The sequence below is a fragment of the Chroicocephalus ridibundus genome, chromosome 2, assembly GCF_963924245.1.
Source record: "Chroicocephalus ridibundus chromosome 2, bChrRid1.1, whole genome shotgun sequence".
Classification (NCBI taxonomy): domain Eukaryota; kingdom Metazoa; phylum Chordata; class Aves; order Charadriiformes; family Laridae; genus Chroicocephalus; species Chroicocephalus ridibundus.
In genome coordinates this window covers 167,647,908-167,784,949 of record NC_086285.1, presented here as the reverse complement: position 1 = coordinate 167,784,949, position 137,042 = coordinate 167,647,908, and the positions used below count along the sequence as shown (strand labels likewise).

General features: G+C 45.0%; 6 protein-coding genes and 1 long non-coding RNA gene across 7 annotated transcripts in view; 4 read left to right on the top strand and 3 right to left on the bottom strand.

The window, feature by feature from the left end:
- LOC134510833 (lymphocyte antigen 6E-like) overlaps window positions 1-2,563 on the top strand; it is a 5,571-nt gene extending 3,008 nt beyond the window's left edge. Inside the window, exons 2-3 of the mRNA XM_063324059.1 lie at window positions 768-887; window positions 1,532-2,563. Coding sequence (XP_063180129.1) covers window positions 768-887; window positions 1,532-1,740 — 329 coding nt within the window. The 3' untranslated portion in view covers window positions 1,741-2,563. The remainder of the gene's footprint in view (window positions 1-767; window positions 888-1,531) is intronic.
- A 4,910-nt stretch (window positions 2,564-7,473) lies between these two features.
- On the top strand, window positions 7,474-12,479 carry LOC134510891 (lymphocyte antigen 6E-like). The gene is made up of 3 exons (XM_063324102.1): window positions 7,474-7,525; window positions 11,341-11,460; window positions 12,268-12,479. Exons 1-3 carry the CDS (start codon window positions 7,474-7,476, stop codon window positions 12,477-12,479), a joined length of 384 nt encoding a protein of 127 aa, XP_063180172.1.
- A 10,299-nt stretch (window positions 12,480-22,778) lies between these two features.
- LOC134512288 (lymphocyte antigen 6E) lies at window positions 22,779-29,617 on the top strand. The gene is made up of 3 exons (XM_063327645.1): window positions 22,779-22,936; window positions 27,552-27,671; window positions 28,787-29,617. Exons 1-3 carry the CDS (start codon window positions 22,885-22,887, stop codon window positions 28,993-28,995), a joined length of 381 nt encoding a protein of 126 aa, XP_063183715.1. The 5' UTR covers window positions 22,779-22,884; the 3' UTR covers window positions 28,996-29,617.
- Window positions 29,618-36,259: 6,642 nt separating this feature from the next.
- On the bottom strand, window positions 36,260-39,976 carry LOC134510840 (uncharacterized). Its single transcript, XR_010069746.1, has 3 exons — window positions 39,872-39,976; window positions 39,701-39,780; window positions 36,260-36,471 (listed from the first exon to the last, which is right to left on the bottom strand). It is a non-coding gene; the product is annotated as an uncharacterized LOC134510840 (long non-coding RNA).
- A 4,488-nt stretch (window positions 39,977-44,464) lies between these two features.
- LOC134510832 (ly6/PLAUR domain-containing protein 2-like) lies at window positions 44,465-53,690 on the top strand. Its single transcript, XM_063324058.1, has 3 exons — window positions 44,465-44,553; window positions 52,476-52,595; window positions 53,479-53,690. Exons 1-3 carry the CDS (start codon window positions 44,502-44,504, stop codon window positions 53,688-53,690), a joined length of 384 nt encoding a protein of 127 aa, XP_063180128.1. The 5' UTR covers window positions 44,465-44,501.
- A 22,358-nt stretch (window positions 53,691-76,048) lies between these two features.
- Window positions 76,049-80,789, bottom strand: LOC134510831 (secreted Ly-6/uPAR-related protein 1-like). Its single transcript, XM_063324056.1, has 3 exons — window positions 80,726-80,789; window positions 77,534-77,653; window positions 76,049-76,260 (listed from the first exon to the last, which is right to left on the bottom strand). The coding sequence occupies exons 1-3, from the start codon at window positions 80,775-80,777 to the stop codon at window positions 76,049-76,051; spliced, it is 384 nt and encodes a 127-aa protein (XP_063180126.1). The 5' UTR covers window positions 80,778-80,789.
- A 19,672-nt stretch (window positions 80,790-100,461) lies between these two features.
- Window positions 100,462-105,213, bottom strand: PSCA (prostate stem cell antigen). Its single transcript, XM_063324055.1, has 3 exons — window positions 105,054-105,213; window positions 102,828-102,932; window positions 100,462-100,881 (listed from the first exon to the last, which is right to left on the bottom strand). The coding sequence occupies exons 1-3, from the start codon at window positions 105,103-105,105 to the stop codon at window positions 100,670-100,672; spliced, it is 369 nt and encodes a 122-aa protein (XP_063180125.1). The 5' UTR covers window positions 105,106-105,213; the 3' UTR covers window positions 100,462-100,669.
- Between the last annotated feature and the right edge of the window lie 31,829 nt (window positions 105,214-137,042).

The window sequence follows — 137,042 nt, the reverse complement described above, 5'->3', positions numbered from 1 at the left end:
TGGATGGCTGTAAAAAGGAATCTGCCGCAGCCAAGGGGTGGTTTGCCGAGCTGTGTCTTCTACAGGTCCAGGATTGCCCAGCACAGAAGTCTGAGAATGAACCAGCCAAATGCAAGCATCCGTCTTCCCCGCAAGCACTGAGATGCAGATCTAGGTCACTTGTCCCTAATTTGCATTATGTGGTGGGGCCATGCAGCAAAAAAAGTCATGCTCACTATGGTCAGGGAAGTTACTCTCAGGTGTGTCTCTCCCTTTTTACCTTTGAAAAGATTTTTAAAATAACTCACTGTGTGGTCTGAGAAAGGATGTGTAGGCCAGGACTCTTCAGATGACTTGAAGAGGATGCATGTGGATAGGAATCAGCTGATCTCTTTCCATATGAGAACTAATGGGCAGCAACCGGGGTTTGGAGTAGCCCAGTTGGAAAGAAACCACAAGAGCTTCATGCTGCAAGTGGTAGTAGACTGGGGAACTCTTTCCAAAAGCACACTTTGGATGCCAGATATTTATATGGATTTAAATAAGTATCCAAAAGGAAGATCCTTTGAGGGTTACTCAATAAGCAAACCACATCAGTGTCAGGAATCTGAGCTTAAAGTAATTTGGGTCCAGGAGAGTTTCTGGGGCCAAGTTTCATGCACCCAGGAGGGTGTCTGCCTGTGGCCGTTGGGCTTGACAGATCCTCCATCTGGACCAGCACCACCAGTTATGTGCTCCTACGGATATTTCTAGCGGTGGTTGATGGGTGTTGTGTGCTTCTTTTGCAGCTTTCTCCTTGACGTGTTTCACGTGCAAAGATGCACCTTCCAACATACACTGCCTGAGTACAACCACATGCTCCGACCATGAGAAGTACTGTCTCACAACCTATTCTACCACAGGACTAGGTAAGTGTGAAGCTTTTCTAAGGCTCTGATGACAAGAGGGGGTTCAGGTTAGGCAGACTGCAGAGCCTTGTCCCACTATGGGGTGTGGTGGAAGAATTAATGAGGATCACAGCACATGGAGAGTAAATCTTGCCGCAGGTAGGAACTCAGCATAGCCCATCTTGTTGCAATATATCATAACAATAACACACTGCTGATTAAGCACACCCAGGAGAGGGAGACTTTGGAAGAGAGAAGCTTTTTCTGCAGAAACCCCTTGTCTCATCTCCAAGACTATATATATGCTCATGAGGTGGTGGAATTGGAAAGGTCTGGTACTCTGGAAGGGGCAATGTCAGGACATGGTGACAATGATGTCTTGCAATCTTGTACTGTACAAATGTATTAGATCTCCAAATTCCTGCCCTAGGATACGCTCACCTGGCCCTGAAAACAGAGGAGTCTTAAGAGGTGGTCTCTATAGGTCACATATATACCAATAATGACGCATTGTGCCAAAGCCCAAGGAAAAACCAACACCATTCAGTACAAAACAATGTATTTCTCACTCGATATTGCACAGCCAGTCTATTATTGAAGTTCGTACAAAATACACAAGATAAAAACCTGACTTTTCTTCCTGTTTTCCCTCTCTCCCACTTCAGGCAATGACCGTAACCAGCGCATTACCAAGAAATGTTCTGCATTCTGCCCAACAATTGACCTGAATATCGGCATAGCCGGTGTTGCTACCAGCTGCTGCGAGACTTCCTTGTGCAACATCAGCGGTGCCAGCAGTGTGAAAACCAGCTACACTATCATAGCTCTGGGTGTCTTGGCCAGTCTCACTTGCATCCTCCGTCTGGGTTTTTGAAGGGGTTGGAGGCTAAAGGAGCTGCTTGGCCTTGCATTGCAAGGGATTAAACTCTCATCTATAGAGTATGAATGGTGCCCTGTTTCATAGAATCATAGAATCATAGAATGGTTTAGATGGGAAGGGACCTTAAAAATCATCTAGTTCCAACCCCGCTGCCATGGGCAGGGACACCTCCCACTAGACCAGGTTGCTCAAAGCCCCATCCAGCCTGGCTTTGAACACCTCCAGAGATGGGGACTCAACTTCTTTGGGCAACCCGGGCCAGTATCTTACTGCCCTCATAATGAAAAATTGCTTCCTGATATCTAATCTAAATCTCCCCTCTTCCAGTTTGAAGCTATTACCCCTTGTCCTATCACTACATATCCTTATAAAAAGCCCCTCCCCAGATTTCCTGTAGGCCCCCTTCAGATACTGGAAGGCCACTATAAGGTCTCCCTGGAGTCTTCTCTTCTCCAGGCTGAACAACGCCAGCTCTCTCAGCCTGTCTTCGTAGGATAGGTTTCTCCTACCTGGAAGGTCACAGCCCATTAGCAAATATTTTTACTCTTTTCATGCTACGATGACAATGCATAAGAGCACAACCCTATCTCAAAATGGTGTGTGGAAGAGAAAGGCATGACATGGAGCCCTGCATACGCGGAAGAGCACCATATAGCCACCATCTCTCCTACTATTGGCCTTTATAACTCCATGCATTTTTTTTCCCTTTCATTTTGTCCCTGCCATTCTCTTGTGCCATTTTTCCCTTCATACCATTTTCCGCCCTGTATCATTTGGCTCTGAGGAAGCTTTTAATATCACAGTTGTTAAACAGAAGGTGGGCACAATAAAGTGTCATTTTATTCTATCGTGTGACTGTGTGGTGTGGTACATTGGGCATAGCGGCTGGATGCATCCCTGTTAGCAGCAACAAAAGCGGAGGCGTTGGTCTGCAAGTTGAATTGAAACAATGCTGAAATATATTGCAATTGCTTTGCATTCACTTCAGGAAGCCTCTCCCCAGATTTTCTCTCTTTTTTTTTTTTTCTTGTTTTATCTGCATTGACAGAAGTGTCGTTTTGTGACTTCATTTCAGAGTAAACTGTATTCTATTTAACTTGCTTTCAATTTCTCTTCTGGGTCAGCTGCCTGAAAGGAAATGGCTGTTGAGCTCTCTAGCAGGCAAACAGTGGACAAGGCGGGACTATACATGAAGGAATCTTGAGCATTAAGTTTTCTTTAAACTGATTTAAGATCTTCCAGTGGAAATTGCTTTATAAGCATTATGGATTATTTTGAAAGGGTAGAAAAGTATCTTGCATGGTGCTTAAAGGAAAATCATCAGAAAAGACGGACAGTTTCTACTGTGTGTCTGCTGGAGTCGGGAAATTTCATCTTCATCTATAACAAAATATTAACTTTGAAAATAAATCTTTTATGTTTACTAGTCAAGTTTCCTGTCGGAGTTAAAATTAAAGGAACTCATTCCCCTGCACTGACCTTCCCTGTGGATAATCTTAGCTAGGAATGAGAGGTTTGCTCACTCAAACCCTTCCAAAGTGAGTCACAGGAGGCTGAAACGCTTTCTCCTGAGCTGAAGAAGCTCTCTGCATGGATTACCCCAACAAGATCTCCCAGGGCAATTAGTTGGGTGCAACTCACCCAGCCGGTTTTCTCTCTGTAGACTCATTGCACAGGGAGAGCAGCTAAACACTTTGCTCACTCTGCTGGGTATTTGCTGAAAGCAGAGGAACAACAACACTCAGAAACAGCTGGATCTCTGTAACAGGTTTGCAAAGCAAATGTGGTCTCCTGGCTCCATCTCACCCTAACCTGCTCCTACCCCTTCTTGTCTACCCTTCCTCTCATCCACACCTGACCCCCAGCTACACACTCGCTGTCTCTTTTCTCTCCCAGTCTTCCTCTTTGGCTTCTGCATCCAGTCTCAGTTTGAGCTTTACCTCCAACCTCTATTTTCTTGCTAAAGCCTCACCTCTTTTTTCTCCTTGGTACAAATGCAAGGTTGGTAACTATAGTCCATCTTTAGCCATGAGACTCTCGCTTGTCCCCATGGTTTCTATTGTGCTGTCAACACCCAGCTGAGCTGGCTTCAGCTGTCTTCTGTCCAATCTAATCTCTTCACTTTTTTTCCCCTCGTGACAGTTTTAGAGATATTCAAGTGGCACACACATCAGAACATCTTGAACAAGCCAAGAACTGATCTGTGTCCTTGGATGGCTATACTCCTCCCCACACCCAGATGATAAGGTGGTAACAACCGAACTGTTTGAAGCAGTCTCCAGCCTTTGCTATCCACAGGTTTAGAATTTCTTAAGGACAATGCTGGTTTGCACAGGACAAGGCCAGCCTGGGGCTGGTCTGCCCCAGGTCTTGACCTGCTGAGCTTGTGAATACAGAACCTGCTCTTGGCATGCAGGATTAAAATAAAGTCATGTTTTGTGCTACCTGAACTTGGCAGGTGCCTTCACTTTGGGCTGGGAGGGAGCCTAGGTGTGAAGGCACATGGTAGAGCCTGCTTCTGCAATGGAGAGTTTCATGATCTGCTTACGGCTATTGCATGGGGAAGTCATGAAAAGCGCTGAGAAGCCAGGAGTCCTGTCTCTAAGGGAGCAGCTCCATCCATGGATCCCAGCCTCCTTCCTTCTCACCTGGTTTCTACCTGACCCCTTAGGTTTTGCATTCCCTTCCGCCCAGCAACACAACCCATGCATTCGGGCCAATGGTTGACCCACCTCTCAAGTTACATAAAAGAGTCCTTATCTGGAGGTGGGACCAGCAATTGTCCTGAGGCATGGGAGGTCCTAAAACAATGAAAGCTCCCTTAATGAGCCCTCCCTTGGAAGTGGGTGTTGTGTAAGAAGAGACTCCTCTCTGCCAGCCTTCCTGAGAGATCCTGGTGTGACATGTCCTGCACAGATGTTGCTGCCTAACTCCACATCTTTCCATCTAGGGTTTCTTATTTATTGGCTCCCATGGTTGCATACTCCTTAGATGCATGTGGCGAGCTGCCCTGCAGAGACATCAGGGATGCCTTGAGGGCTCTCAGGAAGAAGACTGGTGTCTTACTCAAATAGTTGGGATTGCTCCTGGGAGGTAGCTGTCTCTGTTTGTGGATTATCCAAGAGCACAGTTTTCCATGCTCTGAGTCACCACACCAGGACCTGAATCAGCCAAGGGGGCCTTGCCCTGCCTAAATTAGCCACCTGGAGGAGGTGGTTTAACTTTGACCCTTCTTCTCCTTCATTTAGGGCTCTATCACCACTGATTCTTAAGGACTTATCCTGCCTTCTGCTCTCCTGAAATAATTTCACTGTCTTTTCCCTCACAACATTCTTCCCTTTTTCTCTGCTTATTTGCCCCTATCTGATTAACACCCAGTGAATCAATGACAAAGCAAGAGACAAGATGGATGCAAAAGATAAAAGCAAGGGCTTCGCTGCGTCTAAAAATCTTCTGGAAGCCATGGAAAGTGATGAAAGCTTCCCTTTTCTAAAATTAACTGCTGCTGTCTTATATAGCCAACTCATGGCTCCATTTTGAAGGTCCATTTTAGTTTTTCTGGATGGGTAGTGATGAGATTACTCTACAGAGGTGACTCAGCTTCCTTACATTTTTTGCAGGCTTCCTCAATCTTACTTCTCTGTTGGTGTCACTACCTGACCTGTTCCAGGCCCTCCTTCAGGCTCTGATGCCAGGCAGCAGGAGACACCCTCCCCACATTGGCTGCTTAAATCTTACCTCTGAGTGCATTAAGTTTCATAATCTGTCCTCTTGAGAAAGAAGGAATCACTGTGACCCTGTCACTGTGATGCAAAATTACTGCTCTCCAGATGCTGAGAAGAGGGCATGCTCCAGTGTTGCAGGACGTCTAGCTACTAACAAAGACGTTAATGTACTGGGGACAGCTCCCAGATAACTGCTTGACATAGAAGAGCTTGTTTCCTACTCAAGGTTCTTTCCTCAGTACATGTTTGTTGTCAGTGCTGGACACGTCTTAGCTTCACCACTGTCTTTCAAAGCTGACTTGTACTGAGCCAACATCCTATTGCGTGAAGATTCATGTAGGAACAAATGGATGTTGGCAAAGTCAACGTGATGGGGCATATGGCAGTAATTAGAGCACTCTTTTGTTCACAGAGGAAGGGAAAAGGAATCTATGTAACAGAAGTCTATGGGATAATTAACAGGACCAAAAAAAGGACAAAAAATGGTTGCTTCCTTTTACCCTCATTGCAAAATACCAGCAAGAAGACACACCCACTAATTATGACGAACAACCTGTTTATAACACACTTGGGCAGTAAACCGAATTGCCCTCTGCAAAGCAAAAGGTTTGATTTGATCATCACCAGCATATCCCCTGCTGACCTCACAAACCTCCAGAAAGAAGAGTGGGAATTTCTATTTTGACATCAGGCTTGAACAACTCTGGAATTCACCACCTGATGATGTCATCCTAGGAGCAGTTTAAGAGGGCTTGAAAAAGTATCAGAAACTCACATGGATAAGGAAATCATCCAGTGTTGGAATGATTAATACTAGAAACAGACAAAAATACTCTACTGGTGGGTACTTCCAGGGAACTGGATGTTAAGTTATTTCATAATTTCCAGAAAAAGAGGGTGTTTGGCAATTTTTTCTTTTGCATATTGCATATTTTTATTTGCATATTTTGCATACCCTCTCAATGAGGGTAAAAGGAAGCACCGTATTGCCTGGACCTGCTGTCCACGACTAAGCTCACTTTGGAAGAAGCTCCACTGAGATGGCAGCTCAAGCTCTTACAAGATGCATCTTATATTAGGGTCTATTTCCCAGAATGTCAGAAACAGATTTTAACAAATTCAGAGGAGAGCAACACAGAGGAACAGAAGCAAAGGGATTGATTTAAGAGGAGAGATTGAAAAAGAGACAGTTTGAGAGATGGCTTTTTTCAAAGTATAACAGCAATTCCAGGATGAAAATTTGTGGTATCATAAATGGAGGTTTGATTTCCAGAAACTGTTGGGCATGGAGAAAAGAAGATCCTCTAAAGGATCCCTGAAATAATAGAAGCAAAAATTCATTAAATAAAGTGTATAAGGTATTTGAGAATTACAACCAACAGAAGAGCAAGCAGAGGGATTAAATACAGGTAATGGAAAATGAATAAAGAAATTAAGGCTGACATGAAAATTTGAGGAAAATCTTCTGTTTATCTAACCATTAGGTAATTTAATTTAGTGTAAAATACACTGGTTTTATTGGAGGTAAATCAGCATAGGCCCGTTGAGAGTTTGAGCTTCTGGTACTGTGGAATAATCAAAGAAAGTGAACGGTATGAACCCTGGTAGATCACACGGTGACTATCCAAAGGGATTAGAAAAATGCACTGCCAGGACTATCTCCCCGTGCCTCCGAGCTCCGTTATTTCATCAGTGCAGCTGAAGCTCCTGCTGGGAGGAAGGAAAAGAAGAAACTTGGAGGAGGAGAGAACAGATCCTCATTTCTCATCACTCATACGACTGGGAGAGCAAGAAATATGTTGCTAAAAGGACTTTTCCCCAAGGTGCGAGCCTGTTCCATGGGCTCTAGCATGGAAAACTCCCACATGCACATTACACACCCTTGGGTTGATTTCATGTCCACCCGCGAGCCATCTGGAACCTGTAAAACTGCTGTCGTTCAAAAGGTATATAACCTGCCCTCCAAACATCTTCCCAGTCCAGCTGAGAGGATCTGATGGAGATGAAGACTACTCTTGTCACCTTTCTGGCTGCTGTCCTGTGTGTGGAGCAAGGTGAGCCTCTAACACTGCTACTACTACTAAGATAAGGCTTACAGAGAAAATGGTGAAAACTTTTTGAGGCAAAAATTTAGAGGGCTGTCACCAACTTTGCAGTACTGCAATGTTGCAGCCATGCTGCCACCAACTTCCTCTTGTGCCTTGATTAAGGATTTGCTGCAGATATAAGATCCTGATAAACTAATAATTCTTTCCAGCAGGCAATAACTGAGTGATAGAGCTCTAATTGTATGGGACTGGATGCCAGGCTATATCCATGCAGTGGTCTATGGGATCTTCTCAAATAATGCAAGTTGGAAGTGACAGAAAGCACAAGAAAACATATTTTTTATCCATATAGTTTTTTGGGTATTTTACAGGCTTCTCTGTACTGATGATACGTCCATTGTATCGAGCCACACAGTTTGCCATGTGTCTTGCTCCCTAGTAAACGCACCAGTGAGAATTTTTATAGATTAAATCAGAGGCAGAGGTGAAAGAGCTTTTCTGTGCATGTGTCACGTTAAAGGCATCCTTCTCCCAAAGGGAAGTCTGAGGTACTCCGAATGTGTGTCCTCCTTCTGGGACTGATACCCATGTGTTGCTACATTGCTACTTGCACATAGGAATAATGACCAGATTGCCAGTATTTCCCCCACGCCTGATGGTTTCCCAGAAACCATGATACATATCTATCAGGGGTTGAGAAAGAAGCATCTAATTAATTCTTGCTCTCTGATATATCAACCCCGTACTCCTACATTTTTTTGGACAGATGGTTTTGCAGCATGCCTGGAAGATCAGAAGCTTTGGACAGTTTTGGGGTGGGTAAAGGAGTATTCAGTTTTTGAAAAAAGAAAGGATTTTGTCTCTGTATTTTCTGAATGCAGTGACACAACACGGACAGAGGAGAGTAATTATCAAAGGCAACATCCTCAGTGTTACCCAGGATGAAGTTCAAAGCTAACAGAGATCCGAGTCCGGTAGCACACGTTCATGGTGGGATACTTTATTGCTGTGGTAGGTTGATGAAATTTTATATTGGCATCAGCTTCCCAATGGACCTAAGGACAGTCTTTTATACAGTACCTTTCTGTAGCCCAGCCTAGATTGGAGAAAGCTAGTAATCCTAATATCAAGGCTTTCACATTCAAGAGTAAGAGATCACAGCTTTCTGGACTAATACAGGGACAAAGGAAAACTTGGAGATAACCGTTATTTGGTCCTTCGCATGTGTCTGTGGTCCCATTCAAGACCCTAATAAGCAACTTTTGGTCAAAATGTTGATCTCTCAGCCCACCAAGGATGGTCTGTTTCCATTAGCATCCATGAACTAACCATTATAGATATATTACATCCAGAAGAAATCTTAAAAGGTCATGATCCTTTTCCCTGCTCCAAGGCAGATGTTTGTCTAATGTGTCTTTGAAAGTTTTCAACAAAGAAGATTCCACAGCCTGGAATTGCTCAGATTCTCTTCTTTTAGAAAGTTAGTGTTACTATTTCTTAACATCTCTTTTTGTACAATTCTCCTGTCTTTTCACCATAGGATGTGTAGAACAGTTCATTACTTTCTTCTTTGCAGCTTCTTTTTGCTTGCATGAAGAAGGTTACTTTGTCTTTCTTCAGCATTTTCTCATTTTTAATAAACAAACTAAATGCTTCCAACCTTTCCGATGAGGTCATATTTTCAAGATCTCTGACCATTTCTCCTCCCTCTCCTCTGGTTTCTCTCCAAATGCTTCGCATATTTTTTGAAGTGTCACATACAGATTTGGGCATCGGTGTTCCAGCTGAGGCCGTGCCAGAGTGGAAAGGCCACTTTGCATATCTTGCACATGACATTGCTGCCTGTGTTCCCTTGGGTGACGTTTGTTTTCATCGCTGTAGTGTGACACGGTTGACTCCTGCTGTTTATACTGCAGTCCTTAATGGTTACTCAACCATTTTTTCCTCATCCTACATTTAAGAGGCTAATTTTTACCTTAGTGTAATATATTTCTCTTTATTGAACTGCATCCATTCTTTTTTTCATTCTTTTATTACATCCATCTGTCAAAATCACTGAGAACTCTACTTATAGTATGTTTACAGCAGTTTTGACCTTGGCATCATCTAAAAATGTGATGTGCATCCTCTATCCCATCCCTACTGTCACCAGCGATGATACTGTATAGACCTGATCCCACAGCAGAACTCTGGAGGTCCTTATGAGTTGCATTGCTCCAATTGGTTTGACCAATAACCATGGCGAACTAACCCATGAGTGTGTTTTCGTGTTGGGCTTTGCACCCATTCTTTGCATATTCACTAACTTGTGTTCCCTGGGCTTGCTCATAACAATGTCATTCAAGACTGTGCCAAAAATTTTGATAAAACCTTATTGCATCTCCTCTCCTCTATTCCTCAGTACATGAAGATTCAAATTTTTTGGTGATGAACCAAGCAAAAAAGCTACAGTGTTATGGCCCTCTTAGGATCAACAGTTGATAACTTTTTCCCTTCCCTTCCCTTCCCTTCCCTTCCCTTCCCTTCCCTTCCCTTCCCTTCCCTTCCCTTCCCTTCCCTTCCCTTCCCTTCCCTTCCCTTCCCTTCCCTTCCCTTCCCTTCCCTTTCCTTCCCTTCCCCTCCCTTCCCTTCCCTTCATTAGGAACTTCTCATTTAATGGACACTCTGACCTACACTGCCCTTCCACTTTCTTGCTGACAACTTCTTATCAGGCAAAGCTGCACTCCTCAAGTTGCTTTCTGCCCCTTCCATACCGACAGACTGTCCCCAGGCTTACCAGGAACTTAACAAATGTTCTGTGCTGTGTTTGCTTCCCTTTGCAAAAATGTCTGTGTTTTTGAAGTAACTCATTCCCTCTCCTGCACACAAATCCACATTGCTCTGTGTGATTTCACAAGCTCAGAATCCAACCACCACCACAAAACCTACAAATCAATTAATCTGCCTAGCTGGGGAGTGTTCTGCAGGCACTTTGGTGTGGTTTCACATCCAGGGTGTGTTTTTGCTCTTCTTCCTTTTTATCATTACTTTCCAGAGGCTTTCCAGAAGTCTGTCCTACTACCTTCTGGATTTGAGGGCAAGTGGTACATTCTTGACACACAAGACAGCTCCTCACTGCCTGCCATTTCTGCAGTCATCTTCTCTATCTGTATTGCAGATTTTTGAATTATGGCACCAAATCTGCGTTTACCAGTTAAACCATATTTTTGGTTAAAACTTCCCATTTATCCTCTATCTTACAGTAGTATGCAGAAGTTCAGCAGAGCATCTGACTGCTCTCGCAAGACTTCCTAGGACTGAGGTTAGGCCAGTTCAGCTGGTGGTGTTCGACCACAAGAAAGGATACGTGACAGTAGTCTCCAAGCCAGTTGAAAGAGAAGTAGGACACTGGGCATTGTCCACCTCCTCGAAATGCTCCAGGCATCCTCAAGTTCTCCCTGGCAAGCCCTGCCCAGGCTTGTCCAGAAAAAGAGACTGAACAGTAATTGGCAATTCACGTGGCAGAGCTCTCAGGACAGAGAAGCTATCGCTCAGCAATAATCTCCATCATAAAAGACCCCAAATCCTTGAATTCCACTCACATCTACTGTTGCCAGAGATTGCAAACAGATCGATAACACTTCACAGTCTGAGACATATGAGACAGAGAGGGATTTAACTTTGCTGCCACGGGTCAAGGGATAAAGAAAGTCACTGGTCATTCACACACAAGCATTCATCAGTCTATAACTAGGAAAATGGAGATATCTGGATTGTAGGTATTGTGGTTCCTAAACCATGTAATGTGCTTTTTTCTTTCTTTTTTTTTTTTTTTACCCCAGCTTACCCATTTATGTGCTACGTGTGTCAAGAACAGGAGTCCAACAAAAACTGTTTGACCATTTCCATGTGCGCAGAGGAAGACAAATACTGTGTGACTGTCCGTAACAATGTTGGAACAAGTACGTTTCTGAACAACACTTTGTTTGTGCTGTAGAAGGGCAGCCCCAGGAATGGGCTTTCATCCCAGTCAGGGCCATGTATGGAAACAATAACCCCCGACCACCAGCTGTTAGGAAACACCAACCTTGTTTCTCTCTATTGTAGTCACTGCAGTGTCCATATATACTTGATATTGTTACCTGGAGTTGACAAAATGCTGAAGATACATATAGCAGCACCAGAGAGTGAATTCAAGCCTGGGGCTGTGTGTACTACTTCATGGTTAGCTCCCCCCAGCTTTCTGCTGACCTTTCTGATGACAAGCTAGCTCTTGCTACAGCAATATTTGCTCCTGGGGTTGTTTTCAAAAATATTTGGGCAAAACTGCATCACAGCTGACTCCCTCTGCCATGCACAATCCTTCAGGTCTGTTCTTGGGGCTCTGCGCCCTCAAACACCTCCATGTCTTCTCAGACCAAATCTCAGGCCGTACAATAGATTCCTCCTGGTTTTATGCTGTAGAAAAAACATCCAGGTGGGCAGCGACCCAGCCTCAGCATTGCTTCAGGCAGCTTGAACTGAAAGCCACCCACACATATCCCACTTTAGGGACAGATAAAACATGGAGCCCAGAGAAGACCAGCATCATGGTGCAGCAGTGTGGACATGACCAGATTATTGCTAGACCTGAGCAGAGGACATATTTGCCTTTGGCACTAGTCCCTGACCTTCTTTTATTCACCAATGCAGATGTAGTCAGGGAAATATTTTATCAATGATTCTTACATTCTACTCTTTTTTTTTTTCACCCTTCTCTTTTGCATTAGAGCCCAACAAGCCTAAATATGTCATCTCTAAGATGTGTTCTCCAACATGTCCAGCAACAAGTCAGCAACAAAACCAAACCTATTGGAGGGTTTCTTGCTGTGAGAAACCATTATGTAATGTGAATGGAGTCAGCAGCAAGCAAAGCAGCTATGGAGTGATGTCTCTGGGTGTCCTAACCACTCTTGCTTACATCTTTGCCTGTGGACTGTGATGGGTTAGGAAGCACTCCCCGTGATGGCACTGTTGGCTGAAATAAAAGTGTGTTGCTTTGGGATAATTACTGCTCTCAAAGAGTTGTGCTTTGCAGCTGAGATTCCCCTGGGATTTTTGAGAAAGTTTAAATAAGTTAGGCGCTGAACTCTCATTGATTTCCTAAGCCTACTTGAATCCTAAGTGTCCCCAGACATTCAAGTCACCTAAGAAAACACATAAAAGACAGCCCTTTTGACATGTTTGGGCTTCAAATCGTTAAAGCTCTGAAGAGATCCTTGAAGACATATTTTTGTCTCTTTGAGTTTCAAAGTGCTGCAAGGAGTAACAACCCACCCTGCCTGAAACACAGGTAATAACTCGACAGTTCTGTCAGCACAGAGGGGATGTTCAGTGTTTTCTGTTCACACTAAGTTGGCTATCACACATCAGTCAAGCAGTTAATAAAAAAGTAAGAAGAGGTAAAACTTATTTCTGGCAGTATTTTGGGCATTTCTCCAGTCTCAGTGAGGAACAATTTCTGGCTCCTCTAGGTCTTTGCTCTCGTAGGGCTATCACATTTTGAAATGAGCATCCTTTATCGCCCAGCTCCGATGTGTTGGCTGAGCTTGTGGAAAAGGCAGAGAGGAGCAAATGTGGCTGAGAGAGGAGAGGCAGTGGTAGGGTACCAGCAAGGAGATGGGAGGGAGGAGGGATGGGGGGGTCAACATGGTGAGCACTGCGCTGGGAATTGCCTGCACACTGCCTCCTCATGGACCTGGTCCAGCTGAGAAGAATGTCCCCATATCTATTTCCCTCTTTTTTTGTGCAGGGCCAAACCAATCTGGCAGCTGTTGCCAACCCCAGTCATTTAGAGATCGTGAGATGGTTTCTACAAAACCATGTTCCTGGCATAGAAACGATTGATTGTGCTGGGCTTTGTTTGGTTTTGCACTCCAGGCTCTCTGCTCCCTCCTCTCCCTGCGAGAGCTGCAGCTGAGGGGAGACAGAAAAGCTCTGTAGGAGGCCTGGGGGGGTCTACAGAGAAGAAGAAGGGCAGACAGCCAGAGACCAACACAAACAGTCCCGAGGTTCTCGGTCATAGGCTCTGCTGTAAACTCATTTTTCTGAAAAAGAGAAAAAAAAAAAAAAAAAAAAAAGGAAGAGTTGGCAGCATCACTAGCTCAGCTGTGTTCTGGGGGAAACCAAAGCTTATCCAAACAATTCAAGGGCTGTATTTGTTGTATTTGATGACTAAATGAAATCTTTGGTTTCTCTGAAGCGTTGTCTTGGAAGTTAGCTCTGTTTTGGTTGCACATGTGGAAGGAGGCACAGTTTTGAGATGTTTCACGCTGCCTGGATTACAAAACAGCTGGTTTCCCAAGAGGATGATTAGCCAAAGATGCCTCATCAACCCCCCATTTTGTACTGTGAACTCTGAAGTCCGGTGCCTGGTTTTAAATATTTTGTTTAATGGACAGGAGGAAAACAAAGCAAATGAAGGAGGTGACAGCACAGTGTTGGGCAGAGACAAGAAGACTGATGCCTGTTGATCTGAGCATCCTGATGAGCTCTACTTGGGGATGACAGATGTCAAGAGGACCAAATGTGAACTTGCCATGATGTTTATTTTTTCTCACCAAAGACAACTATAAAAGGGAAGGAAAGCTATGATGGAAAAGGGGAAGGAAAATACTTCTTAAACCAAAAGGAAGAGATGCCCATCTGCTAAGGGCAGGGGCTGGCAGCACTGGTAGGGGATGTCATGGTCATGCTGCATCCCGATGCCATGAGCACTTGCTCCACGAGTACCCTGCAAAGAGAGAAGACAATTCTTCCCTGCAATACACTGAGTGCTTTCAAATATCTCCAGGAAAGTTGGGCCTCGGGCCAAAGCCATTACTGTCTTTACCACCAGGCAAGCTGGCACAGGAAAGAGGAAGCAGAAGGAGCAATTTATGTCTCAACCAGTTTCACTGCACGTGAGAAGGCAAACACCTGGTGGGTGAGGCCAGCTGGTGGTGAGGAAAAGAGTCAAAGGTTGAGACAAGTCCACTGAGGCTGGTGGCATGTGGGGGACCAGGATGGGCAGAGCAAAGGAGGGACAGCAAACCTCAGCCAGATCTTCTTTTAGAGCAGCAGAGCAGGAGATGTTGCAAGGTTTGGAGGGAGATGTGGTCTGTCCAGAGCCCAGTAGAGCTCAGCAACCACTACTGAGAACTCCCTGAGGCCTTCCACTTCTGTGCTGGCTTCCCCAGAAATTGGACACCCTTTAAAAAAGCTGCTTGGTTCTGCTTACAGGGACTTTCTCCTGCTGTCAGACTTCTGCAAGAATCACTACATGCCCCCCTGCAGGCCCTTATTGCCTTCCTAGTTCTTCCTGTCCTCTTAACCACGCTATTTTAAGTGCTGCTTGCTGATACCACCTGAACAGATGTTGCCTCCGACAAGATAAAATGGACAGAGGGGTTCCTAGGTCTACAAATTTAGAGAAACCCTTTCCTTTCTTGAAATTTATGGATGCCAGAACACCTGATGACAGCAGGATTACACTGACTGAAGTGCCTTAAGGTCTTCACTGTCATTAAAAGGATTTTCTGGTGGCATTGACAGTCATACCAGCACCCACATGGTTCCTGGACTGAAAGCCCCCAGTCATGAATGAGGAGCTGAAGATCTCTGAAAAGTGAGTATGCGGGGTAGGATTTATGAATGAACTTTGTCAGAGCTGATGCTCTGAGTGGGAAATCACTGAAACTCTTTCAAAGAAATAAAGAAGGAAGGGGAACACTTAAAAGCTATCCTTGGTTGTGGGTGAGAACTTGATGTTGGTCTGCCTAATGAAAAGGTCACAGTTCCCTTTCCCCACTGGTACCTGCTTTCCCTGGGCTGGAGGAGGGTGTAGGTAGAAGACTAGGGCTCCTGTGGCCAGAGGTTTGGGCACAGACAGCCAAGTCTCCTCTTCCTCCAGGGGAAGATTTAGTCACATTTGCCTTTTCAAATGAAGCTGCAGTTTGGTTGGTGATGCTCTTCAGGCTTAGATGTGCTTGCTGGGAGAAGTCATCCAGGTGATGCTTGGAGGTGCCACTTCAACGTAGGATTTGTTTTGCAATCTTACACCAACTTTGAGTTGCACACCCAGAGTCAGGAGATGTGTTTTTGCTTCCAACCTGCAGAACGTGCAGAGTGAAAGGGAAGATGTGTGGAGACACTAACCACATCTAACACAAGAGTAACAGAGCCATTTTGCTGCTACAGCTGTTCATGAGGTTAACATGGATTAGCCAACATCAAAAGCAAGAACATTAAAATTAATCCCAGCACAGGTCTAAGCAAATAAAAGGTGGTGTTTTCCATATGAATATGCACATCAGTGAGGGATATCAGACAAACTAAGTGGTATCCAGGCACAGAGGCATCAAGAAAAGAAATCTTTGGCATCCATCACAGCTACCAAACCCATCCTGTTTCACCTGCTCCTTTCTTCACAGTAGGGAAATCTGGGTATTTCAGAAGATTGGATACTACCAAATGCAGAACTCATCAATATAAAGGGGATGGGAGAGGCTCTGGGGACATCCAGAGCAGTCAACCCAGACACCAGTCTTGGAAAAAAACCTGAAATAAATCATCAAACAATTTGCAATGGTGTAGAGGCTATCAAGGAGATGGGGATGAATAGCAGGAGCTTTGTGACGGATGGGTGTTATTCCCACCTGTGACAGGATGGCAAAATCTGTAGTTAGGGTAAAAGTGGTACCTGTCACATAGCTCAGTGTTAATAAAGCTTTTGGCGCTGTATCACATGATAGTCTCATAAGCAAACTATGAAAACACAGCCTAGCTAAAATCATTAGCAAATAACTGTCAACAGTTTGCTGTCAAACTGGAATGATCTATTAAACAGGGTCCTCTGTGGCTTGCCTTTGCTCTGGTATGATGCAATGTTTTAATTACTGGTTTGAATGATGGATTAGAGAATAAATTCATTGAGCTTACAGGTGAGAAACTGAGACAATCCGCAAATAGGAGAATTCTGAGTCACTCTGATAAATCTAAGCAATAGTCTGAGAAAGGGGATGTAATTTAGGAAGGACAAGCACAAAGCTCTATAGTTAGCGTGGACTCGTCATCTGCACAGATACAGGATGAGGAAATCTCCCTTGCAGCAATCTGGCAGAAAAAGAAGTTGTGGTGGGTGTTATAAGAAATCACAAGTTTAACATGTGTCAAACTTAGGGGAAAAATTATGAAAAAGAAGGTGGCTTTGTTGGAACTCTGTAATCCAGTGAAAAGTCTTACACATTGCACTGGGAAGTGAAAACTGGTGTGTGATGGGATGAGATCCTTCCAGTCTCTTCTCCAAAGCGAAGGTCTGGGCTGCTCTATTCTCCACACTTTTTCTTCAGGGTTCATACAGAAGCAAAGGAGCTTTTAGATAGGATCAGAAAGGTTACCTAGCACCTAATGTATACTGAAGAGCTGGAGAACTGCCTCCAGCATCAGCAGCATCATTATCAAGCTGCATCAAAGCACGATAGAAAAATGCTATCCTCAGCATCTCATTGGTGTCTTCACTGGGGCTGGAAAATGAACTCAATTGCCTCTCCTGATTCTCTCCGTCTTCTTTCTGTCATTGCCACATACACCTTGTGGGTGCTGGTTCCCTTCACTAGAGCAGAACTGTGGTGTTCAGGCTCAACTTTGCTTTATCATAGAATCACAGAATGGTTTGGGTTGGAAGGGACCTTAAAGATCATCTAGTTCCAACCCCCCTGCCCTGGGCAGGGACACCTCCCACTAGATCAGGTTGCTCAAAGCCAAATATATAGCAATGTCCTGCAGCAAAGGTGACTCAAAGATGCTCTTCCACTGATATCATGTAGGAACTTTGCTCCAAAGGATGTTCAACCCTCAGAACACCGCCAGGGTTCCCAGGGTCTCAGTCAGCAGTAAAAATAATAGTAGTGCTGAGGCAGTGAGTGGAGAGACAGCTCTGCATAATATGAATGACATATGGTTTTCTCCTCTTTCAGATGATTTCTCACATAGGCACGTCTAAGCACCACACAAAGCATTGTCACCGTGCATGGGGGTGACAGGGATTCAATCTTCCTTGGTCCACGAGGGCCAGGAAACAGGCACTGGCTCTGTGCCCAATGCTCACAATAGCTCATCTGGGACCTGCCTCCAGCTCCAGGGCCTGCTCCAGCATTAGATGTTAATCAGCAATTAGATAATGTGCAGGCACTGCTTCTGGAAACAAGAAACTCCCTTCTGCAGCCTACAGGAAATTAGTGTAATAAAACTTACTGCAAGATCTTCCGGGAGAAGAAAGCAATTTTATCACACAAAATCTCAAGCAAAGTTGATTTAGCCCTCTCACACTCGTCCTTATGGATTTAATTTGATCCCTGTCTCACAAGCACCAACATGTGTGTGCCCAGATGATCTGGCCTGTGTCAATTCTATGCCACGGGTAGCCAAGAGATGACAGCTATGCAGTTCTCATCGGGTCTCTGAGGTGCTTAGCAGAGCACAACAAACTGATTTGGGACTTGCCTTTTACAGGCATTAGAGATGTTAGATGTTGTTTTGGCTCCCTTTTCCTTTTATTTTGCCCCTCTTAGGTGACATTCCTGAATCTCCCAGTTCTTTTGTTTTCTTTGTTTTAGTTTTGTTTCTTTTGTTTTAAGCTGTGTGTTTTATGGCTCCCACCCTGTTCTTCATTCTCTGGAGACTCTTATTTAAGGTCAATTTGTTCCTCCTCTTCATTTGAATGAAGTCAGACACAGGGTGCTCAAAAGCAGTCAACACATGACTTTCCTTTTAACCCTTGCTCTGCTCTTTCTTCTAGGTGCTTTCACACACTTGCACATTCCCACTCCTATGTCTTTTATACCAAAATTAACATTTCTATTACAAAACTCTACAAGCCCAGCACCTTGCCTACAGCTTCAGCATGGTTCATGCATCCTCCCTGGAGTTTGGTGAATTCCTTGTTTACAGAAAGGGACATTTTTGGTGGAGGGGATGGGGAAGGGCCTGAAAAGCCTCTTTCCTCCCCAAAACAACCAGGTGATGAGGTCTCTGCTGTGGAAGAGGAGATGTCTCCAGGCACAGGAACCTTTGCAGGTCACTGCAGAACCTAATTGATGGTCCAAAAAGGCCAGGACTGGAAACAAGGCTACAACATGGGTAGAAAGTTCACCCAGGAGATGGAGATAGGACTGGAGACAGGTATGCATAAGTCAAGGACCATCTAGCAGACAGGGTTGGAGACAAGGTCACAATCTGAGTCCAGTGGCCATCGTGAGGATAGAAAAAGCTGGAGACAAACTACCTACAGCATGGGTCCAAGGTCCATACAGAAGATGGCTGGAGATAGGCACACTTACAGCATGGTCCTGGTAAGGACAAAAGGCCCAGGCTTGATCTTAAATGTGGCTCCTGGACCCATGGGCACCGTCTGAAGAGAGGTCCCTGGTGATATTGGTCAGGACAATTAAGGCCTATGCATGCACTCAAGGCATGACAATGTGAGCCCACTTGCAGAGGAGTCAGTTTATAATTCTGGAGCACCCCAGAGCAACCTTTCTTCAGCGGTACCCTGGTCACTCCGAACATGAACACATCTTCCAGAACACTTCCAGCAGCCTGGAGAGATCACAGCAGATCACACAATCAGAGTTAAACTTTTTGCCTGAGTAATGACTCCTGCTTAAAGCTTCACAATTATTTTCCTGTCAAAAGCCTAGAATAAACAAGCAAGACAGAGGGTGAGTCATGCAGACTCTGGAAGGAGGAGGTGTGAGAATACCGATTTCTCTGATACTGACTGAGCATGCACCAGCCAGCAAACCACCTTCACCTTAATGTCTCTGGGAGACAAGGAAAATGGAAACGTTGACGTCAACAAGAAATCAAAGTTCATAAACCTGACAGCCTGCCTGCGACTGCGGGTTGTGGTTAAGTGGGCAGATGAAGGTCCTATTCCAGTAGACACTGCAGCCCAAAGATGTACCTGGTTATCCACCTACGTTTTCAGGAACCTCAGCAGCTAACTGAAAGCTATCTCAGGTCTGTCCTCATGGTCTGCAGCAGAGAATGGCCTGTCAAGGTGAAGGAGGACATTGAGCTGTTTGGCACTGCAGAAGGCAAGTAGGCTCAAAGAGGTAACTGTGGCTGGGTTTGCCCATGCAAAAACCTGTGTCTGAAGCATCCTTGGATAATCCAAGAATGTTCCTGAATGTCTTCTGGGTAACTCTGATCCAGAGCAACCAAAAGGGGCTTCAGGAGGAGAAACATCCAGGGGTGGGATGATGGGGAAGGGCTGGCATGTAAAGTCTCATTCAGCCAGGTGGAACAGGATGGTGTTAGTAGGAGTCTTGGGGATGGTGCATTGTGGCTCCAGCACTCTTTACAATGTGGGAGGCTGTGGCAGCACCTGGGGCAGTGAGGACCTTTATGCCATGACTACATAGCAGCAGACTGCTCTGGGCAAAGAAACTTGTCTGTCTGAGGGGAAATATACCTTGCAGCAGGGATGGAGATCCTGGGCTCCTGCTCTTTCAGGCTAGAGAGCAGATCATGTCCTCCCAGTCCTCTGTTCTGTCAAACTGATACTCCACATTTTACAGTGAGATAGCTTTGGCAGGACTCTTCCACAGAGCAGTCCCTGTCCTCTCTGGCAGAGAAGTCTGAACACTTCTCATCTTCAGACAATGATATAACTATTGAAAAGAAAGGACTTTGTCCCCTTCCTGTGGCATCCACACAAGGCAGTTTTGGCAGGTTTGCTCCACAAACCAACTCTGCTCCACTAACTGGGGAAACACCTCATTTGCAAATTTGACTGGGGTTTAGGTGCACAGTCACCCACGTGCACAACCCTGGCCAGGCTCAGGAAGTCTCACCCAAGCCCTGAAACATAATCGTGGCAGTGAAGGAAACTGTCCGCATGCCATCTTACGTTGAGCAACATTTTAGTGGGCCCATGTTGTTTCAAGCTCAAACTCAAACTCCCAGCGTGCCAGTTCAGCACTGAAGCCTTGCAGACCTAGTAATTCCAGTTTTAATTGCTGCACCCACCTCTGCTAACCTGCTCCCTTGACCCATGAAGGCAGATGCCATAGTCTTAATTTCCTGATTTTAAGAGTAGACATTCCTCCCCAGCATACAAGCAAACCTTGAAACAGTTACTCTAGCATCAGTTTGCTTTATTACCCATCTGCTCCCTTATCTCCTTTTCCCTTAAACATGTTGACATACCTGTATCTACCTTTGCCCAGTACAGACCACATTCTTCCTGCTGGACTCTGCCCCTGCTGCCTTTCTTACCACCTCCCTCTTCTTGTGAAGAGGCATTTTTTGCCTTGCACTCACAGTATGAAGCCAACGGTTCAATGAAGCCCTCCAACAACCTCCAAACTTGCAAGACAAGACTGGAGCATTCAGTGCGGTGCTTTGCTGTGTGTTGGTCTAGAAAAGAAAGCCTGGCCATTGGAGATGCTGTGTTGAGCTTTGCAATCTGCTGTCCCACACTGTAGCCTTGGTAAGGAGGTGGGAGACACGGGCTTAGACCAGCAAGCTGTCAGAAGGGCTTCCTTACCTGACACATCTTCCACCATAGCTAATTGGTCCCCAGTCGCTCTGCTCACCTCTTCCTTTCTCAGCATCCTGTAATTAATCCCGTCCCTGCCCAGCCATTTCAGTAGTATCGGGATGACTGCAGATCCTGTAGTGAGTTGTGTCCCATGTGACTCTTAGGTCCTCTCTCTTTCCTCCTAGAAGAAAACAGAGCCTCTCCAGGAAAGAGTAGACCTGATAATGTTAAATTTGTGTGGAGGAGAACAACAGAAAGCTGTAGGCTTTTGTACACTTCTCTGGGGGCAGGACACTGGAGGAACAGGAAAGTTGAAGAACATGCTGTGCATTCCCGATACACAGAAATTAAATCTCAGGTGCTGCACCTCAAAGCAGAGATAAATGCTGTGAGATAGCTCACTTGTAGGCTACAAAAAGCCAGACTGACTCTTACAGGCGTACTTACACGAACTTGGTCTGTATGACACAGGGGTCTTGTGAGTGTATCTGAATTACGGTTGCTCAGGCTACCGCAAAGTTGAAACTTCCCAGTTTTTTAGTATTTAATTTGTAAACCAGCGAATGAAACAGTCACAGCAGCCCTTGCCAGTGGAAGATATTAGACCACAAAAACACACCACTCACAATCAGTTCCTGCTAAAATAACTGGCAATGACAAATAAAAATAAGCCAAAGGAGAGACAAGGGAAGTGGAGGTTTGCAGGCAGAGGTTTGTTTTCCAAGTAGAGGATTCTGAATGCACTCTGACAAGACAGGAGCTGGAATTTCTTCTGACAGATGAATTTGCTAGGAAATGCTGATTCTGCAGAATTAAACCCATCTGTGGCTTATGGATTTTGTCAAACCTGCTTGTTTCTTGCTGGCTCACCAGCCGTCTCCTCCATTCCCAGGCTTTGTTGACAGCCAACTCCACAGGGTCCCTCCCTCAGTGCCCTCCCTACAGCTCATTTCCTGGAGTATTTAGCTATTTTCATGGGACCTACTGAATCTGTGTCGTGGTTTGGGCAATCTGGACCACTCCTGCAAACCTTTCTGGTGGACTGCCCTATGCTCTGAAGACCTAGCCTGCCAAGCAGCCCAGGCTGACCCATGCCACCCCAGCTGCTGGGTCTCTGTATGTTCAAGCTTCCCAACCTTCTATGTCTAATCCCATTTAGGCTCCAGTAAACAGCTAGGGAAGTTGGTTCCCTACACACTTGGGTCTTGCATGCAGGGTGCCTGTGTACGCACGGGGTATTACATGCAGGAGATCTATGCATGAAGGGAGTCCTCTACACAGGAGTTTGCACATGCAAGGCATGTGTGCCTACAGGGCGGTTGTGAATGAATGGGGGTGCACAGTGTGTACTAAGGGGATCTGTGAATGAAGAGGCACCGAGGAGGGGAGGGGGGCATGAACACAGCAGGTCACAGGGGGTTGCACTTGAAGAGGGCTGTGCATGAGTGGGGCTCGGTATGCAGGGAGCCCTCCTGTTCCTGTCTTTTCCTTCAGGGAAACAGAGGGGACACGAAAGGGGATGGAAAAAGCCTTTGGGGCAGGGCCAGTGGAGAGCTGGTTCTGCTCCTGCGGGGCTCCTATCCCCTCAGCAGGCCAGGCGCTGGCACGCCGAAGGGACTGCCCCCTTCCCGGACCCCACTCTCCGGAGCGGGGAAACGAAACCCGGAGTGGCCGGGGAGGCGGCGGGGGTAGGCGGTGCGGGGCGCGGGGCGGCCCGCGGGGCGGGGCCGCTGGCCTTTCCCCACCCCCGGCGCCCGGCCCTGTCGCCAGCCCTGCGCGCAGCCAGCCGCCCTGCGCATCTTGTTGGCCCCATCGCCGCACCATGAAGGCGCTCCTGCTTGCTGTGCTAGCTGCGGTGCTGTGCGTGGAGAGAGGTAAGGCTGGAGAGGGGGAGATGCCCCCCGCCACCATCACCTCTTCCCGAGGTGTCCTAGTCCTTCCCTAGTCCTGGATTTGGGAGCAAATTTGGGGGGAGAGGGGGAGGAGGGAGGAGAGGGTGCTGCGTCTTGTAGAGTGGGCTCTGGAAGTAGGAGGTTTGCGGGGGGGTGGTGAGGGTTGCAAAGGGGGTGGGGGGACAGAGCTCAACCGTGCCGGGGTTTGGCGGGGGTGCGTGGAGGGGTGTCTTTCCAAGACCTCCCTCGCAGCAGTGTCCCTCTTGCAGCAGGAACTTCAGGGTTTCCGTGCCTGTATGTATAGGTGTGCGTCTCCAGCTGTGCGTGTAGATATTTTGGAGCTTTTCCCAGTTACAGCTCGAACAAAGACCAGGGCCGGCTCCGCTCCTCCTTTTCGGCGCAACGAGCCGGGATAACGGCCCTGAAATGGGCTGAGATGCAGCGGAGGGGAAGGAGGGTGGAGGGGAGATGGAGCCCAGCCCCGGCAATGGCTGATGGAGCAAAGTCTGGGCAGAGCCACTCGTGATCCCGGCTCCTGCTGCCCCCCTCCCCCCCCCCCAACATCCTTCGGGGCAGGCTGCGGTGGCCACTGTGTGGGGAGGTGACCCCCAAGGGACAATGTCCTATGTAGCGCATTTTGGGGCTGCCACCGAAGCTGGGGAGAACGGGTTTCCTGTTGCTCGGCGTTAAACTGCAAGTTATCCAAGTCGCAGGGTCTGCAGTCCCCGCCTTCCCGACGACTCCATTTCTGACTATCCAAACTCTGTGGGGCCGTGCAAAACCCCATATTGTTTCCATATGTCGATGCTTGGAGAAGCCAAACAAAGAGCGAACAGGAGAGTTCTGGGCCCTCTGAGCCCTTGCTCAGGAAACACGCGTTCCTCTTCTCTCCTGAGGACACCGGTGAGAAGAAACTAATTGTTTGCTGCCCTTCCCATGCCCCCCTCCCAGTGGGGTCTGGGAAGTGATTGGCAATTCAAGCCCTGGGTCTCCGTCAGAGCCCAGCTGGCATGTGCTCAGTTCCAGCTGGCAGGATGGGCTGTCCAGGCCAAGGCAGGAAGAGATTTCACTTCCCACCCACCTCCAAAAAACCCTTTCAGCTTTAAAGTAAGTTCTTAGAGAGGCAGAAGGGTTTGTTGCAGATAGCTTTATCCCCAAACGCTTCCAGTACATCCAGAGTCTTTTGCAGAACAGCTTTGCCTGCTGCTCAGAGTGCCCTGAAGATCTGGTTTATGGTCAGGATCTTGTCAAAGAGCAATGGAAAAAGAAAGATCGTTTGGCTTAGGGACCGAATGTAAGAGCTGCTGAAGCAACAGCATTTTTCACAGTGCTGCTGAGCTTCAGAGTGGGCTTTTAAAGGCTTTTTTTTTTTTTTTTTTCCTGCATTGCTCTTTGCAAGAATGGATTCAACCTCTTATCTGAGGAATTCCCCCAATTGAGCCGCTCTGTTTTGGGTGCTCTTTGTTGCTTGGAGGAGCTGAGCAGCAAACAAATAAACACATAAATTCTTCGCTGCATTTTCTACTTGGTGAAAACGAGGCTTCCCTTTTGCATTGTTCAGTCTTGGGCTTTTTTTTTTTTTTTTTCTTTTTTGTAGCCTTGAGCTCCCAACTCTTTGCTCTGTCTCCAGCTGCCTCAAATAATTCTGCACCCCTCTTGTGCCTTTTGTCTAAAACACTCAGCCCACTTGGTCTCTTCACTCTGCAGTGGGCTATTTAGTTACCGGTTTTGCTGGTGCAGAAAGTGGCACTAGTTATGACTGTGTATTTCCTCTCTTAAACTATGTTGAAGGACTCACCTCTCCTGGAAAGATTTTGTCTGTATTAAGACAAGGGGTAATAGATAGGTGTGACAAAAGAAAAACACAGGGACAGGTAGCAGGTGCTGTGGTAGGAGCATGGATTTAGACCTGGGGCAGAAAATTTCATGGCTAAAGGCACTTTTATGCGCATGTACAAATATTTCTGATGTGTTAGTATCTGGAACCTTGAAGCCTTAATGAATAACGCTGCACAACTCGACTCGTGCATTCAGCGTAGTGAGCAAATACATATGGGGACATATGTCCTGCCGTAATGCCTACAGGAAGCCTGTAATCCACTTCATTCCTGGTTGCAGACAGTTGCTTTGAAATGGGGTGAGTCAGTTTGCCTCCTCAGTTTGCCCTCGGGGTGGATGCAAGGAGAAGGGTTTGGGACAGGTCACCTGAGACTTCAGAGCAGAAGCATGCTGGGAACAAGGGAGCCGGAGAGAGCTGGGCTTTACTCCGAGGTCCCAGATTGAGTTTTTGGCCAATGAGGTCAAAAATGCCACCCATGGAAACACTCTGAGGGCTCAGCAAGGGACAATGACAGCCTGAAGGCTCAATGGATGGCTCTGTCCTCCCCCTGCTCTCCCAGATCCCAAGGCAAGGTCCACTGATGAATCTTTCCTAGGGCTTTTGACTCAACTGGTGGCCTTGTAATCCTGCGTGCTGTGTGTAGGTTGTGGCTGCTGCGTTGGCGTGCTCAGGTAGTTTGGTTTTGTTGCAAGGATCGTTTGCAGACTGATGATCATTGGAGGATGTATAAGCCAGTCCAGGAAATTCTTGCTTAGGGGGTTGTGGTGTTGGCTTCATCTCCAAAGCAGAGTCATCTGGCTGCCCTGATGTGACATTCAGGATCTCCCACTAACCCACTTTAATCTGTTTCCCTGAGATTATGTTTTTGTTTTCTTCCCCTGCCTTGGCCATGGCTGCTCAACAGTCATTCCTCAGACCACAGTTAGTATTTTTTTCCCCTCAGTTTTCCAGTAAAAAGCTTTTCTTGAGAGAAATGGGATTGAGAAGAACCTCAAGAGGTCATGCAGTCCCATGGCAGAGTGGGACAGCTGCTGACCAATATTTGTCCAATTTTTTCTTCAAAATACCCCATGACAGGGACTGCTGATCCTCAGTGTGCTCTCCTGGGGCTTTACTGACTTCACCTCCTTAGGATAATCTCTTTGTGGTGGGCCTATAAGAGGTAGGAGCAGGAATGATGCTGCCTTGCACTTCCCGTCCTGAATAAGCCCACGCTCCGTTTTGCATCCCGTAAACATGGAAGAGAAACGCAGTGCCTTGTGGAAGGGTTTGCCATCTAAGTGCTCAAAAATTAGAGCCCGTGAAGTATTGGGAACAGACCTGATCTGTCCGCTTATGTAGGTCAACAACTGCAGCGTGGATGTGATGTTCTTATATGTAAAATACGGGGAGGATCATCCTTCCACTGCAAAGCGCAGATGTCCCTGTTGAGACACCAGCCCAGGCTGTTTCTACAACCATTTCCCACTACTGAATGCTATTTTCCAATCTTGCCCTTTTCTTGGGGAGACCTGAAGGATGTGGGAAGGGAACCAGCTGGTGCAGTTCATCCTGCTGATGTAGGGCAGACCATTTTAAGGGGACCTGCCATGGAGGAAGGCATGCTTTTTTTTGCTATTCTCCTGCTCCAAATTAAAAAGGTTGGCTGCATATGCTGCCTTCATAGTGCTCAGAGGCCCTGGGTAGCAGGGCAGTGCAAGTCCTTGCAGGTCTTGCTGCAACGCTGGGATTGCTCTAGCTGAGAAATCGTTTCCACCATGTGTGCTAGCTCAAGCGTAGCCTGAGCTTTGTGCCCTGCTGCCAAAGGCAGGTCACAGAAAGCTCAAACCCATGGTCATGCCTGGAGCATTTCCCATCGGTGTCCACGGTAGCTGGGCTGAATAAGCCCAAATCTCAGGCTCCAGGTTGCAGGACTGAACTTGCCTCTGTTGTTTAGTTCCAAGTTGGCAGCTGTAGCTTGAACCTGCTCTTGGTGCAAATAGGAGCATGCCATAAAGTACCAAGCTGTGCTCCCTGGTTCAAGAAGGACAGGGAACTGCTGGAGGGGTTGCAGCAAAGGGCTACCAAGATGATTAGGGGACTGGAATATCTTTCTTATGAGGAAAGGATGAGGGATTTGGATCTTTTCAGTCTGGAAAAAAGAGGACTGAGGGGGGATCTTACCAATGCTTATAAATACTTAAAGGGTGGGTGTCAGGAGGATGGGGACAGGCTCTTCTCAGTGGTGCCCAGTGACAGGACAAGAGGTAATGGGCACAAACTTGAGCATAGGAAGTTCCATCTCAACATGAGGAGGAACTTCTTTCCTTTGAGGGTGGCAGAGCACTGGAAGAGGCTGCCCAGAGAGGTGGTAGAGTCTCCGTCTCTGGAGACTTTCAAAACCCACCTGGATGCATTTGTGTGTATCCTGCTCTAGGTGACCCTGCTCTGGCAGGGGGGTTGGACTAGATGATCTCCAGACATCCCTTCCAAGCCCTATCATTCTGTGATTCTGTGAAGCTGACCTGTGGTTGTATTGAGGCTTTAGCTAACAGTTGATCCTGCCAAGAGCTCAAATTGTATCCCTTATGCTTGAACCCTTCACTTAGCTGATGTTTTGGGGGAAAAACCTATTGCAGATTGCAATTGCAGATTGCTTGCGGAATAGCAAGCATGGCCTTGGCCTGGTGTGGTGTGTACCATGTGTCAGAGGTGGGGACCATCAAGTGAGGAAGTCTTCCTACCAGCCCTTAACCGAAGTGTTCCTTTCCCTTGCAGCCCACACGCTCATCTGCTTTTCATGCTCGGATGCATCCTCCAACTGGGCCTGCCTGACACCTGTCAAGTGCGCGGAGAATGAAAACCACTGTGTGACGACATATGTCGGAGTGGGACTCGGTGAGTGGTGACAGGACCTTCTTCTCCCCCTCTTGGATGCTCTCCTCGGTCACCTGCTGATCTGCGGGAAGGGTTTCCTTCCTTTGGCTGGAAAAAGGGGAAAGCTCTGCTTAGCAGCTGAGTGTCGGACCATTTCAAGGGAATTTTTATGAGGCCAGATGGAGTCACGTTAAAGCCCACGTGCCTGCACTGATGCCAGGAGTCTCAGGGGAATTTTGGGGTGGGGGCGGGGAGGTTGCTGATAAATAAGTGAAAGGGTGGAGGATGCTACAGGAAAGCTCCAGGGTTGCCCTTCCTGTTTTTTGCCCTGTGTTGTTCATCCCTGAATTCCACCTTTCCTTCTTCACTCTCCATGAATGGGGTGGGGTTGCCAGGAAGGGAGATCTGCAAGTTTCCTCCCTAAGTGCCAGGAAGGATCTGGGGGAGGTCTTTGCTTCCCAGCTGCTGCTCCCAGGCTTCTCTGGCAGATCTCCTGGAACAGTTGCGGAGACCAGAGCCCAGCCTGGCTTGCCTGTCTCTCCCTTGCAGGAGGGAGGGTTGTTGCATGCCCGAGTTGCGCTGTCCACAACGTGGGCGGGTTGTGCACGCACAAATGGAGGCTGGGAGCTTTTATAAACCTGTCGTCTTAGCGCAGCGGTAATGGTTTCCTATTTCCTGCTGCTAAATGTGCGCTGCACCTCTCTCGCAGACGACGCTTGAAACTCAGCCTTCACTCATGAGTGCCTCCCCAACGCTCTCTATGCCCTGTGCTCCCTGTCTCGCTTGAGGAGTCCCTGGGTCAAGCTTGAGTGGGATTTTTGAGATTCTTCAGTGGAGACGGAGCGGCCAAACTTTGGCCAACAGCCTGGAAGTGGTGTCCCTGGGGTGTTGCACGGTCTCTAGAGTCTGTGTGGGAGGTTGTCGTGGCTGTTCCTTGAGATGCGTGGGTTTGCTGAGATTACTGTTGTAGCCTGATGCCAAGAAGCACTTCATCCTCTCTGTGCCACCTGTGACTCTTCGGCTATTTCAGTGCTGTTATTTCCTTTGCAGAACAGGTGATCAAAAAGCCAAGAAACGTTATAAACTCATCTCCTTTTTGCTCTTCTTCCTTTTCTCCTGCCCCAACCTAAATTCAGGCGGCAAGTCTGGCCAGTCCATCTCCAAAGGATGCTCTCCCATTTGCCCCAGCGCTGGAATTAACCTCGGCATAGCAGCTGCCTCCGTTTACTGCTGCGACTCCTTCCTCTGCAACATCAGTGGTTCCAGCAGCGTGAAAGCCAGCTATGCGGTCCTGGCCTTGGGGGTCCTCGTTAGCTTCATCTACGTCCTCAGGGCTCGCGAGTGATGGGGCTGGCTGAGGAAGAGCTGTCTTCCATGGGGTGTCGCGGGTCTCATTAGCCAATATCTTCTCTGTCGCTGTCTGCAAGGAGATCCTCTACTTCTCAGCAGGCTTCCAAGGTGGTTGTTTCCCAGACTTTATGCTCTTCCAGCATTGGAGACCTGGGTGATTTGGCCAAGCTGTTCTTCTCCTTCTGTGGACATAACCCCACTGCACTCTCACACCTCCTTAGCAAAGGTGGATCGTTTTGGAAAGGTTTCTGCTTTTATACCTAATACCTCTCCCTCCCCGCTCGTTTCTAAGGTTGGTTATAACAAGGCTGGGACTCGCCGAGAACCAATTAACCCCAGATACCACCTGGTCAAGTATTCAGACGTTCCTGCCTCTCGCCTCCATGGAGGTGCCTGGCACTGGCGTGCCCCCAGCACATGGATGGTCCGGGCACCGGGAATGCATGACCCGAAGGGAGACACATTCCCGGCCCCTGCAACTGCAAGTCTCTTTTTATAAAATCGTTTCGTTTCTTCCGATCCTGGCTGACTTTTCTGGAAAACAAATGACATGTACCTTGTCCCTCCGAGCTCTGTAAGTGCCAGACCTGAATAAACATGCTCCTATTGTTACCTGAGGTAGGACGTGTGCTGTGTGTATTTCCTTGCTCCAGACAGAGAGATTAGGAATGCTCTTAGAAGAAACACAAATATTATGCCTGGCACGAGGGCCTCTTACCCTGTCAAGCGGCTTTTCAGTGCTTCGTCTCAACATTCCTTCCAGTTCACCTCTGAGCAGCAAGTCCTTCTTGTCCCTGTCCTTATAAACCCACCTGGGCCAGCTTGTTTCACCTTTCTTGGGAATCGCCTTTTCCAGGTGCATTTTAGTGAAAAATGCCAGTTATTGGGGTCTCAGTCAACCCCATTACTCCTAACAGAGCAAGCACGCTGGGAATAGGACCTCTAAAAATTAGGCTGCATATTACAAAGACTTGGTGCCTCAATTTGCTCACTTTGGACTTGTGATGGTGATAGACAGTAACATCGATACCTAAATGATCCAGGGCAACAGGTCTGCTTGCAAAATTTGGTGAAGTCACAGGCAAAGATATCAGTATTCAGATCTTTAGGTTCAATATGCAATCCCTGGATGATGGTGCTCCTGGACTGCAGAAGGTGACTCTGCCACCAAACTTGCCTCTCCTGCTGTCCCTCAGGTCCCAGGATCTTCCCAGGTCTTTTGGCAGCGTTGCTCCTGGAAGTTCTCGGCCATCCCATGGGAGATGTGTCCTCCTGCCATCTCTGCATTGTCCTGGTTTCCTACCTGCTTTGCCTACCTGTGGACCTGCTAGACACAAAACAAGCCAAAATTGACCCTTAACTTTTCAAGTGAAACATTACTGTCGCTTTATTGATTGATCAGAGGTGCACTGGGCTTTTTTCTCTTCTAGCAGCAAAAATCAGGTGTAGCATTGGCACTCTTTAATCATAGCCTCCCTGTACGTGGTTCTCCTATTTTGTATCAAAAAACAAGCAAAAGCCTCTCAAACTGCACATATTGGTCAATTATACCTCTATCCCCACGTAAATGAGTGATAAACAGCTTCCTTTGAATGATGTGTGCAGATGTATAGAAATATTTGCAACAAAAGTGGTTGCATGTTTTTTCCTCCTGGTTCTCCCCATCTTTTAATTAAAATGACACCGATGCTAATGACAGCCTTTGCAACAGGAGGGACTGGTCATCGTGACGTGACCTGCAATTAGGTGATGAGTTTTATAAGAACGCATTGCTTGTCTTGTTGGTCTTCAGATGTGCCTTCCTCTGGTGAATGCATCCTCCATTGCCTGCTGGGACCTACTGGGACCGCAGAGCTGGAGGTGCACTGCAAACCTCTGCTATGCACATATAGCACAGGGTAAATTGGGGAAAAAAGTACTAGAAATGGGGTAAATACTTCCTTGTTTCCCTGTGCCTGAGCCTTCCTCCCAAAAGGGTTAGAAACCTCATTTGCAGGGTTAATTTGTTCACCACTTTGAGTTGATGCTATAGTGAGACCAAGGCAGCACCCAGAGTACTCTACCTTGCAAGTAATGGGGCTGTAACTCTTTTTTCTAGCCACCTGGTAAAAGGTATCTTGGTTAGACTCAATTACCCTCACAAAACCTCTGCTGTGAGTGAAGAGCTAAACTTAAAAGCCATCAGCGTAGCTTTGTCCTAACGGTTGTTCACACCTTTACGAGGTCGCACTGGACACCTTTATGAGGTCGCACTGGACAACCCCATGGGCTAAAGCTACCAGCAGGGTTATGAGACCTGGTTGCCTCATCCAATGGCCATCTCCTTCCTATCTTGACGTTTCCGAGTTTCCTCATGCCAAGGACTCGGTTATGCAAGGGAGCAAGGGCTGGTGGGAAGAGCATTCAGCAGGCTACTTACCTTATACAAATAACACGTTATATTAATGGTATTGCCAGGGGACAGATTTGAAGGTCAGTTCACACGTATTCTTGAGCCTATAGATGATGAATAGATTGCATACGGAGATTTTTTTTTCCCCTTTTCACCCTCTTTTTGTCTTTCTTCCTCATGTGCTATGTTCCTGTCTGCTTAGTATATGGAAGGAGAGATATTTGCAGTTTTTCCTTTTGAATACATGTGGCAAAGATCTCCTTGATAGATATATATGTATTTGAGAGAGAGGGAAGGTATGACAGCTTGTCAAATGCAGGAGATGTTATTCAATAGTTTAATCACAAGCATCATATGATCAGTTCTGTCAACTCTCACAATTTCTGGTCCTGATATAGATTTTTTTTGGCCCCCAAATCCCCAGCACCAGAAATCATGTGAGAACCTCAGCTGTCGTAAAGACCAGGAGTGAAAGGCCTGAAAATGTGCAGCTGTGGTAATTAAAAACATTAATAATAAGAAGAAAATAAATAGCAGGAACCCAGTGTTTACAGAGCATTAAAACTGGTGGCTTGTTAAACCAAACGCCTGATTTGGAACTTGAGGGCCATGGTGGGACAGCCCTGAAGTGCTTTGAATGTGTTTATTTGGATTGTGGAATTAGAAATTGAAATCTCAGCAGAAAACTCAGATCTTCACCTTTTCTGACAGGACAAGAAGTTATGAGGGGAGGCAGCTTTGCTCCATACAGGCGTAAAATATCCCGAAACAGTTTTCACTGGGAAATGAGAACAGCTCAAGTCAAAAACCTGCCCATTTTGGAGCATGCTCATGAGAAAATGGTTTCTGTGCTTCCATCCTGAAAATGGCTGTATTTCAAAGGCAGCTGCTGCCGTCTACCACTACGCCAATGTCGCAAGGGCTCTCATTTTTGTGTATTGTCTGTATGTGCTCGAAGCTTATTGTGGCCCTTTCCAGTCGGGTTTACTGTTTGCCAAAAGGAGGACTTTAAAATGAACGAAGTTCTTCCAACTGTTTTTGAGATTTTTTTTTTTTAAAAAAAAGGGCAAAATTTTTCTTTTGGAAAACACAAACCTGATGTGACTTCCATGCACAAACAGCCAGAATAAAGAAGACCAGCTGCTTAATCATTACTCAAAAGATCTACGTCGTCGTTACTCAAAGGATCTACGTCATTACTCAAAGAGTGCCCTTGCTTGGTATTGATTTACTCAACTTACAGGTTGTTTGAAATGACTTACCTCCCAGGGACCCTATTTGCCATGACGGAGGCTGTGGTCCCACCATGCCTGCGGGAAGCCTGGTAGCTCTGGTCTGGGTGGCTGTACCTCCATGCTGGAATGAGGTATAGGCATCCATGCTCTCCTGTCTCCAGGAAAGGCAGATGTGGTGCACATCTGGGTGCTTGGAGGTTTAGCACAAGCCCCTTGCTCCTGTGATCCCTGTGCTTTTGCACCCTGAAGCTGGGCTGTGCTTTTGTTGTCCTCCTCAGTGGTGCGGTTCTGCGTATCTCGGCTGTTCAGGGTAAAGATGGCTCTGAATCCTTCCTTGATCCTGGAGGAGTTATTTTGCCCTTGGAAAGCTGCCGTATGAGGCTATCAAACTGGAATGGGGATAATCACACACAATTTTGCATCTTGGGAGTGTCCATAGTGCCCAGGGAAGCAAAGCCCTGGGTCAGTCCTGCCATCTACTGGCTTTTACCAGACTCGGTGGGGACACTTTGAAGCCCAAGATCTCACAAATCAAGGAGGAACAGTTAACACATGAAATCTGAGTAGGGAGCCAAGGGCGAGCTACCTTTAACCAGATAATTGCATGTAAAGCAGAGAATCAGAGGCATCAGAGACAGATTAAATGTTTTAATTTGTCCAACTTTGCTCTGATAGTGTAAATTGAGGCTTCCCAGGTCCAGCATTTTCAGAGGGAACACTTTTTCCAGCCCAAACTCTACTGTTTCATCAAAACCGAAACACTTTACGAAAATATAAGGCGGCCAATAAACTGTTGTGGAAAAAAATATTGACACATTTTATTTCAGCTCTGTTGGATGATCTCATTTCACTGAGATGGTTACACTGAAACATTGATTTTACTAATACATATATGTGAAATTTGTAATTGTGTATTAACTTTATTGTAGCAGAATAAGAAGAATAAAGAAACATTGATTCCTTTAAATCTATTAACATAAGTAGAAGTGTAGTGTATGTTACATATTGTTTGTTATACTCTAATAAAATACATGGAATTAATAAAAAAAAAGTATGCTTAGAACAAAATTTTTGGATGGTTCTGCAGATATTACAGATATTACCTTTTGCTTCGTGTGAAAAGAAAGTGCTTGGGTTGAATTCAAAGCCCAGGGCTGGGGGTTGTGGGCCAATAAAAAGTAGGACAGACATGAGGCTGAGCGAGCCTGTAGACTATAGCGAGGGATAAATCCATACATGCCGTCTCAAGGCCATTGGAGTCTCTTGCTGGTGATGGATAAAGAACAGGGATTGTCTTTGCCTTCAATAGCCGTGCTCATAAATATCGTTGACTTGCCCATGACCCGACTGGGAATGGAGACGGGATTTGTCCTTTGAGCCTGTGCCCTTTCTTGTTGGAGAGGGCGGCTATTTTGGGCACATAATGGCCCCTGTGTGGGTCTCTGTGGGCAGCTGCTCCTCTTCCCGAGCTCCCCAGGGCTACAGCGCTGCAGGGGCCACTCTGGCCCCGCTCCTGCCTGTGGACAGATGCACACACAGACACACAGGCATGGGACTGGTTGCTCTGGAGACTGCCCCCTGCTCCCCTGAACTGGGGAGGATTCATGCTGCTTTGCAAAGATGTGTCATTCTAATTTTTGTTTAAAGCTTTATTATTTTTTTGGGAGCCCAGTTGGATCCTGTGGGAGAAGGAGATTATGTTCACTGAGGAATGTAAGATAAATGCAGAATAACAGCTATGGGGTCTCAGGAGTTTCTTAGGAGCAGCTACGGGCTGTTTGAAACAAAGACATAAAAATATCTTTCCTTTTCTCTGGATAACCCCCACCTGGACTATCTTCTTCCTGGAAACATGTATTCTCCACTGCTTTCCCTCCTTGCAATCTGTATTTTACAGCCTTGCCTATAAGTGTTTTGGGGATGAGAGGGCACAAGTGGTGACTGGGAATATTTTGGGAACTGGAGGGTGTTGCACAGCATGTGGTGACAGAAGTTTGCCCCCAGGAGGCTACACCTTCCTCCTGCCTGGTGTTCCCCCATGTCCTCACTCCTGCTGCTCCGTGAGGACCTGTCTGTCTCTAGGCAGGATCATGTTGGTCTCCGTATTTCAGGTGTTCAGGGAGATGATGCCATTTCACCGAATCTACGAGAGGACGCCTTTAATGTTTTGACCCAGAGGTAAGAGCTGCTTTCTTCCTTAAGATCCATATTTCCAGGTAAGCCTTGTTAAGAGATGTAGTGATACCAAATGCCTGAAGGTATTTCTGGAAACTAAACATGGTCTGTTGCCAGTGTTTCTGTTTCAGTTGGCTCTGCAGGTGTTTCTCACTGGCATCCAAAGATGATGTTGATCATCTCAGGGTATGAGACACAATGTGCTAGCAAATCGTCTGAAGTGTGAGAATTCCTTCCTCCCCATCCCTGCCCTTTTCTGTCCCTCTGGACATGCCTCCACTCTAGCGACGGCAAACACAGGTTTTGGAGGAAGAAATAGCTCTGAGGCTGGGGGAGAGTCTCCAGAAAATGGTTTCATTTGCTAGTTTTGATGTAGGCGAGTCAAGAAAAGTGTGTAGGTAGATAGTTTCCAAGTGAAAATTTGAGTGGTGCTAAAGGAAGAAAATTAAAAAGACTGAATCAAGAGCTCCACCTTTCTGCCAATGCTACCCCTCTCCACTTTCTTTCCCTCTGATTCCTTTTCTCCCCAGTTCATGGGTATTGAGGTCCACATGAGAGGCCATGGGGAGCTAGGGGGAAGATGGTACCTCCAGGCTGCAGTGCTGACTGAAGCAGCAGCCAAGGTGGGAGGAGGCTGGAAAGATGGGAGGTGCTTTGCGTGACTGTGGGAACATTCCAATCTTACTGCTTATCATCTCCCATGAAAAAAAGATTCAAAACGATGCACAATGTACCCTGGTCTCATTGGGTTCGGTGATCTGGCCCTTCCTGTGACACAGGGACCCTTGACCATCTGAGCTGCCATTCAATGACTATTGTCCTTTGTGCAGAAGGAGTTAAACTAGTGCGACTGAAATATAGCACATACAGCATCAAACCCGTGGGGGAAGAGATGTGAGTAGCATGCCGTGCTCTGCTTCTCCATGCCAATTAACACAAACAACGACTGGGTGTATTGTATTTCACACAGATTCTTGTCATGCCCGCATCACCGAGAGCAATGCCACGTTGTTGTCCCTGAGTGCCAGGTGCTCCTGGCTCTGATTCTGTCTTCTCATTGCTAAAATTGTGGGGATGCAGTCACCCATTCTCGCACAAGACTCTGAGTTTCGCACAAAGATCCCTTCCTGAGCTCAGACCAGTTAAACCTGCTGGTTTCAGGAACGGCACCCATTTAGCATCACGGCCCAAACTATTAGAGGAAAGATGACAAAAAACAAATATGAACACTCAATAGGTGTGGGACTGTGGCCTCTTGTATGTGACCACTTTGCAGGTTCTGTATAAGGGCAAGGTGTAGCTACTCACATTGGAGTTCAACTCATGGTTTGTTCAAGGCAATTTAGATAGACTGAATTTTTCTCCTTTTTTTTTTTTTATTTTCACATCAGTGTCTCATCCTAAAGCGGGTTGGAGCCAAATGATTATGAAACCCGAATTTTGGAAACTGTGAAAATTAAAACTACCAAAATAATCCTTCCTTCCTTCCTCGACAAATGGGCTGGGACCAGGCGTTTGCAGTTTCTTCTCTTGTCGGAAGGTGGCAGTGGCAGGCCCCAGATCTGCCAGTGCAGTCTCGGTAGGATGTCCTGGGGTGGGTGTGTTGACGTATCGGGACCACAAACCTCTTCTGCTAAATGACATGACGCAGAAAGCAGTTCACCTGGAGCTGGAGATGAGGAAGAAGTGCGTTAGCTCAGTGTACTCTTCACCGCATCCCAAGCATGGAGGCACCACAGCTTTTTTGGTCTCTTGTTCCATTTTTTTAACACTCACATAGAGAAATAGTTTTTCTTATATCTGACAGAATTGCTTCCTGCAACTTGTTCTCAATGGGTGTCTTCAAGGAAAGCCTAGCTCAGCCTTCTCTTTGACCCTTTTTTATGTCAGATGCTTTTAGACCCCCTGAGCTGTCTCCTCAGCCTGTTTTCCAGACTCTCATAACTCCTTGCACTGTCTGCCGTCAAGTCCCTGGCCAAACCACATGAAAGCTTGGGATCACAGAGACGTAGCAGGATAGCTCACATAATTGAGTGCTACCATGGATAGATATGAAATGCTTAGGAAGGGCAGGCCAGAGGTGAGGAAGGTGATTTGCTTTGTATGTGAGAGAGCAGCTGAAGTGCATGGAGCTCTGCCTAGGGATGGGTGATGAGTCAGCTGAGAGCTTATGGGTCAGGATGAGCAAGCAGATCAGCATAGGTGATGTTATAGTGTGTGTGTGATAGAGACACCTCATCACGAAGAAGCAGCTGAAGCCTTCTTCAGACAAGCCTCACATTCACAAGTCCTGGTCCTCATGGAGGGCTTTCACCATCCCACTGTCTTCTGGAGGGGCAACGCAGCAGGGCAGTAGCAATCTAGGGGGTTTCTAGAATGCACTGGTCACAACCTTCCTGACCACAGGTGGTGGAGCAACCAACAAGGAGAGATACTCTTATGGACTTCATACTTGCAAACAAGGAAGAATTTGTTGGGGATGTGAAGGTTGGGGGTGGCCTTGTATGTAGCGACCATGAGGTGGTGTTAAAGATCCTAAGAGTGAGGAGCAAGACAAAAAGCAGCAGCATCACATCCTGGAGTCAGCATAGGTTCACAAAGGGGAAATTACACCTCACTGGCCTGATAGCCTTCAATGATGAGGTGACTGGCTTGGTGGATGGTGTGAGAGAAATGGATGTCTCTTATCTCTACTTTATTAAGGCTTTCAACATTGTCTCCCACAACATCCTCATAGACAAGCTGACAAAGTATGGGTTAGATAAGTGGACAGTGAGGTGGATTGAAAACTGATGGAGCAACTGGGCCCAGAGGCTTGTGATCAGTTGTACAAAGTCCAGCTGGAGGCAAGTCACTAGTGGGGTACCACAGAACTTAATGTTGGAGTCAATACTGTTCATCATCTTCATTAATGACCTTGAGGATGTGGCAGAGCTCACCCTCAGCAAGTTTGTAGATGATGCAAAACAAGGAGGAGTGGCTGATATGTCACATGGGTGTGCTGCTAGTCAGAGGGACTTGAACAGGTTGGAAAAACAAGGGAACCTCAGGAAGTTCAGCAAATGGAAATGCAAAGTCTTGCACATGGGGAGGAATAATGTCAGGCAACAAGGCAGACTGTGAACGGATTAGGATAGATAGCAGGTTTGAAGAGAAGGAACTGAGGAGCATGGTGGACACCCAAGTTGCATATGAATGGGGAATATTCCTTGGTGGGGAAGAAGGCCGGAGGGCTGCGTTAGGCTGAGTGTTGCCAGCAGGTCAAGGGAGGTGATCCTTCCACCCTACTCAGTACTGCTGAGGCCTTGTGTGGAGTCCTATGTCCAGTTCTGGGGTCCCCAGTACAGGAGAGACATGGACATACTAGAGAGAGTCCAAAGAAGGGCCCCAAAGATGATGAAGGGACCGGGGCATCTATGCTGATTCAGTCTGGAAAACAGAATGCTCAGGGGGGAATCTTATCAATGTCTATAAATAGATGAAGTGAGGTGCAAAGAGGATGGAGCCAGGCTCTTTTCAGTGGTGCCCAGTGCCAGGACAAGAGGCAATGGGCACAAACTGGAACACAGGAAATTCCATTTAAACATGAGAAAAAAACTTTCTTTAAGTGTGTCTGAATACTGGAAAAGGTTACCCTGAAAGGTTGTGGAGTTTTCATCTTTGATGATATTTAAATCCAACTGGACGCAGCCCTGGGCAACCTGCTGTAGTGACTCTACTTTGAACAGAGGGGTTGGACTAGACGATCTCCAGAAGTCCCTGCCAGACTCAGTCATTTTGTGATTTGTGTGATCTGTGGGAGTGTTTATGCTCCTCTGCTTTGTGACAAGTGCCCATGAACTGATCTTGTCTCCTATGAACCTTCTTTTGCCAGGACCATCAGATGGGCTGAACTACTCACCTGGCTGGGCAACAGCACAACCAGGCGGCTTTCCTCACCTTTACCAGCACAAATGCTCCAGGAGCCAGAAGCTTTTTGGTCAGAAGACTTTTCCTGAAATCCTAAAGTGTCTGGAGGACAAACCTGGGATGTTTCTTGCAGCTGGTGCGAGATGGGTTTAGCCTGTCACCTGGGCAGTTGAGATATCTTTAGGACACTTAGGTTTTCTACTGGTTTGAGCAGACTAAACCTGAGAACGCACGCCTACCAGTCCAAAGACATGTGGGTATATCCAGCTTCAATGCCAAACACTGTGGTATTAGAGGGAGATGGAAAGGGCCTGGAGGCAAAGCTCTTTCCTTTCAGTCAGGTCATTTACTGTTTTACATGTGTTGTCCTTTTCTTCCAGTCTGGGTCAATGAGAAGTGACTCAGAAAAGTATCTCTTGTTCATTGGATTAAGTCTTGAAGAAATGTAGGGGATAATTAAAGCAGGTGACAGCTAAGCTGAGCAAGTGATTTACATTCCTGCATCATTAACAAGGCCCTGGAAAGCTGAATGGAGCAAATAATCTTGAAACAAGTGATTACTTCCTCAGTCAGTCAGGGTTGATGGGAAGGGAAAAGATACCAGCTTGGAAACAAAAAGAAAAAAAAGGAAACTAGAAAAATTTGATAGGGAAGGAAGCCAAATTCTCACTAGTTATAAATATATGATCAATCCTTTCTACACACATTATGAACAGAGAGGGAGAACAATTTGGTAGTTATTAACTCCTGTAAGATTCTCCCATAGGACCACTGTATCCATATGCTGGCCACTGGCAAGTGATAAATATGAAGGTCCCACCCAGAAAGTGTTAAGGTTAGTCTAAATAATAACCTAGAGATAAGAGGTACCTGCAATGAATTCAAAGGGAAAAAAAACAGGTTGGGAAAAAAAAGAACAAGCAGGTGAATCATTACATACAGGGAACAGGACTCGTTATAAAAATATAAAAATAAATTATCTTCCCTACCTTCCTGTCCTGGTGAATACACAATTCTCAGGCACGGCATACAACACGTGGCTGGGGCAGTGGGGCAGGTATAGTGAGGTCTGGTGGGAATATGGGAAGAGAAGCAGAGTTAAAGAAACCCTTTGTACTTGCAGTCTGGTCTGATCTGTCTGCCCCAGGTCTTGCACTAACCAGCATCCCCCGTGTCCCAGTCCGCTACCAAAGTGGAAACCAGTGCGGAGAGAGCTGCCAAGCTTTCTGTACCTATCTGCAGCTCCAATCTATAGCAGACTGACCTGCTACCAGGTGTGAAAGTCACAACTCTGCTCAGCAGGATGCTTTGAGCCCAAGGCTTGTCACATGGAGGGGACACATGCCATTTCCCCAAGGGTACCTTCCAATCACTGAGTTCCAGGAATCACTCGACCTTTACATGCTAAATAGACTTGAAAGAGGGCTGAAGTGCCTTGCAAAGCTGTGCCAATGTAATGACTTTAAAGCCAGGCAGAGACATCTTGGATCTTGGCCATACATTGTAGGGAATTGTAGTAAAATCAATTAGTAGGAATAAGGCTGCTGTGACTAATGAGCTAATGAGCAATGCCTGAGTGGAAATGTTTCTAAGAGAGCTGCAGGGTTGGATTCCTGATGCATTATTCATAGGGATAGGCCAGATTCAGGCTTGGCACTGTTAATTTTTTACTTTGTTTTTCCAGGTTACTCTCTAACTTTTAAAGACGTTCCTCATCAATGGAGCAAACAGAGGAAGGCAAAGATATCTGTTTAATTCCTCTCTTTCCAGTGCAAAGTGGCTGTCATCTCTGGAGAATTGTGATTTCTATGACAGGTAGAGGGGGCATGCTGCATCAGAGGTGACGTTCATGGTAATTTAATCCCTGGCACTCTGCATATCAACAGGTTTACTGATTAGACTAGCCCATCCTTGCTGTTGGCTTCCTTAAGTGGCTTTCCTCATTGATGCTGTTATGAAGCTACTAGGAGAAAACTGTGAGTCGTTCGAACAAATCTCCTCTTTAGTCTTTCTAATACATAGGTTATATTGTAGTTATGATCCACAGTACCACATGCACCAACTTTCTATCTAGAAAAGGGAAACAGGTTAATTTTCCAAGGTCAGCTTGCAAATCCTTGACAGAACTTAGAATAAGTCTCTAAGTATGTGGCTTTCTGGCCAGTACTCCTGTTGCTTCTAGTAACTCATGCACCTCCTATCAGGGTTGCACAAAAATAGATGAGCATTGATGAAAAAGAAGCATTAACTAGTGGTTAAACCATGTGGAATACAATGCTGGCTCTATTTCTGGAGTCGCTACTACCTGGCTCCACGAACCTAATTAACCTCTCTGCATCTTGCCTTCCTTATGTCTGATTTTGAGATAATAATATTTACTCATCTTACACAAGTGTTTTGGGGTTTAACCTACTTGTAGGTGTGCAGCAAAAACTTAGCACCCCATATGACACTGCCATGTCAGCGCCCCTCCACATCTACCTTTGAATCCAATCAGAGCTTTTGGTCCTGCATCTGTCTGCTCTGGAAAGCTGTGGGACTCCTAGGAGATATATAAAGAGCTGATTAGAATCAAGAAAATGGAGAGTTTAAAATCATAGAATCATCTATGTCAGAAGGGACCTTTAAGACCATCGAGTCCAACCATTAACCTAACACTTCCAAGTCCACCACTAAACCATGTCCCTCAGCACTATATCTACCCCTCTTTTAAATATCTGCAGGGAGAGTGATTCCATTTCCCTGGGCAGCCTGTTCCAATGCTTGATAAACCTTTCCATGAAGAAATTTTTCCTAGTACTCATCCTAAACCTCCCCTGGTGCAACTTAAGGCCATTTCCTCTTGTCCTGTCTCCTGTTACTTGGGAGACCAACTCCCAACTCTGTACAACCTCCTTTCAGGCAGTTGTAGAGAATGGTAAGGTCTCTCCTGAAATGATCAAGTCAAGAAGGCTCTCAGTGGAAACCAGTGCCTGAACTTCTCTAAGCGAACATGCAGCCAGCCCGCGGTACGTGAAAATCTGCCCTGGAGGAGGATGGGCATATCTTAGGACTTCTCAACCGGACCTCCTCAGCCTGGTAATTAGGCATTGTGAGCAAGTCTATTGGGATGTTATGGGATTTAGAGACTATTTCCAGCCTGAATGCAACTGTTGCAGGACTGTTCACATCAGATGAAGATGCCTCCACTCAGACAGTGTCTCAGCTGGCCAGGTAGGTTAGGAAAGGGGTTTGGCAAAGGTTTCTTAGGATGGAAGTAACATTTGCCTCTCAACTTTTCCTTTTATTTATGATAACAAACTCCTCTGAAATGCAGAGTTCTTGTACTAGTTTGCCTAGAAAATGTCTTTTTTGTTTTTTGTTTCACAAATCCGTCTTGTGGGTTGTTGAGGCAGATTTGTACAGCTTGTGGCTTTTTATCTGTTTTTTTTTTTCTTTTTTTTTTTTTTTCTCTGTAGTTAATGGAAAACCCCCAAGACAATAGGCTGTGATTACCCACAAAAGAATAAAAAGAATTCAATAAAACACTGTTTGGATGTTCCTATTATTTCTTATTATTTCTTTGGTGACTTGCCAACACTGCAAAGCAATTGCATAGGGTGTGCGTAAAAGGGGAAACCTTTCAGGCCATGCTTAAAGACTCAGATAAGATCAACTGAAACTATAAACAAGGGAGGTATGTTGTCACCCCCACTTCCCCTAAAACAACCCTCCAAACTGAAGGAGGGCACAGGTTTTAAGCAGGGTGTTGGCCTATATTCTTCCATCCAAAATCTTATAATGTAATGAAGATCACATTTCAGATGTGCATGTGAAACCAATCATCTGGCACACATTGTGTGAGGCCATTTAATACCAGAAACCAGGAACCACTCCCTTTTCCATGTTTAGGTTTGTTTTGTTTTTTTCCTAAGAACAAAGCAAACACGATCAGCATATTTCCCCTTACTTAACAGGATTATAAAATTCTCTGCTGAACACGAGGAATGCCTAACCAAGAATATACAAAAAATGCCTTTCCCTAGATATTTTTGGGCTCGAAATAACTTCTAAACTTTCATAACGAACAGAATGACTGTATTATGGAGGCCACATGAAAACAATGGGTCTAAATTCCTGAGGGCACAGATCACACAGAAGTGGTGTTTGTAAGGGATGAGACTGTCCCTGCAGCTTTTCCTTTGGAGAGATGAGGACTGGATTGTTTACCTGGGAATAAGAGAAGACTGTTCGCTTTGAACATTTCAAGAATTCAAGTGATACTAAACCTGAATGAAGTTCTTCCGATGGTGTGAGTGATAACAAAGGTGATGGGAACATCTCCAAGAACATCTTTGTTTCAGCTTTCCCTCCTTTCTTTCCTTATTAAAAGTGTGTGTTGGGGGGTACGGTGCATAACCACAGAAAGGCTCCTTACCAGTTTTTGCATCCCCCAATCAAACTTGCCCCTCACACATGGCAGGAGGATTTATTAGCACGGGGCTGGTCTGAGGCACAGGAAAAGCAGGAAGATGCCTGGTGCAGCAGGGCTTGGGGATGGGAAAACCAAAGTTTTTGGCAAGCAAAGACGTTATGGGCTGACTGCCACATTTGGAGAAGGTTGGCTTAGACCAGAGTGGCTTCTCCACACACCATCCTTCCGGAACGGCTCAGGGTAGTGAGCCTGAGACACTCCCTTGGCTCAGACTTTCATGGCCTGGTCCTGTTTTCTTCTCAGTGCTCCTGTTGTGGAAAAAAAAGGGCTAAGAGTCACAAAAAACTCAGGTTTCGAAACCAGGTAGGTTTGTGTAGTTGGTGAATGGGGAGACAGGAAGAGAGTGCCCCAAAGAGACCTTGGCATGCCAAACTGATCTCCAACAGAGATGGGAATCTTGAGATAAAAGAATGGAAAATTTCTGCTTTCATATGAAGAAAGAGTGACCAATGATTTACTTTACTGTAGTTTCTTCTTTTTTTGTTATTTGGTGTGTAAGACCTGGCTTATTTCTCAAAAAGTGAGCTAGCTTTACGAATTACCACCTAGCACACTTTTCTGCGTGGAACTGGGATAAAACAAATGTCTCTACTCTGTGTGTTGATTGGGTTTTGCACACTGGGGTAAGAACCCAGATTTGGGACAGCATTCCCACCACCTGTGTCTTGTAGAGGACAGAGAGAGGAGAGAGGGAGATGGCATCCTCCCACCCACAGTCCCCTGAAACAGCTTGGGGAGAGGTTTTACAGTACAAAAACCCCAACCATGCTGTTTCCAGGGAGTTAGGGATTACAAGTGAGCTTTCCACTTCTCCTCTGGTCATAAACTCTGGCCCCTGCTGAGGGTAAAAACACAGAGGAGAAAAGTAAGTGGTGTTTAATGCCTTGCTGTTCACAGCTATGGACTCTTTTCCCCAAGGTTCGTGGAAATCACCCAGGTCTCTCTAACCACTACAAAAAAGAAGACATATCAACAAACTGTAGGGCAGGGCATAAGTACTGGGATTATTTAATACCTCTGGGTTTAGATGTCATGCCTAGACACAAAGTACAGAGTTTAAAGCTCAGCTATTGTCCACCATGCAAGCCCTCATTTTCTTCTCCAAGGAACATGAAAAGAAATGACGGCAAGGCAGGAGGTGGGGCCCTCTTTGTAGCTCATTCAATTCATTTATAGCTCAATCAGACTAGTTTTTCCAGTAGAATTGGATCTTGGGTCAGAATAAGTACATGGCAAGCCACCAGGGGGTGTCCCATTAAAGCCTGTGGTGAAGAGAGGTGGCAGCTCAGTGACCAGGTGACGAGGGTCCGTGCAAGATGAAGGTGTTTCTGTCTCTTCTGTTGGTTGCCGTTGCTTGCATGGAGTTCGGTAAGTTCCTGCTCTGACTTATCCAAACTCCTACAGGAGCTGCAGGAGATGCAGCATGACGGGATGGGATACATCCTGATCCCTCTGAAGTCCATGCCTCCCATTTTGAGCAGTTTTCAGCAAAAAATCTGTCTTTGGAATATTTCTGGCCTGTCATATAGAATTGTAGAATTGCCTAGGTTGGAAGGGACCTTTCAGATCATCTAGTCCAACCATATGTTCAGGATCATTATGGTCTCATTGGGATTGTTAAAGATCTTTAGGAAGTGTTACAAGACAGTGTGATTATATCATTTCATTTCTTTAATGCAATTTCTTTAATGCAATTTCCAGCTCTCACCTTTTACTGTGATACAGTAAAAGTACTTATTACATCTGACTTTCTTATTCTGGGGGCAGGGGGGTTATTGCTTTTTTTTAAAATATTTCTGTTCCTCTTTTGATATTTAACCCTGAAGCCAGCTAGCCAGTTAATGCAGTGTGTATAGCGGCTCTCTCTAATTATAAGCTGCATGTGCCGTTTATTAAACTTCAGCCACTAGAAGTGAGAAAGATGGTCTGGGACACTAAGCTGGTGGCTCAGATACTGCACAGCTGATATTTCCAGCTCTGTTTAGTAACACACTGTGGTTTGGATGAAGTCAAAGACAATTTTGGCGGGCCACCTTGGAAAACAAACAAGTGTGAGGTGTCCTGGGGACATTCCACAATTGCAGGAGGATTTGAGAGTTTGTCACCACAGGGTGTGACCCACCACCATCCTCTCTCCCTCCTTTTTGTCCCCATGGACATTTTGTCCATTTTGGCCCTATGTCCCCATGGTGGCTGTCTGCCACCTGTCTGGAGGTGGTAGGCTTGAAACACAGTCAAGGTGGGCAGCCAACAGCAGCCTGATATTGGGGGTGACCCATCTGCGATGTGGAGGGAGGGAAAAAGCCCCATGAGTCCAGTCTGTACAGGGATGCCATGCAAACCTTACCTCTCCATTTTCATCAGTGCGATTCAGTTGCTTCTTTTTCATCACCCACTCCACAAAGCCAAACATGGAGGGTGTTTTCATTCCCTAGGAAGCAGAGATTCCCCTTATCACAGGCAGTCCTACATGAGTGGTCTTGCCATAACCTCTAATGGTGGAAGGTGACTGCATAGTGGACAGGACACCCTGGCGTAGACTCCCCATCCCCTGATGCTGCCACAGGAGTAACTTCTTGCATAAAAACTTATTTTATAATGCTGTTTCTAAGCTCAGAGTTGGTGTTAGCCTGGATGTGCAAGGTAAATCCTGTGTCGGGTCAGTGCAGGAGAAGTGGTTGTTAATTGACGTATTCACACGCTCGGCAAAACTCTTCCAGATCCAGACAGTGTAGAGTCTGATTTTATCTATGCCTAGCTGGGATGTGGAGCTACATTAGGATTTTTTCCTTCGTATTTATTTCCTTCTTTTATGTAAGGACTTTTTTCTTCCTCCATCTTTGGGTCTGTAGAGCAGATTCTGCAGGGAAGGGACAAGTGGGTGGATAAAGAAGGGGGGTTTGGAGGATTTTTGGAGAGAACACAGCTGCTGTTTGGAGAGGCAGACCCAGAGCTGTAACAGTAGCCCTGTCTTTATGTAATTCACTGACTGTCCTGTTGTCTCTGACATGTGTCCTGGCTCTGGTCATTGGTAATTCAAAGCCTTGGGGTGCTTGTGTTGTGTCAAGATCAATGGGAGCTTCCTATGCTCACCACAGCTGCTACAGTAGAGATCAGTCATCACTGGTCTCCAGAGCAGAAGATCTTTCCTTTCATCATTATACCCTGTTCATTCTGGGGATTCATGTCTGCTTGTCAATGGAGAGACAGCAGTTCAGAGAGGAACATCATTATTTAATAGAGGAGTGAAGGGGACTTTATAGACAGACCTCCTTAGGGGACAGGTAGGAATCTGAAAGGCAGAATGGATCAGGAAAGGAATGGGGTGGGATACAGATTTAGTCTAGGATTGACTCACCAACCTAGTTTTGTCATCCTACTTAATAAGACTTTGTCAAGAGTTGGGTAGATGGGGAGGAGAAGCTCCTGCTGTGACCCAGTGCTGCCACATTTCTCATTTCTGGTCCATCCCTCTTTCCCTGCCCCATTCAGGTAGTGATAGTCAGGATGGATGCTTTGCTTTGGAGGGCAAACATTGGCAGATTTTGGAAACTTCACAGTGAATATAGCAACCAGAATTTTCTTCTGCACACTCTCTCCTCTGCAAAGTTGGGATAAGACCATAAGGTATCTGCAATTCCTCCAAGCTTTCTTCTGAGCATGAGTGGAATCTGTGTAATTTCGTCATGTCCTGGAAAGACAGTCAGGGTTGAAGGATGGGTGATCTGCCAATATCCAAGTGAAGCTAGTAAAATCTCTTCTAAGAAATTCCAAGATTTTCTGCTTTTTTATCTCCTCTTTTGATTTCAGCACTCGGAAAAGAATGTGTTATAACTACATTGAAATATTTTAGCATTTTATGTTTACCTCCGCTTTTAAAGAAGGCTTCTAATATGTCACTATTCCATTTTATAGTGTAATTTCATTTTTAAGCTACTGCATGTCTACTTGTCTATGTGCAAGTTCATAAGCTCTTAAAACAAAAAAGGACCACTACAGTTTTGTTATCTTCACAAGTATCTACCTTTCACAAATAGATCAACTAGATATTCCAAAGCTTGCTTAAAACAGGGCTTTTAGACCACAAGTCTTTAAGTCCCTAAGTCATGGTGTTTCTTCCCTGCTCTGTGAGGTGCCAGCTGACTATTGTTGCTGAGGAGCTGCCTCATTTGCAAAAGTAAAGTTGTTTCATTCCAGCTTTTGATTATTTTACTGTGTTAAACACTTCCTAATCTGCTGTCTTTTCCATCTTGAAAAAAAACCAAAAAACCAACACAACTCATAGCTATAGCTTCTATTAAGATATTTAGTTGTGTTTGAACCTGATAGTCTCAGTAAGGTTAATGAAAAAACTGGGTTTGCACAAGTTGGGGACAATGTTCTCTTAATTCAATATCCTTTGTGCTTATATTTTGGTGGGGTTTTTTGTTTGTTTGTGTTTGGTTTTTTGTTTTTTTTTTTTTTTTTTTCCAAAGAGGAACACAAATGCTGTGGCTTTGACTTGTCCAGTGATGAGTATCATGAAATCTGGGAATAATGACGAAGCTTCCTCCCTAAAGATGCATTTGACAGCTGACAGACGTAGAATTAATGCAAACAAAACATCAATTCACAATGGGCAAAACAGAATAATAATGTTTGCTTTGAATACAAGCAAGATAATTGCTGTGTCTGTTTATAAAAGGGCTCTTTCTGGCTTACTAGTTAGGGTGAAGTTGCATTATCTGTTTTCGTAAGGTGGCTTGCTTGCCTGAGCCTGCTGTTATGACACTCCATTTTAGATGTGCTGAGATGAGCTGAATTGTTTTTCTATTTTAATGGGTTTTAAAGGGTCACACAGATGTCACACAGATGGGGTAAGAACTTCTTTCTAGACCAAGAAGGGCTGCTGGTCTGTGATGGTACCAAAATGAGTTGCTATGCCTGTAAAGCACACACATTCATGTGTCTGCTAGGGGGTGGAAGACAAGACCTAGATCAAGCATTGGGTTCCTCAAAAAGGCCTGCAGAGCTAAATGTCCTTAAAAGCTTGTCCAAAAATAGTTTCCTTGGTGATAGGAAATATGAGACACTATTTTGGCTTATTATTTTTATCTCAGAGAGCATAGCAATCTGGGCTCTTCACTGTGTCTCTCCAGAAACTCTTCACTTCAAAGGACTTTAGGTACTGAAGGACTTGGGCTGTGGTTATTCTGCATGTCTAGGAGCTACTTGGCACCTGCAGGCTTGCAAGGCCTTTTGCAGCTCAACAGGGAGGTGATGAAGAGCACCTAGGAACTGGTGAGTGATGAGGCAGGGTGAGCTACCTTGGACTGGATTTGGGGACTTGTGTACCAAAGTCCTTTTTTATGGTCTGTGTCTAAAGCGGCACATGTCCCAAGGAGTCTATTATTATGTCCACTGTCATCTTTTTAAAATAACTTTTTACACATTCTTCTCATGAAACCAGAATGTCAGCACAGGGGAAGGGTTGTGCTTAATTTGTTCTCAGGGCTCAGTAAATTTGATGGAATCAGTTCCTTTTCTCTTGGACGTTCTCCTAGCTGAGAGCTCCTAGTCTTTGGAAAGAGCTGACAGAGCGGACAGTACCAGAAGAAATTCTCCCTGCTGCAACTCACATTCAAGTCTGGCTTCTCTGTGCATCCAGATCCTTCACCAAAGGGAAGTAGTGCTTGACCAACCTGATAAACTTCTATGATGAAATGATTGGTCTGGTAGATGATTGGAGAGCAGTGGATACTGCCTACTTGGAGTTCAGGAAGGAGGATCCGGGAAACTATAGACCTGTCAGTCTGACCTCAGTAGCAGGGAAGGTCATGGAACAGATCATCTTGAGTGCCACTGCAAATCATATAATGGATAACCAGAGGATCAGGCCTAGTCAGCATGGGTTTATGAAAGACAGGTCCTGCCTGATGAACCTGATCTCCTTCTATGACAAGATGACTCGATTATTGGATGAGGGAAAGGCTGTGGATATTATCTACCTAGATTTTCGAAAAGCATTTGACACTGTTCCCCATAGAATTCTCATGGAAAAACTGGCAGCTCATGGCCTGGATGAGCATACTATCTGCTGGATCAGGCACTGGCTGGATGGGTGGTCCCAAAGAGTGGTGGTCAATGGAGTTAAATCCAGCTGGCGGCCGGTCACAAGTGGTGTCCCTCAGGGCTCAGTGTTGGGACCATTTCTGTTTAACATCTTTATTGATGACCTTGATAAGGACATAGAGTGTATCATCAGTAAGTTTGCAGATGACACCAAGTTAAGCGGTAGTGTTGATCTGCATGAGGATAGGGAGGCTCTACAGAGAGACTTGGACAGGTTGGATCGATGGGCCAACACTAATGGAATGAGCTTCAACAAGGCCAAGTACCAGGTCCTAAACTTGGGCCACAACAACCCCATGCATCGCTACAGGCTTGGGGAAGTGTGGCTGGAGAGCTGCCTGGCAGAAAAGGACCTGGGGGTTCTAATTGACAAGCGGCCAAACATGAGCCAGCAGTGTGCCCAGGTGGCCGAGAAAGCCAATGCCATCGTGGCTTGTATTAGAAATAGTGTGACCAGCAGAAGCAGGGAGGCGGTTGTCCCCCTGTACTCAGCACTGGTGAGACCACACGTTGAGTCTTGTGTCCAGTTTTGGGCACCTCAATATGAGAGAGATCTCGAGGTGCTGGAGCGAGTGCAGAGGAGGGCAACGAAGGTGGTGAAGGGCCTGGAGAATAAATCTGATGAGGAGGGATTGAAGGAGCTGGGACTGTTTAGTTTGAGGAAGAGGAGGCTGAGGGGAGACCTCATCACTCTCTACAACTACTTGAAAGGCCATTGTAGAGAGGTTGGTGCTCGTCTCTTCTCACAGGTAATTAGTGATAGAACAAGAGGGAAAGGGTTCCAGCTGCAGCAGGGTAGGTTTAGGCTGGACATTAGGAAAAAATTCTTCCCAGAAAGAGTGGTCGGACACTGGAATAGGCTGCCCAGGGAGGTGGTGGAGTCACCATTCCTCAATGTGTTTAAGAGTCGGTTAGATGTGGTGTTAGGGGATATGGAGTAAGTGAGAACTTTTCAGAGTGGGGTTGACGGTTGGACTCGATGATCCCAAGGGTCTTTTCCAACCTAAATGATTCTGTGATTCTATGATTCTTTGACACTGTCTCCCATAAGATCCGCATGGACAAGCTGTTGAAGTATGAACTGGATGAGAGCCAGTGAGGTGGAATGAAAACTGCCTGAATGGTCGAGCCCAGGGGGTGGAGATCATGGGTACAAAGTCTACTTGAAGGCTAGTAACTTGAGGTGTACCCCAGAGGTCAATACTGGGTCCAGTTCTTTTTGACATTGCCGTTAACTATCTGGATGATGGGGCAAAGCATACCCTCAGCAAGTCTGCCGATGACAGAAAACTGGGAGGAGAGGCTGGTATGTCAGAGGGTTGTGCTGCCACCCAGAGGAACCTTGCCAAGCTGGAGAACTCAGCTGACAGAAACCTCAGGCAATTCAACAAGGGGAAGTGGAAGTCATGCACCTGGGGAGGAACCACCCCATGCACCAATATATGCTGGGGGCCATCCACCTGGAAAGCAGCTCTGCTGAAAAGGACCTGGGGGTCCTGGTGGACACCAAGTTGAACAAGAGCCAGCAATGTGCCCTTGCAGCAAAGGCGGCTAGTGGTATCCTGGGTTGCATTAGATGAAGTATTGTCTGCAGGTCAAGGAAGGTGATCGTCCCCTCTACTCAACACTGATGAGGCCACACCTGGAGTCCTGTGTCCACTTCTGGGCTCCCCAGTACAAGGGAGACAAGGACATAATGGAGAGAATCCAACAAAGGGCCACAATGATGGTGGAGGCACTGAAGGATCTCTTCTCTGAGAAAAAGCTGAGAGAGCTGGGACTGTTCAGCCTGGAGAAGAGAAGACTCAGGGGGAGATCTTATTAATGTGTATAAATAGCTGAAGGGAGGGTGCACAAAAGATAGAGCCAAGCTTTTTTCAGTGGTGCCCAGTGACGGGACCAGAGGCAATGGGCACAAACTGAAACACACCAAGTTCCCTCTGAACATCAGAAAACACGTTTTTACTGTGAGGGTGACTGAGGACTGGCACGGGTTGCCCAGGGAGGTTGTAGAGCCTCCATCCTTGGAGATATTAAAAACCCAGCTGGACACAGTCCTGGGCAACTGGCTCTAGATAATCCTACTTAGGCAGGACTGACTAGATGATCTCCAGAGGTCCCTTCCAACCTCCACCATTCTGTAATTGTGTGAATTCGTGAGTGAGTCTATGATCTCTTTCTGAGGCTCTGCTAAAGCAAAGTCAAGGAGAAAAGCAGATGCAAAGTAAGAACAGGGTTGAGGTAAACCAGCTACAAGTGTGTTTATTCTCCTGTGGGAATAACACAGATTAAAGGAATTTGGGGATGTGGTTGGTTGGCAAGCAGAACAATTAGATACTAGTCATAAACATGTGAAGCAGGGCCTTTTGACTAATTGTGATAATGATTAAAATAAAAACACCTGGTTAATTGCACAGTTGAAATATTTGACTTCTCCTGGGTCCCTACATGTCTTAGGATGCTGGTGGTACCTGGGGCAAGATTTTCAAAGAATTCAAGTGCTGAGATGTCACATCTTGCAAAGTCTGTCTGCTGGCATCCAGCCACCACACAGAACAGTCAGCCCTGTCTTAGGCAACCCAATTACCTTCATGGTGATAAGGCAGAAGAAGGTGAGCCAAGCAGCTCCTCCACTCTATTTTCATGAATTTACTCCTGCATTTTTTATTAATTTTTTTTTATCACCCTCTTCATTTTTATTGGGATTGGGATGTCCTGGCACTTTCAGCCCATATTTACTGCACGTTCTAGGGTGCAGATCCAACAATTAAATAAAATTACCCTTAAACTCTCTTGTGGACTACTTAAGACCTATTTACAAAAAAAGCCAACCCACCAAACCCCCAACAACAAAGCAAGAGCAGAAGGACCATTTTTGTGCCCCAAACATTCAGCAGCTTGGTGTTGATAGGACTTTCCTGTATCATGGGACCTTCTGTGTGTGTGGCTCGGTCCTGCTTGACTTGTTACAAGGGATACAAACCTACATCTAAAGCTGTGCTTTGACCACCAGACTACTGTATTTCTCATTCCCATTGGTACAAACAGATTTTACTATCCCATTCCTGTTCTCAGTATGAATATTTTGGAAAGATACCCTCCCCAGAGGTACCTGGAGGGGCACGGACAGAATCTGGTGGTCCACACTGAGGTCAACTTCATGTTTTTCCTCCTTGCAGCGCAAGCCTTGCAATGTTACACTTGTCATGAACCTACCGCTGTTGATAAGTGCATGAAGACCCAGAACTGCACAAAGAATGAAACCATGTGCAAGACAACCATGTATTCCCTGGAGGACGGTAAGGGCAATTACTTCTTTATCCATATTTTTAATATGAGTCAGTGTTTCTACAGTGACGACTGCTGGTGTGGGGAGCAGTACCTTTTCCCACTTAAATACATAAGCCTGGAAGGGAGCATCCGTGGGGCAGAGAGCAGTCTCCTGATGTTGTGGAAAGCAATCTTCATGTGAGTGAATGCTTAGTGAACGCAAGCTCATAGTTAATGCTCAGTGTTGAGCATGGTTAGAAATAACAGGTTGCTTTGAGCTGGAGGCGTGGAGCTAAAGAGTTCTAGCTCTCCAGACCATTTGCATGACTTGCACAATGGATGTGTGTTAAACAGTGCTCTCTCAACCCAAGAACTGTTTATGAAAGCTGGGTGGAGTAGAGAGGCCAGTAGAGATAAGCCAAGATCAGCAAGGTGGGAATACAAACTTCTGGTCATTTGGAGACAAAATAGAAGTGCCCTTGAGTTCTCTGGAGCTCTCAGGAATGTATCTTCAGTCTGACTGGTGATCCTACAAGTCATAAGCTGTGCAAATAAAGAAATGCACTGCAAAGATGCTCTCTTTTGCATGGTCCTGCTGAAAAGGCTCCGGTTGCACATGGGAGAGACAGGAGATAGTGAGTAAGAATCAAAATAGAGGCAGAAAAAGTGCTTAATTGACCTCCTGAAGCATCGAACTGATCCAGAAAGGACACAGAGAATACAAGGTGCTGTTCAGCTTGTGGCCACTCAGTGGGAACTGTTTTTTATATTACTAGTAGGAAGTAGACCAATTGTGTTTGAACTGAAGCTAAGACTTTGGTGGTGAGGCAGCTAATGTTTCACTAGGGATAAGGTCAGTTCTCCTCCATTCGTCCTGTTCATAACTGTTCCTTCTTTCCTTCTTTGTTGTAGTTTATCCCTTCATGGGAGTCTCGACAGTCACCAAAATGTGCTCTTCTGTCTGCATCCCATCCGATGTGGACGGGATTGGTATGACTCGCCCAGTTTCCTGCTGTTACTCTGACTTGTGCAACACTGATGGCGCAGGTAGTTTAAGGATGAGCTTTTTGCCAGTTGGGATGCTAGCAAGTTCCCTTTGTGCCCTCTTCTGGACTAGACTGTGAGGAGCTGATGGGGAGGTCTTTCATGCTGAAGAACCCAATGAAGAAGACAATAAACCCCTGCCAGCCCAGCTTTCCATTTGGATGCTTCATGGATGACCCTCAGCAACTCCTAGAAATTGTTTTTTTTTTAGTACCTGCCCTTTTGCCAAAACCAAGAGAGAAGCAAAACTCAGGAAGTCCTGACACAAATTTTTGAATTGACTCTTCGACAACTCCTACAAAACTAACTATGAAGTTTCTTTGCTGTGCTGGTCTGGTTGGTTGGTTTTGAACTAAAAAAAAATTGCTGTATGAAGTATGCTTAAAGCAAAAAACCTTTCACTAAGAGCTTTCCATACTTCCTTAGAGCATTTTTTTCACAGGTGTTAGCCAGCAGAATAGTGGAACTGGCCATCTTCTCAGATGAAATTCAATTATGTGACAGGTCTTCTCCATCCCACAGTTTTGTATTGGCTCTTTTTTTTTGTCTAGATCTCCTTCTTTGTGCACAAGAGATTAAGGAAACACTTCTGTGTCCAAAATATGAGGAAGGAGACTAAACTTCCCATGCCAGTGATCTCATCCAAGGAGGCTAAAATCTCTTGTTTTCTGTACCCTTTTGAGCAGAATAAAAAGAATGTTGTGTTAAAACTGTAGTGATCACTAAAGTTATTTATAGTGTGCATGTCCTCTGATAAATATATTTTTATTTTATTATTTTATTTTATTTTATTTTATATTTCCAAACTCTGGTTCCAACTTTCAGTATTATTTATACAGTGAGATGAGTTAGGTATTGTGGTCAGTTCTTCCAGAAGATGTGTAAAGCTTTTCACATTATTCCCAACTGGCAGTAGCCTTCCATCAACATTTCTTCTACCTGTTCCACTGGTATGAAACTATCTTTACTGGGAAGACTGGGTGATTTTTGTAACAGTTTTGGCCTGAATTTGGGATTCAGTGGAATGACTTTGCCCCTTGCTTCAATCCTCTGGAGCATCATCTGCAATTCCACGTGTGTTTGTAAGGGCTCCATTTTGGTGTTATCCATCCTGGTCTGGTTCTTCATTTTCCTATAATCCCCTTTACAAGATTCAGCAAAAATGTCCTCTCCAATTATCACTCTGTTTGTGATATATGGAATAATCAATAACGATGTGATTTAAAGTCTTCCATGTAGCATATATGTTAGAGCAGGTTTCCAAGAGAGGTGGTACAATTTCCATCCTTGGAACATGACTCAACTGGATGAAAACATTGGCTGACCTCATAGTTGAGACCTTTGATCAGGAACTTGTATTAGAAACCTCCTGAGATCCCCCTTCCAACTCAAGTTTCCTGTAATCCTATGATGCACCCACTAAGATCACCAGAGCGCAACCACCATCATTTCCAGGCATTCTGCAAAGTGTGGTAGGTATTTCAGCCATGATTTTCACCCGTCCTGCATTGCTTCCCATTAAAATTTGGAACAAACTGCAATTCTGGATTCACAAACAGCTCCCAGGTTGCTCAAATATAATTCCTTTGCTGGAACAACACTGTGTAAGTGGTCAAGGTGGAGGAATCACATCCCTGGCTATGGAAGGACTTTGGAAACAAGCTGCAGGCTTGCACTAGCTGGCAGTGTGTGCTTTGCAGTGCTCTACCTGTGAACTACATCCAGAGCTCAGTCCCCAGAGGTGTTTGATATGTTTTTGGCTTTCTGCTGCACAAGGGTGGTACATGGAGGTTGTCTTTTTTTATCTGCCAGTTCCAGCAGTCAGAAGTCTCAGGTTTTGCTGGCCCAGAGGCTTCATCAGGACCACTGTGTATAGTAACCAACAGTGAAACACCACCAATATGTCTTATTGCATGTTGACTTTGTTCACACTCCTGGCCTTCACAGCACCCTTTTAGGCTTAATGCCACCATTTAATTAAAGGTGGTTTGTTTCTCTTTCAAACTCTCTGCCTCACAGTTTCATTCAGACCCCTTGTTCTCGTAGATGAGCAGTAGTGAGACTCCTTGTCTACCTTTCCTACACCATTTGTTATATAGCCCTATGTCCACCCTGGTAGCTCTTTTCCAAGCCAAAGATCCCTTGTCTAAATCTATAGAATCATAGACTTGTTTTGGTTAAAAAAACTCTTAAGATTATCGAGTCCAATTGTTAACCTAACACTGCCAAGTTACCACTAAACCATGTCCTTCAGCATCACATCTACATGTCTTTTAAATCCCTCCATGGATGGTGACTCCACGATTTCCTTGGGCAGCCTATTCCAATGCTTGATAACCTTTTCCGTGAAGAAATTATTCCTAATATCCATCTTAAACGTCCCCTGGTGCAACTTGAGGCCATTTCTTCTTGTCCTATCACCTGTTACTTGGGAGAAGAGACTAACCCCCACCTCGCTACAATCTCCTTGGTGGTTGTAGAGAGCGATAAGGTCTCCTCTCAATCTTTTCTCCAGGCTAAAAAAACCCAGTTCCTTCAGCCACTGCTTGTAAGACTTATACTTCAGACCCCTCACCAGCTTTGTTGCCCTTCTCTGAACACACTCCAGCACCTCAATGTCTTTCCTGTAGTAAGGGGCCCCAAACTGGTATTGGTCATCAACCCACGAATATACAAACCCATCTGTACTCCAGGTACCGAGTGAAATAGAGAGAGAACCATTAACAACCCTGAATGAACCCCATGGGTAAAGAAGGGTGTCAAATATTCTCACCAGTCCCAGGACATGCAGAAATGCCAAGACGTGGAATTAACACTTCATGTTCTTGCTGTGTTACTGCTAAGACCTAACACAAGTGTCTGTCACGCACTGGTAAAACGCAATGGTGACAGGCCACTTCATGGCCACATGTCTCTGTCACAGCCACCTCTCTGCTTTTCATTGCATCATGGAATGATGCTTGCTACATCCAGAAGCCCGGGACACTTTACCATAGCTGATAACTTTCTTCTACAGCCTGAAGAAATGGAATTTGCCCTGAAAGTAAAGCTGGAGCCCAGATATGTGGATAAATATTTCCTCATCTCTGTCTGTAGGCATTTGTGACAAACCCTATTTTATCTTCTTTCTCCAAATAAAGCTGAAGAGAGACACATTTGTTTTACATTGTTGTAATTGAAGGACTTATTAGGACATGGTTAAAATACCTGGTTACTCACTTACTTGTTAGGGATAGAAAAAATATTAGACATTTCCTATTCACTGTCCAGAAGTGTATTTATGTTGGCACTTCTGCACATGAAACAAGCATTAATTATGTACTCACAAAATTCAGAAAGAAATACAATTTTCACAGATTTTCACTGCACTGCACTGCTCTTTCTCAGACGTGAGTTACTGGTCTCAGGCTACCCTGGGTTGGTTGATAAGCAGTGCAGTCATGGACGAGAACATCACAAAATTATCATGTCAGAGTGCATTTAAAAACAAACACATCAGCAGCCAGATTATTGTGTTATATCGTCATCTTAGAGAACAATACTAAAAATACCACTGCGGTCATCGACACTGAGAGTATAAGTCATGGGCAGAGATAGTGAAAATCCTTGAAACTGAGCCACCTTGGGAAGGTGAGAGGAGCATATCTGGCTGATGGAGATAAAGTCATGTCACTAGAAAGGTCCACAGAAGAAAAACCATTGTCTCTCCATTGCAAGAAATGATGATATACCTCTGTAACCCTGTGAACACAATACTGGCATTGCTTGTAATAGGCTACACTCTTTTTATTGAGTTTGCAAGTCCTCAGGGCTGAGGCTTGTTGGTCTGGCTTTGTCTGAACTTGGCCTGTCTTTAGCTTTGTTTTTTATTTGCTCATCTGTAAAAACAGTTTTACTAATTGCCCAGGTGGCTATGCCTAAATTCCTTTACTTTTGTTTATCTTTGTTGTTTGCAACTGTTATCTTTGCAACTGTAAGTTTACATAGATAGCCATAACAAGGAGTTGTTGCATGCAGAATGAACTATTTACGACTCCAACGTAAAGAAATACAGACCTGGTATGACAGCAAGGCCTCAAGAGTTGGAGGTGCAGGACATGGCACAGAGGAGTGCTGGCATGGGGTGATATGAGGTGGGGCAGTGGCTTGGTATTAGAGACCCCATGGCTATAAACAACTCACTGACAGTCAAAGAAATGCAGATCTAGAGGTGGACAAAATCATCTTTAGGAATAGCAAAGAGACCAAAGAGCTAATATCAAACCAATGTAAAATGCACCATACATGGTAAAATCCTCTGTGGGGTGGAGCAAGTGTTTTAGCAAACAGAATCAAAATGACTCTCAGTAGATCCTTGGTTGAGGAAGAAGAATCCATTTCCACCACCATACCCTTCCCAGTGGAGGACTCAGAATGCAAACGACTCACCGTACCTCCCTGTGAGGTGGGAGGCAGCAATGTTAGAAACTAGTAAGTCTGTGTATAACAATTTTAACCAAATTGTTATTGAAACTTTATTAATAGTAATTATTTCCTTTCTTTTTATGTCTATAATAATTTCATCTTCACTAATCATGATTCTTTGATTAAACTGTTAAGATTTCATACATGGTAATAGTAAATTCTTGCCTTTACAAATGTGTTTCATTTTTGCCTATACCAAGATTTTGAGTGTTAACAAAAACATGGAAGTTCTCAGCTGGGTATGTAGGAGAGTTGATTAGGCATACAAATTCTTAAATAGGCCTTATTTCAAGGGCTGCTTATTTGTCTGTGGTGCACATCAATATCTCCACAGGATACAATCAGTCTAGCTCTTGACACTGAAGGCATCTTCACGGTATCCAAGAAACTCACAATCAAGGGACATTTTATTCTAGGGAACAGTGATTTTGAAAATTGCTAGATGTTGTGGGTAGACATCTGAAGAACTAGAGAGACACCAAAGCCCTTTGGATTATTGTGGTAAGTGTTTTCAATGGGACATAACACCACAAGGCTGAGAAGGTTATGTCACCTCTCTTCTCTGGACCTGGGGCTTCTCATGGCAGGACATGGGGGAGAGAAGCAATAAGCAGAACTTTTATCCTTTTTTCTTTTGTGCCATACCACTGCTTGAAAATGCTCATATTATGAGACCGAGGATGAGCAGTGCAAGTTCTTCCATGAGGAAAGGAAATCTGCTAACATAGGACTCTTCACTCTACCAAGCAATGGCATAACAAGTGCCTGTGCGAACCTCATGAAGTTCAACAAGGTCAAGTGCAAGGTCCTGCATGTGGGTCAGGGCAATGCCAAGCATAAATCCAGGCTGGGTGGAGAATGGATTGAGAGCAGCCCTGAGGAGAAGGACTTGGGGGTGTTGGTGGATGAGAAGCTTAACATGAGCTGGCAATATGCGCTCACAGTCCGGAGAGCCAACTGCATCCTGGGCTGCATCCCCATCAGCATGGCCAGCAGGGCGAGGGAGAGGATTCTGCCCCTCTACTCTGATCTGCTAAGACCTCACCTGCAGTGCTGCCTCCGGCTCTGGGGCCCCCAACATAAGAAGGACATGGACCTATTGGAGTGGGTCCAGAGGAGGCCACAAAGATGATCAGAGGGCTGGAGCATCTGTTCTATGAAGACAGACTGAGAGAGTTGGAATCTTTAAGGTCCTTTCCAACCCAAACCATTCTATGACTCTACGAACAAGATACTATAAGCTGAAGGCAGACAAATTCAGACTGGAATACAGGTACACATTTTTAACCTCAGAAGCCACTTACAAGGAACGGATTGCTAAATGCTTGAATGGATTCTCTCTAAGGGGAAATATTTTTTGTAGAGAGTGATGTGACTGAGAATGGGACAGAATTATGGTGTAGACACCTACACTTCAGCCGTTCCTTGTGGCTGCCTTGAGAAGCATTGGAAATACAGAGAGGCACAATTAATTTGATGAGGGTACAATTAATTTGACCTGTAGTTAACATCTACTCTAGGATGGAGGAGACTGGAAATGGCCATTTCTTAATGGTGGCTGTTAAAGTAGCTTGAATGAATAGTTCTAGTGGAGCCTTCTGCATTAAAAATGTCCAAGGTTTGGGGAGATGGGTCCTATTTTCAGTGTCTTTTCACGTTTGTACCAAGCCTGGCATTGCAAGCCAGAACAAGGAGCATACACTGGGAAAGAAAATAAACTGTGATTGCACATCAATCCTTGGTGGGGATTTCTCCAGCTATACCAAAACCACAGAGGCAGGCATGTGGCAAATTAGGCTGAGCACAAAAGGTGACACCTGGGAGAAAATCAGAAAGTCCCAACACCCTGACTGTCCTCTGATTTCATTAGAGGTAAACAGAGAGAATTCTTCACACAGCCGCATGCTTCAGCCCTCCCTTTTATGATGCACTTGAACCAAAGAGATTTTTTGAGTTCCCCACCAGCTAAAAAGCATTAGACACAGCTGATTGCAGCCACTTCTCAGTGCTCGTGCTCCATGACTTTGACTTGTGCATCTGCGTAGCTGTCATCACTTCGACAAGCCACATGTGGAGGAGGCTAATCTTCCCCTCCCTTCATTGGCCATGGATGCTTCACATCTTTGATCTCTGACCAGTTTGTCAGCATGTTTCCTGTATTTCAGCTATTATGGGCAGGGATCACAGCTCCTGGATGAGATCTGGTCTGAAAAGCATAAAATCTGTGTGGGTGAGGCACTGTGTTTTGTAGTTACACCCCCAGACCAAATCAGAGTTCTAAAACACAGAACAATGCTATCTGGTTAAACATTAACCTGAACCTCTCTTGTAAGGAGCAGGTAGCATGGCATGCAAAGTTAGTATAGCTCTTTTCCCACTCATCTGGTGTAGGCTGCACCTGGAAATTACGTCTCTGCATATTTATTTCCTCCCAACAGTCACAGAAGGTCTTTTTTGTTCGTTTTTTTGCTAAAATGTAATTCTCTCCTCATCCAGTTCACCTCCAGGTCCATCTATTTTTTCTGGTCTTCCTCACTCTGGGGGCTGTTCAAGGCTTATATTCTCCCTGGAGGTTTGCCTGCATTTGTATAGGAATGAGTATTTTGCTCACTTACGACCTCTGCTCCTAAGCTCTCCCAATGCCTTGGATCTGTTGCCTCTTACCCTATCACCGTGCATCTTCAGGAAGAGTCTGGCTCAGTCTTCTCTATAACTTCCATTGAGTAGTTGTAGACAGGAATAAGGTTTTCCTTTCGTCTTCTCTTCTCCAGGGTGAAGAAAACTAGTCCCTCAGCCTCTCCTCATATCTCCTGGGCTCCAGACCCTGGAAAACATCTGCTGAAGTTTCTCTGTTTTCTCAATGTCTTTCTAGTACTCGTGTCCCAAAGTAGAAGTATTTGTTATGATTTTCAGCTCCTCAACCAGAAAGCTAAATGATGTTTTTCCTTCTTATTAATTTTTCTCTCCTTTACTAGGAGAGTACATGGGTGTGAAGCATGCTGTCCTATCAGAGCATTATCCCTGACATCCAGCAGTGCCTGCTTTGTGTTAGACAACCCAGGTGGGCTGAGAGAGCAATCAACTTGCTTTTTTATAGAATTACAGAATGGTTTGGGTGGGAAGGGACCTTAACGATCATCTCATTCCAACCCCTGCCCATAGCAGGGACACCATCCACTAGAACAGGTTGCTCAAAGCCCCATCCAGCCTGGCCTTGAACACTTCCAGGGATGGGGCAGCCACAGCTTCTCTGGGCAACCTGGGCCAGTGCCTTACCACCCTCACAGTCAAGAATGTCTTCGCAATATCTAATCTGAATTTCCCCTCTTTCAGTTTAAAACCATTCCTCGTCGTTCTGTGGCTCCCCTCCCTGATACAGAGTCCCTCCCCAGTTTTCCTGGAGCCCCCTTTAGGGACTGGAAGGGGCTCTAATGTCTCCTTGGAGCCTTCTCTTCTCCAGACTGAACAACCCTGACTCTCTCAGCCTGTCGTCCCAGCAGAGGGGCTCCAGCCTTCTGATCATCTTCATAGCCTCCTCTGGCCCTGCTCCAACAGGTCCATGTCTTTCCTGTGCTGAGGCCTCAGAACTGAACACAGCACTGAAGGGAGGTCTCCCCAGAGAGGAGCAGAGGGGCAGAGTCCCCCCCCCTCACCCTGCTGGCCATGCTACTGGGGATGTAGCCTGGGATGCAGGGGGCTTTCTGAGCTGCGGGCACGCATTGTTGGCTCGTGTTGAGGTTCTCATCCACCAACACCCCCACGTTCTTCTCCTCAGGGCTGCTCTCAATCCATTCTCTTCCCAGCCTGCATCTGTGTGTGGGATCTGCCAAAGCACATGGTGCTTGAACTGGGACAGAGACATGCAGGGATGTACCACCAGGTACTTCGCAGTGATGAGGTGTTATCACCCAAAATGAGACAACAACAATAGTAGCCTGGCTGCTTTCACACTGCTGCTTCACAATCCCATACATATCTTCCTGCACAATAGCTTGTAGCTTGAGATGAGTAGGAAGACGAGTTTCATGTAATTTCCAGTTAGATTGGGATTTTTCTTCATTCCCAAGAAGATTCTGAACCTCCTGATACTTTGGGTAATATTTTCCCTAGTAATTCCTAGAATTATGGTTGGTCTTTGATGGAAATTTTTGAATAGAAGAATGAAATTTTTCCAGCTTTGCCCAACCTAGTGAAAAATCAAAATAATTAAATTGTTTAGAAAAGTTTTGAGAGTAAAAATAAGCTGGGAATTTTAGATTCTGGAAATAAAAAAGAACAACTTAGCATACTTTGTATCTGAGCTCTGTGTAAACATTTCATGAAGCTTCTTTGCCTATCCCTTGCAACAATAGCGGAAGTGGAAAGTGGGCTGTTTATTTTAAAAACAAACAAACAAAAATAATTAATTTTGTAAGGTAACCCAGCAAGTGTTTTGAAATGCTGGCAGAGGGACGTGGTTCATGTTACAGATGCAAGGCAAGGAGAGCTTCACGCTGAGATGGATAACTTGACATGTCCAGAAGCTGTCTGAGAAAATCAGGCAGGACTTTTGAGAGATTAGCTTTGCATAGACATCCATCCAACACTTGTATGGGGCTGGGATGAGTTGCTACTCAATTTTTTATTAATGTGAATGTCTCACAAAGTGATCTGCATTCTCTTCCTAGCTCAGCTCGGTGATGAATTTTGTAGGCCAATCTGGCTGCAGCTGCTTGCTTTCAACTACCAGCCCGAGAGACATCCCCCTGGGATTTGGAGCCGACTAAGACAGGTTTCCCCAGGGAGCAGCAGGTATCAGCCAGGACTCTCGATGAACACACCATCATATATGCAGAACTAAGATACCTACAACATATTTCTCTGAATATATTGTGTTTTCTCCCTTTCCCCAGTGGCACAGCAAAGGGAGCGCACTGCTTGGGCAGGTGAGTGCTCTGCTTGGAAGCCCTCCAGGTAAAATCCAGCTTCGTGACTCCATGATATAGCGCAGGCAAGGAAACTGGGAGGCATCAAATACCCCTGCCAGAATGCTCCAGGTTTGGGACCTGGCACAACTGCCTCTGAAAGGCATGAGAAGCATGGACCTGGGTCGTGCTTTCAATCATCACAGAGTAGTATGAATCCATTGTGCTTGCTAATTCATCCTTAGAGGAAGCATTTCAGGAGGCCAAGGCATTTATGACCTCCTGCTGAGACTGCAGAGCCATTCAGTAATATCCGTAGGAGGAGGCATGGAGGTTTCCTTTTAAGTCCCTGCATAAACATGAACTTTGTTGCTGCTGACAACTTGAACCGCAGTCTGTCCCCTCTGGAAGAGCATCACTCTAATTCCCTGCTGTCCACAGAGTTGCACAGCAGGACCTCATCTCATTTTCCGCTTATTTATTATGCATGGCTGTTCTCATTTGCTGTGTTTCTCCATGCACTTTTCTGATCAAGCCAGGAGAGACTCACCTTTAGTAATGCAGTGTTACATTAACCTCCTGCAAAAAAAAATAATACCTGGATAGTTGTACCCAGAACCATAGAATGATAGAGTCATAGAATTGTTAGGGTTGGAAGGGACCTTGAAGATCATCTAGTTCCAACCCCCCCTGCCATGGGCAGGGGCATCTCCCACTAGCTCAGGTTGCTCAGAGCCCCATCCAGCCTGACCTTAAAAACTTCCAGGGATGGGGCTTCCACCACCTCTCTGGGCAACGTGTTCCAGTGTCTCACCACCCTCATGCCTAACGTCCAATCTGAATCGTCCCATCTCTAGTTTTAATCCATTCCCTCTAGTCCTACATCCTAAAAAGTCCCTCACCAGCTTTCTTGTAGGCCCCTTAAGATACTAACGGAATTCTGGGCTGCATAGAGAAGAGTGTGGCCAGCAGGTCAAGGGAGGTCATTCTCCCCCTCCACTCTGCACTGGTGAGGCCACAACTGGAACACTGTGTCCAGCTCTGGGCTCCCCAGTTCCAGAGAGACAGGGAACTACTGGACACAGTCCAGCGTAGGGCAACAAAGATGATTGAGGGACTGGAGCATCTTCCTTAGGAGGAAACGCTGAGAGAGCTGGGACTCTTTAGCCTGGAGAAGAGAAGGCTGAGGGGGGACCTTATTAATGTTGACAAGTATCTAAAGGGTGGGTCTAAGGAGGATGGAGCCAGACTCTTTTCAGTGGTTCCCAGTGACAGAACGAGGGGCAATGGGCACAAGTTAGAACATGGGAAGTTCCGATCAAATATGAGAAAAAACTTCTTTACAGTGAGGGTGACAGAGCACTGGAACAGGCTGCCCAGGGAGGTTTTGGAGTCCCCTTCTCTGGAGATTTTCAAGACCCACCTGGATGCAGTCCTGAGTAATGTGCTCTAGGCAATACTGCTTTAGCAGGGGAGTTGGACTAGATGATCTCTAGAGGTCCCTTCCAACTCTGAAAAATTCCGTGAATTCCGTGAATTCCGTGATACTGGTAGGCCACTATAAGGTCTCCTCAGAGCCTTCTTTTCTCCAGACTGAACAACCCCAACTCTCTCAGTCTGTCCTCATAGGAGAGGTGCTCCAGCCCTCTGATCATCCTTGTGGCCCTTCTCTGGACACGTTCCAGCATGTTCATATCTTTCTTGTAGTAGGGGCTCCAGAATTGGATGCAGTACTCCAGGTGGGGTCTCCCGAGAGTGGAGTAGAGGGGGAGAATCACCTCCCTCGACCTGCTGGCCACATTTCTTTTAAAGCAGCCCAGGATCCGGTTAGCTTTGTGGGCTGCTAGTGCACACTGATGGCTCATGTTGAGCCTTTCATACACCAGCACCCCCAAGTCCTTTTCTTCAGGGCCGCTCTCAAGCCAGTGACTGCCCAGCCTATATCGGTGCTTGGGATTGCCCCGACCCAGATGGAGGTCCTTGCACTTGTTCTTGTTGAACTTCATGAGATGGGCATGGGCCCACCTCTCCAGCCTGTCAAGGTTGCTCTGGATGGCATCCCTTCCGTCCAGCGTGTCAGCCGCCCCACACAGCTTGGTGTCGTCGGCAAACTTGCTGAGGGTGCACTCTATGCCACTGTCCATGTCGCTGACGAAGATGTTAAACAAGACCGGTCCCAGTACTGATCCTTGAGGGACTCCACTTGTCACTGGCCTCCACTTGGACATGGACCCATTGACGGCCACTCTTTGGGTGTGGTCATCAAGCTAGTTCTTTATCCACTGAATTGTCAGTCCACCAAAGCCACATTTTATCAGCTTGGAGACCAGGCTGTCATGCAGGACAGTGTCAAAGGCTTTGCTCAGGTCCAGGTAAATGACGTCAGTTGCTCTCCCCTTGTCTATTGATGTTGTGACCTTCTCATAGAAGGGCACCAGGTTTGTCAGGCAGGATTTGACCTTGGTGAAGCCGTGTTCATTGTACCCAGTCACCTCTTTGTTATTCTTCTGCCTCCGTAGTGCCTCCAGGAGGATCTGCTCCATAATCTTACCAGGCACGGAGGTGAGATTGACTGGCTTATACTTCCTGGGTTCCTCCTCCTTTCCCTTTTTGAAAATGGGGATTATGTTTCCCCTTTTCCAGTCAGTGGGGACTTCACCAGACTGCCTTGACTTTTGGAATATAATAGAGAGTGGTTTAGCAACCTCATCCGCCAGCTCCTTCAGTATGCATGGGTGTATCCCATAGGGTCCCATGGACTTGTTCACTTTCAGGTTCAACAGATCTTCACTTACAATGGGCAGTTCTTTCCAACCCCTGCCATTGTCTTCTGTGACTCCGGGAGTGTGGCTGGAACCCTTGCAAGTGAAGACTGAGGAAAAGAAGTCATTGAGAACCTCGTCCTTCTCCATATCACTTGTCGCTAGCTGCCATGTTTTCTTTCTGAGGGGGCCCACACCCTGCCTAGTCTTCTTCTTACCATTAATATGCCTATAGAAATTTTTGCTCTTTCCCTTGATCTCTTTGGCTAGATTTAATTCCAACTGAGCTTTAGCTTTTCTCACCAGGTCTCTTGCTGTTCAGACAGCTTCCTTATATTCCTCCCATTCCAGCTGTCCTTTCTTCCACTCCTTATAAATTTTCTTTTTGTGTGACAGTGTGTCCAGGAGTTCCTTGTTCATCCAGGCAGGTCTCCTAGCATTCTTTCCTGCCTTTCTCTTTGTTGGTATAGTTTGCTCCTGGACATGGAGAAGGTGATCCTTGAATACTGACCAGCTGTCCTGGGCCCGCCTTCCCTCTAGAGCTTTGTCCCACGGCACTTTGGCCAGCAGAATGAGTGTCACAGTTTGCAAGCAGAGTTGTGTGTATGCATACGCAGGGAAGCAGTTCTGTACACTTGTAAAATCCAGGAAGCTCTTTTGAAAACTTGTTTTTAAAACAAGTCTAGATGATGTACTTCAATCAGAGAAGAATACCCATGGTCATAGAACAAGAAGAGATTATCTTTCACTTAATGACTATGTAAATATGACTCATGTCCTTCAGGGCAAGGCTGTGTCATTAGTCAATAGTTGTGCACTTGGAAATCTCTGCTCCTGATGGCAACTTCACCTTCCCCTTTACAAACAAGCCAACAGGTACAGCACAGCTGCTGTTCTGTAGTCCTCTGAAGAGGAAGAATCAAGACTATTGCTGACTTTGAAAACATATCCAGCTGTAAGCAACAACAACTGGTGTATAATGAAAGGAGTTTTGAGGGTAAAGCAGAAAACAAGGAGTTGCCCCCCAGTATGGATCCAGATCTGGAATTATAACACAGATGAGGTTGGAAGGGAGCTCTAGGGTCTGTAGTCCACAACCCCCTGGGAAAAGCAGGGCTGGTGTGGGGTCCAATCCAGCTAATCTCTCCACTAGCTGCTGTTACTTTGCACATGAGCAGAGCCCACATGAGCACAGATCCGTCCTCTCCTTCCTCAGCCCCAAGGCAGAAGCATGAGCCATAGTATTACTTTGTACAAACACCTCAGAAACGTGTAGATTGAAGTCCTGATCCAAAGCTCACGGTAAATTATAAAGGTTGACAGACTTTCCCCAGGCTACAGTAGGATGAGGGTGGGATGGGAACTGAGACATCCTTCATAGTTGCCCTGAACCATCAGCTCTCCCTTATTCACCAATGAACAACATTTCTTCTTGCAAACAGAACTGTTTCTGTTTGTTGGGACATGTTTGCAACCTGCTTCTGATTTTCTTTGGAGTAATTAGTCATTTAGAAGTGGTCACAAACCACATAGAGCCTTTGTTTCTTATTTTTGCAAAGGGCTTTGGTTGAGTGTCACATGGAAGGATGCACAGGCTTGCAACATGGCTTCTCTGACTATAAAATGGGAAGAATATTTATCACCTAGCTTTGATGCTGAAGTCCTTGTGTCTAAATTCAGACACTGAGCTCCTCAGAGGGAAAGCAGCTATAGAGCTTCAAAGCCTTGTTTCTGTGCTCTTATTTGATTCATATCCAGGGAGTGCAGGACACTTTACAGATGCAAAGCTACTAGTTTTCCTGAGAGAAGGATCTTACAGAAAGCCTGAAGCTAGGTTGGAAACGTTGCAGTCTTCATCTCCCAAAATGAAGGTCTGGATGCCCAGCGCATCCTTGTCCTAGTTATCAGCCTGAATTAGAATATGCAGCTATTTATAATGGAAACCTACATCTCAGTTCCAAAAATAGAGTGGAATAAAACCTCGTGAGGAATTAAAAAAAACATTAGAAGTAACAGCGCTGCATTTTGAGAGCTCAGGTATGTTGTGGACCTGGTTTGCTTTAAAAGCTGTTTACTTCAGTGGTGACAAGCTCTACTAGCTGTGTCTTTCCAGACCTATACTCATAGCAGGATTTGGCCCAGGACTTGGGCAGATACTGAGTTCTAAGGAGAGAAGTGATTCTATGAAATAAGGAACCAAAAAGTTTGGCCCTATGTCTCTTTCTGTGATCAGGAAAAAGATGATCTGACTCTGTGCTGGACTTGCTGGGGCTGCAGAGAGGGTTAGTGTAGGTCACGCAGCAACCTGCTGCCACCCATCCCCGTGACATGGTCAGTGTCTTGGGACTTGGGTGCACCCAGGTCACAGCAGAGACATTTACTGGGGCTCTTTCTACCTAAATGCTGTGTCTGGGAGGACGTGAAGGGTCTGGAGAATAAGTCTTATGAGGAACAACTGAGGGACCTGGGGTTGTTTAGCCAGGGGAGACCTTTTTGCTTCTACAACTACCTGAAAGGGGGTTGTAGTGAGGGGGGTCGGTCTCTTCTCCCAAGTAACAAGTGATAGGACAAGAGGAAATGGCCTCAAGTTGCACCAGGGGAGGTTTAGTCTGGATATTAGGAAAACTGTCTTCACCAAAAGGGCTGTCAAGCATTTTTGCTTGGTTTGTTTGTTTGCATGGTTCTTGTAAGAGTTAGGTTGATGGTTGGACTAGATGATCTCAAAGGTCCCTTCCAACCTAGGCAATTCTGTGATTCTGTAACATGTCAGTCCTTCCCAAAAACAAAGCATGAGGACCTTGGAGACAATCAGCTGCTGACTTCTGGGGGGGTGTAGATAGTGCTTGACATCTAGCTGCTGCCTGACTATAAATAAAGCATCTCCTAAAAGCCTCATTAATCTTACACATACCTACTCCTCCTTAATGAATGTTGTCACGTGTTATTTCAAGGTTTGCGTGATTACAGGATATCATAAAACCCATTAACTCTCCCTTTGCCTCCCGGGCTCTCAAGATCATGCCAAAGTAAACAAGTGAGATTATTGAGCAACTAAGGAGAAACAATAACACAGGAACATCCATCCACCCACGCGTAGAGTCCCACAAGCACGTGCTCCCACTGTCCTGGCATTTCCAAAACACAGCCAGTCCCACAGCTCCCAGCCCAAATGCTGCTGGCATCATGGTTCAGAGGCTGGGGGACAGCTGTGCCCTCTGTGGGATGGATCCCACCACCCTGGCTCAGGTCCCTGTGACTTCTCAGCTTGAAAAAAGCATCTTTGCCCTCCCCCTGAGTACTGCAGGGTATGGGACCCAGCTCCCTGCTGGTGGGGTGGAGGATGGTTGAGCTCCACAGGTTGGTGGGCTTCATGGAAAGGAAAGGAAAGTCCACCACTAAACCATGTCTCTCAGCAATACATCTACCCCTCTTTTAAGTACCTCCAGGGATGGTGACTCAACCACTTCCCTGGGCAGCCTGTTCCAATGCTTGACAACCCTTTTGGTGAAGACAGTTTTCCTAATATCCATCTTAAACCTCCCCTGGCACAACTGGAGGCCATTTCCTCTTGTCCCATCTCTTATAACTTGGGAGAAGAGACCGACCCCCACCTCTCTACAACCTCCTTTCAGGTAGTTATAGAGAGCGAGAAGGTCTCCCCTCAGCCTCCTTTTCTCCAGGCTAAGCAACCCCAGTTCCCTCAGCCACTCCTCCTAGACTGATTTCCTATTAATGAGGAACCCCAACCGGCCCTTTACATTTTTGCACAGAGCCAGCACAGCAAATGTGGGCTTGTAGAAAACCCTTCTATGATTTGAGGACATCATTAGATAAAAAGGCCACTTTCTAGTTGCATTGCTCAAAGGCAAAGATAAACTTGATCCTTTTCCCAAGCTGGCCACGGCTGGTGGCCTGTAGCTCTTCATTTATCCTTTCTTTTCTCTGGGTAGAAGTCAGATGTCTTGCTATTAACTCTCCCTTCCTCACTAGGATGTCTTTCCTCCTCTGCTTCAAGTGTGACAGTCTTACTATCTCCTGGGTGTTTGTTTCTTTTTCAGATTTGGATGTCATCTCCAAACACAGTGACAGCTGTTTTTACACTACAAACACCTCTTCCTTCCCCTGTGTCCTCTCTCCCCAGAGCCAGGAGATGGGAAGCAGCCAGGAAAGATTAAAAAAAAATTATGGCTTCTTTTTAGCACAGCTTTACAAAGACATGGCTCATCTTATCATGGATTTGTGTGTGTGCAGGTAACAACATACAGCTGCTGGTTTGAATTCGTTGCACGGCAAGAGTTTGTGAAGTCCCTCTGAGTTTCAGGAAAACAAATACTCAGGTGGAAGATACTCTACTGAAGCCTTCACTGGGACTGAAGACAGCTCAGCCCTTTTTGAGGCTTCAGAGGATCCATGTCAAAGAACTACATCAAAGCATATTGTTAATGAGTATTTGCCGTTCTGCCACTCTCAGCACATGGTGAGGGTGTCCTGATGCCACTGGGAACCCAGAGCCCACTCCCTGCTGTGGGTCGGTGCTCCTTGCTGGGAGTGGTGGCACATCCCTCTGTAAGCATCTCCCATCACTGCTGCCTCACAGTCACCCTCTGAAATCCTGCTGCTGCCTGGGGGAGAGTTTCGGCTGGCAAAGTGCCACCCGCCCCCAGATTTTCATGTAGGCAAGTGGAAAAACGTTGTGCCATAGCCTGTGTTTTGTGCATCATCTGGGAAACCAGCCGAGCAGCAAAGGTGAGTGCATTGCACCAACACTCAGAGAAGGTGCCAAGCTTCTCCCAAGCATCAGGGAGCTCCTCACCCTGCTCCTCACAAGTCCAAAGGTACTGCAGAAACAAACGCACCAACATGAGCACCTTGACATCACTCCATCTCCTTTTTCAGGCAGTCTTTTGTATCTCATTCCCATATTATTGAGAAAAGGCGATTTCTTTTGCAAGGAGATGAAGGGATGTTCATGCACACAGCTGACAACAGAGCAGGAGTGAGCTTTATTGCTCCAAACACTGGTGAGTCCAGGGCAAGGTTGTATGTTAAAACAAGAGTCAGACAGTTCTGGTGTGCCATCACTGATGTGACTGAGGGCATATCAAATTGCCCTTGCGATGGGGAGGAAAAGCATGGAAACATAAAAAATGTATCCACATCTTGTATTCAGATACCTGCAGGCCAAAGGGAGCATGTAGTATTTTTGTTCAGGTGTCTGGGTTAGATTTTTGTGACTCTGACCCAAGGATTTCATATGCTATGGCCTCTGGTTGCCTTTAACATTGTGGATCGGTATGGATTTCAGCAACATGCCCATGAGGGACTAGTGCAAAATCAGTTCATCCCAAGGAACAGTGTCCTTACCCACATTTACTAAGTGTATTCACAAGCTTAAATCGCAGCTTGCACCAAAGATGTGTTGCAGGACCGTGCCTGGAGCTACTAACGTGTGGCAATTCCTGTCTGTTTAATAGGGGCTGACTGGGGAAAGGGGATCAGGATCCAGCCCAGCCTCAGATAGGACACAGAATGATTAATTGACATACTCTGCGGTTTTTAAAACCTCATGGCTTTTTAAAACCTCTACAAACTGTAGATTGTAATCCCACGGAATGGGGAGGAAGACATTTTGGGAAGGCAGTTAATGCATGCGCAGGCCATCTGCCCCATCCTTTTACAATACTCTGAGCATCCCTCAGTATCCTAAGTGCATCCCTGCCCATCCCAAGTGATCCTAAACTACTTTGCTAAATTGAGATACAACCATCATGCTGTGCTTGCCTCCCCGCCCCCTCAACATATCTGCTTCAAATACCACAAAGTTTCCTTTTGCCTCATTTTTAGGAAATTTGCCTTGTTCTCAGTCCTGGGGCCTTACTGAATAACGAGGATTCAGATTTATGTTCCCCTGGAATTAGGGATGCGAGAGTCATGCAGGAGAGCAATGAAGGTAACCGAGAGAGGATGTGCCGGCGTGTCAGAGGCAGCAGTTCCAAGTCACCCACAGCCTAATACAGAAAAATAGATCTATTTTAAGAAGAAAAAAAAAAATAGTGTGCATGATAGGTTTTAGATGAGAAATAATTTGGGAGTGATATTGAAAATGATATCACTCCTGCTGCACTTCAGTCCTGCCAAGCGTATTCTATAATTAATAACTACTTCAGATGAAGTGACTTCCTTTTGAATGTGCAGTATTAAACATTTAAATCCCTATCTGTAAATATAAGGCTGTGGCAGATATATCCATAAGCCTTGCAGCTACATGCTAATATATATTTATATTCTAGATAGGTATTTTTAGCAAGAACTACAAGTTCTTTCTGTATTTGATTACATCAGAGCTCTATTTTACATAAATGTCTGGACTACAAAAATATCCCCTTCTTTTTCCTTCTCTTGGAGTTTTGCAATAATTTCTACCCTAGTCTCCTCTGTTTTTCTTTCATGCCCACCTGGATTAATGCAACTTTCAAGAGGACTGGGTTTTTTTTTCCCCCCCTTCTCCCCCCCAAAGAAGACAGAATACATACAATTCAAAGAAATCAAGCAGAAAAAAACATCTTCTGGTGTTTCCCACCTTGCATCTGGAGCCAGCCTGCAATCAGGGCATGCCAAGATAACTACCACCACTCATGGCTACACATGATGTGACCAGTCTCCTGCTGTGGAAAGCAACTGCAAATGATCCCTGCTGCAAACCCTGGTCCTTTAAGTATTAATCATGCTGTTTGTGTAGCTTTGCTCTCCCACAACACCAGTGATGCTTTTGCTGGAATCTTTCCCACGTCAAAGCAGCATGAATGAGACTGGGTCCTGATCCAGCCCAAGCCGCCAAGGCTGGTTGTACGCTGTGTTTCCAGAGGAAAAACTATCCTTTGAAATGTCTGTTCCACCTTAAAGACTCGTGGAGCCCACGAGGAAAGCCCACGCAAGGCAGACATATCACCCTGATGGTTGGCTGGAGGTGGGACTCAACAAGGTATACCAGTTTGAATATCCTTACCAGTGTGGGTCTGTGAACACCTCCCTGAAAGTTTAGTCTCTGCTGTGGTTAACTCTTTAATTCCTAGATCGATTTGCAACTGGAATTGGGTGATGAAGGTCAGGGCTGCACAGTAGGGCTGCCCCACATTTGCAGAAGGGAAAGAAAAGGCAACTTCTTGGCCAAATAAAGCATGAAGCACCGAGGAGCACCCTCAAGTCTGGAGATAAAGTCTCTGGTTGTGTGCAGGATGACTGCTGGGAAGAACAAGCCCCCAGAGGGGCAGGTAAAATCCTTCAACACAGCAACAGCAATGTTGGATGCCGCCTGCTGCAAAGCCTCATCTTGCAGGGCCGAGAGGCTGCAAATCTTTTTATGGCCCTTTGGAGACACATCTCTCTCTGTTCTATTTTATTCAGCCTATATTTAAATTCTCCCTCTGTATGTCCACTCGACACAGTGATGCAAAAGTCTGCCAACTCCTTTGAATCCCTTGTCAGTGTCCTGCATTTGCTGGGGCAGTGCTGCTTGCTGCGTTTAACTCCCAGGGACCAAATAGCTAGAACAAATAAAAGCAATAACCAAAGCAGCAACACATCCAACTTTGCAAGGGCTCCCAGTGGTGGCTGTTTAGCTTGTGGTTTCTGGCTAACTCAGTGTGAACAGATGAGTATTAATGCAAAAGGACATTTTGTACCCCTGACACTCTGTGTGAAGGGCTTTTCACCTCTCCTAATCTAGGAACTTATTACAAGTGCTTTGAAACTAAAAGCTGCCTTTGTCTCTGTTTTGGCTACAGTAGAATCTCGCTGCTCTGGCAATGAAGCCACATTAACAGGCAAGTCCATGGTGACAGGAGACCTGCAACATAGACCTGATAGAAGATGCTCACAGCCAGCACCAGTGACACTAGGAGGGCTGGAGTCCACACCCGCAGAAGCTTTGCAGCAAAGAGGGGACCACAAATAGTTGCTCCCAGCCATCTGCTTGCCTTGCTATGCTGAGCTCAGTCACTTTCTCTTTGCCTGCTGCAAGAGAAGCTGCACAAAGAAAACACCCCGTTCTCCCTCGGTATCCCCAGATCAGCCTCCTGTAATCACCTGATGGTACTTTACCCTTCTGCCACCCTTCTCCCCTTCTTCCAGTGAGGATGGCCTTAAACCTAGGTCTTGCAAGGGGTATTTTTGCACTTTCTTGCTTGTCCCCTTCTGTAGCTTTTCCCTGCTCTGGCTCAGGGCAGTTTGGGAGCTGCAGAACCAGTCAGAGATGTGTCCTCCCTGCAGCCTGTGCTGCCCCATGCTTCCTTCCAAGGATGAGCGCAGAAGAAACATGCTGCAAGCTGAAAACTGGAAGATCCAACTTTATTCTCTTGATTCTTGCCCAGAAGGGAACCCTCACCCACCCAGTCCCTCTGTATCCAGACCCTGCCCCATCTGCATGTGCAATAGATGGAGGAAAGTTCAGCTCACATTAACGCAGCACAGGACGCTGCAGCCAGCGTGGAAAGGCCACTGGGGACAGTGACTTACTCCAAGACCTTGAAGCCAGGATGGAAAAGGGGATGTGACCTACAGATGGCAGTGATGGTGGTATGCTTCTGGTCTGACTCATCAGACTGTTTTTGGAGCAGGGAAACACAGAACAGATCAGTAGGAAGCAGAAGCTGGTGCTCTGTGTCTGCAAGGGTGGCTGTAATAGCAGTATTTTTGTAACTCCCAATCATTATCCTCTCAATGGCATTTTTCCCCCCTGTAGACCTCAGCATTGCAATGGTGTCTCAGGGAAGCTGTGGATGTTTTAGTGAAGCACGGGGCATTTCAACTCCAGAAAAAAAAGGGTCTCATCAACCTCCTGAGCCCCAGGCTTATATGGAACCCTCTGCCAAGGAATGCAATGCCTTGTAAAAATTTTCTTGCAAATGGTACTGAACAGACCTTGAGAAACAATTATCTCTGTGCAATGAAGAAAAAAGACTCCTTCTGCTTATTCCTTTAGTTTCCTGGCTGGTGTCTTATGGAAACAGAGTAAAAATGGAATTTGCCACAGAGGAGGTTGCAGGGATGGTATGAACACACAAGGATGGTACATGGGATGTACACATGCTCCACTCTGCCCATGCTCTTGCAGGTTGCCTCCTGCTCCCCTGGACGCGCCCTAGCAATAAGAACAGAGTAAATGGACAAGTTTCTTGGCTTTCCCCGACCCGAGAGGGCTGAGAGCTGGGCATGCCTGGCTCCTTTATACCTCCTTTCATCCATCTGGTTTTACAGAAGATAGGGCATAAAAATCAATCTTACAGCTGCTCCAAGGGAAAGCACAGCAAATCCCCCTGGGATTTAACCGGCATGTGTGAAGCCATTGGCTTTTCCCAGAGTTGAGGGTCTGGGATAGTCATTACTTTTCCTCTCCTGCAGTCCCTGCTGTGAAGGGACAATGAAGTGCAGAGTAACAGAAGAAGTTGCTTGAAATGGTCTGTAAAACATCTGGGAAGCGAAATCCAGGAGCTCTGATTGCAACCCAAGTTCAGGCAAAGGGCTCCTGAGGGTTTTGGCTAGTCAAACTCCCAAATTTACTTTTGCAGGTCTAACCTGCCCTGGCCTGTTAGTCCAGGGCATGTTTTGAGCTTTCCAGAAATACATCCCATACATGAAGGCTGAGCCCTTCTGAACTCATTCCATAGCTTATTCTAGACAGAACTAAATGCCAGCTTTCTTCAATTGCTAACCACACTCTGTTGAGCAGGTAGTGAGAGGAGACCAGCATCCATCTGCTGCTTTAACTCAGGAGATGGCACCAAAACTGATGATAAACCAAGCTTCTGATGGAGGTTTGCAGGACTTTTTTGGGGTTGTGCATAGGAATATAGGAGAGGCCCATAGACACAGGTTGTGCGGGAGCTCGAGTCCTGGGAAAAAAGCATAGTCCACATGGAGTGTGTGTACAGCCCCTGCTCTCACTGAGGGTGACCCCAGAGCACCAGCCTTGATGGCACTGCCCACACTCTTCTGCTGAGCAGAGTTGCAACACTTCATCCACTACTGCTCCCCACAGAGGAAAGCTGTAAGGGGAGATGTAGGTCCTGGGGGCCAGAATCAACTGAAAGTGAAGAACATCTGCTTAGCAGCTGGAAACTGGAAATCTAAGGGGTTTAGGTCCAGGTGCCCAAACTTGTGGCTTGAATCCACTTGAATTCACAGCACTGGAGATGGGTGAAGCCACACATCAGCAAAGAAGGTTATTCCCAAGGCATCTAAGAGCTCACAAGGCAGCTTGGCAGAGAGAGGAGTGGGGACGTTTTGGCTGGAGCACAGGCACTTGCACTGTTACAGAGCGTACCGGAGGAGTGTGCCAACGACCATGGCCATCAGACCCAGTGCTGCAGAACTCCTTCCCACCCCGTTGATGGTTCTGGTGTCATCGGTGCAGAGATCAGTGTAGCAGCATGACTTGGGTTTGTTTGCCCCTATTCCATTATAGGAGATGCATTCTTCCTCACAGCTTCTGGTTACGGTGATGTTGCCAAAAAAGGGATAACCTGAAACAGGCAGATTGGAGAAGGGGAGAAGACAGAGAAAGAACTGGTGAAGGAAGGTGCAGACAGCTGACATCGAGAAACACTGACTTTGTGCAATGGAGGGGAATTAAAGTGTTTTTAGGTAAATGAAGGTAAATAAGGTGTCGAGCATCTTTAATCAACAGGTGCCTGTAATCTAGACTGCTCTTTGTAGTAACAGGTATGACCTTTCTCCCTGCTGCTCCTTCTAAATTTATTCTAGCATTGACAAGAGACAAAATCCCTGTGTATTTTGTTCAGGTGAGTTGCTCCTGCGATGGCTCTGCATAGAAGGTAGCAGTGCCAAGAAGCACTGGCGTAACGCTGGCATGGGTGCTGATGAGACAGTTGGTGCTAAGTGAAAAAGTCTACAAACAAGGAGAGAGCCCCTGGGTTTCTGCGATATGTTTGCATGTATCTATTATTTCAGGGTCTGTAAGGGCATAGGGATGGAAAAGGCAAAACAGACTGAGTAAGCGGGATAAGTCCTGTATGCTTCACTATGAAGCTCCGAATCTGATGGATTTCTCTTATTCCCACTCTTAAATTGGATAACTCCACCTGGATTCTTAAATGAAGTTAAAAAGGATAATCCAAGCTGTGACCGGGATGCGGAGACGGAAGCATGTCCAGCAGGTTGAGGGAGGTGATTCTGCCTCTCCACTCCACTCTGGAGTCCTCAGAACAGGAGAGACACGGACCTGTTGGAGCAGGTCCAGAGGAGACCACGGAGATGCTCCAAGGGCTGGAGCCCCTCTGCTGTGAGGACAGGCTGAGAGAGTTGGGGGTGTTCAGCCTAGAGCAGAGAAGGTTCTGGGAAGACCTTATAGCAGCCTTCTAGTACCTAAAGGGGGCCTGCAGGAAAGCTGGGGAGAGACTCTTGATTAGGGAGTGGAGTGATAGGATGAGGGGTAACAGTTATAAACTAAAAGAGGGTAGACTCAGACTAGATGTTAGGAAGAAATTGTTTACACTGAGAGTGGTGAAATATTGGCCCAGGTTGCCCAGACAGGTGGTGGATGCCTCATCTCTGGAAACATTCCAGGTCAGGTTGGACAGGGCTCTGAGCAACCTGGTGTAGTTGAAGGTGTCCCTGCTCATTGCAGGGCGTTGGACTAGATGGCCTTTAGAAGTCCCTTCCCACCCAAACCATTCTATGATTCTATAATTCTATGATTCTAAGTTCATGAGGTAATTTGTCCCAGGGAGGATGCATGTCTCCTCATGAGCACTCACAGCAAGCAAAGAAACTTACCTGTGTCTACGGAATGCAGTGTTGTTGTACACACGGTGGCTTTCGGGGGGCACAGGGTGGCTGTTCTGCACTCAGCAATGTCTGTTGGATCCTTGCACGTGTAACATCGTAAGGACTGGGCTGCAGAGAGCAACAGAATGGGTCTGAGGTGGTCACAGCAGCAAAAGCAGACAGCAAGTCTGCGGCTTCTCTGCTCTGTGGTGGGGACTATGTGATTGTCCGTGCTTCTTCCCCCCTTCACCAAGATACAGTGGCCTCAGAAACAAAGCATAGCTGGAGCCAGTGGCAAAGCTTGGGTATGTCAGGGGGGAAAGACCAAACCCCAACACCAAAGGACAAGGATGGTGCTGCGGGAGTTGAGCGTGGTCATTACCTTGGGGGCTCAGCATCCTAAAAAAAGCAGGGATCTAGAGAGACCTATTGCTTGGGCAGCTTTGATAGGATCTTTGCACCCTCTGTAAGAGATGCTATGGCAGAGAGCAAAATAGCTTCTTTTGTTGAGAGCAGCATTCACCAGCACCGAAAGACTGGCACTTCCCCCATTCCTCCACCCACAACGACAGCTCCTTCATACTTGTTTAGAGGGATTTGTGCAGAACTTAGTAACTGAGAGCAGAATTTAAATTTCAGAGCTGTACCAGAGACCCTAAGGGCTGAATGTGGCCTAAAAAACACTTTCATCAGGGGCTACTGCTGCTTTTGAAAAGAAATGGTGCCACAAAGCCCTTGCTGGCTGCCTGCGGACACAGGGACACTTTTACATATGCAAGCATTGATCACAGCAGTTGCTCAAAAGTATCGGTACAAGACCTGTCCATCCGCAGCCAGCAGATACAGAGTGTGCATATTTTTCGGAGTTGTGCTGGTGTGACTTGATGACAGAAACCAGCCTGGTTTGATATTTTCTATTCTACGTGTCTTCCACACACACACGGCAGCTGAAGAACCACCCAAATGTGTCCACTGCCATCTATTGGTAAAATTGCAGAGAGATGATGTTTTCTAGTTATAGTTCTGCAGCATCTGCTGTTAGAGAGAAACTTCTGGGACTTTGTGATAAGAATAAACATTTTTGAAGGCAGTTGTTTGAACGTCTGACTCTGGAATGAATTTTCAGGGCATCTACTTCTCTTAGAACCACCTTTGGAAAACTCAGCTGTACGATAAAGCCTACACAATGCAAAAGCTTTCTTTGTTCTCTTTGCAGAGGTAGAAAGGACTTTTTAACATGAGCAGTGGTGGTGTTCTGGTGGCCATATCTTTTGTGTGGTGAACCCGACCCTGTTACCTGAGCTGAGGACCTTTGTAGATCCCTTCCAAATGACCTATGAGAGCTTGTTTTATATTTTAACACCTAGTGCCCACTGAGAGAGAAAACGCAACTTTGTCAATCTGACAAGGATACGGATGTTTGTGAGTGTGTAGGACTGGCTAATGGATGGATGGAGCTGTGCTAGCTTAAAGCATCTGAGAAACTAATCTTCAGCCTTTGGGTTGAGCTGGTTTCTAAACCTCCCCATTTGCATGAGTGAGCAGGGCAGGGCCATGGGCTCTGGGGGAGTTAATTCCAGTTAAGAGCAGGAAGAAAACTCTCAGGCGCTTTGTCTTTCACTGACTCAGGATGCAGCACTCAGAGGATACTGGTTTTATAGAAAAGTTGCAGTGGAAGAGGAAAGCCCAAAAGCATAAAGAGCAGAACAGAAGAGAAGAACTGAACACAGAGGACAATGCTGTGTCCTGATCTAAGGCCAATACTTGACCGTTCATCACTGTCCAACAGTACCGTCTGTCCCTTGATATCAAACCTCTGGAAAGATGAATGGTCACAGACATATTCCTCAGCTGCAAGAGCTGTGCCTAGACCAGCTGCCTCCTACTGTATCATTCCAGAAAATCTATTTCTGTCTCCATCTCAGCTATAAAGCAAAGGGTGGTGATGCCTCTCTGTTTCCATAAAGTGCTCTGAGACCTGTGAGTGGAGACCTGCTCTGTCAGTTCCTCAGCAACCCCATTAAATCCAGGACAGGACTAGACCCAGAGGGAGGGAAAGAAACACATAATACACCACCTGTGAAATATCTTTAAAAAAAGAAAAAATACCAGCAGGTACTGAAATATAAAAAATTGCAGTAGCTGTATAGAAATAACCTGTGGTGGGTTTGACCCATGCTCTTCAGCCAGTAGTTGGGTTTGCTTTAGAGACAGGTGGAAGGAGTGATGAGGATAAGGGGATTAAAAAAGTGATGCAGCCTAAAGACACTCAGAACACTTCCATGCATAAAGAATTGCAAGGTGTATGCCTTTCAGCCTTCTTCCATTTGCAGCCCTTTGAATGATCTCGATGTAGCCATGCCTCCAGATGGAGGTATTTGACCCCTGCCCAAGCTGTCTGTCCTCTGAGATCTTTCAGAGTCCCACAAAAACTGCCTGAGGACCTCTGAGGCTTGTGGGCTCTAGATTAAAATCCACTGAGTTGTTGTCACCCCAAGAATGACTCTGTTCCAGGCCAAGGATGTATTTGCAGTGGATCACAAATAGATGGAGTAAGAATACAGCGATGATGAGACCCTATTACCAGCTTGCTCGAGACCCAGACTCATCAGAGACCAAATCTAAACAGACGCAGGAGAATTTCCTATCTCTGCCTATATCCTAATCTCTAGAAATTATTGGAAACGCGGGAGATAGTGGTTTAATGAACCTTTCTAAAATTCTTGGAGTTATTTCTCAAACCCTCACCTGTATCTATACTGAAGCCTCGCCCCCTGGTTTTCAGAACTTCCAGCAGACAGCTGGGAAGTTTTAGGGATGGCAGGAGCTCAGGATGAAAATACCCCATCCTATCCCCAGGGGGACAAGTTGGCAGTTTAAGAGCTTGCACTGCTCTGTGCCATGTGGCTGTCATTCACACCTTAGTCCTATAAAGCAGTGGTTGGTCCCCTCCATCCTGATTGGGTGACAGGTGAGCACCTATGCATCCAAACGATGTTCATTGCTCTCTGTCAAGCACCATATCTTTCCCCACCAGGAATGCATATCCCCTTTCCCCATTCACCCTCTCCATTAACCTTCTTAAATACATAAGGGCATCATTTCCCCTACCTGGGGATTACCAGGTCTTTCTGCCTTTCCCCTGCCCTCCCAGGCATTTCCCAGGTGGTCCCTGCAGTGTCGGGAACGCGGAGGTCTTACCCAACTCCACGTATGCCAGGCCAAGCAGGAGCCCAATCAGAAATGTCTTCATGCTGACAGCAGATCTGTGAAGCCAGGACAGTAAAAGAGAACTGCTCCCAGACAGCTTTATATGTTTTCCCACCCTCCACCTCCTGTTGATCCTGTGGGCGGATTCCCTCAGGGCGTCAGGGGAGAGCTCAGCTCCAGTCTGGATTGGGATTTGTAGAGGAACAAGTTCCCCAAGGAGGTGACGTCACTGCAACAATAAGACTCTAGCCATACGTATTCTCATCTTCAGGTTTATGTCCTGGAGCTGGTCCCATGGAAAAGGAAAAACACAGCTCGCATTGCAAGGGGTGGCCCCATGCCGGTGCTTGGATGGGGAATGTGACAAGGTATGTTTGTTCCTTCAAGTCTGGCTCTGTGAGCCAAGAGCTAGATTGTGTCAGGCGTGTTGCATTGGGCAACAACAGTCTCGATGCAAGTGGGAGCAGGCTGGGCATCTACACGCATTGGCTCAGCCTCACCGAAGCCTGTTCCATGTTTTCATGCCTACTGTTCTCCAGGCTGGCAGAAGGGAAGCTGGCGTGGCTGGATTTGCTCAAAGCATGTCTCTTTTCCCAAATCCAGTGTAAAAGCAAGTCCGGTGTCTGGTTCCTGAGGGCTTAGTTAGTAACTGAGCCCTGGTGCTAAGCTGCTGGGCATGGGAGCCCCTGAAAGGCCAGCGGAGATGAATGTGGGAGATGGTGCCTCCAAATCTGGGATTTGTGTATGACATTTTGTTTCAGATTTTTGTTGGCAGAGCAGGGCGCTGTGCTTTCTTTTACAAACGTGTCGACTATTTGACAAATTTTATTCTGAATGTGGGAAATAAATCCAACATGGAGAAATGGATCAACTTTCCCACTGCAATACCTTTCTGACAGAAAATTTCACTTTATGCATTTCAAGGCAACCCTTTCACAAAAAAAAATTTTTTTTTTAATCTTATATAATGTTTGTGGAAAGGCTTAAAAAGCTTGCATTTTGGGAGAAATGCTTTGCTCCTCCTTTTTGACTGAGCCAATGGCATTTTATATTTCACAGGAAAAGCTGATAGACCTTTTTGTTGTTTTTGTTGTGATCCAGGGTGGAAAAAAACAGCATTATGCAATTTCCCATAAAAGAGCTGAATATGCCAATGAAGAAAAGTTTGTGAATCACTGTGGAGCACTCAGAGGCTTCAGGGATGGAGACAAGGTGTGTGCAAAAAATGATCTAATGCCTGTTGCTCATTGCGGCAATGCACGTGGCCATCGATACCATTTCCAGGAACCTATCCTTTTTCCCAGTTTGTGATTGGGACTTTTTGGGCAAGTGCTGCTCCCTAAAGGTTTGCAGTAACTCGAGAAGCATTGCTAATGAAAATTTCCACAGTCAGGGATGACACAAAGCCGATCAGGCTGGGGCAGCAGGATCAGTGATGTGCCGTGGGAAAGGGGAGGGAAAGACAGGTACCCTAATGCTCACTTGGCTGTGAGAGTGAAAATAATCTTTATTTTATCTTTCTGTGCTGTCAGAGACCAGGTACATAAAACCAAACAGTCCAAACATACCTCTCTGGGTGTACAGGAAAAACTCCGCTCTGTGAAAGTCACCAGACCTGGTTATATCCAGATCCTTTCTTGTACCAAGGCAGTTCAAGGCATATTTGAGCAATATCTTAATTAGCACCCATGAAACTGAGAAAGATCCAGTGCTTTAAGTATTCAAGGTGGTTATGCCTGAATAAGTAAGCACAGCAGGGTTGACACTCCAGCATTCACAACACTAAAACACCGCTCGGCAGATTGTGTGTATTGTATGTAGCTTGCTGAAATGGAGATGTCAGCACAAGGGTGTTATAGTGGTCTGACTGTATTTAAAAGCATCGTATACCAAGAAATCCTTGGAGTAAATCAGTGTGGTTGAAGGAATAGTGATATAAATAGGAAACTAAATGAGTCTGTCCAGCTTGGTGGAGGCTGTCCATTGCTGTGGTGTCTGGACATGGGATGCATCAACCCGGTAGGATTGTTTGCCTCTGGCCAGTGCAAAGCCACTTAACTAACGGCTTGAAAAGATTTGAGATTTGGCAGTAAGGCAGATCATCAGGAAACCACCAGCACTGGGGTTGTTAAAGCTCCTGCAGACTGGTTGAGTGTGTGGGAGTGCCAGACTTCAAGGAGGGAGAAGTTGGGAGAGTGCCAGTAAAATTGTGGAGGAAAGGGAAGATATACAGGTATTAGCTGATCTAAAGATAACTAGGAGCCTCCAGTGAGATGGAGCCCTGACAACAAAACCAAAACCAAACACAAACAAACACAAATGACGTCAAGTTCTGTGTTGGTGTGAAGAAGGCGGGTTATTAGCAGGGTGATTCTGGAAGTGCTAGCACCCTGGCATGAAGCCCTAGTGGCTTCTCACCTGGAATTTCATTGCCCCTATCAAGAAATAATGGACTCTTGATGGAAAAAAAAAAATACAGATGGAAACTAATGGGAAGAAGACTGGGAGAACAGGATCCACCCCAAAAGATGACTCTGGAAAATACTGGCCCCTTTTAGTTTGACAGAACAGAGGTTGAGTGGAGATATAATTTTTTTTTTCCCCAGGAGCACTGAAAACAGATCTACAGAAACTAAAACTCCTTAAGCTAAAATGTCACACTGGACTAGAGCTGACATAAGACTAGCATGAATTAAATTAGACTGGCAATGAAAGGTAGGATCTTAAACTCTAGGAAAATTTGAGTCCCTTCTAAAAGCAAAGGTAAAGTAGAAATCCCACATGCTTTAAGATGGATCTTGATAAATATGTGAAAGAAGTGGTTTGATATAGCAGTTAGGACAGCCTTAGACAGCTCGTAGGACTCAGGAGGACCTAAATTCCCATCTGTCTGTGTCAATGGTAGAATAAACCCTGAGCAACATTTTGAAGACTGACTGACAGGAGCCGTAAGGGACTCCAGTTGAAATGTTACTTCAGGTCTGAAGATCTGAGAATATAAATGAGGCGTGGTGTGGAGGGAGAAAGGTTTCTGTGCCAAAAACCTCTCTGAATTTTCAGTGGTATCAATCCAAAACCATTATCAGCCTGCCCCTGTGAGACTGGCCTTATAAGGTAATAATCTCTCTCTGCTTATCACATATGCAAGGAAAGGCAGATGATGGAAATTCAGTGTTCACAGGCAAGAAGGCGACATGCTTCATAACTATCTGATCAAACTTCTGTTACAGTTAATTCTTGTTTGAATTAAAAAGAAACCAGATTTTGTAAAGAAGTCCTGTGACAGAGAGTCCACACTAAGGTCTGATGAGCTTTTACAGTGGTCAGTTATCAGCCATATGTAAATTAATCCCTACGTAAAATATTTCTACTCTGATTTATAAAGCTTTTACAGGCAGTGGCTCTCATTAAACCCCTCTACTAAACTTAATTGCTCACTGTTACAGCTTTCTTCTCCTCAAGGGAGACACAGTGTTCTAGGATATCCCTTTGATAAACTTTGATGGTCTCTTTGACTCCTTCCTTGGAAGGCCTGTCCTCCAGAGCTTTAACCCTTCTGGTGGTCCATCTCCAAACTGCCTCTGATTTACCACCTTCTCTCCTGCATTGCCCAACCCAGAACTAGATGTTGCCTTGTAACAACAGCCACTCCAGTCCCAGGTATAAGCAGAATGTATCTTTCTGTCATGAGATGAGCATCAAACAACTGTGTTTGACACTGTGGCCATGGCATTGTAGCCGTGACATCAGTCTACCTGATGTCAATGCCTTTCTTGGGAGCTGCTTCTCAGGATGGAGTCTGCCATTAGGTTTCCAGATATCATGGTGATGGCTGGAGTATAGGAAAACAGAGAGACTACTGATGAACATATTGAGTCAACCTGAGTTCAGCTTCTGTGATTCAGGTGAGGTAGATTTTTTTCTGGGGACCGTTTGGATGACTGTGTCTGTGGGGTCTACCATGTTCATCTGTGACTCAGCAGTGGGAAACTATGCTGTCTGTGGCCATGGCTGCAGTGATGCTTGATGACATGTTCAGCTAATCGAAGCTCACACCTTTCACGGGTGTGCACTAATAACAAGACTATAGGCTTATTTGGGTGGAGTTGCTCTCCACCCTCCTGATGAAACTCTGCCACTGGGCAGAAAGGAATGCAGGTTTCATCGGGCTGCAGAAGGGTGAAAGTGTGAGCATGACTCCGTGAGCACCCTTCTCCTAGGAGCCCTTTAGGTCTTCCAGGGGCTGTTCTATACAAAACACAAGTGTCCCCATATAGGGGGGATATCAAAGAGAAGTCCAGAGTCCCAGCGCTGACTCAGTTAATCTCTAAAGAAAGACCTCTTATCCCTTTCCTCCCATGTCTGTGCTTCATTTTGGTGGTTTGCATACCCTGTCTAAAGATGTGAAATGGGAAATTGAACCTCTCCAAGCAGAGAAGGAAATTGCATTCACATCTCCCAAGTTCTGGCTTAAGCACACTGTAGGCTAAAAAGCAGGTGCACTTCTGCAGATGGGAGGAAATCCTCCACCCCCGCTGTATTTTTGGAAAAATAAATTTGCTCTGTTCAGTGTTCTGAGAGAAAAAAGGCAAGTCCAAGGACATGGACTCTACATATGCAGGTTCCTCTTCTTCTAGCCACAGGGTCGAGGACAGTCCCTTCAGGCATCACCTCACCAGCTGTGCTTGGTCAGCCCTGGGAATGCAGGTCTCCCAGGAATTTTCAGAGGGCATGCAAAGTGTCTGACACATGTTTCTGGACTGCATCCCAGAAGGATGGATATCTACAAGTCAAGGATTTTAGGGATTCTTTAACCTGTACCAATCCTGCCACGGACTTGAAAAGTGCATAGGATGTGTAGCAGTTTGCATGTTCCATGGCCCTGTTATGACCTGAACCCATTGTATCTGTCCCAGGCAGTGCCCAGGCACACTCTGAAGCATACCATGGGCCAAGGTTGTTTCCCATGAGGCCATTAAGTTTTTGGGGAAAAAGAAAATTCAGCTATGCAGGTATGAGCTGTGCCGATTGTCATCAGGATCAGAGAATGGATCCTGTCCCCTTTTAAAGACCAGTGTAGATGTAGCCTGGATGTGTCTTCAGATGAAAGTCTCTTCAATTCATTGTTATGTTGTGATTCCCCTTTCTGTCCTGGTGATAGCTGCTGCAAACCATATGTGAAAGCCTTTGCATTGTGACCCAAAAGTGCGTGTTCTAGCCTGCAAGAGGATATTGTGACCATGTACTTTTTCATCTGAAAGTTGGATGATTTAGAGCCAAGGCTGAAGGATGCTGGGAGTATTCATGGGGGTTTCTGTTGGTTGGGAGTCTCTGATGTCTTGGTTCACACTTTGATCAGCTGATGGCAATGTCAGTCTCTGAGAAACCTTCTGCAGTAGTGCAGGAGTGGACAACATACAAAAACCAGCCAATTGCAGGGCCTGGTTCCTCCCTCCCCTTAGCAGGGAGATTTTTCCCTCTTTATCAACTAGATTTTGGTTGTGCAGGGGATGGGAAAAGGAAATGGAATTCTCCCTATTAAGTTAAGATATCACTTACCTTTGTCAAAACCAGGGACTGTAACTGAGTCTCTGAGCATTGAAGTGATTGACATCACTTTGTCAACCCTTCAATTTGAGCAGCAGTACCTTTGACTGACAGGTCTGATAGACATATCAGGAAGCCCATCCCTCACACTACTGCTTCATATCCCATGTTAGCAGCAGTGTCTATCGCCAGATGATACAGACCTAGATGCTTCACCATGAGCTAATCTAAACAGTAAGCCTAAAAAGAAGCCAGTTCCCATCATTGGGATCTGTGTGGCCAGGGCCAAAAGTTGAGGGAACAGTAATTAACAGAAAATGCGGAAGACAATAACCTTCGAAAATTTGCACGGTCACAAACAGATTGAAGCAGGACACAAAAACCCAAGGTGGAGTCATCTGATTTAAGTGAAGCTTTTCTTCTATAACATAGATGTCTCTTGGGTGAATCACCATATGTCTTTGTTTTTGCAGTCAGGCAGACACATGCACAATTCATCAAAACTGCTTTAGACAAAAGCCTCATCAAAAAATGAATGGCACTGTGAATTACCTGTTTCTCTTCACTGGCTTTGAAAGGCATTTTTCAAAATATTTACTATGGGAGGCCTTTCCATAGTAAAGGTGTGTATTTTGTTAGCTGCATCCCACTTCAATGTTTGTTGACTTGGAAGGTGCAAGGTCAAATGTCCTGACAAAACATAACTGTCTCTGATAAGGAGCTGAGTGGCCAGTGGAAAACTCTTGTGTCCAGAGAAGGGCAACAAAACTGGTGAGGGGTCTGGAGCACAAACCTTATGAAGAGCGGCTGAGGGAGCTGGGGTTGTTCAACCTGGAGAAAAGGAGGCTGAGGGGAGACCTTCTCGCTCTCTACAACTCACCAAAAGGAGGTTGTAGAGAGGTGGGAGTGGATTTCTTCTCCCAAGGAACAGGCGACAGGACAAGAGGAAATGGCCTTAAGTTTCACCAGGGGATGTTTAGACTGGATCTTAGGAAAAAATTTACATGGAAAAGATTATTAAACATTGGAACAGGCTGCCCAGGGAAGTGGTGTAATCACCATCCCTGAAGGTATCTAAAAGACGGGTAGACGTAGTGCTTAGAGATATGGTTTAGTGATGGTTTTTGGCAGTGTTAGGTTGATGCTTAGACTAGGTGATCTGAAAGGTCACTCCAATCTAGGCAATTCTATTATTCTATACCCATGTATGAGTCCCTAGGAATGGGTTTTGAAAGGACATGGAGAAGAAAGTCTCAGAAGAACAGCTCATTCCAGATGTCTTCGAGATTAACAGTCAGGATTTGGACAGGACACTGCAATGGCTCAGACACTTCTGTTGGACTGCAGTTTTTTTTGGAGGCTGCTGCCCTCAAAGCATCTTCAGATGTTGAGAGCAGATCAACCCGAGGATGTGGCTGGGTATGAATATTGTTGGCTCATAGATGAGAGGTCTAACTTGTGGGACTGTGAGATTATTTTGCAGGTAAAGCAGTAATAACAGCTCATGTCACAGTGATGGAAAAATTCCACCGGCCTCTTTCTACCTACATTCTCAGCATTGCTTTTGGGGTGGAGCTGTACTAGGTAAATGACTGATGGAAGAAGCTTGCTCTGGGCTCCAGTGGGGAAGCTTCTGTGTAGGCTCAGGCTACAGGTGTGGAAATAGTGCTTTGCTTTCCCAACCACTAGAAAGATTTTTCTGTTAACGAACACATTTTCTTTCATGTGACATTATGTTAGGGACTTCTTGGCCGTGTTCTGGGTATATGTCTTCCTTTTGCCTAATGACAGGATGTTGCTCAGTTGAACTGAATAGATGATTGTCTATAATCCTGTTGGATGTTTTTCTGAGGAGGCTACTTTCATGGCTAATTTGGAAGAAAAAAGGGTTGCTAAAGACAAAAGCATGAATAACTACTGCATCAATAACCGTGGCTGAATCTGGTTACAGAATAATTTGGATGGGGCATCAACAAGACTTCTTTGCCAAGGAGAGTAGTGAGCAATCACAAACTACTCATGGGCTACCCAGAGTTCACACCCTGGCATGTAGTAAACTTCCAGCATAATAAACCTGTTGTGATTTTAATAATAAAGGATCAACCATTACAAATCTGTCCACTTGGTCATGAGTAAGGCAGGGATGCTTCTGAAGATGCAAATGAGAATGGCTCTGATGCATGGTCTCCAGCCTTCTCAATAATTCATATTCTCCACCCTCCCCTTATGCTTCATGAAGAGTTCATAGCTTTGGTACGTGCTTGCAAATGACAGCTGAAGAGGGCAATATTTCTCAAATGGGTCTTTATCGTGTATCTTTTTTTTTGCCAACCCTACTTTTGGGTCAGTGCCTCAAATTAAGGGACATTCTTGCTCAAATTGGAGAAAGAGATGCCATCCCCATGCAGAACTGTGCCAAACCTTCCCAGTAGGATCAAACTCCTTACTCATTCATCCATGTATCTAACTGAAATGACCCCAGCCAATACCCTCTCCATTTGCCTTCTTTAGGTGTGTTTCTTCTGGGTGTCCTACATGTTTCCAGAGCTCACTTGACTGCCCAGAGTTTAGCTGTTCATATTCATTTTGATCTAATCTGGCTTCAGCTTAACACAGAACAATTTTCTCTTCCCTTGCTCCCCCATATCTCCTCCCCTTGCAGATACATTTTTTTTGAGATGACATAGTCTGATGGCTGAGCTCAGGAGGCTAACACGCTAAGAAAGATTTTCTCACCTGATCCAGGTGAGTGTTGGATTGATTCAGCTAACAGATACCAAAGATAAATGTTGATATAGGGTGGCTAAAAAAACGGTGAGTGAACTGTGAGTTCAAGGATGTGGATGCAAGCCTGTTGTTGCCTAAAATCAAAGATTCAGAAACCTGTCTGGAATTTGTTTCTGTAACAAAGAGCAAAAGTGGAGAAAAATCATCTACAGAAGAATAACTGTGGCCTGAAATGGGTGAATAACCGTTTCGAACATTATACTAAAAATGAGAGGGAAGCCTAAAAGAATGGAAGGGAAAACTGAACAGCAGACAAATTTATATAGCAGAAGTTAAGAAATACATAAAGTAAAAATTTGCAATAGTCAAATGACTTAAATCTCAGGAAGGACATTAAATGTTTATTTAAATTCTTCAGCCCTTATATTGGGAGATGAAAGTAGTGAAGATGTGATAGATGAAAAATAAATGTTGAATTAAACCACTTATTCATTCAATATAGAAATTGCTTTTGACTTTTGGGAGTAAAGACAGCATAGAAACAGGTGTCCAGAACTAGAAATAAACACATCTGAGGTGGAAAAAAAGTTTAATGTATTCAAGTTGAGGCAAAGCAGGACAGGATATTTTCCATCACAGAACCCTTAGAGAACTGGCATATAGAACAAGAGGTCCAGGTCCACTCCCACATATTGTTCATAGATTGGTCAAGTTCAAGACGATATCACAAGTTCAGCGTTTATCACCTAAATTAAAGAGGGGAGGCATAAATGTCCTTCTGTCATTTGTCTGACCTCAATAGCAGGCCAGGATTAAGAACAATTTTTGAAGGAGACAATAATGAAAAATACACAAAAGCTTAAACACCAAGATGATGATCTTCCTGATTTCACATTAATAAAGTCTGATTTTCAAGAGTTCATCAAAGGAATATAAAAATATAACATGGGAATATTTCTTAAGATGGCATGATGGAAATTAAGTCAATATAAGCTGAGTGAGAAGTTTTTAGAAGATTTGAAGTGGAAGGGCTAAAAGTTTTTTACAGTGCTTGGAGGGGGATGAATCTGGGGGAGGTCAGTAGTGCAGATCCTCAGGAAATGGTCTTTGAGTAAAGACCTTGACCGATGTTAAATGGGATCACATTAATGAAATTTACCAATGATACGAATTTGGGATGCATGAGCAGTGCAGAGAAGGATCAGGATATCGTAAACAACCAGGTGGCTTGGAAGCATATTATATACTAATAACATCATAGCTGTAATAAGTAAGTTATACGGTAAACTAAAAGGTCACCTGTAAATTACTGGAGAGATGAAAGACATAAGAATATCTTGATCACATGCTGCGTATACGTCAGACACCTGATGAAGCGTGAAGAAGCTGTCATGATTAGGGGCTGTGTCAGGGAGGACAGTGCAGGACTAAGGCCATTGTGCAATGCACCAACAAGACCACGCTTGCAATGTGGGTGCGTTTATCACCACCCGTGCCCAAGGGAGATGAAGTCCCATACAAAAGCTAAGATGAAAACAGAAATGCACAGCATATCAGACTAAAAGAGCTGGGATTTCTTAGCAGAAGGAGAAAAGGTTCCCAAATAAGGACATACTCAACAGCAGGCAACTTGGAAGGGAAGACCTATCTGAGATAAGAAAGATGGTGGCAATGGACACATGGGTGGGATCTGTCAATGAAAAAAAGCAAGGCTGTAAATTAGAAATGTGTGCACAAGAAATGAGTTAGTCTTCTACTAACAGATGGGGAAAAGAATGAACAGCTTGATTTAAGATGGAGTTTGGAGTACGGTTAATTGATCCATCTGTTGCCAAGATGATGTGTTTGGTATGGCACAGAAGAGAGACGTATGGTACTGCCCTGTCATACAAGGATGCATCATTTGGGATAGCCCCCAGAAACCCCAAATAAGAGTTTATGGATAGGAATAACACTCAGCTCTGGGCACCAATGAAACAAGTTTTTCCATATGCCAGGGGCCATTTTGTCTGTGCCAGTGCCGTGGCAATCTGTGTTGATGTAATTCATAGAATAACAGAATCATCTAGGTTGGAAGGGACCTTTCAGATGATTGAGGCCGACCATCAACCTAACACTGCCAAAACCACCACTAACCCATGTCCTGCAGCACCACACCTACCCATCTATCTACCCATCTATCTACCCAAATACCTCCAGGGATGACTATTCCAATGTTTGATAACCCTTTCAGTGAAGAGATTTTTCCTAATATCCAGTCTAAATCTCCCCTGGAACAACTTGAGGCCATTTCCTCTTGTCCTATCAGTTGTTACCTGGGAGAAGAGACCAATGCCCACCTCTTTTCAGGTAGTTGTAGAGAGCAATAGGGTCTCCCCTCAGCATCCTTTTCTCCAGGCTAAGCAACCTCAGTTCCCTCAGCCGCTCTTCATAAGACTTATGCTCCAGACCCCTCAACAGCTTTGTTGCCCTTCTCTGGACATGTTCCAGCATTTCAGTGTCTGTCTTGTAGTGAGGAGCCCCAAACTGAACACAGTATTCGAGATGTGGCTTCATCTGTACCCCAAACTCAAAGGGTTTGGGGTATGTGGGGTGGCAAAAGTGGGTGATGAAGGAGGAAGTGACCAGGCAGCACCTCTGCTGGGTTGGAGGAGAGCTAGGTAGTTTTGAAATTTATTCTACACATGAGTAAGATGAGAGTCATTTGCACTTCATTTCTGCTGAAAACACTGGTAAGTCTAATGCCAACTCTGGTTAGGTACTGTTTAAGAGATGTGACTATGATAATAAGGTACGACATAACTGAAATGTTCACTTGGTTTTGATGTGTGGGATCTATTTTGGGACAGCAGTGTTATTCCTGAATTCTGTGTTTGCCTTAGCATGTTGTTAAAGATATTGATGGTAGATAATGCCCTTCTCCTCTTAGACTGTTCTTGAATAGACAGCCCCATTACGTGAGGTAGACCAGCACAGCCCTCCTTCACCAACCTTCTTCAGAGAGTGAACGCATAGTCACTTTGCCTCCTACATCCTTGGTTGTCTTCAGGATGTTGTCTGCTTCTTATCACACATTCAACAGGAAAGAGGCAGCTTTATGTTCCACTTTACTGTGAGGACTTTGGGTTTGTTTATGTCAACATTTTAATCCTGAAGCCAGAAGCATGGAAGAAAATGTTTCAGTGTAATTTCTGTGATGTAAAGGTGTCCGCTGTTTTTTATTTCATGGTGAATCACCAGGGTGGTGATGGCAGAGAATTTACCTTGGAGTATCCACACAGTATTGTAGATTTGCTTCCTGTGTATTTCTGCTCCACCCTTTGCATTTTGTGTTTCTTTACAGAAAGCATGATGGAATATGTGTAGGAAAATAGACAGCTGTTTTGTTACACGTGTGGGGAATAAGCAAGCTTTCTAGACTCCAGGTTCTCTATTTTGGTTCTTTGCATATTTTCTACTTTCTACAGAAAGGTCTCTGGTCCTGAGATACTTTTCCTGGAACTTGCTGGCCTCATCCCTGGAAGGTTAGAGAAGTAGTAAGTGGTTTGCATTTTGGGTTCCACGGTTTTGAAGAAAATACTTTTCTTCCTGCATTTCTGAGGTATGGGGCTTTGGTCAATCTGGTCAAGTGGGAGGTGTCCCTGCCCATGGCAAGGTGGTTGGAATTAGATGATCTTTAAGGTCCCTTCCAACCCAAACCATTCTGTGATTCTATGATTCTATGATACCCCACCTCCAGTGCTCGTTAAGCAGGATCTTAGCAGGTAGAATAATGGGTTGCGCGGCTACGTGCTGCTGGGCTTGATTTATCCCTAAATGGGGCTCAGAACCCATACAATAATGTAAAAAGAGCATTGCAAGGGGACAACATATTTTGGTGGACACCCAAGTAATGACTACATTTGAATTTCCTTTGGTAATCCAACCATCAGTGAATTCTTGACTCTTATGGATTCAGATGTCACTGATAAAAGCCATGCAAGAACCTTTTTTCCTTGCAAGAACCTTGCAACATTTTTTCTTAGCTTAGACTTAACATCTGTTAAACTCTATGCACAAATGAGACTGCTGAGGTTTTTAAAGTAGCTAGGCAAGATTTCCTGGGATAGCTGTTCTGCCTTGTGATTAACCTTCCATCAGAAGCTACTTGTGTGCACTCCAGTAAAATCTCAGCACTCAGTAACTGTTTTTCTATGTGAATGAACAACTTTTTGATTCCTATCCTCTTTTCTTTCAACCGTCACACTTAAACATGCATACATGTGTTCTTTCTGCCCATCTGAATGCCTCAAAGAACTTTGGAACCAGAGAGCTATCCTGTCTGTGCAAAAGGCCACATGGTGACCTCAGCTCTCATAGATGTTAAGGGAAGCGACAGAGGAGACTGGCCTACAGACACAAATCCGTACAAAACCAGGTCATGGAAGTAGTTATTGAAATGGTGTAGCTGAAACGTGAATGAGATGAGAGGGAGGTTCGAGCAGGGCATAGTCTGGGTGAGAGAAAGCTATTGGTTTGATTGCAGTGTCCTGGTGCTGGTGATAGACATAGGCATTGGGTGGACCAGGAAGGAGGAGGAGATAAGAGGGATAAGGAGCATTTTTGTTTTATCCTCAGAGGCCATTTTGAATTCAGGGAGGGAAAGACAGTGAGACTCAGAAAAATGTCTCTGTTCTTTGCTGCCTTTAATGCTATCCCTGGTGCCAGCTAGCAAAATAAATGCTGTATCTCTCGTGCCCACACGTGCTCACCCTTCCCTCCAGGTGTGCTGCTTGCAGGCTCTGTATTTACAGGTGCCAAGGATGTCAATGAGGTTTCTTTGTTCACTTCTTTAGGCTTCTAAAGGGCTCTTGACTTGTGCCTTCTCATCTTCCCTGGGCTTTGGGACAGCAGCTCTTTCTACATTAGCAAGATGAGGAAGGACTCTCCTCAGACTTCTGAAGTGGAGAATCTGGGACAATTTTCCATTCACCCTGTGAGTGCCCCTGTTTTCTGAGACGTATAGCTTTTATTTGTGAGGTATTTCTTCATGCCAGGATTGTTCTTTCTCATTGTCATTGTGTCAAATGCCAGCTCTTCAGATCATCACTTCTTGAGTAGATTCAAGGTTGAGGGGCAGCTATTGTAGCACTTCTGACATGGACATGCTTATAACTGGCTTCAGACTCCTTGCTTCCCATGACACTGGAAGACATCACATCAATAAGTCTCCATGGCAAAGGCAAATGCTTCTTTTCTCCATCCTCCTAGGGGAAAGATGAGGAGAAGCAGGGTAGAGCTGCTGCATTTGAAGAGTACTTGGTAGAAGAGCATTTGCTGCAAAAACAGCAAAGGAAAAAATTAATTGCGTGGGAATATGAAGGGCAGGGAAACAGCCATCTTTGATAGTACATGGGTGTGAGAACTGTTGTGAAATGCTTTGACATTTTACCACAAGACATTTGGGGCCAGTCCAGAAGCAGCGACTGCACATGAGCACTACACGCTTGGCAAAGGATTGCCGTTCTCTACAGCACTCAAGACAAAGAGCAGACAAGGTTGTTTTCTTAATTGTTTTCTTTTATATATTCCCATTTAAACTTTGAATAGTCAAATTCTTATGTCAAGTCCAGGCTTCCTTTATTTTTCTAAAGCTCATTTCACATGTAGAGGAACAGAACAAGTCAGATGTATTCCAGTTATTGCATCTCAACTGACTATTTGAAATTTTACCCACACCATCCTCTCTTTTTAATTACTACAGTTGAATAGGTGTCAAAAAAACCCTAGTCCGTGCTTGAACATCAGTATTTTAAGCAGGAAGAACACCTTTCTCTTCACTACAGAAACTTTGCATGTTACAGACAGAGATTACATCATTTTCTCTTGAATTTTTCTGTGAGAGCAAACATTTTACCTGTACTACATTGCAGATAGCAAGTTTAAAGGATGCACCTGAATGCAAACTCTGAGCAGAAGACACAACTACTTTGGACAGAAGGCACCTGTGTGTGTGGCACCACACAGCGACCCAGGAAGAGAGGTGGGTCCCTGCAAATAACTCAATATGCCGTGACCGTTGATGAAAACACGTCCCTTCCCTGCCCATCACTCCATTTTCACCCACTTGCCATGGGTGAAGTCCTCATTCCACAAATTCCCTCAATGCCAGATTGAATCTTTACTGAAAATAACAAGAGATGAACGAGCAAAGCATTTTCCTTACCTGTCATCTCTGTTGCAGGGGAGGTGTATGGAGGCAGTCAAACTATCCCAGCCATAGAGGGCCACCAGCAGACCTGTGAAAGGGTCCAGAGCTGTGAAAGGGCCATGGTGTCTCTAAGTGTTTCACATGGGGAAGCATTAGCAGGGGTGAACATGTGCCCATGAAGGTCATAGAGACTATTTCAGTGTGGGTGGTGAACGTAATGGGTGTATACAAATTCTGGTACAAGTGCATAGCAAGAGGTGCTTTAATGAGTTAGTGGCTTTATAAGGTGATGCCCCCATAATATGGGCTTGTGGATGAGGAATCAGAGAAGCCAGATAGGGAGGAGGTCGGGGCTGCAGTAGGAGCTGTGGATCGAAAGCATCAACAGAGTAGTCATGGGTGCAGCATCTGGTTTGCAAGGAGTCCTGTGATTTAGCTTAGAAAGGCATTAAGAGAGCTCAAGAGAAGGTCAGGAAGCAGCTAGTGAGGGATCTATGTGCTTTAGGCAATCCTGCTCTAGCAGGGGAGTTGGACTAGATGATCTCTAGAGGTCCCTTCCAACTCTGAAGATTCCGTGATTCCGTCATCTTTCTGTCACACAGAGCTGTCAAGTGGCAGGATGGGAGTGGGATTATTCAAAATGTGATGGGAAGAACTTGGCTTCATCAGCCTTGTCCGGTCAGCCTTGGCCCGGGTGAGTGGTGGGTACAGTTATTTTACGGTCATTCTGCAATCCAAGGGCAGGTCTTTTGGTTGCTTTTAGTGACTGTTCAGTGGCTTAATAGCTGTCAGAACAGAGCTAACTGCAAGCTCTCTCTTTATTCTATTTGGATCACAAAAAGCCTCATTGCACAACAGTGTGTGGATAATTCAAAGCAGGAATGTGGCTTTACAGGGTGGATTGGTAGCGGGTAATTATTCCCTAGCTCTGTTATGCTAGCTGATTCTATTTGAGCTTATTTTGAGCCTAAGTCTCTCCCCTGGCCCCACTAAAGTCACTATTTGAACATCTTTTGATGTGTTGGACCTGATAACATCTGTACAAGGCAGAGGTATGGAGACACTGTGTAACTTGCCCCAGGCCATGAAAGAAATGTGGAGCACAGCAAGAAGCTGCTGGTCCATAGATGCCAGCTCATCCGGCCTCTCTGCCCCAGAGACTTTCTCCAGCGTGGTCAAATGCTTTTAACCAGCTGACGCAAATTAGGTTGAATTCAGGGGACCTTGGCGATGTTTTTCAGACCAGGTACAGGCACTGGGTGTAACTTCTACTGAGCCATAGGAAATACTGTATGCCCTAACCCTTATCCACAGAGATAATGAATACTAGCTAATATTACCAGTAGAAAATACAGCACCATAACAATAATAGAAGCAATACTTTACTTTTACTCTGAACATATATCTGTAATGTTTCCTACCATAAAAGTCATACCAAAATGGTCACTTAAGATCAGAGTTGCTTTACTCTTCCCATCTGTAAGAGGTAACCTCACTGCAGAATTTTACATTTACATTCAGTCCATAATGCAACCATAGCCTTTGGAAAAGTGCAGCTGCTGCCCTTGAAAACAAGAAACCATCCATTTTATTGTCCAGCTATATATTATTTAAATAAATCAAGTGCAGTTTGATCCTGGAGGAATAGAAATCTCTTGCATACATGATGGATTGAGTTGTTTAAAGAGAGTCTCCTCAATTTTAGGCCTTTTGATAAGTGGAGAAAAGATAGAACTGATAAAGCCCCTCAGCCAGCAATGTCAAGAAACAACTTGCATGGGCAAAAAAAACCCACCACAACCTTGTTTTTTGAAATAAATGTGCTTGTGCCTCTCCCAGCAAACAGCTTTCAGCCCTTTTTCTTACCATCCAGAGAGTAAATCAACTTTCAACCAGGGCTTGCGTGATGCCAGATCATCTGGACTGACTGAGCACGCTGCTGACAAAGGGTGCAGAATAGAGCGGGAGGGACTGAGTCCTGTTTGTGTTTCTTAGGGGTTTATGAGGCAGGAGGGGAAGCCAGCCTTTCTGCCAACGTGCTGTCACAGCACCTGGGAAAACAGTCCTCTTCCTAGTCTTACCCTGGCCCAGCCCAGGTTCTGACCCTGTGGCTGAGTCATTTGTCCGCTCCAGTTTGCCACCTCCTAACCCTTCCCAGAATTTAAAGGGTTGTTTTTGAGGCTGTCTGTCGGTAACCTGCACGGAAATGCAGTGTTGTCCTATTGCGAGTGCCGTGCCAGGCACCCATCAAGCAGCAGCGAGTTTCACCAGCTAGCGCTGCATCGTGTCCGCAGGGGCTTCCTACCCTGCTCTTTACTGTGTCTATCCCAGTCATGGACTCTCCCAGTTGCCTCTCCCTGGGACTCTCCCTTCTCTAAACTATCTAATCTCCCACCCCTCCAACACTGCATGAAAAAATTCCACATATATCCACAGAGAGGATATATCTCCAGACAAATCCAGAGGCGAATCACTCAGCAGTCGACCATGGACTCCTTCTAGAATATATACAGAGAAGAAACTGGGAGGAGGAATTATCCCTTCAGCCTGTACGGGTCTAGACCTCAGGTCTCAACCACCAGAGCATGGGAAAGTCTTGGCTCCAGCAAGAAACTCCTAAATGCTGTGCTCCAGCAAGTAGATGTTGTTGCACATGGTACCGATACGCTATGACACGGGTAAACAGACTCCATTCATGCTAAAGACTTTTGACACCTCTCTTATTTTCAGGGTTGAATGTGTTTGACCTCTCCAGAAGCTGGAGAGGCTGTGTCTCACCCAGTGACCCTGGGGACTTGTATGGCTCTGGTGTTGGCTAACATGCATTGGCCATTTTTGTACAGCTAAACTCCCAGTCTCCAGAAGGGGCTGTTGTAGCCAAATTGCTTGTGGAAAAGGCCACTGGATAAGGATGTGTCTGACTGCCTGGGAACAATTTCAGAAAGTGGGCACAGGCCAGTAGTGTGTCAGGGACATTCTTACAGTGCAAGAAGATGAGCCCTTGGATTGGAGAGCTCATGGAGCTGGTCAGCCACGTAGAAAACAGCCTGGCTGGGAGATGTACAGCTGAATGAGCCCTTTTTTTAGTGACTAATACTCAGGAGGTTAGCAAAAGCCAGAATAAAGCATCTCACCCGTCCCATATCCTCCCTCCGCCAATAAGCAGACTTGTCTCGTATGAGGAAGGCAGTTCGTTCTGGATATTCCTTTGGGGAAACCCCTTCCCTGCTTCCTACAATGAGCAGCTTGTTAATGCCTTGAGTCCCAAGGATTTATGTACTTTTATCTTTCACAACAGCAGACAGAGTCATTAATTTCAGACATGTGACTTCATCCAAAATTTGATGTTGGCTCTTGTCCCATGGTTATGGGTCCTCCAGATGACTGATTTCCATCAGGGAAGTGCTTCTTTGTTATTTCAGCCTGTGGCTCTGCACATCCTTTGCAGCTCCAATAGTTCTTAAGGGTATGAGAGAGGAAAGTATAGAGCTCTTGGACAATCTCCCTCCCCTTTTAGTCCTCCACCCACTGTTGTCCTGACTTCACAGCTCCTTGACTTCATAGGTCCAGCCTATCTTGTCACTCCCACCTGGGGCTCCCCCAGGCCCATCTGTACACTCTGCTGATACCAGCCTTGTCTTCTTTTGTCGAGGAGGCACATGTGACACAGTGGCCTTCTCCAGAATGTTTCCTACCTTGTTTTTCCAGATGTCTTCACATATGTGTTGCTTGGAGGTCTTATTTGAGAGTTTCTTTCAGGCAGCTTTGTATGGTGCTTTCTCTGCTGCCATTGACAAACATTGTACAGGACCTCCCCGTGCAAGATGGGAACACCCAAGTTTCTGTCCATAAAATAAAATATCTGGAGAAGGCAAACTATAATTTAGAATCTATAACTATATAGAGGGGCTGTAACTGTATAGGAGAGATGTTAAAACTATCAAGTCTGCCTTGCATGCGTTGACCTTATTGGTATCAGTAACAGAGAGGGCTTGAAATGGTTTTCCGTATGTTTGAAGCTTGCATGGTTGCCATATTCATTACACCAGTAAAGGGAAAAACATAATGATTGTATCAATGCCAGAGGTTGCACTAAGCTGCTCCTTCGTCATATCTTCATCTTCTACATGTGACGAATGGACAGAGCCACTTTGGCTTCAGCAGAGTGTTGCAGGAGGGGGGAAACATCAGTGGGTGAAGAAGGGAAATTCCTATTACAAGGAAGGGAATAAAGGGCTCTATGGTTATCCTCATGACTCCAACAAACCTTCAGGAAACACCAGTCTCCCCCTACTCATGCCCTCCTAGCCCTGTCCTGAAAATACCTCAGGAGGAGAGGAGTCAGCCTTATGCCTTTCCCTAGTCCCCTGCTCTTGTTTTCCTTCATCTTTTCCCTACACTTGCCACCTCCCCATCTCTTACTGACTGTATCTCACGTGGGGTTGGAAGTTGGGGGTGTTCCCTCAGGTGTGTGTTCACCTCCAAGATCAAGGAACCAGAGGGGAAAATGCGAGCTCTGATATCTGCTTTCTGCACTCTCCCTGGTCTGCTAGGCAACCTCACAGGACCTTTAAGATAAACACCTTTTCAACGTTATGACAGGACCTGTGTCACAGGCTGTGGCATGGGGAATGGACCAAAGAGGAACTTGGAGAAGAAAGCTTAAGAACCTACCTATGGGAGATGGGCACTTTCCGGGGATACCACTCTGGCCAGGATGGAGACTGGTAATCCCAGAATTGGATCAGTTAAACAGGACACTATGGGGACACCCTTTCCACTTCACTCTAATTGCCAGCCATGGTGCTCCAGGTACCTGAACGTGCAGTCCTGCCCACCATCCCAAAGATGCTACAGCTACGGGAAGGCATATGAATGGCTGTATGCACACATAGCAGGGAAGGCGAGCGTTACTTTTATCTTGTACGGTGGCTAACAACGTGCAGAGTGCTAGGGTGTCTAGGTCACAAGCAAGTTCCCCTGGGGGTGTGGTTACACTTCATGGGTTTTCTTGGGGTGTGTGCCCTCCAGAGTTTATCATAAGCCAGAGCCCCTCAAGCTTTGGAGGTACAGATGACACCTCTATTCTGCTCTGCCATGGCACCTCTCGGCACATATCATCATTACACAGCAATGATAAGGACTGAACAATTGCCAGACATGCAACACACCCACTGCAGTTACTGCTTGGTGCAGAAATACATGACTAAGTGATATACAGGTAACAAACTCACACTTGATTCAGAAATAAGCATATTTTAAGTGTTATTCAGATAGCATGCACACATATTTTCTTATCTGGTAGCACTACAGCAATACAATAACAGTAATGAAGAAGCTATCATATAGCAAAGATGTGCCATCAGCTCCAAGGATGCTGTGTGTCCAACACAATGCATTGCTCCTGGTTAAAATTCCTGTAAGAAGTGTGCTCTAAGACTTTCTGGGGTCATAGGAATCCTCTTTGCTCCTCACAGTCTGTTGTTCAGGAAGGGCCAGAGCATGCTGGCTGCTATCCCTGCTGCCATCCCATAGCTGTACGTCACACTGCCAGCTGCGTTGACGTTGCAGAGGTTGGTGCTGCAGCAGGAGACATTCCTGTTGCCCACGCTGAAGTCCTGATGTTCTGCAGCGCATGACGGGTCACAGCCCTTGCTGATGATGGTGAAGAGTCCTGCAACCTCTGGAAGAAAAGCAGGACCATTACTACAAGGATTCAATGCAAGCCAAGCCAAGCCTCATGGCACTGAATAATGAGATGCTATTCTTATCTCAGCTCACTTCTTGAAAAAAATAGAAAAAGAGTATTTCCAAACAGCTGCATGTTTACTGTAGCAGAGTGCATTTTTGGGGTGTCAGTTTGTCAGCGGTGGGGGGGAAGATATCAATCCCCAAGTGTCTGCTTAAGGCAGTGTATTCCACAGCACAATTCTTAGGAATTTCTAAAACAGCACCAACTCCAGAAATTGTAATAATTTTATTAATAACAATTAAATAATTAATAACAAAAGTAGCCATTAACACCTCTTTTGGTGAGCCTAAACTATTAACAGATGAGGAGCAAGCATATGGAGTAATTTTTGCTCCTATCCCACATATCTTTGTTGTATGGAGCCTTTCAACACCCAGGGAAGTTATGGAAACATGGCTATTCCCATGTCACAGATGACAGACTTATTGTTTGATTTGTTTCTGGGAGGTACAGCCTATTTTTCTGTGGCCAATTGATAGTCAGCTGGTTACCAGTAGATTATAGAATCATAGAATCATAGAATTGCCTAGGTTGGAAGGGACCTTTAAGATCATCGAATCCAACCGTTAACCTAACACTGCCAAAACCACCACTAACCTATTTCCCTCAACACTATGTCTACCTGTCTTTTAAATACCTCCAGCGAGGGTGACTCAACCACTTCCCTGGGCAGCATCTTCCAATGCTTGACAACCCTTTCCATGAAGAAATTTTTCCTAATATCCATCCTAAACCTCCCCTGGAACAACCTGAGGCTGTTTCCTCTTCTCCTGTCGCTTGTTACTTGGGAGAAGGGACCGACCCTCAACTCTACATCCTCCTTTCAGGGAGTTGTAGAGAGCGAGAAGGTCTCCCCTCAGCATCCTTTTCTCCAGGCTCAACAACCCCAGCTCCCTCAGCCGCTCCTCACAAGACTTGTTCTCCAGACCTCTCACCAGGTCTGTTGCCCTTCTCTGGATGCTCTTGAGAATCTCAATGTCTTTTTCGTAGTGAGGGGCCCAAAACTGAACACAGTATTCGAGGTGGGTCCTCACCAGTGCCGAGTACAGGGGGATGAACCTGCATGAGTTCTCTTGATCTTGCACAATCTATTCTGGGCATCAAGTCTTTGACATATGCAAATTTAGTGTACAGGGCCAGTGGGTTATACAATGTGTTGTCTCTCCTGCATGTGAATGCATGGCCATGGATTTGCACATTTCCAATAAGGACAATGCCAACTGGAGGTATCGCATTAACTGCCTGACAGAGATGAGTTTGAACATGACACTGATGGGGTTTGTGCCTCAGGTCTAAGAGTAACTGAGCTGTTACCACAGATCTGGACAGGGCGAATGTTTTTTTGCCAGATCTAGAATGGGAAAATTAAATCGTAATCTGTTAAAGGAGTTTACCCAGAGACACACAGATGGCTGCATTCACAGCTGGCTGTAGAAGGTCTTAGGCGAAATTCCATCCTTTTCATTGAATCCACCTAAAGTCAGCTCTGTGATTGAATGCTCCTAACTTCATGACTAGGTTTCACCAGACTCAGCTCCTCGCATTTTAATTCATGTTCCAAAATTTTCAAAGCCATAAATTTAATTATTGCCCTTGTAAGCAAATAATTTATGCTGTTATGAAAGTGACACAAACACAATTTTGTAGAGGTGAGAGACATTGGTAGGTATTTGCAATGTCAAGTGCAGCACTGAAAGCTTTTTTATCACCTTTTCTCCCCAGATGGCTTTTCTCTTCCTCCTGCACACTGAGCTTTGCTGGTCCACACCAGCTAATGTATCTAGAGTAGGTGGGGCTGGCTTGGACATCTGAGGCTGGGACCATGCTTGGGCTCCAACATCACAACTAAGATATTGCCCACCCCCACTTGGCCTTACTGATCACATCTGTCTTGCACATTTCATTTTCCTTGCAGATCATTTCCGTCTGACAGTAGGAGTTGCTGAGCTGTGTCTTGCAGCTGTAACACTGCAGAGAGGAACCTGCAAAAGACAAAGATGGGTTATAAGACAAATCACACAGAATCACAGAATGGTTCAGGTTGGAAGGGACCTTAAAGATCGTCTAGTTCCAACCACCCTGCAATGGGCAGGGACACCTCCCACTAGACCAGGCTGCTCAAAGCCTCATCCAGCCTGGCCTTGCACACTTTCAGAGATGGGGCATTGACAACTTCCCTGGGCAACCTGTTCCAGTGCCTCACCACCCTTACAGTAAAGAATTTTTTCCTGAAATCTATCTGAAGTTCTCTAGGGAATCCAATTTAGTGCTTGCACTGAGAAACAGGACTATTCCTGTGGGTACTTAAAGGAATATAGCACTTCTGTTACTAGGAAAACAACATTTTTTTCCATTTTTGGTAGGGAATAGTACACTCGCTTGAGGTAAGAGTCAAGATTTGCAGTTGCTGAAGGTGTTTCAGATGTAGTCAGTGCAGTGAGGGAGCAACTGGTCTCATTGACCGGTCTCATCAGTTAAGGGGAAGTGCTTCCCAAATGCTTCTTCCTCTTCTTTTGGGATGCTTATCTCAGTTCCTGTCTGGAACAGGCTTTTTGTGATATTCCCACAGGGAAGGGATGAAGTCCCCAGAAGGGCAGGTTGATACAATTTGTCTGTCTCTGTAGATGTTAATGTATTACCAGGTGGGTCTGTGAACGTTAGCTGAAGTGTTGCCAGGGTTGGATGAAAGAGAGATAGCGAGAGAAGAGAGGATGGGGAAAGGATGGAGCAGGCAATTAGTAAGGTCTCATACAGCCCATTGTCTCAATTTGACCAACTTGTGACTCGTCTTCTCCATCACTCCCTCTTAGAAAGCAAATACAAAAGAAAGTGCAAATGCAGCTTTTGCCTCCCTCTGAAAACCAGGTGACCACATGCTTCCACCCCCTCGTGGACATGCCACTCTATGGGGGACACAGTCGGTGTTGTTAACATCTGCTGTGCTGTTATGTTCATCAAGCAAAGGCAGAATAAGCATTGCAGCTTGGAAGTGTCTAGCCCTGATGAAAAATAGTCCCCAGAGGAGTGAGAGCATGGTGCAATTACCTGTTCCTATTACCTACCTGTGCCCCAGGGCATCACTGGAGCCTTGCAAGTGTGAGAGTCGATGTATATACATATATTTTAACCCCATGACCACAGGCTTGGATCATAACTCCGTCAATTCAATACCCTAATGCCTAACATACTCTTTTAGAACACGGAATAGAAACTAGTGTTATTCAGAGAGGGAGCAAGAAGAGATTTGAAGCATTTTTCCCCCTCTGGCCAAGCCTTTCTGGTATAAATGACTGATGCAGTCATAGAGGCAAGGAGCCAAACCCCAGTTTGTTTGTAGTGCTGCACTCTGCTCTCACACTTATCTGACTTTTAATGCAATGAAAGTCAAATTTCAGAGCACCCTGAGGGAAGCTGGCAAAGGAGAGCATCTGGCCAGGACTGCATGAGACCCGTAGCCTATTCCTTAGGCATCCTCTGCTGAATGAGCAACGTTTCTGCTCAGATGTGCTTCTTCAGTTCTCTGGTAATAAGGAAAAGCTGGTTTAAAAACATTTTTTCCCAGTCAGGCCAAAAAAAAAAAATAGTGACACTGTCCAAATCCCACCCATCCAGTTTAGAAAATAACACACCATAGCATTATCCCTTTTTCTCTCCTATTAAAATTCCGACAATCAGAGGCCAATATGGAAATGAAGAGTCAGAAAACAAGTTGGAACAACACTTACCTTTGCAGAAATGTTGCAATTTTGACAGCCTGGGAAGAAGAAAAATAATCCTCCCACCCCACTTAAAAAAAAACACACACACATATATAAGTGTATGGTCTGGCTTAAATAGCTTTGATTTCAATTAAATTCAGTTTTGTATAGGATTTGTCTTTCCTGGAAGCTGCGCTACCCAGCACTAGGATCACACCATCAGCAGAGTGTGACTATGCATTTTTTTTCCATGCAACACACAGGACACCCCATCAAAAACCAAATATGACATAGGACAACTGCGCCAGCATTTCTTCCCTCACTGCCAAACCCCATCACAAGTCTTTTCTCTTAGCTGAAGATCTGCTGGAGGGGATGCGGGGCAGACTCTCCATGCTATCTTACCTGAGTCCAAGCACAGGACTGCTCCCAGCAGAAGAACAAGGAAAGCCTTCATTTTGGGATAGCCTCTCTCCTGCTGAATATGGGTTGTTTCTTCCTGGGGCAGTTTATATACCCTGGGAGGCAGCAATCAGGCATGCCCAGAAGGTTGACCTTTGAAGGTACCTGAGCGAGGCTGGACCAAGGGAGGGGTTGGTTTATGGTAGTGATATTTGCATTAGGTGCCTCTCAATCTGACTGCGACTCTCCGAGCTACCAGCAGCTCCTCTCCACCACTACGCCCACGCCTTTCCTCCTACCCTTGGGCAAAGTGTTCACACCAGTGGAAAAAACCCAAATTCTTTAGAACAAGGCTGGCCTTATGCATTTCCCCAGAGCCAGTGAGGTTGTGGTTGCACCCTGTGAACAAGGTTCTCCACCCCCATTGCTATCTTGAGTGGAGCTATTGTGTTTAAATCAAGGACATAAAATTCTTTTAATAAACACCTTCAGCTATTCCTCTGCACGTGTGAGTATGTCCGTGACATTCGTGGCATGTGGTGGCAAGGTATGTGGGCAAAATACTGTGCATTGGCCTTTTTCAGGTGTCCAGGTGCTCATTTGCCCTTAGTTGTATGTATTGTCTGTAGTCTAGTAAAAGACAATGGCCAATTATTTTTTTTTTTAATGTGTGGTGAAATGAAAGGGGCTTTGTGATGGCTTTGTTTGGTCTCAGTTTTATCTGCCACTTCTGCATTGTGGCATGCTTCTCTTTGTCTGCCAGTCCCTCTGCCTAGTATAGGTTGGGTAAGGTTTTGCACTTAAACTCACATCACTGTAAACAATTCAGGTTTGTAGAAGAAATGCCACTTCTTATTACAGATGAGGATGAGTTCAGTCACATTCCAAACTGAAGTGTGAATGTTTGTTTTGGTGGGTTGATTGGAGACCTCTCCCATCCCTATGTCCTTTGACCACTTCTCAGTATACGCCAGTGTAAAAGAAACCAGGCCTTTCTGCTAAATTTAATTTGCCATGTTTTCTTGCTTTATTTAGGTTTTTCTTAAATCTCAGGAACTTAGAGCTTTGCAATAATAGCTTTCATAGACTTGCTTTCGTGCAGTTTAGCTCTTAGGACACCAGGCCCTTTTTTAAGTGGAAAGGAAGGTATGCTGGCATGTTGGTAGATCATTGCTCTTGATCAGTGGCTATGGGATGAGTGATAGAGGCTCGGCTGGACTAAGACTGCCGAAGTTAACGACACTGCCCTGATTTACACCAGTGGAGAATCTGGTGCAGGGGATATGGTTTGGTGATGGTTTTTGTCAAGAGTTAGGTTGATGGTTGGACTAGATGATCTGAAAGTTCCCTTCCAACCTAGGAAATTCTATGATTCTATGATTCCATGATTTTGCAAATCCTATTTCCTCTGTGGGGATCTTACAGGCTTACCCTTGGACTCTTAAACTCCTGTTTGAAAGGAAAACAAAACCTCAACCCAACACTTTCTTCCGTGTCTATTGACTTTTGCTTCATCGTATGTTTGCAGAACATCTCATTTATAGCTAACTGTTACGGAATAGTTGGATAAAAAAAGTAGCAATATGTTCTCAGACTCTGGTGTTCCTTATTCAAAGATATTTAAGGCTATTTTTTTTTTGTTTTTAATCCCTTATGATTGTCCCTATAGGGTTTCATAGAATCATAGAATATGTTTGGTTAAAAGGGACCTTTAAAGGTCATCTAGTCCAACCCCCCTGCAGTAAGCAGGGACATCTTTAGCTAGATCACATTGCTCAGAGCCTCACCAAGCCTGGTTTTGAATGTCTCCAGGGATAGGGCATCCAGAGCTTCTCTGGGCAACCTGTTCCAGTGTCCCACCACCCTCATTGTAAAGAACTTCTTCCTAATGTCTAATCTAAACCTACCCTGATCTGATTTAAAACCATTGCCCCTCTTCCGATCACTACATACCCTTGCAAACAGCCCCTCTCCAGCTTTCCTGTAGGCCCCCTTTAGGTACTGGAAGGCTGCTATAAGGTCTCCCCAGAGCCTTCTCTTCTCCAGGCTGAATAACCCCAACTCTCTCAGCCTATCTTTGTAGGAGAGGTGCTCCAGCCCTCTGATCATCTTCGTGGCCTGCCTCTGGACCTGCTCCAACAGGTCCATGTCCTTCTTGTGCCAAGGGTTCCAGAGCAGGACACAGTATTCCAGGTGGGGCTTCATGAGAACAGAGTAGAGGGGGAGAATCACCTCTCTCGATCTGCTGACCATCGTTCTTTTAATGCAGCCCAGGATGCAACTGGTCTTCTATTGGCTCATGTCCAGCTTTTCATCCACCAAGGTTTGGTTCCTTGTGTTAGGGAAGAATAGGGCCAAGGGGAAAGCACTACCTGGTCCCCCCATCAAATAGACCCAGGCCATGAATTAAATATTTCTTCCTTCAAGCAACTCATTGATAAGCAAGAGGGAGTGCTTTTTTCATCCTCAGCAGCCTGACTTGCTGCCAGTCAAACTCTCCTAGTACTGTTACTTCTTTTTATTCTTTTTCTAACAGCATGAGGGCTGCCAGTGAAGACCAGGTCTTGTGGTGCTGTAAAAGAGATGCACACAGCTAAGATCCTGTCCATGCCCCAGTCCGGCTTGGCTGCAGCCCAAGGCTGTGTGAGAACTCAATAATTCCTATAGCCTTGCATCAATTGTTGCTTCTCACTGTTTTTTTGAATGCTTGTGTGTAGTTCCTGCGCAATTCCTGAAGATGGCAAACGTGCCCCGTTATAATTATTATACATACATTAACATGCAGTTGTCCATGGGATTGTGTGTGTATGGTATTTTTTATTTTCCTGATGTTATAAAATCCCAGGGTCATCTAATTGCATGAACAAGACCATCTATTTCCCCTGGGAATCTAAGAAGGTCTACAAATCACTTGGGCTTTTTTTTGGTACTATTTTATGTTGTCAGAGCAGATTCCTGATAGATCCAGGTCTGGAGCTTTCTGTTGAGGAGGTAGGGAAAGAGGTCTTGATTATTTGCTGTATCCTCGTTCACCTGCCTGGGGTCAGGCTGGGAAAGTGGTGGTGGACCGCAGTACACAGCATGGTGTCATGGATCAGACTGAGGGGCTACATAACAGTGGTAAGGATAAGCTAGCAATTTGAGGACAAGAAGGGCAATAGGGCAAAATGGTGCCTGGGAAATCCGGACAAAGATACCAAGTGTCTCTGAAGGCAAAAGAAAGTTGCTTTGATTTCCTGGGCTGTGTCAACCATTTGGCTAGGTGGTCTGAAGAGGCTGTAGCCAAGTCTGCAAGATGACAGGGATAATGTATTAAGACTTCAATCACAGACTACCTTTTTTCATGGGGATGTCTTTTATAAGCAGAAGAGAAAAAAAAAAAACAAAAACACAACAGAACACAGTAAATAGGAAAGTAAGATGAAGTTCCATGCACTCATCCAAACTCCTGAAGGAACTGTAGCCCTTGAAAGACCAGGATCATCAGGGGATCCTGCGGAGTCTCCAGCTTCCAAGCTCAGAGGTGTAACACCTTCTCGGATGCCTTAATTCAAGCCAGAATTAAGTGCAAGAACAAGAGGAGATGCTGTTCAAGACTGCCCATCCCTGAAGAGAGATCACTGCCTTGCTTGCTCAGCAGGAGCGTGGCTTGCAGCTCCTTTTCAGGATGTTCTGAAGTACGTGTGTGGAGGTTGTGATGGGCTGCAGAGAGAGTCTTTTTGACTTTACTACTTTTGGAAGGTGTTTGGTACATGTGCAGCGAATGAGCTGGTGATGTCTGTTAATCTACTAAAGACTGTGGGGATGTGGGATGTATGATAAGGGAATTTTGTGGCCAATTTTAGGCATCGAAGTGGGAATTTCTAATGGCTGCACAGCTGTATTCTTGGGAATGCAAGCAACCTCAGGAGCAGCGAACTGTCCCAAGTCAGAACGGGTGGGGAATAAATAAGACTGAGTTACTAGATGTCAGTAAGGCAAATCGCGTTACAAACTTGTCTGTAAGGAGGGAAGCACGGATCCTGAATGAGGTATATGATTGGATAGACAGGAAGACAGATGGCTAGATAAGGGGAGAGAAAGATTTAAAAACAAGTAGATATATAGATGTCCACAGAGATAGGTGGGTAGCTAGCAATCAGGAGGAGATGGAGTAGCTAGTCCTGTGTACCCTTTTCTGACTATCTATATGATTACAGGTGTTCTGTGTTCTCCTTGTGACAAAAGGCCACAGCATGTCCCCTGTCTCAGCCTAAAGTATTTCTTATCAACCTCTCAGCTGTTTTCCACTCTCCTCTGCACGTGTCTTGGGATGGACAGGCATGAAGCTGGCCCAGCAGCAGGAAACATGATTCCTGTTGCTCCAGGGCTGCCCTTGACTGGCAGCAGAGGTAGGCTCCAGCTGCTACATCTGTAGATGCTTAACACTGTTTCATGTCATGGTCTAGCTCACACTACAAGGATTTACTTCAGGTTTACTGTTCAAGTAATCTTCAGAGCACACAGAGGCAAGGCTAGGCTGCCTGTGACATCTTCCAGAGTTCAGCAATGGAGACTGGAGCTGCCATTAAGAGCAGAATGTTCAGCAAAGACAGAAAAGCCTCTGTCACTGGGATGCTGAGGGACCTTTGGCATGTGCCTTCCCTTCTTTGTGCCTCTTCTTCCTCTAACGACAAATAGGGGTCATGACTCCTGCATCGCAAGGGAAGCGTTTTGAGATCTAAGGGTGCAAACAAGTACAACCAGCGAGCGTTATAAAAGTTTAATAAGCAAGAAGCTTGTTTGACCTTGAATATTTCTACAAGGGTCCAGACACAGATCCAAACATCCAGCTACTCCCATTTGGGATTTCAGATTTTGGAAGCTACGTGGCAAGTGCTGGAGAAAAAGTTCACCTTCACATCACATACACTCTTGTTGACAACCATGAAATCAATGCATTGCTGCAAATTAATCCCACTACGGTGCTAATCTGCACAGGAAACTGTAGATGGACAAGATTCTGAGGGCTGTAGAGGTTGGAGATCCCCATACGGTGGTGCTGTTGCTACGTTGCTGGTGTACAGACCTTTCAGTGTGTGGGAGCAGCCCAGACTGTTTGTTTAAAATCTCAGCAACTTCAGAGCATCAAAAATGCATTTGACATTTTTTTGTTATTTTGCTAATTGCTAAGCTCTTTTGGTTGTAAAAGACTTGGAGTGTGGGATTCCTGCCAGCTTCTGCTGGCGATGCCTCGCACATCTCCAAGTTGTTTGCAGGAAAAAAGAAGTTCATTTTCCTATGCCTACGCTTTGGAGTTGGGGTGAAGTGTGGGGACAGTAGCCTGTGCTATGATCACAAAGCAGTTCTGTGCTTGCTTTGCCATCACAAAACACATTCTTACCCCCTTGCATAGCAGACATTGCAGTTTCTTATGGACAGATGTAGCAAAAAATGGTTTGAAACACAGGCAGAAAACATGACTTTGCTGAGATCACACAGCAGGGCAACACCAGACCAACCAGGACCCTCAAGCACTCTATCTGCTTCCTAGTCTATGTCCTTTCTCTTCCATTAGGAAAATTATTTAATTGCTCTGGCCCCTACAGGAAACCACAGAATATTAACAGAGAAGAACCTGAGATTTGCAGTACAGCTACTGCAGGTAGAAAAGGGTAGACCTGATGGCTGGGCACACCGAGCCCCATATAGAGCCAGCAGGGACAATTGCTCCTCATGTGGCAGTGGGTGCATTCAATGCATGGCCACTTACAGTCTCTCCTTTGTCCTTCTTGCCCTCTTTTTTCAGGCCAGCACTCTTGGATGGTACTGCTTATCGCACTTAAACAGTTTAGGGAAGAAAACTTTGGCACAGGAGCCCAGTTCATGGTCTTACATGTGGGAAAAATATTTTCCTGAGGGAACATATTTGTCAGGGATGTTTTGAGACTTCGTTGTGAAATTGTTGACAAAATGTTTTCTGGGTTGGAAAATACCATTTTGTTGACAAAGAAATGTTCTGCAGAAATAACAAAGCTATTTGAAGTTCAGGATGGATTTTGCAACCAAACCCAGGTAGAGAGCACAAGATCAATCTAGAATAGTCAATCTCCACTGGTTAGGACATGCAATTAGGATGCAGGAGATAGAGGATCAGTCCTAATAAGTCGTGTTTCCTTTTGCTTGAGCAGATGCTCTACCCACAGATACTGGAATTCAGATTGTACTTGCCTTTGTCCCTCTTCTTAGAACTGTTCCACTTTGTGTTAACTAATTATAAACTAATTGGGCCAGAGAGATGTCATGAAGCAATTTGATTTTGATGAATTGGCAAATTCTTACAAAAACTGTTTCATTAAAAAAGTTTTTTTTCCTGCCTGCTTTATCAAATGCTCCAATGCTTAGGCCAGCAGAAGATGAGTAGTACAAACCAGAAGAGATAATAGGAGTTCTGATTAATGTCTGTCATCTCCTCCTGTTTTAACTGTTTAGCTGAAAAATTGGTTTGAAAACTCAACCCACGGTTTCTCAGAGTCATTATAAAAAGAGAAGGGTTTTGCTAAATTCAGTGTATATGAATGGCTTTAAAGAGAGGGCTTTGTTCTGGCTTTATAGCCTATTTTAAGTAGTGGCTAGGAGGCTCTTTGGCAAGCAGTACCAGGGGAATTAAATTGTTTCTAACTCCAAGCATTGCCCTCCTATCCTGACAGTATCTAAGTAGCCAAAGTAAACAATATAAATTAGAAAAAAAATGTTATTACTTCATAGTTTCCTTGCTGTATCCTCAAAGTTTTCTTTGGTGTAGCCTCACATTACCATTTTTAACTCCTTGTATCACACTCTAATTCAGTGATTCTCTGGGTTTCTTCCCACATCAACCACTAATGATGAGCTCATCTCATGCAATTGGGGTGTTGTACCTGGCCATACCACCCAGACCACTCTCTATTCTCAGGACAGATCCAGTCAGGAGATCTTGGGGTGTTGTCCAACTTATTCTAAAGCTGAAACCTGAATTTGGTCAGACAAGTTGTCCTCCCTGTTCCATTTGTTGGCTAAATGTCTACTGACTACAGTGGGAACTTGGCTACTTAGCCCTAAATAGGCCACTACCTTGCAAATGGTCATGTTTTGTCAGATGCTCAACAACAAATGCACACATAAAAGGGGAAGAAAAAAAAGTGTTCATATGGTGTGACTCAAAGCTGTTCCCAGCGGTTACATTTTTGGTTTTGTCACTGGAATGAAATCATCCTTCACACATCCCCAGGCAGGAGTCAGAGATCCCTTCCTCTACTTGACCTTTACAAATTGCACATCCTGCTTCGCTGTAACCTTTTCAGTGGTGCCACAGATCCCAAGCATAGATTTCTTGTAATCGATACCGCAGCTCTGCACTGAGCACACGACTTAACAACTGCCTTCTCAGTCTCTTCAGAAAAAAAACAACTGTGATGCCAAAAGATAGAGACAGGAATATACCTGGGATTAAAACAGAGATCCAACAGGACCCAAATGGAGGACATGGATTTATAGATTTTGCAGCCTGAGCACAGCCTAAGGGGTGCATTTTTCTGATGAGCAGCAAAACTAGTGAAGCTTAGTGTGGTGCATTGACCTTGGATCTATAACTCCCCTCCTCAGCAGGACAGGGAGGGGAGAAAATAATATGGAAAAAAACTTGTGGGTCAAGGTAAAGGCAGTTTGATAAAGCAAAAGCGAAGGCTGTGAGCAAAAGCAAACAAAACCAAAAGATTTATTGTCTACTTCCCATCAGCAGGTGATGTCCAACCACTTCCTAGGAAGCAGGGCTTCAGTATGCGTAGCAGTTCTTCTAGAAGACAAACATTGTAAAAATGAATCCCCCTGCCCTGGCTCCTTTCTCTTATCTTTTATTGCTGAGCAGACGTCATATGGTATGGAATATCCCTTTGGTCAGTCTGGGTTAGTTGTCCTGGCTATGTCCCCTCTCCATCTTGCCTGCGCCCAGCCTATTGGTGAGGGGAGAATGTTGGAGAGACAGCCTTGATGCTGTGGGAGCAGCAGCCAAAACACCGGTGTGTTATCAACACCTATCTAGCTAACAAAACACAGCACAGCACTGATACGGGGAATGATACGGCCTGATACGGGGAAAATGAACTCCATCTCAGCCAGACTCAATACACTTAGTTTCCCATGCACATGTACCCTCTGTCCTCTAAGCTCCCAGATCCCTGTTTATATACCATTACCTACCTTTTGGCTCCATCCCATGACTCCTTCCTCTTTGGCTGGGCAAAAGACATGATGTTCAGGGTATGGATTTTCTGACTGGCCAGCTTACTACTGCTTCTAAGGGTGGCTGAGGAGCTGAGATTGGAGTACTGTGTCCAATTCTGGGCTCCCCAGTTCAAGAATGACAAGGAACTACTGGAGAGAGTCCAGTGAAGGGCATAAAAAAATGGTCAAGGGACTGGAGCATCTCTCTTATGAGGAAAAGCTGAGAGACCTGGGTCTGTTTAGCCTGGAGAAGCGAAGACTGAGAGGGGATCTCAGCAGTGCTGAGCAGTATCTAAAGGGTGAGTGTCAAGAGGATGGGGCAAGACTCTTCTCAGTGGTACCCAGTGACAGGACAAGGGGCAATGGGCACAAACTGCAACACAGGAAATTCCACCTCAACATGAGTAAAAACTACTTTGGGGTGCCAGAACACTGGAACAGGCTGCCCAGAGAGTGGAGTCTCCGTCTCTGGAGATCTTCAAAACTCACCCAGATGCATTCCTGTGCAACCTGCTCTAGATGACCCTGCTCTGGCAGGGGGTTGGACTAGATGATCTCCAGAGGTCCCTTCCAAACCCTCCCATTCTCTGACTCTGTGATACTTCTGGTGGGAGCATTCATTTGGGTGTTTCTCCTCTGTTGACCAATTTTCACAAAACAAAGTCTAGAGTTTTTAGACTTTGCTCTTCTTTGAATTTTTTGATCCTGGGCAGGGTAATAGCGAGCCAGATACATGGGCAAACAGGTGAACATATAGAAGGCTGGGCAAACAACGCAACTGCATAAGCCATATTTCCATAGGTGAGGTTAAGACTTATGGAACCGTAAGAACAGGATGTAAAAATGGACTAAAAAAAAAAAAAAAAGAAAAAAAAAAAGAAAATTATAAACCCACCAAAAATAATGTCAAGGATTTCAAGACAATATCAAGGATGCTACAAAATGATTGGATTGCTGGCCAGGGAATAGATAAAGAGGTAATAGGAAAGGTAACGGATGCCGTTCCTCCCTTGTGGTCCACAAACCCTGCATGGAAGCAAAAAAGAGTCAGGAGTTCAGGGATAGTTTCTTTCTCCCATTTTGATGGTTCACATTGGGTGGACCTTGGCTAATTCTTCTTCACTGCACAAAGCAAGGTCGTACGCTCTCAGGGGCATAACAGCCTGGTTTGAATTAATTTTCTGTTAATTACTGGAATGATTTTAGCATGAATAAGCAATGGCTATTTTTAGCAGTAGGACTGATTAGGCATTGGAAAGAACTACGCGGGGAAGTTGTGGGGCTTCTGCTACTTAGGAAAGGGAGAATGGCCATTCCCGGTTGGACCAAAGTGACCATTTGTCTCATGTGCTGCCACTGACATTGGCCCTTAGTCCTTGCACAGGAAAAGATTATGAGAGAAAAAGGCAGAATAGACTGCTTTCTCCCACAGTATCCCCCTAATTTTGGCTACATGTGGCTTTGTGGCTTCATGAGAAGGAGGTGGCATTCAGAACATCCTGCTTTTTTATGAAGGACTTCTCCCACCAATTTCTCAGCCTTTTGTGTTTTTTTGGTGCTAAGATATCCTCTGCAAAACCTTTGCTTATCTTCAGCCTCGCTTCTGCTCTTTCCAAGACTAAATAACCTCAGTACTTTTTCTCTTTCCTCCCTGGCCACATTTTCTAGACCACTTCTGGTGGTTTTTGCTTCTCTCTGGATCGGCTCCAAAAGGTACGTGTTCTTTCCTGGGTCTTCAGCTCAAGGTTGGAAGCTTTTTTAAAAGAGAGGTCTTTGCCAAAGTTGAGGTATTGCTCTGAGCACAGTGCCAGTGGGGTTAACATCAATTCTGCAGGTACTGAGGCAATGTGGTCTGCTCTTTTCTCTGGCCATTCATTTCTGAAGCCATGGCAACCTTTTTAAGAATTCCAAAGACAAAGTGACAAACGTGCTTTGAAAAGCAATGCCTACATCTCTCAGTAAATTACATATCCTTGTAAGGTTTTTTTTTGTTTATTTATTTCTTTTTCTTTAATTATTATTTTTGCCACTGAGACCAATGGGCAAGAAATGGCCATGCAAATGCTACAAATTCTCTTACCTTCCGAAGTTGGAGGACTGCATCAAAACTATTGGAAATAATCCCTGACCCATACTAACTTCTAACTGTACAGAGTTTTTTGGGCACAATGGTAGACATTTAGCTGCATTTATTCTACTTGGTGCTGAGTGAGTGTTGAGTAAAAAGACTGCTTTTAAAAATAAAGAATAAATACTGAGTTACTGGCAAATGATGCTGACGGGGACGTAGTAGGACCAGTAAAGTTTTGCAGAGTTATCTAAGTTAAGACTTTTAGTCTAAGATAATCGAAAAAGAGACATCAAGGGAAGAAGGATCAAAAGAAATGAGCACAAGTGAGAGGGGCAGAAAGAATTCATCTGAACAGCCAGCATCAGCCACAGTACAAAATCAGCCTGGTTTAGATAACCACTGAATATACAAATTAGATTAAATTTTTGATAGAGTTTGCCTGAAAATAAGATTATAAATTAAGCATATGCAGTTACCGTATTTGTAATTATGCAACTCTATGTTAGGGATTGCAGAAGAAAAGATAGGCTGTGCCCTGGAGGTGCTGCAATTCCCATGTGTGGGGGCACACAGACACACTTCCTTCTATTTCAACACCAGCAGCTTTGACATGATTTAACCCAAAATGTCTGCCCCTGTTAGTGTTTCTTAACATTGTAAAGCCCACAAGAGTTTCAGCAGGGATAGGATATTCTTTTTGCTATGTTTATAAAATTGTGCTACTTGTAAGTTTGGGTTATTTATAGTATTCTTCCATACAGCATTGTGTAGCCTGGTTTTGGTTTGTTTCCAATTAATCTTTGTCTGTAAGAAACTTTAAAAATCAGTTATTTGTAATCCTCCATTTGTTTTTTTTCTTAAACCAGCAAGGTGTTAGTTGACTTGGACTAAAACCTTTCCAGGGTCAGGATTGATGATGGTGTTCCATTACAGGACACATCCCTAAACTCTGTTTCATTTACAAGCACAGAAATAGCCAATGTTTGCCACAGGGAGGTTGATTTTATAGAGAATTGTGGATTTTTGGCCATGAAAGCATCCATTACAATACACTAATTAGGGTGACTCCTGCTTCCATGTTGAACCCGGCTGCAGTAGCAGTGTCTAAGCTGTTTGACCAGCTTCATGTTGTGGTTTACCTGGGAGGAAGGTGTTGTTCCATTTGCCCCCAAAGATTTTTAAAGCACTTTGCAAATATTAATCCCTTCACACCCCTCACCAGGTGAGGTAAATATTGGACCTATTTGCAAACAAAGAAGGGCAAGAGAAAATTATTTGCTCAACATCCACTACGTAATGCAGCTTTGTAAAAAAATATCAACCTTCAAAAGACACCCTTGGGGAATGGAGTGAAAGAGTCAGATCGTCTCTGAATTGAATGAATCTGCACAGGTCGACCACAGTTTTAACGAGAAATCCATGTAAACACGATGTAAATACATTACTTGTTAATTTGTCTCATAGGAATCCATTGGCTGAATGACTGAGCATATCAAGAAGCTCAGCATGAGCTGGCAATGTGTGCTTGCAGCCCAGAAAGCCAACCACGTCCTGGGCTGCATCTCCAGCAGTGTGGCAGCAGGGGGAGGGAGGGGATTCTGTCCCCCCTGCAGTGCTGCCTCCAGCTCTGGTGTCCGAAATATAAGAACATGGACCTGTTGGAGTGGGTCCAGAGGAGGCCACAAAGATGATACAGAGGGATGGAGCGCTTTTCCTATGAAGCCAGGTTGAAAGGGTTGGGCGTGTTCAGCCTGGAGAAGAGAAGGCTCTGGGGAGACCTTAGAGCCCCTTCCAGTCCCTAAAGGGTCTCCAGAAAAGCACAGGAGGGACTCTGAGCCAGGGAGGGGAATGATAGGATGAAGGGTGATGGTTTTAAACTGAAAGAGGGGAGATTTAGATTAAATATTAGGAAGAAAATCTTTATTGTGAGAGTGGTGAGGCACTGTAACAGGTTGCCCAGAGATGTTGTGGATATCCCATCCCAGGAAATGTTCAAGAACAGGCTGGATGGGGCTTTGAGCAACCTGGTCCAGTAGTAAGTATCCCTGCCAACAGCAAGGGGTTGGAACTAGATGGTCTTTATTGTTCCTTTCAACTCAAACCATTCTGGTAAAGCATCACCCAGTACTGCTCTGAGATGGCATCTCAGAGGTGGTTTTTCTATTACCTATGGGTTGGAAGTCCCATGTGGCTTGGCTGAGGATGTGACTCAAGTGTCTTACTCAACAAACATGCCCTCAAACAATGGATAGGGATGTCCACCACACTCCCTGACCTTTTATTGCTGTTATTTATTCCCACTAATACAGGTATTTCTTGTTTTCCTTGGTCATACTGCCCTGTCATAATATGCTTGTTGCTCTGTGTAAAGAGAGCTGAGCCACCAGTTTGGATTGAAAGCTACTTGCTTTTACATATGTCCCTATGAATTTCTTGTTTAGTTCCTCCTCTGGCTTTTTTTCCTATCTTTTTTTTAACAACTCGCTTTTCAGGCACCTAAACTGTCTGGTAATTACAGTGTCTTTGATAAACATTTCTATTAACCACAACTTGTAAATACCTTGCCTGCTCTAACTACATGCAATTTATCATAAAGGCTTGTGAAGCCTTTGCTTTCCCTTTTCTGTGTAGAAGAAAGGGAAACAAGAAGAAAACTCACAGTGTTATTTTAAGTAATGTATTAAGAATAGGACTTAGGGGCTTAGTTTCATAGGTCTCTCCTCTCTTTTTTTTTAATGAATATGACTGCTTAGACTTCTTTTAGCAGGGTTACATATCTCGTCTTCTGGCTTTCCGTATTGTCTTATATATTATCTCTTGGCAATATATTTTGTCCTTTTTTTTTTTTAATTTCTTTGATCCTTCTTCCATATAACCATATCAAATTTATTAAACACCACAGTGGTGTATAAGTGCAGACGCCTGCAAAGAAGTGGTAGACCAGTTTGGTTTCTCTTGGGAGCCCATGTCCACTTCCAAACTCCATTCACGTGAGTCCCAGCTCAGTCTCCATCCCAGGAGATTTCCCCGGTGCAAAAGGCAGGAAGCAAGTTGAGGGAAAATCAGGAAAGTTCTTGTCAAAAAGGGGGAAAAGTAGTGTCGCTCATCACCTTTGATATTTAGATGGTGAACGCGTTAAAGGTGTTTTGGGCTGCAATGACCACTGTCTTGTCCCTATTGCAATCTTCTGCTTACTTGCATTTATTGACCTCTTCCACTGTGCTCTTGCCATGGAGATGTGTGCCGCCACACCCTTTCCAAGCAGAAAACTGCTCCCAAGAGGCACATGCAAATGTGGGAAATCCTTTTTACGTGTCTGAGAGATGAACAGTAATCCAAAGTCTTTGCCTCAGCTGTGGTGGGCAGGAGTCATTTACCTTCTGAAAACACCTCAGCATATGAAATATTAAGGAACTGCCTAATATCATGAGCCAAACAGCATTTAATAGGTACATTATTGTTCACTTTGTACTGGTGAAGTGCAGTTGCTGATTTATAATAGTAACTCTCTCCCTACCCCTTTTTTCCAGGTCTGTGAATCCAGCTTTTGTGTTTGCAAAAGTCTTCGTCTTTTTCAGTGAGACTAGTGACTTGTGGTACTTGAAGGTCCTTCAGTCCAAATCTGCTGAGAAAGTCGTATCCGTGAGGCACCTCAGGTAGTGCAATTGCTTATGAAGACACTCAGAACTAGTAGGCACTTGTTTAAATTTTACTTTATCTCTCCTGGATGTTCACATTTAAGTGAAAGATGCTGCTTCTTTATTTGAATGACCTCCTGAATTAAGTTGTTTGAAAGTATTCATAAATTGAAGAATACCCAGTGTTTGGGGTCTTTATTCCCCTCCACCTTACGCTTGTGCAGAACAAAGTGGAACAGATGCTCCATTGTAAGAATGATTCTCTTTTATCCTGGTTTCATTCTCACACTGCCCATGTATCAACGTCTTGACAAAGAACAGTGTCAGCCCTCACATCTCCAGATCTTTCTGGCTCTGAAGGGAGCTGAAGACCCCTGTGCTGAGCACAGTGGGGCTCTGAGAAACCATCCCAGAGCTGGTGCGGAGTCATCTATAGCTAAATAACTGAGTGCAATTACAACACCTGCTCCGTGTTTTCCTCCTTTAGCTGCATGCTGTTAGACGTTTTCGCTCAACCTCTTTCTGATCTACCCAATAAGGTGGCCTCATGGAGGGATGGGAAGTAGAGGATGTTTGAGGGTTTAGCTTTTCTTAGGAAACCCTTCTATCCCTGTTCCTCACCAGCCACACAAGTTTCTACTTTTTGGGATTCTCAGCCATTGGTCTTCTTGATTACATAAATGGATTTAATTTTTACCGCTGGTAAACCATGAGCTCGAAGGTCATCTATCCATGAAGGATGGATAGATTTCTATCACCAGTCTGGTAACCCAAGCCTCCATGTCTCTGCCCTCTCTGCTGGTATGTAAGGAGTTCTTCATGGGAGAGGTGTTATCTTGTACAGCAGCTCAAATATTTCCCCACTGAACCCAGGTTTATGTGGCTGGTTTTGCCATTCCTTTCTCTTTTTATTTCTCTGAACTGTCAACACACCCTGGCTTTCAAGACCCAACTCCTAGGCAGAAACTGCTTGTGAATCCACCTTGAATTTGACTAAATATTTAGAAGAAAGTAACAAAATCATCCCTGGAGGTATTTAAAAGACAGGTAGACATAATGCTTAGAGATAAGGTTTAGTGATGTTTTTTGTCAGAGTTAGGTTGATGGTTGAACTAGATGATCTGAAAGGTCCCTTCCAACCTAGGCAATTCTATGATTCTATGAAAACACACACAATAAAGTTTTCACTGTTCTTGTTGGAGAATAAATGTGAAAGTCTCTGCAACCACGATTTCTTATCTTTGCATTTCACCTCACGGAGGTCAGGGGGACCTAAGCTTGAATGAAAAATTTGTTTGAGTTTTGCTGGCAGATGTCCCTTAAGTCCCTGAATAAAACAATCAGTCCAGAACATGCAAAACATTTATCTAACCACCTGTCTTTGGTGGAAAGGTCTGAAGATCTGGCCTGGGTTTTCCCTGTGGAAGATGAGCAAATTAAGACAAAATTTAGACATGTTGAAATTCATAAAACCAGTAACACCTAACTCTGAGGCTGTAATCGTTAAAGTCACTGCTCATCATGAGATTGCTTAACACTGTTTAAAGCTAACCTCTGAAATGTAGTGCAATGGAAGAAAGAAATCACCTATTCCCACCTAAGCCCTGTCACATCCAGAGATCCACCCAAATCTCCCACAGGATCCAGCAAGGCTGGAGAGAGCTTGGTGTACCAGCTATGCCTTGAGCATCTTCTTGGTAGTCCTGACAATCCTTTTGAGCAGTACATTGCCCAAAGACAAATTTCAATCTCCTGTCCCATAAGGTTGGTAAGAGACTTTTGCTCACAACAAGGATGCAGTTCAGCTGTAGACATTCCTGTTCAAGGTGCTCCTTCCTCTAAAAAAGATGATTGTGGTGTTCTCAAGGATCAGAGTTGAGAAAGCCTGGATTACACAGGTTTCCTCTGAGTCAACACACGCTTCTTTGCTCCTCCTTCTCATCTAGGAAGAAGGTTTTTCCCTCCTTGTTTATCAACTTTTGCTTTTTCTTCAATTTAATTCTGTAGTTTTGTTGATGTTTTTACTGCTGCATTCTCCTGAAGCACTAAGGAATGGCCAGAGCAGCAGATAAGCTCTGGGGCAGGAGATGTCCTATTTCCACTGCTTCAAAACACGTGACTTCAAGAAAGAATTCTCCCAGATAAAATTGGAAGAATTAGAGCCCAGGTTCAAACAGGAGAAATTGGTTGGATTTCTCCCACCTTCTCCTGAAGTGCAGGGTGTTATTTGCTTCACCAGGATCCTTTGGGGTTTTTATTTAAGGGAATGGCTGCTATTAAAAGGATATAGAGCAGCAGCAGTGTTCAGGCTCTCTCTAGAGAATTTGGCCCATAGCATGTGCCAGGTGATTTGTGTTGACAACGCTGTTGCTTTTCTTCAGCATCCTTGTGGCTTTTAAGGCTGCAGCTGGGCAGCTGCAGCTAGCTACATGTCCCCACCCCCCAACCCCTCCACGGCCCCCATAAATCATAGCTGTAATCTATAAACTTGTTGACAGGACTGTAGCCTTTCCAGAGATGGTAGCCAGCACTGTACTTTTCAGGCAGCAGGTGTTAATTAAAGGTGGAGTGATGAGTGTGGTCCCTGCCAGACTGCTTTCAAAGAGGAAGGAGTGAGCAGGACTCTCTGCCTGTGCATGAAGAACAGGCATGGAGAGCAGTGAAGACAGTGGCATTCATAAGGCTGAAGGAGGTAAGACTGGTGGGATTTCTCTTCTAAACCAATCTACCTTGAGCTATCCCCAAGGGCAGTGGAGCTGTGACACCGGGAAAGTCTTGATGGTTTTCACCCAGGTTATCCATACAAGACCCAGAGAGACTGGGGGTGATGGTGTAATTTTGACCCATATAGCTATATCTATGTCTATATCTATATCATCTATATCTATCTATATCATCTCTATCTATATAATCTATATCTATCTACATAAAATGAGCATGCTATTACTTTCCTCCTCATCCCCAGTTTAGGGTTCAATGAATGAACAGATAAAAAAGGCAGCATGCATATCACCTGTTCCTGCCTCAACAGATGTAGGGGTCACTACATTTTTGACAAATATGTCTTTTTTCAGATGACAAAGGAGTTGCTGAGCAGTTTCTCACCCTCTGTGCTTGCAGAGGTGTTGATGAGTCTGGAAAATCAACTTGGTTTTGGTCCCGGTAGGCCGGAAAACACAGAAAAAAAGGATGAGGGTGGCTGGAAAGAGTGGGAAGGTCTTCTCCCTGCACAGCATAAAGAAGCATCTCTCTGCCAAAGGAGATGAGTGCTGTGACCATCAGGAGGGCAAGCTCTGTCTGCAAAGGCAGGCACTGCAGGGAAATCCTGTCTCCCTAACCACTCTCAGAATTTCCCCAGCACTGGTTTCACATAAGCTGATGCTTGAGGAATTGATAGGCCTGAGTCTTGCAGGAAAAACACTTTACAGTGGTTGATTGCACTCACACAAACAGATTTTGTTTTCTCTTGAAGCGTCCTTGGGGATTTCTGTGCTCATCGATGTTTTTCTGTGCATTAAAAGTGGTTGCTCCCACAAGGTGGAAGCTCTCTTACCCTCAAACAGGGCAGATAAACATTTGAAAAGCACATTTCAGATTGCACAGCCTTGATTTTTCTTTTGTTACAGCCCCTGAAGTCAGCAGGGGCAGCTGAAATCTCACCAGGCAAGAGGTCCAAGGAAACACAAGTGTCATGAGCTGGGTAGGAAATGGGAAACACTCCCCCAGCAGATCCTGCGCAAGGACTCAGGAAGCTCACTAGCAGATATTAGAGGTTCATTACGGAGATAGATACAAATATTTTTAACTTATGGTAGAACTTGCTTTTGGCCTAGTGACAACAGCAGAGAGCAGTGAACAACTTTGCACTAAATGTAACTCAGTTTCCACCTGCTCCCTTTCCTTTTGTACAGGTGTAACCTCTGCTCTCTCCCTTTGCCTTGCAATTATTGCCCATCTGGGGCAGTTTGTGTGATGCTCTTACATAGGTCAGACAGGAATTGAATAGTGTCCAAGAGGGGACAAACAAATTAACACAAACACTGTAGAATGTATCAGGAATAGTGGGGTGAGCGGGACTAGGGCAGTGATTGTCCCGCTGTACTTGGCACTGATGAGGACACACCTCGAATACTGTGTTCAGTTTTAGGCCCCTCACTACAAGAAAGACAAGGAGTGTGTCCAGAGAAGGGCAACGAAGCTGGTGAGGGGTCTGGAGAACAAGTCTTGTAAGGGGTGTCTGAGAGAGCTGGGGTTGTTGAGCCTGAGAAAAGGAGGCTAAGGGGAGACCTTATCACTCTACAACTCCCTGAAAGGAGGATGTAGAGTTGAGGGTCGGTCTCTTCTCCCAAGTAACAGGCAATAGAACAAGAGGAAATGACCTCAAGTTGCACTAGGGGAGGTTTAGACTGGATATTAGGAAAAATTACTTCACCGAAAGGGTTATCAAACATTGGAACAGGCTGCCCAGGGACGTGTTGAGTCACCATACCTGGAGGTATTCAAAGATGGGTAGACATGGTGCTGATGGACATGGGTTAGTGGCAGTTTTGGCAGTGTTAGGTTGATGGTTGGACTTGATGATCTTAAAGGACCTTTCAAACCCAGACAATTATATGATTCTATGATTCTACAAATTATTGCATTTTCTGCAGGTGGAATCAGTGTGAAAAAAGATCCAGAAGCATCCACTGGACAGAAAAGGGACTGGGCATTGAATGTCGCGGAAAATCACATCCGCAAAACCATCACAGTTTCTGCTCTGTCTCTACATCTGAAAGGATTCACAGAGTGCCTATTGCACTGGTAGCTCACAAGTTGTTGTTGGAGGGTAATGCTGTGAGTGGCCGGCTTGCACTACCTTGAGTGCACGGCTCAGTTGTGTGGAGTGGATCCTGGGGCTGAATGGAGAATCATCCTTCTTGCTTCACCAGCACGCTGCTTCTTGTGAGCGGAACTCATCTTAAGAGAGTCTCAAGGGTAAATCCAGGCAATTCACTTATTTAAAAGCGTTCCCTTATGAGTGTTTTTACAGAGCTGCTCCTGAAAATGAAGACACTCAATAGAAGCATTCAAAAAGCACGAAAGCACAACGACAGAAAGATCTTAAAATAGGAATATTTGCAAATCATTGAGGTGAATTATTCATGTTTATGTTAGCTTGGGCTTTTGCTTTCTTTTCTTCATTGCTTAACCTCTAAGAATGGATAGATGGAAAACACAGGTTCCAGCCTGCTCGGTACCTGCTTCACAGCTGAGCAAAACCTACCGGATATATAGCATCTTGGTATAAGATGTTTCTGGAGTTCCCAAATATGCTGAAAGAATGGAAAAGCTTGAGTTGTACAATAAGATCAGTCTTGATCTTAAAAGTGTAATTCTCCTTGGATTCTTCTCCTAGAAACTGAATGAAATACATGATGGGGACCATCTTACATTCGCCTGAACCCATCAGAGAAAGACCGAAAGAACAAATAAAAAGTGGAAAAAAAAAAACCATATATATATATATATATGAACTATTCTGGAATACCTTTAGCAGAGCCAGGATATAAAAAGCAGAAGAAGAAGGACTGAAAAGGGACAATCATTGGATGTGGTCTAGGACCCTCCCTCATTCTTTGTGACCTCGCTACCCAAATGATTTGCCTGCAAAATGTGCCAATAGGCATATTGATTATGGGTCATCTGCACAAGGCCATGTAATCATAGCTGGTCTTATTTAGCATTCCTCAATAGTTTATCCCAAAGCATTTTAGTGAGGCGGCGAGGCTCACAGGGAGGAAGGAATGTTGTTTATGAGACCAACAGATGCAGCTGGAGAACGCTGTTGAGCTCTCAGGCACAGAAGCCCCTCATCAGGTCTGAAACTGAAGCAGCAGGCTTGAGCATAAGTACAGCTGAGAGCAAGATCGCCCTACATTATCTTCATGGTGTTAATTGGTGAGATAATTTGAGAGGAAAGGCATCTTGCACTTGTGGAGCAAACAGGTGTGTTCATAATGCTGGTGTTAAGGTCATTAATCTGCGGGATAGTGAGACAGAAGAGAAGCAAATCTAGTGTTGTTATTCTCCATTATATACACTGGGAAATTGAGGAACACAGTAGTAAAAAATTTACATAAGGTCACCTTACTGGCAGTTAGAAAGCTGAGCATAAAACCGAGAGTCTTGAAGCTCAGTCCATAGATCCTGGGATTTCCCTGCGATAACGGTAGCACAGTCACCATCAGTGTGAGTAAGGGAACAAAAAAACCCCTCGTGGCAGGGGACGTCAGATGATATAGGAGAGGACTCTCAGGAGCTGCTGCAGGGGATTTTGTTCTCCAGTACAGGTCCTTTGGTCTGATCCTTTTGGAGTGGGACCAATTTCCTAACTCACACTAACATTGGACATTTCACATTTCCTGAGCTGGGGATGAGGGTCTGAATCTAAGACTCCTTTTTAATATTCATTATTCAATGCAATGTTCTCTCCTTCACATTCAGGATTTTGCCCAGTGCCCTCATCTCCTAGTGTGACTAACATTCCCTGCACGACAGATCCTGATGTACCTTCCTTACTAGGAGTATGGTAACATAATACTGCAGAGCCTGACCCAAAGACTGGAGGGCAGCTCCAACCATGCTGACAGGTCTATGAGCATAAAGAAGTTCACCGTTATGACATGCTGTTGTACTGGAGATAATAATTGTTCCCTCTGACATTTATGGAGGAGATAAGAGGTAGGGCCGTACTGGTCCTAGTTCTAGTGTTACCTTGACTGGTATTAATTCAGGTATCTGTGCTTCACTGCAGGGTAGAAATGTGCCTTTTCATCCTTTCCAAACTTTTATCCACATGACTGTTTCATGAAGATGTTGTCCGTGTTAGCCCAGTGCATTGTCTACCTTCTTCATCTTCAATGTGCTTCAGACATGAAGTCCACTGGAATTGAATCAGGGAGCATCTCCATGCCAGCCCAGTGGGAATAAGCACCATTACTCCGAGAGGAGAAGCCAAGGAGCTAGTAGTGAAGAAGAACGAACTTGCTTCCTGTCCTCTATTCAGGGAGCTTAGGGTGAAGATGTGGGTAGGTTCACTGTGGCCTTTGCTTTGCAGCTGTCCTTTCATACCACCCTTCATAAGCTTTCATCATGGATCAGTCCTGATTTAGCTTTTACAGAGAAATCTGCTGCCAGTCGAAGACTTAATTGCACTAGAGCCCTTCAACAACCTATGCATTAATGAGCCGGAATTCGAATATTCATGGCTTCATGAAAAATACGGTAGAAGGGCTGGCCATGGGCTTCAGGCAATTCTACACTGAACAGAGGAAGCATTTGCTCTTGGTTAGGACATTAATGCAGGGAGGATAGAGGAGAGTGGCTTGTCACCATCTGTCAGTTCAACCTGGAGCGCAGCCAGAAGAGCCAGGCAGTTAATTAGAAATAAGAGCTGCTTCCTTTCACAGACATATATATATGTTTATATATAGACATGTGTGTATATTGCCATTAGTGGAAGTATCTCTTTCCTTTCTAATTAGATGAGGCAGCCAAAATTTTGTTGGACGATATTAGCTCTGGAGAACTTGCTCAGCCACATCAATCTGCCTTTGCCTTTCATTTCTCTTCATGAACTCTAGGACAAGCTTAGGGAAACATGACCCTACATCAAGGGATGATGTAACACCCCAGTACCTTGCTCTTTTTGAATGTGCTTCAAGAGAATGACATTAGAGTGAGAGAGGAAAGCCATCATCTCTGTTAAAGGATTTATTCTTCTTGCTGGCATCAACAGAAGATAGTCTTCTGCTGATGTGTTCAATAAGCAGTGACTTCTCCCAGATGATCATATTGTGTCCAAACAGCCACCTGGGATAGCCACTCGTGGAAGGAAAGGAGCTCCTTCTCAGGCCATTGTGATCCAGATGACGAATACAGAAAGGCTGTGAAACTTCAAATAGCCAGATGTCTATCAGGACTGGCTGTCTGCAGATCAGAGACAAGCTTTCAGTTGTCCTATGGACAAAATATGCTTGTCCATAAACAATGGGTCCTGACAGAAGTCCTCTTTGTGGGTTCTGTATCAAGAGTTTACAGGGGTGGTATTTCTACTTCTCCACACAGCTTTGGGTGACAAAACAGAACATGTAACTGCCCAGAAATCACTTCATTTTGTGGTCTGACATCACTAGTTAAAAGCAGAGATGAAGGTATATTTCCTTCTAAGCTGTGAGGAGGTCCACATGCCCTTAAAGGTCTCCATCTCAGCTCAGGAGACGGAGACACCTGAACACCAGCATGTAGTACCACCAGAGATGTGAATGTGTGTCCCACTAGGACTCCAGCATCTGCTGTAGGTGGGCACAGGTTTCCCCTGGACCCTGCACCGAATCAGCCAGTGTACTGCAGAAGTCTTGGCTGCCTTTGGTAATCTCAGGTTGCACAAGATGCCAGAAAAGCATCTTTTTTAGCAAAAAAGTCGTTGGTTACTTCAACCAAACTCAGTTCTGCTTAGTCATAGGAGCATCTCTGAGAGGAAAGAAGGCCGCAGTTGCTCTCAGAAGATTTCTTCTTGTTCTTGCTGAATGACCTCATCTTTGCTTTCTCACTGACCTCAACCAAATATTGAACAGTTTAAATCTTTTCTCTCTCACCCTGCACTTGATCATATCCCTACATCCCAAAGTATGTGATCCTCCTCCCGACTCCTCGTTGCTTTGCTCTTTCTCCTTTTTACAATGATGTCCTTTCTGCATGGAGAACCTTCCAGTGTACCTCAACCAGCAGATTCCCAGGTGTACCCTTGCCATGAACTCCTCTCTTTCTTGGTAAATGACTCCCAGAAGAAATGTGACATGAAGAAGTGATTGTACTGGGAAGGAGAAAGGAGTATATGTGAAACTGGTTTGCAGGGACTGTCTATGAGGCCTCTATGTGAGCTGTGAAGTCTAAAGAGTCTTTTTTTTCTAACAAGCAGATGAAGCCCCAGACAGATGTTTAACATTCAAATGAAACAAGTTTCCATCCCTCTGCTTCTAGCAGACATCAGTGTGTGCGCATAGATAAGAGATGAGCTAAGGTTCACAGCTCACTTGTGAAATGAGTCATCCCTTTAATTACATCCCTTTAATTACAAATTAGCCTCCTTGACCTTTTCTTTTTGCTTTCTCCAGAGTGCCACAGCACAGTCTGATCTCTGTGGTGCTAAGAGCAGAAGTAAGTGACCTCTCTTGGTAGAAACACCGTTTGAGCTGACCACACGGTCATCTCCCTTAATCCCATGAGTTACGCCAAAGAAGCTGCTTTTTCTTGAAAAGTCTTTGTGACTTAGAGAGGGCTGAAAAACACCAAGACAAAGTCACCACCTAAACCTGCAGAAGGAAGAAAAAAGTCTAGTACATGAAAATACTTAGATTTGAGCATAAAAACTCTGAAGACCCAGTGCTGGCATTTCTGGACTCATTTGCTATTATGCTATCTTTCTTTTGAGATCCTTGAAACTGTATTGAAAACAGTGATGTTACTTTGACAGAGAGCTGGAATGACTTAGGGCTTATTCAGCATGAATATTCCAGCAGAAATTCTTCTTGTCAAGAGCAGACATGGAATCCAACCAGGAAACCTCCAGAAGAGGATGGGTAAACCATTTCTAAAAATGACAGGTCCTTGGCAGAAGTGAATATGGGACATGAAGATTATCTGTGAATTTCCTTTACTTTAGAACATTGAAGTCGTCAGGAGCAAAAGTTCCTAAAAAGGAGAAAACATTATTTGAAGTTATTCGCCTTTATTCATCAGTGAATTCTTGAAACTTTCTGCCCTGCTAGAGTGTTTGGAATAACACCAGATTCGCCCACTCTGTGCTGACATTTAACTCATCCCATTATATGTATTACGCCACCACTCCAGCTTTAGCTAGGATATAATGTAAGGAACATATACACAGATTTAGAAAAATACAAATTCGTATATGCGTATTTATAACAGTACATATATTTATAATTATCTTCATTGTGAAGAAAGTTAAACACACAGTAGAACAACAATGGCCTCTTCAGCTATATAAAAATGCCATGAAAAGTTCTTTCTTCCTCAGTGAAAAATTTCCCTAAACTGCTTAGGGAAAGTTTCATTCCTTAAAAAAAAAAAAACAAAAAAAAACCACACACAAAAAAGCGCTGAAATAATAGAAATGTTTAGTTTCTAACAATTGATTCCAGTTCAAAGTCAGTTTTTCTTTCATTGTAAAAAGTACGCTTGAGAAGAAGGTGTAATGTTTTCTATAATGTTGAACAATACAAACTGTCCAGGACAAGATTTAATCTTAATTAGTCTTTTTCATTCATCCCCCAGATTCGAAAACTAAATTATTTTTCTGAACTCCCTTGGAAAACCAGAAGCTCAATGTATTCAAAGCTCAAATGTCTCATCTGAATCATTTGCTGGAAAGCAGGACTTGGTATCCCAATTAGGATAAAGCTCCAGTTTTGTGGTCATTCCTAATGGAGGAGGAGCAGGTCCCTTCCTCAGTCAGCCTACACTTTGACCTGAGAAGCAGGACGTGGATCTGGGAAGGGTATCAAGGTTCATGTAGAGACAAGGTGATGTATTTGCTCTTCGGATGCTCTTTCAACACCCAAACTCCGGTGTCTAAGCCCACAGCTGCAATGCAGCAGGGAGGTGAAGCCTGTGGGCTGATTTGGTTAAGTAGACCCAGTCATCTCTGAGTTCATGGTGGTGATGGGCTGGCATCACCCTCACAGGGTGGGAGCTGTGTGGAGTATGATCTGAAAACAGCTGGCGTAAGGAGGGATCATAAGGAGAGGAAAAAATGAAAGACAACACTATTTAGAAGGAGTTTCTTTGGGAGGAAAAACAAAAGGTGGAGGAGAGCGAGAAGTTGGGGTGAAAGACAAAGATCCTACCTGCAAAACATGGGCAAAGGGATAAGTGGAAAAAAGTTTCAGAGGTTCACACCATGTTACTGTTAATTTTCCTGTGATGAGATCTAAGTGAGGTGTATGAATTCCCCTGGGCTTTCTTTCTGTGCTGCAAATCACCCTGTTCTGCTGGTTACAAAAGTCCTCACCATCAGGGTGAACCAGAGACTGTGGTGTGGTTGGCTGTGCAACTGAAACCATCCCACACTAAGTGCCAACCAGATGGGAAATAAATCAGTGTTTACCAGGAAGCAAGTGGGAAATTCCACCTTACATAAGAGGCCTTTTGCCATCCTCCAGAGAGCTCCTCATGACCTACTTTCTTTGGGATTTTTACTGGAACTAGTCAAAGAACTTCATACACATGTCTTGATTTGCAAGTTGGAAAGAAAAGAACAGGAACCTTGCTTTCTTTCTTACTGCACATTGCATAAAGCTTTAATAGCGAGTAATAGCTTACATGGGTTTGATTTTATTACACTTAAATGGGTAATTCTCATGTCTCCAACTGCACCCAAGAGGACTGAATAGAACAGAAGTGGCTGTGCCACAGTACAAATGGATCTTTGAATTCCTCTTAGATTCCCATGGCCTGGATTGTATTTAATAAGTCATGCACAGTAAATACAACCAAGAGACGTGAGGAGATTCATTAATACTTGCAAGGCACTCAGGTGCCACTTTTGTGAATACCAGAGAAGAACACTGCAGATAGAGTATGGGGAAAAATGCCCTCCTTATGTCTCTGCCCCTCCCCTCGCTCATTAGTGAAGAATGTTCCCTACCACTAGAGATCCCCAGACATAGCTAATGAACCAAAGCAAGCCATTTCTAATTTTATCCCTGCTCGCTTGTGACAGGGAGACATAAGGTTACATCTGAAAGTCGACATCCCTATCCCTGTCTTCGATGGTGGTTTGTACCATTGCAATGTCTGTTGGCTGCAGGGCAGAGATTTCTTGTGGCATGCCTCAAGCCTTGGCAGGATGGACACTTTGGGTGGGCAACATGGGGACTGTTCAGCTGGACACGACTGTACCAGTCTGGTGGCACAGACAGCCTGGAACTCTCATGTCCCATAGCTATCTGGGAGCTATTTTCATTCTACTCCTCCCTTTCAGGGTGATGTGGAGTATGGAGACCTCTGAAGTGAGTATCTCCTACGCTGTCCTCATCTTGCGGAATCATATTTCAATGTCTTGTTAATATTCTCATACTTCATCCAAATTCCACCCCTGCTTCTTAATCTGTCCTCGCTGAATTCAACGCCTTGCACAATCTCTTCTACCAGTGGAGGCAGACGTCTTCTCCTTTTCACCAGGATCTCTCCCAAATCTGGCTCCATACACCTTTGTGGAGTGAATAGCTGCCTGTAGTGCCCCTACGGTCTGTGAAAAATATCCAAATAACCTACCTCGCATCACCCCAGTGCCTTAGACAAAGCTGTGGGAATTTTCTAGGATGCTCAGTAGCAACAGTAGCATCAACTTGCCTGAGCTGGGAAGCTGGCTTGATGGGACAGGGTCTTGACCTTCCCACAGATGATTTGCACTACTCCACTCTAATGAAGCTGTTACAGTTACTTAAGATCAGATGTTGGAGCCTTCGCAGTCTGTTTAGCAATGTAAAGAAGAAATTACACTGTCTCCTTTAACACTTTTAAACGGTTAATATGTCACTGCTGACAGCCGAATAAATTGTTAACTAATATGCAAATCGGCAGGTCTCCTAGAACCATCTGAAAAACTCCTCTCAAGGTGTTTGTAATGCATGATGTGCACTTTAATTTTTGCAATGCGTTTCATACCAATAATCATCTGCTTGCCCTTTATAAACAGAACTGCTGTTAAACCATGACCTGTTTCACGCTGGCTTCGTCTACAACAGTAAATTAAAAAGTGTCAGGGAATGTTGCTAGATGCTGGAAATTGATTCTTTTTTAAATCCTATTGGATCGCTAGCATCCTCATGGGGCAACTAACACACTTTTCAACAGCTACTGGGCATGAGCAAGGACTCGCCAGGGTCAGGGACTGAAGGCAGTAGCAGTTTGGAAGCAGCCACTTTATTTTGGATAGTAAGGGAGTAATAGTGTAGATATGGCTTGTTCCACACCTGACAGTCTCAGTGCTGGAAAATATTCCTGAATTGAAAAATACAGAGATAGCCATTGACTGTTAAACAACAGGTAGATGGAGGGAGCTGGGGGTGATAAGTAAAAATCCTGGATCAACTTCAGAGTTGTGGCCAAGATGTCAAATCTCCTGTTGTTTCAATAGCAACTCCTGTTTGACCATCAATCAGCCATTTTTCATGGGCTATCTCATTGCCCATCCTTTCTCTCTTTTATGTTGAGTTGCCTGACCAGGGGGTGTAAGCTGCCCAGAGCACTCTTACTGACTACACACAATATCTCCTGGTCCTATTACACTTGCTCTTCTCACAGGGATTCCCGGACCTTTGGCCTTTTAAACAGGATATATCTCCAGCTGAGAAAAGGGATGGAGGGGAAGGACAGAGCGCCTTGTTTACTGTTATCGATATTTTTAAGCCTTAGGGTGACAAGGAGAGACACGAGACTTTCAGAAAAAAAAAAAAAGAAAAAAGAAAAAAGTCATGAGTCCCATATAGAGGCCTGTCAACAAGAATCCTCCTCTTACAGATGTGTTTTCCTCCCTTGTCCTTTTGCATTTCCCTTTGTCACATGTAGCAAACTTCCCATGTGTCCTGCACCCACGCTGGGTGGTACTTCAGGGAGATGAAATTGCGTCATTAGTGTCATTAATACCCTAGTTCGCAAAACAATGAGAGATTGGCACTTATTGAGACTGCAAAGCTACGCTGGGGTTTTAATTTCCTATTTTTCTTCTGGTTAATGGAAATTCAGACAGTTCAATCCCTCAAAGACTTCTGAGGCTCTTCCTTCAGTATTTTGTATGTCTCAGCAGACTGTGTGGGTCCTCCAAAATACACAGTAAATCAGTATCATCCCTGAAGCATTTGCAAAAACTGAAGGAGATGCAGCAAGGCTGCAATGTATTTATTGTTCTTATTTAGATCTCATCAGACTGTATCAGTTTTACCCCTTACAGAGCATCAGCTTCCTACCAGTCTCCACCTCCTTTCACGATCCTTTGCCGCATCTCCAGGACCACGCCAGCCCATTGGAGATGTGCTAAGGGTTCAACATACCACCTCATGTCCATCCCAGAGCCTATCCTTGGTATTTGGATTCATCACTGTTACTTTTCCCTTGATACCTTGCCTCTCCTACAAGGCTCCAGTCCAAGACTCTAAAGTACCACTTGCCAAAGCCGTATTTCTGTAGATGTTGTGAGACACACAGGGAACTGAATCACAGTTACGTGACAAGACATGGCCTGCTTAGCCTAAAGTTATTTTTATAGACAAGGAATATGTACGAGTGAAGGATGAAGTCAGTTTTCACATTTGCCAGCAGTTTGTCGCCTGTGATCATTTTAGCACTTGCATCCTTGGTATGTTCTGTGTGGTTTCTATTTTAGTCTTCGAGGTAGCAGTTTTATTTATTTTTTCAGGTGGAGTTATTCAAAAGCTTGGAAACTGCAGATCAAACTACATGTACATAAAATTGGGTGTTCCTGGTTGCAGATCTCAATTCATAGAACTTGCTGTGCGTCATTGAACGGAGTATCTCTCCCTGTATTTTTCAGCTATTAGAATTATAAGAGTATAAATAAGCAATGAAAAAGCATCTCGTTGCTATTAATAATAAGAATATGGAAAATATGTCACTGAATCTTGACTGCGAGAGCTGCAGCCACCAAAACATAATGCTTACTGCTGTCAAGTACTGTTTTAAAATGGATGTAGTTCCTCTGCACTCTCCTGATTGCCAATTATTAATGTTGACCAGAGCCCCTGCAAACTTGGATATTTCATCCAAAGCTTTGATGATACTTAACAAAAGATATTAATTGATTACAACCCAGTGGGCTGGCCAGACCTAGGAAATCTCTCTATCAGACCGTGGTCTCATTTGGAGCCATTGAATACTATGAAATTGCAAATAATGAATCATGCCCCATCCCAGAGGGACATATTACATTGATAGATAACTTGATTCTATCCCATTTTGGACCAAACCATAAAACTTTTATCTGCTTTTACTCAAGGTCTCACTGAAGTAGTTCTGTCAAAATTTGAGATTATTAGTGGTTAATTGTTTTTAATTTCAGTCTCATTTCGATCAAAGAAAGAGAAGATGGGTTGGAACTATGTAGACTTCACTTGGTTTGGAAATTGAAATATGGGTGGTTGTGAAATATGATATGGTGTTTGGAAGTCTATCTAGAGGCTCTTGAGGCTCACTGTGAGCATCCCTGAAGTCCCCATGGCCATTATTGGGTTTTTATCTCACAAATCAGCTTGACAGTGTAATATTCCCTTCATTTCACAGAGTGTAAGTGAGAAGAGGCTTGTTGAGGATCAGAAATGGTCTGGTTATGAAACCACTTTTCCTGAGATCCTAGTCAGCAACCACTTTTGGTAGGGGTCAGAGACCGATGGCCCATGGGATTGGATCTGGGAGAAGTGGCATCTGGCAAGGCAGTGGCTATAGGACCTGTGGTTTTCTCAAGGGCAAGATGTGATCCATGAACTGATGGCTGGTATCTTACCCCTGTGCCAGGAAATCTCATGTAATTATCCATCAATTAATCACCAATAAGTTGCCCTGTTGAGAGACAGTTTATCCTGACGACTGCTGATTCTCTACTTAAACGCTGCACTTCTACTTTAGAAATTAAAAATTCAGTCCGGGTCCCTACAAATAACACGTAACCCATCTCTACATTAGATGCTTTTTCCTGCTTTACCTGCATTTTTTCCTTCTGAAAGTTCTTTTTTGAGGCTTTTGCAGCACTCAAACCAGCCCTGACAGACATAGACAGAGCCACGAATTAAAATAGTTTTGTCTGCTTGTTTTGTGCCTCAAGAGCTGTTGAGATTTGAGAGTTTAATTTGAGCTCTGGGTCAAGGACAAGCACAACCCAAGAGAGTGGGGAGAAGATGGTGGGGAGTGGTGAGCAGGACAGGTCTCTTCCTTGCTGAAACAAGCAGTCATTAAGTTCACAAAAACATTTTGGCCTAAAGGATGCACTGTGACCCACTGAAAAGAAGGTGTTGGAAGATCTTATAGCAGCCTTCCAGTACCTGAAGGGAGCCTACAAGAAAGCTGGGGAGGAGCTGTTTGCAAGGGCATGTAGTGATAGGACGAGGGGCAGTGGTTTTAAACTAGAGCAGGGTAGGTTTAGATTGGACATTAGGAAGAGATTCTTTACAATGAGGGTGGTGAGACACTGGCCCAGGTTGCCCAGAGAGGTGGTGGAGGCCTCATCCCTGGACACATGCAAGGCCAGGCTTGGTGAGGCTCTGAGCAATGTGATCTAGCTAAAGATGTCCCTGCTTACTGCAGGGGGGTTGGACTAGATGACTTTTAAAGGTCCGCCAACCCAACACATTCTATGATTCTATAAGTCTATGATTCTATAATTCTATGAATGATTCTATGACAATGATGGACTCTATCCAAAGATAATTAATCTGCAGATGGAAACATCTATTCACACCTACTCTCATTATCCATGTATCCATTAATTCTTTCTATAAAGCCCATCCGAGTCAACAAAGAAATTCTGATGCTTTCCAGGCACAAAGTCCTCTGTGCCACCCCTGTGGTGTCTGGCAAATTCTTCTCGCACCACGGTGCTAAGCTCAACAGTGACGGGGCTAACAAGGAGCAATAGCCACCACCTCTTAATGCCGTGAAGATATTTGCTGCGTTCCTATCTACCAGGGGAAGGAAACAAATGGCTGGATGAATTTATTCTTCTAGTTCTCCATGGCACAATGTCTCCCTGGGTTGCCACAGCAATAAATTTGTTACCTGTTTCTCTAATGGCGTTGGCTAAATATTTTAATGCAATTAAGTTTAATCACTATTTTGTACTTACAATGATACCTCTGCAATTACCCTCAGGGACAATAACTGCTTGGTGAACCATGCTGAGGGTTAAATTCCCCTCTCTGAAGAAAGAAAATGTGTCTCTCAACAAGAAAAGTGCTTCACGCAGGACACTGCAAGGTTTCTGCCTGTTGATGCTGTTGTGCTTTGCATAGAAATGTGTAAATATTCACTGAAGTGAAGATAGCAATGAATAGGCTTTATAATGTGCTGCTTAGCACATACACCTGCAAAATATGCTCTCCATCTACACTTGCTGTAAATATATCAGGGGAAAAAAAAAACAACTTCAGTGATAAGACCAGGAAGAGCTTAACTCCAGCATGGGTTAGGCACTCAGCCAACATTGAGAAGAACTGAATGAAAATCCAGGCTCTGCTTTAATTCTAAGCCTGAATTTTGAACAACGATAGTGCACCGAACAAACTCAGTAATCACGTCCATTGTTTCCTTGCCTGCTTTCTTTATTGCCTGTTTCAAGAAAGCATCCCATAGAAAAGTGCTTTCCTTTGTATCAAACAAAGGCACATATTTTTATTTCAAAGAGAAAAAAAAAACAACAACACTAACTTTGAGTTTATCTGACCTAAGACCTATAAGGTAGAGAGAAAAGTTTGTTCAAATTTGTTTGCTGCTGAACCAAAACATCCTTCCCAGCAGAGAAGGGGTTTGAGTGCAAGATTTCCGCCCCAGGGATGACTGTTCTTCCTTCTCACAGGACTTGCATAAAGTAACTGGGGATCACAATACACATTGGTGAGTAATACATGGTATTCAGTTCTTAAAAATACAGATGCTTCCAGTTCCAAGGTTCCTGTGCATCATCATACCTGCAAGTGTGACTGAATCCTTCTGAGATCTGTCACCTGGAAGCGGCTCTGACTAATCCTCCCACAGCACAGTCACAGTTTGCGTAAGGAAACTGGGGAAGATGCACTTCTCCTTTCCCTGCTGTTACACTGATTTTCAGGATAACCTCCTAGGTTTTATTTCCTTGCTAGAGGTGACTGGTTCAGTTTAGGTTTTAAAAGGTGCTGGGTGAAAATTGCAGATGAGCACTGATTTCTTCCCAATCAATTCTTGTGTGTTCCTTTTTCTCCCTCTGGCTTTCAA

What these genes read in the sequence shown, in the direction of transcription:
- LOC134510891 (XM_063324102.1), top strand. Translation starts at nt 7,474, where the DNA reads ATGAAGACTACTCTTGTCACCTTTCTGGCTGCTGTCCTGTGTGTGGAG. An exon ending in TGTCCTGTGTGTGGAGCAAG is followed by an intron (nt 7,526 to 11,340) that starts GTGAGCCTCTAA and finishes TTTTTACCCCAG; the next exon opens with CTTACCCATTTATGTGCTAC. An exon ending in CCGTAACAATGTTGGAACAA is followed by an intron (nt 11,461 to 12,267) that starts GTACGTTTCTGA and finishes CTTTTGCATTAG; the next exon opens with AGCCCAACAAGCCTAAATAT.
- LOC134512288 (XM_063327645.1), top strand. Translation starts at nt 22,885, where the DNA reads ATGAAGGCGCTCCTGCTTGCTGTGCTAGCTGCGGTGCTGTGCGTGGAG. An exon ending in GGTGCTGTGCGTGGAGAGAG is followed by an intron (nt 22,937 to 27,551) that starts GTAAGGCTGGAG and finishes TTTCCCTTGCAG; the next exon opens with CCCACACGCTCATCTGCTTT. An exon ending in ATATGTCGGAGTGGGACTCG is followed by an intron (nt 27,672 to 28,786) that starts GTGAGTGGTGAC and finishes ACCTAAATTCAG; the next exon opens with GCGGCAAGTCTGGCCAGTCC.
- LOC134510832 (XM_063324058.1), top strand. Translation starts at nt 44,502, where the DNA reads ATGAAGGTGTTTCTGTCTCTTCTGTTGGTTGCCGTTGCTTGCATGGAG. An exon ending in CGTTGCTTGCATGGAGTTCG is followed by an intron (nt 44,554 to 52,475) that starts GTAAGTTCCTGC and finishes TCCTCCTTGCAG; the next exon opens with CGCAAGCCTTGCAATGTTAC. An exon ending in CATGTATTCCCTGGAGGACG is followed by an intron (nt 52,596 to 53,478) that starts GTAAGGGCAATT and finishes TCTTTGTTGTAG; the next exon opens with TTTATCCCTTCATGGGAGTC.
- LOC134510831 (XM_063324056.1), bottom strand. Translation starts at nt 80,777, where the DNA reads ATGAAGACATTTCTGATTGGGCTCCTGCTTGGCCTGGCATACGTGGAG. An exon ending in CCTGGCATACGTGGAGTTGG is followed by an intron (nt 77,654 to 80,725) that starts GTAAGACCTCCG and finishes TGCTCTCTGCAG; the next exon opens with CCCAGTCCTTACGATGTTAC. An exon ending in ACTGCATTCCGTAGACACAG is followed by an intron (nt 76,261 to 77,533) that starts GTAAGTTTCTTT and finishes TGCCTGTTTCAG; the next exon opens with GTTATCCCTTTTTTGGCAAC.
- PSCA (XM_063324055.1), bottom strand. Translation starts at nt 105,105, where the DNA reads ATGAAGGCTTTCCTTGTTCTTCTGCTGGGAGCAGTCCTGTGCTTGGAC. An exon ending in AGTCCTGTGCTTGGACTCAG is followed by an intron (nt 102,933 to 105,053) that starts GTAAGATAGCAT and finishes TGTCTTTTGCAG; the next exon opens with GTTCCTCTCTGCAGTGTTAC. An exon ending in GTGCAAGACAGATGTGATCA is followed by an intron (nt 100,882 to 102,827) that starts GTAAGGCCAAGT and finishes CTTTTCTTCCAG; the next exon opens with AGGTTGCAGGACTCTTCACC.